General features: G+C 45.5%; 3 protein-coding genes across 3 annotated transcripts; all 3 read left to right on the forward strand.

Annotated features, from left to right (window-relative positions):
• The first annotated feature begins 4,444 nt into the window (after positions 1 to 4,444).
• Positions 4,445 to 5,158, forward strand: LOC148501058 (paraneoplastic antigen Ma1 homolog). The gene has a single exon (XM_088450967.1). It carries the CDS (start codon positions 4,445 to 4,447, stop codon positions 5,156 to 5,158), a length of 714 nt encoding a protein of 237 aa, XP_088307093.1.
• A 27,952-nt stretch (positions 5,159 to 33,110) lies between these two features.
• On the forward strand, positions 33,111 to 51,917 carry LOC148501059 (uroplakin-2-like). The gene is made up of 5 exons (XM_088450984.1): positions 33,111 to 33,264; positions 38,160 to 38,318; positions 42,404 to 42,569; positions 50,495 to 50,571; positions 51,462 to 51,917. Exons 1-5 carry the CDS (start codon positions 33,180 to 33,182, stop codon positions 51,599 to 51,601), a joined length of 627 nt encoding a protein of 208 aa, XP_088307110.1. The 5' UTR covers positions 33,111 to 33,179; the 3' UTR covers positions 51,602 to 51,917.
• A 1,227-nt stretch (positions 51,918 to 53,144) lies between these two features.
• GFY (golgi associated olfactory signaling regulator) lies at positions 53,145 to 97,039 on the forward strand. Its single transcript, XM_088450983.1, has 4 exons — positions 53,145 to 53,230; positions 57,452 to 57,963; positions 67,068 to 67,238; positions 96,209 to 97,039. The coding sequence occupies exons 2-4, from the start codon at positions 57,456 to 57,458 to the stop codon at positions 96,415 to 96,417; spliced, it is 888 nt and encodes a 295-aa protein (XP_088307109.1). The 5' UTR covers positions 53,145 to 53,230; positions 57,452 to 57,455; the 3' UTR covers positions 96,418 to 97,039.
• Positions 97,040 to 144,179: the final 47,140 nt, after the last annotated feature.

A 144,179-nucleotide genomic window follows, 5' to 3' on the forward strand; every position in this document is an offset into this window, starting at 1 on the left:
TCTTGATGGGAACAATATGATTGATGCTTGAGGCACACCGGTGCAGGTGGATAGGATAGAGAGCTTCAGTACTTCAACCAGGCTAGAACCAGCAGGACACTGGAACACATGGAACCTGAAGTAGCTCTGGACAGGAACACTGGACAACCGGAATGAGACCGGAATGCTGGATAAACAGAATGGAACCAGAATGCTGGATAACCAGAATGGAACCAGAATGCTGGACAACCGGATTGGGACCGGAATACTGGAGACACTGGAATGGGACCAGAATAATGGAGTCACTGGAATGGGACCGGAGTACTGGAGCCAGTAATGCACTTGGAGTCTCTAGGCAAAATAGGAATCTGCTGGAACTAGCAGACAGGGCCGGCTCCAGGCATGTTCCACCTGAGTGGCCACACAAGGGCACCACCTACAGTGGTCGCACCGATTTTCAGCCGCCATTTTCCCTGGCTGGCCCGACCCTGTCACTGTCATGCCGGGCTCTGCCCAGCCCACCCACCCCGCTGCTGCGCTGTTGCCCTACCCTATAACACCACCACCAGCCGCTGAGCACCGACAGTCCCTCCTCCTAGATTGAGCTGGGCGGGCCAGGTGTGACATCACACGCCATCCCTGCCCACGCAGTCTCCGATTTTGGTGGGTGGCAGCAGCTGTGTGGACGACATGGTGAACCGTGGATACCACAGTGAGCACTGGCTGCTGCTTCACAGCTAGCGCGGGTGGACGGCCGGCCACCAGACAGGGCGAGTGAGTGGGGATCACCGTGAGCACCATCAGCAATTCTGCGTGTCTGCACCCTGGTCCGTGAGGCTGAGCACTGGGTGGATGCGGAGGCCTGGATGAGGCGACGAGGGCGTCCATGCGGAGGAGAGGCGGTAAGTGAATGCGCACATCTCATCACATCATCATGGGCTCAGGCTGGCTGCTGGCACTGGCAGGGCAGGCGGTGTGTGTCTGACTATGTGCTGGCATGCCGCACCCCACCACATACAGCCTGCCTGTCAGTGCCAGCAGCCAGCCCATGAGTAAAAAAATGGTGCTGGACCCCGGAGTTTGAATGGATGCTGCGCGAATGAGCGCGGCATCCATTCAGTGACGGGAGAGTGCTGGGGGAAGCCCAGCTAGTGAGGCTTCCCCCATCCTGACGTTATTTGGAGGCGTGCGCGATGTAAGGGTGCCCTTTTAAGAGCTGGCACAGGGTGCTCCGACCCCAGGAACCAGCCCTGCTTGCAGAAATAGCACACAGCTAGGCTGTGGACAACATTGCACTGGCAAATGCTGTATGCAGGGAGAATTCCTATATACCCCTGGCTTGTCTGGGATTGGCTATAGGCATTATGTGACCGCATACTGGTTACCTGTTGGTGGATGGACAGTCACCTGATTCAGACTGTCATCAGGGCAGGCAACAGAAATCATGGGGCCCAGTACACCTATTTTTTAGGGGGCCCCATTCCTGGGTCCCATCTTCAGGTTCCTGCCAGGTACAGGACAGTCATTTGAGAGTCTTCCTTACCTATATGTGGTTTCTCTGCAATGGGGAACCTCTGAAGGAATTGTTTCTCCCTGGGTAGATGGTGATTTCGGTTGCTATTCACGTTACAGATCACATGGTCCAGAAGATGCTTGTTTGCTTAAGAATATAAGCAATGTCATTGTCTTAAAGCAGTGTTCCTTCAGCCCCCACAGTGTCTCTACAGTCCCCACCAGCCTCTTTCCAGCACTCACAGTTTCTCTCCAGTTCCCAGTGGCCCTCCAGCCCCCACAAAGGCCCTCCAGCCCACAGAGTGGCCTACACAGTCTTTCTACAGCACATAGTGGACCTGATTCAGACCCGCTCGTGAGCGCTGAGCGCTCGCAAGCGGGTCAATGTTGGCCCAGTGCACATGCGCACGACGGAGCCAGCTCCGTCGTGCGCATGCGTGAGACCCGGATAGCGACGGGCAAACCATCGCTCTGGGTCTCGTACCAATGGGGGCGTGCTGTCGATGTTGAGTGACAGCATGCCCCCTTTGGCGGGCGTGCCAGGGGCGTGGCTGCCAAGATGGAGGCGTTCCCATGGGAACACCTACGGTCTTGGGCCGGCCCCACTGACATCACAAGTGATGTCAGTGGGAGTGCTTTTGGCTCTGTTTGAGCCGAAAGCACTCTAGGGCTTGCGACAACGAGACCCTACCACAAGGGAGGCCGCTCTAAAAATCAGGAAGGACGGCCCTGATTCACAGCGAGCGCTCTGTCAGAGAGTGCGGCTCTGAATCAGGACCAGTGTCTTTTTCCAGCCTCCTCAGTCACTCTCCAACCCACACAGTTGCTCTCCAACCCAGACCTGATGACAGGGGGAGGACTATGGGCACAGCTATTCCAAGCCCCGAGGTTCCAGGGGGTTCCTCTGCTCTGTTTCAATGATGTCAGACATGCTGCACTGCAAAAAACAATTTGTAGCCATATGAATTTATGGCTAAAAAAATACATGAATATAGGCCAGTGGTACAGGACACACACAAGGGTTAATATATAAATTATCTGAATGTTTAATAATAGGTTTATACTATAATCATTACAGAGAAATGAATGTAAATAATATAAATGTATGTAATTACATTTTCATATTGTGAACATATAGGTCTGGGATATTAGCCAGTGCAGCGGCACGAGGTAGTTTAGAAAGTGCCAGAAATGGCATGAGCTCTGACCAGTGCCAGTTAGGTGGCCAGTGGCAGTTAGGTGCGGTAGGGATGCTCGTGCTGCGGGGGATATAGGGTGCTGGCGCAGTGCAGAGTCCAGTCTGCAGTTCCCCAACAGTGCTCAAGCTGGGAGTCTCTCTGGCACTACTTTAGGAGTGAGTGCTAGTAGCGGCAGTGGCCGGGAGCTCCAGCACTGAAGCTAGAGTGGGCATTACCTTTGTGTTTGCCGGAGACAGAGCTGTGTGTTCTTGCTTGGCTCCAACGGTAAGCAGCATCAGGAAGCCGCATCATCAGAAGGGGCATCCCCCAATCTGAGGTCACGCAGGAGGCGGAGAGAAGGAGAGGCAGAACCTGATGTGTGAGCAGGAGCTGGAGATATGCTGACAGCCTGAGGGCTACGGAGTGTAGCCAGCGCCTCAGCAGTTGATACAGTGTAACCCTTTCAGTCCCTGACAGCTATCCAGAGTGGTTGTGAGTACTATAAAACCCCACACCACACTTACAAGCATTATTAGTAAAGCAGACTGGCATAATTTATAAGTATACAGCAGGGGATATATCAGAGAGAATCCCTTTCTTGTCAGCAAGGCACTATGAATTAAGGGATATAATACTGCTATATGCACCTGTATAGCCAACGCAGGAGAAAAGTATCAAATAGAAGAAGGATACAATTGTAGCAAGACTTTACACGTCTATAGTACAGTGTGAATTCTGATCTCAAGTTTGGAATTCAGAATAGGAGTATTGCAGTAGATAAAGCACTGGCTACTACACTCTAGAGACTTATATGAATATCTTTATGTAAATTACAGAGTCAGAGGATTTTTGTACATATATATAAGCCCTAAAAGGATGCATAAACTTGGATAAATCTGGGGCTCATCCTATAAACTTATTCTTTTGCCTAGGATAATCCTGGATTCTACTCTTTAGGACTAAGACATTTTAGTTGAAGAGACAGGACACTTGACATAGACTCATTTATTCTCTTCACGGAATTGACTATTATATATTTTAACTGTGAATGTTATTTACAGAAATCCATCAGTATAGTTTCATTACAGTATAGCGGATTTATTGCATGGGGAGGGAATGTTTATGGGAATTGTATTATGATATTACCTGTATATTTATGCGTATACTTTGTAAGGCCTGATATATGATGACAATATATGTATAAAAACAATAACCGTGTATAGAACTACTTACCTTAAGGTATCTGACGGCCGTCTTTCATCGGGAAGCTGTGAAGGAAGAAAGGAGACAGGTGTTGATTTAAGGGCAATGTATAAATATCAATTTATAAGTACTGTGTAAATATTTTAATCCAAACAAAACATTTTATTATACAAATTATATATTAGGGCAACCCTAGGATAGCCCTTATAAAATAGCCTAGGTGGAGGCACACAATATAAGGATAAAATATATACATATATAGCTACCATCCTTAGAATTGGTAGGGCTACTTTTGGAGGCACTGCTGAGATCTACACTCAGGAGAAATGGAGTATTTTAGCGGAGCAGATTTAAGGGCATGGTGCCATAGGAAAGGAGTAAACCCTAAACGATGTTTCGGAGTAGGGGGAAACTTTTCAGAATTTACTGACGACTATATTACAAAACAAGTAAAATCATTATATGGGGTTATACAGCCACATATTATAGATAAATGGAGGGGAGATTTGGGATTGGTGTGCGTAATATTGATAGAGACTGAGAGAGATTTAGACCCAAATCTAATCCCAATGATGATGGTGGCGGACAGCATGTCAGGAAGAAGATGGAATATTATTTGGTCTAGTAGTGGAGAAGATGAAGAGGCTGAATCATCTACCTTATTAATTGACCCCAATTCTGTTGGAGATAATGTTGACCAGGGGAATAATGGAGAAAAGGATAGTCACATAAATAATGAAAAATTAGGAAGCCAATTTGAGACCATAATAGATAGGGTTGTAATTCAGCTAGAAAGGTGGCACTATGAAGGCAGCTATCTTAGACTAAGAATCTTTTCAGGCATTCAACCAGTTCCCGTAGGGGAGGAAACTTTTGAAGCCTGGTGGGAGGCGGCCATACAACAAACCGAGGAGTGGAAATGTCCCGACTATATTAAGAAACAAAGAGTGGTGGAGAGCCTTAGGGGACCTGCAATGGGAGTTATACAGGCCATCCGGCGTAGTAATCCAGACGCCACTATTGAAACTTATTTCAAGGCATTGGACTATGCCTACGGAACCCTGGAAGATGTGGGAGATCTCATTTCCAGGTTGCACTATACTTTTCAGGAACCTGGGGAGAAATTAAGTGTATATCTATTTAGACTAGATAAATTGCTGTATAAAATAGTAGAGAAAGAGGGATTAAAAAAAGAGGATATCGATGAAAATCGAATGAAACAACTTTTGAGGGGTGCTTTGACCACTGACCCAGTGGCACAAAAAATTAGATGCTCCGAAATTTAGAAAACCCCACCCTCTTTTAATGAGCTTATGAAGGAGAGAAAACAGGATGAAATTATCATAGATATGCGGGAACGTACAATAAAGAAAGTTAAGGTAGTGGTACCTGCTCTTGAACAACAGTCATTTGAAGAAAAATAATTAAGCTAATGGAGGAGAAGAATAAAAAAATTGACCAATTTATAATTTCGCAAACTTCAATGCCCCCTCCCAGAGGAGTATCTTCATTAATGCCTAGTAGAGGTATGGGTAGACGGGTTAGGCCTGTAACTAGAGGATGCTTTAGATGTGGACAGATGGGGCATCGAGCATATCAATGCAGTCAGAACCCTGGAACCAACAATAACACCTCTGGTACCCTTGGTAATAGTGACTGTAGCAGGCCGGGAAACGGTCGGGGGAGGTCTGTGACCCTCACACAGGCCCCCTAGAAATTAGCTTGAGTGCCATGGGGAGTACATGGTGGAGTGGGATCCTACCTGATGGTTTAATGGGACCCTCCCCCATGATGTCAGCAAGAATAAATGGACATCTGTGTGAAATTCTGTTGGATAGTGGCTCACAGGTCTCTATCATTTTTGAATCTTGGTATAATGAAAACTTGTCTGAAGTTCAAATTCAGCCATTAAATGGATTAGTCATCTGAGTGCAGAGAAGTACCCATATCTAGGATACGTACAGGTGACCTTGGAAATCACCAACCCAGTAGAAGGGAAATTGCATGTACTATTTGTTGCATTAATTTGCCCTGAAGTCTCAGAAAGGAGAGATAATTTACCCATAATCGTGGGTACTAACACCAAACTATAGCATTGCCTCTCAGAATGGTGCAAAAATGAGGATAGAGGGTCTGAATCCCATGTTTTGACTCTACAAGTAGAAAAGGGGGAAGAGTCTAATCAATTTATTACTTGTTTCCAAGGAAGTGATATTCCTATTATTAAACAAGAAGAATTAATAACTGAAAACAGAAGAGGGCCCAGATTTTTTCTGCTGGAGACTGGGATTTAGGTAAAGCCAAAGGGGTTGAGCATAATATCAGACTTAATGATGAAACCCCGTTCAGAGAGCGTTCCCGCAGAATAGCGGCTGCTGATTTCGATGATGTCCGGCATCATTTGAAAGGATTGCTAGAGAATCAGGTGATTATAGAGTCTCGTAGTCCCTATGCATCCCCTATTGTGGTGGCCAGAAAGAAAAGTGGTGGAAAAGTAAGGATGTGTATGGACTATAGGACTCTTAGGGCCTGATTCAGACCCACTTGCGAGCGGCTGTCCGCTCGCAAGTGGGTCGATGTTATGCACTGAGCATGCGCACGACGGAGGGAGCTCCGTCGTGCGCATGCGCCAGATGCGACGAGCGAAGGAAATTCCTTCGCTCGTTGTGTCCGATCAAAGGGGGCGTGCTGTCAATGTTGATTGACAGCACGCCCCCTTTGGTGGGCGTGCCGGGGGCGTGCCTCCCTGACGGGGCGTTCCCATGGGAACGCCTCCCGTCAGAAGCCGGCCCACTGACATCACTAGTGATGTCAGTGGGAGTGATTTTGGCTCTGATAGAGCCAAAATCACTCCGGAGCTTGCGGTTGAAAACCTCAACCGCAGGCTCCGGCTCGCAAATTCGATGGTCGCGATGGTCTCGACCATCGCGGCCATCACAAAGCACGCTCGTATAGCCTGTGGGTGGTGACCCACAGCTATACGAGCGTCCAGGAGGATGCTCCATGAAAATGGAGCCCGGCCCTCATTCAGAGCGTGCGCTCTGCTCAGAGCGTACGGCTCTGAATGAGGGCCTTAATCAGCGTACTCTACCTGACCAATATACAGTGCCTCGAATAGATGAGGCTTTGGATTGTCTCCAGGGAAGCAACTGGTTCTCCGTTTTGGACTTCAGGAGCGGATTTTATCAGATACCCATGAGTCCCAATGATAGAGAAAAGACCGCTTTTATTTGTCCGTTGGGGTTCTTTGAGTTTTTGATGATGCCGCAAGGAATCAAGGGAGCCCCAGCTACATTTCAGAGGACAATGGACAGAATCGTCGGAGATATGAACTATAGGGAAGTAATAGTTTACCTTGACAACATCATCGTGTTTGGCAGTACTTTGGAGGAACATAACACTCGTTTACTCAAAGTTCTAGATCGGCTAATAGAAGGAGGACTAAAATTGTCGGTGGATAAATGTCATCTGTGTCAATCCTCAGTAAAGTACCTTGGACACATCGTTAGTCATAACGGGATAGCTACAGACCCATCCAAGGTCAAGGCAGTAAATAATTGGTCCCATCCGACAAAATTAAAGGAACTGTGGTCATTTTTAGGTTTCTGTGGATACTATCGCAGATTTGTGCCACAATATTCAACCATTGCCAAACCATTAACTGATTTGACAAAAGGTTATCCCTCTGTGAAGAACACTAAATTAGGAGAGTCGGGAAAGAAAAATAAGAGCTCTGAATCATATCACCGGCCTAATGAACCATTTGGAGATCGGTGGACACAGGAATGTGAAGGGGCTTTTCTGAAGCTTAAAAGTTGTTTAACTCAAGCACCTGTGTCAGCATATGCAGACCCTAATCTACGATATACCCTTCACACTGATACCTCCCAAGGGGGGATAGGGGGAGTACTGTATCAAAAACAACAAGAAGAAATGAGGCCTATCTCTTTCGTCAGTCGGGGACTTTCAAAAAGTGAAAAAAGATATCCCACTCACAAACTAGAGTTTCTAGCATTAAAGTGGTGTATAGTTCAAAAGTTCCATGACTATTTATACAGTGTTTTTTGAAGTACTGACTGATAATAACCCATTAACATACATTCAAACCACTGCCCGACTGGATGCAACTGGACACAGGTGGTTATCAGCATTGGCCTTGTACAATTTTAAACTGAAATAAAGGCCAGGTATAAACAATATAGATACTGACTCACTATCACGAATTCCTAATCAGTCTGCGAGTTTCAATGAGGAGGAGTGGGTAGAAGTTCCTGCAGGAGATATAAAAGGAATGTGTCGGATGAAGAAAGTGGGAAACGGAGAGCAAGAACTAATAAGCAGTCTAGGTGCAACGGGAGCAGCTATACCACTTTCTTATTGCTGGCTTAGTCTGGTAGAGTTGGAGGGAGTACCAAGAATGAAACATCAGCAATTAATTGAAGAACAACAACATGATCCCACTATTAGACATGTCATAGCACAGATGCAGATGACCCAGAATACTCACCTTCCAAGTTGCCAACCATGGACACAGGAGGTGCAATTATTAATGCGGCAATGGAAAAACTTAGTTTTAAAAAATGGATTGTTATGCAGGAATGCTAAAACCACAAAGGAAAGAAAATCCCTTCAGATAGTCTTACCAAAGAAACTACGTCCAGTTATCCTACAGGCACTACATGACAATCATGGACACCTGGGTTTTGAAAAAACCTTAGGACTAATTTCGGATAGATTTTATTGGCCTGAAATGAGGGGTGAGATTGAGAACTATTGTAAGAACTGCGGAAATTGTGTTGTACGTAAATCCTTGCCTACTCGTACAGCTCCTTTAGTAAATATTCAGAGTAATGGACCGATGGATCTGGTGTGCATTGATTATCTGACTTTAGAAGTAGAAAAAGGTAAGAAATGCAATGTACTGATTGTCACTGATCACTTTACCAGGTATGCACAAGCCTATGTAACTCCAAATCAAAAAGCTTTCACAGTAGCAAGAACCCTTTGGGATAAGTTCTTCATACATTATGGACTACCTAACAGAATACATTCGGATCAGGGCAGGGACATTGAGAGCCGTCTGATAAAGGAACTGTGTTATGTCTGTGGCATTTCCAAATCTAGGACTACTCCGTACCATCCTCAGGGTGATCCCCAGCCGGAGAGATTCAATCGTACTTTGTTAAACATGTTAGGGACTCTAAGGACCTCATTCAGAGTCGGTCGAAGCGGCCGCACGGTCATACGCCACCTATGTTTGCTATACTGCGCATGCAAAAAGTTTGCAATGCGCGTGCGCAAACTAGCTGCTATGATCAGAAATTTCTCTCTCCTTGAACACAGCCAGGTCGGTAGTTTGAGTGACAGATGGAGGTGTTTGTGGGTGGTAACAGGGGAAGGTGCTTGAAAACGGGGGAGTGGAGATCCGAACGCAGGCGTGCCTCATTATGCGAACGGCGTTTTATGGGAGTGCATATGGATTATGGGAGTGCATAATTAACAAAGTAGCATCATGGCACATGTGACATGGGAGGTTTGTACACTGACATGATCGTAGAGCTTAAGAGAGGGTATGGTCAACCTTAAGCTCTATGACCAGTTCCGATGGTTCCCGATGGTCTCGATTAATCTTTATATGCCCGGAGATGACGTGTAATGCGTACGAGAAGGGGGCGTATTTTATTGTCTTCCGACCGCTTCCTCCCCTTGGTCGGTCAGCTACCGATCCGAACTTAGGGACGCAACTTGCGAGGGAATAATTTGCATATCCGGCCCCTTTTCCCGTATGACCGTGCGGCCGCTTCGACCGACTCTGAATGAGGTCCTAAATCCCTAAGATAAATTCAAATGGAAACAGTTTATAAGTAAATTGGTACATGCGTACAACTGTACCAAGAATTAAGCTACTGGAATGACACCTTACTTTTTGATGTTTGGGAGAGAGGCCAAATTACCAATTGATATCTGTATGGGGATCTCTCCTGGTGGAAGGACTTCTACTTCCCACACTCAGTATGTCCGTGAGTTAAGAGAGGAGTTGAATAAAGCATATAATGTATCTAATGAGACAGCTAGGAAGCTTGGAGAGAAAAACAAAACCTATTATGACAGGAAGGTCAGAGATCAGGAATTATCTCCAGGTGATAGAGTACTCATCAGACGTTTAGGACAACCAAAGACATTAAAAATTGCAAATCAATGGAGAGAAAATCCATATATAATAATAGAGAAATTCTCGGGTCTACCAGTTTACTGGCTTAAGCCAGGATGGATCTGATATCATACTTACCTATCATAGATAGCACATACTCCCTATAGGGCGAGATGTACGAATGGATAAATTTGTTAAGGAAGACAAACTCTCCCACTGTAAGTCAGCAAATAGAACGAAGAAACTAGTAGAGGTCCAAAGTAATGACCAGCCACTGGAGGAGGATAGCGAAGGAAATGAGGAGGATGGGAAAGGTCCTGGCTGTTACTACAAAGATAGCATGAATGATAATCTATTACTTTCTGAACCTGAAGGATATAGCTCACATGACCTTTGTTATCCTGATCCCATGGAAGAAGAATTTATTTCTCCTGATAACAATTCTTTTGGAAATAATGAGAAGGATATGGAAGAAAGCAGTCTTTATAGTGGAAGGGAAAGTATTTTAGAAAGGCCTAAGAGACAATTAAGGCCCCCTCTTATTTTTACATATGATCAATTAGGGAATCCTAGGAACACTCCTAGAGTTGTAAATCCTAATATTGTACTTTCCTGGCCCTACTTTGGATATCATGAGGAAGGGAGAAGTGGATGCCCTTATGCATAAATAGGAATTTTGTGGTGATCTGTTTAATAATGAGATCACCAGGGGGAGAATGTAGCCATATGAATTTATGGCTAAAAAAATACATGAATATAGGCCAGTGGTACATGACACACACAAGGGTTAATATATAAATTATCTGAATGTTTAATAATAGGTTTATACTATAATCATTACAGAGAAATGAATGTAAATAATATAAATGTATGTAATTACATTTTCATATTGTGAACATATAGGTCTGGGGTATTAGCCAGGGCAGCGGCACGAGGTAGTTTAGAAAGTGCCATAAATCGCATGAGCTCTGACCAGTGCCAGTTAGGTGGCCAGTGGCAGTTAGGTGTGGTAGGGATGCTCGTGCTGCGGGGGATATAGGGTGCTGGCGCAGCGCAGAGTCCAGTCTGCAGTTCCCCAACAGTGCTCATGCTGAGAGTCTCTCTGGCACTACTTTAGGAGTGAGCGCTAGTAGCGGCAGTGGCCGGGAGCTCCAGCACTGAAGCCAGAGTAGGCATTACCTTTGTGTTTGCCGGAGATAGAGCTGTGTGTTCTGGCTTGGCTCCAGCGGTAAGCAGCAACAGGAAGCCGCATCATCGGAAGGGGCATCCCCCAATCTGAGGTCACGCAGGAGGCGGAGAGAAGGAGAGGCAGACCCTGATGTGTGAGCAGGAGCTGGAGATACGCTGACAGCCTGAGGGCTACGGAGTGTAGCCAGCGCCTCAGCAGTTGATACAGTGTAACCCTTTCAGTCCCTGACAGCTATCCAGAGTAGTTGTGAGTACTATAAAACCCCACACCACACTTACAAGCATCATTAGTAAAGCAGACTGGCATAATTTATAAGTATACAGCAGGGGATATATCAGAGAGAATCCCTTTCTTGTCAGCAAGGCACTATGAATTAAGGGATATAATACTGCTATATGCATCTGTATAGCCAACGCAGGAGAAAAGTATCAAATAGAAGGATACAATTGTAGCTAGACTTTACACATCTATAGTACAGTGTGAATTCTGATCTCAAGTTTGGAATTCAGAATAGGAGTATTGCAGTAGATAAAGCACTGGCTACTGTACACTAGAGACTTATATGAATATCTTTATGTAAATTACAGAGTCAGAGGATTTTCGTACATATATATAAGCCCTAAAAGGATGCATAAACTTGGATAAATCTGGGGCTCATCCTATAAACTTATTCTTTTGCCTAGGATAATCCTGGATTCTACTCTTTAGGACTAAGGGCCTGATTCAGAGCAGCTCGTTAGCGGCAGTACGCTCGTTCCCCAAACGAGCGAGAAAATGTAAATTCCAGCACTCGCTCGAAAGTTCACTTGTAGCTATTCTTCCGCCCCAAAGTCTCCCAACCCCTCCTCTAGCTAACGAGAGAGCAAAATTGCGACCGTCCATCTCCCAATTTGGTTGCAGGGAACGTTCGCACAAGTACAAACCGGAAGTGGGCCTGTCAGATTTCGATTACCTGCTCGTTCATTCTGCATACATACTTTAATCGTATCATGCCAATCAATATATTAATTAGCTTAATTGCTCTTCACATGTTTTCTATCCGTTTTTTTTCTTTTTTCAAACAACTTTATTGTCCGTGTGTGTCATTTTACCTGCAGAATACGTACGGTTTCCCCAATGGTTTTCTTTTTCATAAAAACATGTAACCAATTATCCTTTTGTTTTCGTGTGTTTAGGATATTCCTAATTTCTGATCCAAATTTCTTTATTTAAATTAGCTTACGCATGTCACTGCATGAAGCCTATCATAATTCACATTAGATTTTGGAGCCTGAAGGACACATGACTCATACAAGAACCAATACAATGGTTCCTGTTAATTTCCAAAGTACATTAGCCAATCAAAAGTTTTCTCTGCCCTTTATTAAAACTGTTTTTTGCCAAAAAAATCATTGCCATCATGAGGGCCTCCGCATTCACAGGACGGGAGCTGTTGGTCCTCACAGAGGTCATGGACCGGAGGATCACCAGCCAGCCTCCCCCCATCACCAACCGGGCCAAGCGATCGGCCTATGCGGAGGTTCGCCACCACCTGCGCTCCTTCGGCACACGCCATAATATAGGCCAATTACAGCGCAGGTGGTCGGATCTGCGGTGCTGCACTCCCCGCTTGCTGGCATGTTTTCGTCAGCGGATCGCTGCAAGTAAGTTTTTTGTTTTGTTTTGTGGAATGGTTTTTTGCCCTATCTGCGTGTGCTTGTTTACAGTATAGCCGTTTGTTTTTTTGCGGCCCTATCTGCGTGTGTATGTTTGTTTTCAGTATAGCCCTGTTTGTTTTTTGCGGCCCTATCTGCGTGTGCATGTTTGTTTTCAGCATATAGCCCTGTTTTAGCTTTTTGGACATGTGTGTGTGTGCATGTTTGTTTTCAGTCTAGCCCTGTTTTAGTTTTTTTGACATGTCTGTGTGTGCATGTTTGTTTTCAGTATAGCCCTGTTTTAGCTTTTTTGACATGTCTGTGTGTGCATGTTTGCCTGTTTTATAATGGGTTTTTTTTTTGGGGTGTGGGAAATTTGGCTTACACACCCCCCTTCCCTAAAAAAATGTAAAATTTTGTCATTAATCATTTAGGGGCTGAACGCAGAATACTGGCTCGCCGCAAAGTTCGGCGCCGGGCTCGGCCCCTGCCGCCAACTACCAGCCCAAGCACATCTCCCCAACCTTCCACCAATTCCCCCTCCACCCCTGCCCGGCCAATATGTGAGGCCCCTCCCTCTCCCAATTTGCCCCACCCCCAAAATTCATCCTCCCCTCCAACCCCCGTCTCTTTTATTCACCCTCCCCGCCACCACCCCCTCGATTTTCCGGTCCCTCCCCAATTTCAGACCTCTCCCCTCCCTCAACCCAGACCATCCAGCCCAATGACTGGTATGTTGACCTTTCTTTTGTTGTAATAAATCGTTTTGAATTGTATATACAATGTCTGGGTTATTTTCCACTGATACATCTCACCCATGTGCAAACACTCATTCTTTGTGTTTTGTGCTTTACCCTAACAAGGCTACTGTGTCCTTTTTGTTTCTCATTTTTGTGTGTTCATTTCGAAATTATTATTGATACCATCTTAGCATTTGCCTTGTTATTTGTTTGGTTCTCCAAACTGGATCGTGTTTGCAACTTGATTTATTTGTTTATTTTGTTGTTTAAACTTATAATGTAAGGTGTCATTTCCTTAAGGATCCCTTTTTTTTTATACCAACAGCGGACCAGAGGCGGATGCATTCTATGCAGGAGGGCTTGGCCGCCTTGCGAGGCCACATTACTTCAATGCTCGTGGTCCTCGACAACACGTCGGCGCTCCTTCGGAGCTGATTTGTTTTTTTGGGATTTTTTAATTGTGTTTTTTTTGCAAAATAAAAATGCGTTGGATGTTAACTAGTCTCATTTCTTGTCTGTAAAAATTTCATTGTTTAACCTTCCATAAGTCCACTATTTGTTCATGTTATTTAAAGTAAGGTAAATTAGATTGTACAAAGCGCTAGAAAGTATGTAAGCTGCCACATTAAACACCTCGCCATACCAATAGGTTTGTGGCTACACCAACAGTTTGTGGTTTTTCGTGTGGTGGGTAATGTAAATAGAAAATGAAACCTGCTTAGGCCTCTTTTTTATGAAACTACTGATTCACCCTAAGCCCTTTGTTGTTTTTTTAACGCCACAAAGCATGTTCAAAGACTTGACAATTTCACACATTACAGGATACAGCATTCTGAAAGGTGGCATTTTGGGAGACAGGTTACACGTACCTGTAATGTGTAAATAAACAGTCTTTTGAACGGAAAACAAAATTTTAATACACAGCAAACACAAACAGAAAGTGTATTGTGACAAGCAATTCACACAGTGAAAACACACGTCAAAAATCAACCTACACCAAACTCAAAAAAAACAAACAACACTCAAGAACTGTTGATATAAGTAGCAGGCCAACAGGAATCCACAAATGAGGCGATGCAAAAATATGTCAACAAGTTAGTTCCAATGTGGCCACATGTAGACAATTTAGTGGATCAGGTAGTTGGCATCGTTTTTACATGGTTTGAAAAGAAAGATAAGAACAAAAAAGGAAAACCAAGATTAAAAAGGCACATTCCAATCGTACATGTAGACATTGGGTCAATTAAGTAAAGGTTTGACAATAATTACCTGAAAAAGCGGGCCACCACATCATCGCATATCGCGTATGGCCCCCCACATACTGACCTCCGACCAACCTCGGGGGGGCCATCCTCAGGTAAGGCATCCTCTGGCTGCATTGGGACACCACTCCTTATGGCGATGTTGTGAAAGATCCCACACAGGACCACAATTTTCAAAACCATATCCGGCAAATACATGAGTTCGCCACCAGAGCGGTGGAGGCATCTGAATCGGCCTTTTAAAAGGCCGATACAGTGCTCCACCACCTGCCTGGTGGCTGTAAGTGCAGAATTATACTCACTTTGTGGCCCTGGTGTGGGAGCCAAATAAGGAGTGAGCAGCCAGGGCGTGCAAGGGAAGCCACTGTCTCCTGTGAACATAAAAAAAAACAGTCAGGATCACTGTGTCTCAAGCTTGGCAATGGTTACAACTAAAGGTCTCCACTTACCCAGAAGCCATGCATCACCAGCTTGGAGGTTGTTTAATTTATGCCAAATCCCTGATTGCCGGATGACGAATGAGTCATGTGCACTCCCAGGTAATTTTGCATTCAGGGACAGGATCTGGAGGGAGGCATCACATTCCACCATTACATTAAGGGAGTGACAGTGCTTTCGGTTGCGAAAAATGGCCTCCAGCCGTGCTGGAGGCTGCAGTGGTATGTGAGTACCATCCACAACCCCTATGATGTGTGGGAAGCCAGCTATTTGGTAAAAATTGGCCTTTGCCACACTAAGGGAACCCATATCCAATGGCATGTTAATAAAATGATGGAGGTGCTTGAAAAGGGCCTACATCACTGCCCTCAGGATCCTTGAACATGAGGATTGGGAGATTCCAGCCACTATTCCCACCGTGGTTTGAAAGGATCCTGAGGCACAGAAATGTAACACCGCCATTAATTGCGTAAGTGGTGGTATTGCTGTAGGACTGTTAATTTGCCGCTCAAGATCACTCTCTATTAATGAGAGAGTGTCTATGATGATTTTTGGAGGAAGACAGTATCGTTGTAAAACCTCATCATCGGGCATTCCAAAAAGGGTGACACGTGTTCGAAGTATCTTGGGCCTTGCACGCCTACGATGCCTATGCCTGGGACGAGATTGAGGTTGGTCGGGTTCTGGAAGCATGGCCAAAACAATACGACCAACATCAACCTGAAATGGGAAGCCAGGTAGTTATTTTGGGATAAAAAGGTCAATTCAAAAATATACTTATCTTAGGTTTAAATTCCAAAGATGCTTACATGCCGGGGTATGGTCATGAGTGCAACAACCTACATTTCCAAATTTGAAATTCCGGTTAGTATTTTTGGTGGACATATTTGATTCTTTAACAAAAAACAAAATGCGTAAAAAGATAGTGGGGAGCACACATTATTTCGAACATCAAACCTACTTTGAGAGGCCAAAAAATAATGTGCAAATTTCTTCTGAAAAAAAAAATATCGCGCTAAATAGTTTGCATTTGGCGAAGGAGAATAAGGAAACATCAGTGCACTAAATAGTTCGCATTTGGCGAAGGAGAATAAGGAAACATTAGTGCGCTAAATAGTTTGCATTTGGCGAAGGAGATTAAGGAAACATTAGTGCGCTAAATAGTTCGCATTTGGCGAAGGAGAATAAGGAAACATTAGTGCGCTAAATAGTTCGCATTTGGCGAAGGAGAATAAGGAAACATTAGTGCGCTAAATAGTTCACATTTGGCGAAGGAGAATAAGGAAACATTAGTGCGCTAAATAGTTCGCATTTGGCGAAGGAGAATAAGGAAACATTAGTGCGCTAAATAGTTCGCATTTGGCGAAGGAGAATAAGGAAACATTAGTGCGCTAAATAGTTCGCATTTGTCCCATCAAAAATCACGAATCCAAAAATACAAATATCGGACGCTAGATTTAGTGTTAATACATGACATGCCAAATTAAAAAAAAAACATGAATGTTCCAAATATATGCGAAGACCGACAAATCAAATTCGAAAAATAATGTAAAAAACAAACTTACCAAAAGTCGAACAATAAGTCCCAGTCCAAAAACTTCTCTGGGGCAAAGTTAAAATAACTGCCAAAAAAAACAAAAAAATATTAAAATGCAGAAATTCGGATTGTAGAAACCTTAATTTTTAAAGTACATGAAAAAAATACTTACTCACCAAAAAACAAAGAAAGAAAATATCCGCACTTCAAAAAAACGAACGCAAAATATCCAAATCCAACCAAAAAACCAACTACACCTCCCAAAAAACGCCACTCAACCACGAATCCCGCCAACAATCCACGACTACTACACGATACCTCCAACAATCAACACCCGCCACCTCGACTGGAGTCGCCCATATCCATAAATAGTTTTTTTTTTCCCGCTCAAATTAAGGAGGGATCATAGGAGCGCACAATCAATGATGCGAACACAAAAAAGGACGCATGTATAAATACGTCACGGAAAAGCCAAAACGGTCTGGTGTAGTTCAAGTGCTTTTGAAAAAAATGTCTATAGACCAGCAAAACGAGGGCCAAGAGGTGCCCGGTAAGTACTTCTCTCTTTCTGTTTAAAGGATTTGTTAGTCCCCAAATGTATAGACAGTTGGACATGTAAATGATATTTATTTTTAAATTGAAAGGTGTGGAGGATGCCATGGAAGAGGCTGCTGGGCCGAGTATGGCAACCAAAGAAAGCAAAAAAAAAGGCAGCCACAATTCACAAGAAAGGAGATGGAGGTTTTGGTTCAAAGGTGTGTTGACACCCTGGCATCGCAGATCGGAATAAGGGTTCAAGCCAGAAGTGGAAAATGTGGGAGGAGATAGCCAGTGCTGTCAATAGGGTTGGTGAGTTTGAACGTCTAGCCCGGGATGTCAAACGGCGGTACGTAAAAACTACATTTTTAAGAAAAGTGGTTACAGGGCCAAATACTGCAGGAATAATGCTTTTGTTTTGTTCCACAGATGGACCGATTACAAATATCGTCTAAAACAAAAACTGGCAGAGAGGGCTAGGCATGCAAGGGGGACAGGTGGGGGTCCCACCCCTGTGTCATTGGAGCTGAATGACTTGGAAGAGCTGGCACAGGGGTGTGTGCAGGCTGTGGAGGTGTTTGGCGTGTACAACATGGATACGGACATGCCAGACTTTGCGGCTCCTCATGTTGTCCCAGGTAAATGTTGTTATGTTACCAACTCTGAAATGTGTTTGTGACAATATGTAGATTGTAATGTCCCTCTTTTCTCTTTTTTCTCACAGAGACACAGGCGGATGAGTCTGCTCCAGAGGGGAGCCGTGGCCGCAGAATTTCTGCTGGCTCTGCAGGGGAGGAAGCAGTAGATCCGGCTGGGGACCCTGCAGAAGCCAGTCCAGGGCAATCCCCCTCGCAGGCAGTGGCCCTCCTCACGGATCTCAATTTTAAATCGGATCACCACACAGAGATTCTGCTGAGGATGGACGCCAGTCTGCTACGGGTGGCGGAGGCCATGGAGCAAAATGCTGCGGCCAACATGACCATTGGTCAGGCCCTGGCGGAAAATACCAGGGCCAACATCCGAATTGCCAATGCCCTGGAGCAGCTCGTTCGCCAGCACATGGTGGAGCCGGTCTCCCTTCCTGCCGGAACATCAGGATCCTCCACCTCTGGCACAACAACAGCCATCCCTCCAAATGTGCCTAGCCCTCTGCCTAGTCCAGAGGCCACAACATCTGCCTCTGGAGAGGCCAGCCAAAGGACATCCCGGACCCGGTCAGGCTCCCACCCTACCCCAGCCAAACGGGGCAAAAAGCGATGACAGCACTGGCGAATTTTCCCACAATCCTTCTGTGCTTGACCCATATTCCTTAAGGGCCAAAACTTCCCTCTCCTTTCTTGTGAATTGTTTTTAATGTGTGTTCTTTTAATTTGGCCAAATGCCATTCTTCTTTTTTATTTAATTATGTCATTTTTTGTGACATTATCCAGACCTGCAAAGTGGCCAATGGCCTGTAAAAACCAAAAATTTTCTTTGAAAAAATAAAACAATCAAATTATTCTGCATTGTATTGTGACATTATTCCAAAAATGTATTTTCCTTAATCCCGGCACCCCAAATATTTTAATTTTAAAACATTCCGAAAAAAAAGGGTTAAAAACCATTTGGGAGTTTAAAGGCACACTTTTCCATTTAAAAATGTTGTTGAAATTTCTGAGAACATAACAGAAACCCCTAAACCAAAATAATGTAATTTTTGGGACAACAAAAATGGTACGCTAATTGATTGTGTAATACTGAAATTAGCAGCTGAGTATTTCACCTGCGTACGGTTTTGGGCTTCCACCCAAAAAATAGTGGCTAAACACATTACAAGCAAGTTTGGTAATCAAAGTTGATTGCTTGTCTGTTTAAATTTAAAACATCGATGAAACATCGAGGCGGCTCGGGGAGGGGGACGAGACCATCGCCATTGTGGTAGAATATACCAGACCCCAAGCTGTGCGAGCAGTTTGAACGGAAAGTGGATCAGACAGTGATGTATGACTCGTTCGGATCACATTTGACGTTCGCATGAGATAATTTAAGGACGCCCACAAAATGCCTCGACACGCCTGCGTTTTCCGATCTCCACCCCCGTCACCGCCCAAAAACGGCCTGTTCTGTCAATCACATTTGACAGGTCACTTCCTGTTCGTTATTTGACGAACGACTTAAAAAAAGATCGCAAACAGCCGTACGGACATGCGCTGTGTAACACCGGCGCATGCGTGGTTGCACAACATCGGAACGGTAACGAGCGGCTCTGAATGAGGGCCTAAGACATTTTAGTTGAAGAGACAGGACTCTTGATATAGACTCATCTTCATTTATTCTCTTCACGGAATTGACTATTATATATTTTAACTGTGAATGTTATTTACAGAAATCCATCAGTATAGTTTCATTACAGTATAGCGGATTTATTGCATGGGGAGGGAATGTTTATGGGAATTGTATTGTGATATTACCTGTAAATTTATGCGTATACTTTGTAAGGCCTGATATATGATGACAATATATGTATAATAACAATAACCGTGTATAGAACTACTTACATTAAGGTATCTGACGGACGTCTTTCATCGGGAAGCTGTGAAGGAAGAAAGGAGACAGGTGTTGATTTAAGTGCAATGTATAAATGTCGATTTATAAGTACTGTGTAAATATTTGAATCCAAACAAAACATTTGATTATACAAATTATATATTAGGGCAACCCTAGGATAGCCCTTATAAAATAGCCTAGGTGGAGGCACACACAATATAAGGATAAAATATATACATATATAGCTACCATCCTTAGAATTGGTGGGGCTACAAATTTTTTTTTAATTGCACACTGCAATGAAGTAGCAGCTACAGCAGCTCTCAGTACTGAGGCCCTGTTTCAGAGCCGGACGCTCTGACAGAGCGCTCGCTCTGAATCAGGGCGTCTTTTTTCATTTTTTATGGAGTGGCCTCCTGGCCGCTCGCATTGCTGTGGGTTGCCATCCTGGCCGCAATGGTCAAGACCATCGTGACCATCGGGCTTGCGACAGGACCCTTGTGGTAGGGTCTCGTGGCCGCAAGCCCCAGAGAGCTTTCGGCTCCACTGACTGATGTCAGTGGGGCCGCCCCCAGATGGTAGGCATTCTCATGGGAACGCCTCCGTCTGGGAAGCCACCCCCCCGGCCCACCCACCAAAGGGGGCGTGCTATCACTCAACATCGACAGCACGCCCCCTTTGGTGCAAGACCCGGAGCGATGGATTGCCCGTCGCTATCCGGGTCTCACGCATGCACACGACGGAGCTGGCTCGGTCGTGCGCATGCACTCTGAGCCACCATGGACCCGGTTGCGAGCGGGTCTGAATCAGGCCCCCAGAGTGGATTCACCACAGAGTAGCAACAGTGCTGAGGATTATGCAAGGATGGCTGTTGGGGTAACCCTTCAGGATGAAGTCCAGCAACAACCTTGAGGGCTGGTAAAATAGAAAAGAGTCACTTTGGACTGAGTAGCAGCCTTAAGGGCTGGTGGTGCTTGGCTTGGTGCGGCCTTGGCCGAGTAAGGACAACGACTAGGACACGAAGCAAACACCAGAACCGGAAACATGAGAAACGCTATCACCTGCACCTGAGCAACGCATCAGCAGGACAGAAAAAGGAGGAAGCACAATCCAGTACTGGCAGAGATGACGTACAATCGAATGGGAGGACTTCATGACAGCGTGGCGTCTCTGTCTCCCAGCAACTGGCCTGAGAGAACCACCAGGAGCACCGTTGTCCAACGGTTGTGGCTTGTGACACCAGCACCGGCGGGCATGCCTCACGTGGAAGCCAGAGAGTATGTCGGAAGCTGCAGGGAGAAGAAGCAACAACCACAGCTGGACAAGTGTCGGACTGAATCACAGGAGGTCTGCCATGGCGCCGGAGCATTGGGCCCGATTCAGACCCGCTCCCTGTATGCGTTCGCACGCACCCAGTGTATGCAAATCTGGCAAAGGCAAGCGATCGCACAGAAAGGCATTAGCACACCCCCTATGTCTCAGCGTGCGATCGCTCTGTGTATGCAGGCGCCCACCAGCCTGTCTTAAGACGCCCACTAATGCACGTCATCTCCAGGAAGTGTATGCAACCATCGGTAACATCGAGTACCATCGGATGCGATCGCAGCACTTGTGGTTGACCATACCCTGCCGCAAGCACTGCGAGTGCTTCAGTGTGAAATACAACCAAGTAACGTATACAATGACGCTGCGTCTTAATTATGCACGCCTCTTAAACAGTGTTAAGACGCTAAGGCACACCTGCGTTCGCACCTCCACTCCCCAGTTTTCTTAGACCATCCCCTGGCACCACCCACAAAAGGCCTGTCCTGTCACTCTAGCTAGCGAGCTGTCTATGCACAGCGAGCAAACGCTTCCCGATCGCATGGACTAGTTTGCGCACTATGATGCATATAACTGCGCAGATTGCAAAAATCGGTTGGCTGCGTGTTGACGCAGCCTAGCGAGCGGGTCTGAACTGGGCCCATAGAGCGGGAAACCAGGTAAGAGACCCGGTGGCTGCAGCAATCTGTGTTGTTTGTGACTGCGCTTTCTTCATTCTGGGTGATGATAGTGTTTTCCAGTGCATGGTCTAGAATTTTGTTTTAGGATAGTACTGGAAGATCAATGTTTCATCACAGGTAATAACTTCATCTAAAAAAAGCGAATCTGGTTGAATTTGTTCCAAAATGACTCTACAAATTCACTTTTGATTTTCTTTCTGCTCGGCAGTGAGAAGACTTGGACCCACCTTAACACAAAGTTTTGTCATGCTAAGATCTTGATGCAAAATTTGCCTAACAATCTGTATGTTGCATTCCTGCCATCATTCAGATGCTGAGTTGACTCTCAATTCGTACAATTTTCTACATTTATTTCCACATTTTCATTTGTTTATGATGAGCAAGGCATTCCGGGATGTTCATCATCTTCGACAGCCTCCCAACCATCACTAAATCTTTTGTGCCACTCAAACACATGCACGTGACATACAATCTACCCCATATCCTTGGTTAACATACGGAAAGATTTGGTGGACGTTTTGTTAAATTTCAAGTTGATACATTGCTCTATTTTTCAACTAAGCAGTTTTACGCCGCACAGGAAAAACACAACTTCTGTGACAGCAAACTAGCTGTGCGATAGTGATTCAATTCACACAGTATGGTTTATTTTTTAAAAGTACAGTCTCATTATTTAATAGCCACACCTTATATAATAAATATTTTATACATCTATAGGGGAAAAAAATTCCCCTATAAATGTATCTCTGCATCTCCCACACCGAAAATATTATATGCTACATACCTTTTAAGCCCCAGAAATCAGGTTAATTGGTGGGGTATAATAAAAATAAGACAATGTAATTTGCAAAATGCTGATATTTTTTTCTGATGCTTTCTGGTGAAAAAAAAAAAGTTCTTTGGGCTTGATTCAGACTCACTCGTGAGTGCACAGAGCTCGCAAGCGAGTCACCGGTACCCCACTGTGCAAGCGCACGAAGGAGCATGCACGAGACCCGGCCAGCGACGGGCGCTCCGTCGCTACGGGTCTCGCACCAAAACGGGGAGGCTGTCGATTGTGATTGACAGCTCGCTCCGTTTTGGAGGCGGGCATGGGGGGTGGCTGGCCAAACGGAGGCGTTCCCGAAGGAACGCCTGCCGTTTGGGGGCGGCCTCAGTAGTGAGCTTCCGGCTCGCAAAAGCTGTGTCACGACCATCGGGCTTGCGACGAGACCCTTGTGGTAGGGTCTCATCTGCCGCAAGCCCCAGTGAGCTTCCTGCTCTAATAGAGCAGGAAGCTCAACTACTGACATCACTAGTGATGTCAGTAGGGCCGCCCTCAAACGGCAGGCGTTCCTTTGGGAACGCCTCCGTTTGGCCAGCCATCCCTCCCCGCCTACAAAACAGGGTGAGCTGTCGATCAACATCAACAGCCTCCACGTTTGTAGCGAGCCCCAGAGCGAGTGAATTTCTCACTCGCTCCTGGGCTTGCGTGCGCAATGCCCCAACATGGACCGCTTGCGAGCACATAGGGCTTACGAGCACATAGCGCTTGCGAGCGGGTCTGAATCAGGCCCATTGTCCCATATATACAGTAATAGGCTGAGAGTTGCGAGCAGCATAGAGGTTTCGGCGATATAGCCTCACGTGGCAACTTTTTAAAGGTCACAATCCCTTTAATACAGCTGGGAAGCAGTCTCTCATATAAATATATGGTTACAGTGATGATACATTTAGGAATTGCTTCCTAGAATTTATTGCATGTAGAGAGAGGGAACGACTCTTAGGATTGGGTATGAAATCCCGGTGACTCAATAGCCGCCGAGATGAAATGCCGACGCCGGAAGGCCAACAGAGGAGAATCCCGATGGAGCATGTAAGTAACCTAACCCTACCCTTCTCCACCCCTAACCCTTCTAACGCTAAGTCCCCCCCAGGGGTGCTTAAGCCTAACCCTCCCCCCCACATCCTAAACGTAACCCTCCTGGGGGGGGTGCCTAACCCTAACCTCCCCCTTCCCCTAGCCTAACCCTTCCCGAGGGGGTTGCCTAACACTAAGTCCCCCCGGGGGTGCCTAAACCTAACCCTTTCCCCCACACCATAAACCATACCCTCCTGGGTGGGTGCCTAACCCTAAGTCCCCCGGGGGTGCCTAAACCTAACACACCTCCCCCCACGGCTAAGTGCTAAGGATGGACGGACTTACCTCGATAAGTCCGGCATCCTTCGGCATTCCGGCATCGGGATTAAGATATGCATTGGTATTTCGACGCCTATCTTAAGTCCCTTGTTGGGCTTCTGCTGTCGGGATATAGACAGGCGGCATTTAGCCCACCGGTCTATAAACTACATCCCCATCTTATGCTGATGGCACCATGCATACAGTTTTACCTCTACCACCCACCACGGATGGCCACACAAAGTGACCAAGAGGAACGAAATATGGAGGAAAGCATGGAAATACACCCCTCTTATCTCCATATTTGCAGTAGAACCCAATAGTACAGTCGTTCACATAACTGAACCTAAGGATGACAGGTAAATCATTTAATTAAATAATTTTAAGGGAATTTCTCAATAAGAAACTTTTGTCATAGGGGGTTCCGTGTAAAGAAATGCTAATACCGTAGGGCGCCTTGATTTAGAGAAGTTTGGGATCCACTGCCATAGTATGTAATGGTGCCCACACACATACCGACTTGCTCCCAATTAGCCGATGTACACGATTTCCCCTGAACTCTCCCCAGGCGTGGTCACGATTTGGAGTTAAAAATGTCCAATTTGACTTAAGATCTATCTTGCAGCCAGTGCATTGTATCCCAGATTGGCTAATATACCCTACAGCACGGCAGATATGAAGATGCGAGGTATGACGAGTGGGGACGAGCATCGGCATCGTGATCAAGAGTAGAAACTCATGATTTTTCCATTTTTTACATGATCTGTCATCACGATTCGTCGAAATTGGCCAAATTGGATGCAAAGTCAGTATGTGTGTGAGCACCTTAATGGAGCATACACACGGTCAGATTTGTCAGACTTGTCAGATTTGTCAGATGAACGACTGAACGATTGAACGATTTGAACGATTTGAACGATTTTACCAAAGTTTTGAACGATTTGAACGATTGAACGATTTTTGACTGCATTAAAATGAATGGAATCGTCCAAGTCTGACTGCAAACACATCAGATGTCAAAAATCGTTATCTGACCATCGGGAACGCGCATCGTTGATCGTCCATCGTTCAGGCATGTCAGATATGAACGATTTTCCTTCAGATATGAACGACTGAACGATTTTTAAATCGTTATCGTTCATATCTGAAGGAAAAATCTGATCGTGTGTATGCACCATAAGACTTGGGGAATATTGCAGACCAGCTTTATACGTTATCATGTCATCACCAACCCCACATTGTAAGTAACTTAGAAAAAGGTTTTTTTTTAAATTGTCTTTGCTGTAATTACAGTAGATTTTGAAATTCCCAGAACATTTCCTATCTAATGGTGCATACACACGATCAGATTTTTCCTTCAGATATGAACGATAACGATTTAAAAATCGTTCAGTCGTTCATATCTGATGAAAAATCGTTCATATCTGACATGCCTGAACGATGGACGATCAACGATGCGCGTTCCCGTTTGTCAGATAACGATATCTGACATCTGATGGGTTTGCAGTCAGACTTGGACGATTCCATTCATTTTAATGCAGTTAAAAATCGTTCAATCGTTCAAATCGTTCAAATCGTTCAAAACTTTGGTCAAATCGTCCAAATCGTTCAAATCGTTTAATCGTTCAGTCGTTCATCTGACAAATCTGACAAGTCTGACAAATCTGACCGTGTGTACGCTCCATTATACCATGATGTAACAAATCAAGATGTGAAAAATTCCAAAAGGCTAAGCACTGTTTAAACATATATTTATTGAAGATCAGCAGAAGTACACAAATAGCAGTATGCTTACAGCAGTAAGGCAAATCTGTAATAGAACAACAAATTTATAAGCAGCCTATGCAAGATACCATTTTTGGATGAAAAAAAAGGCAGGGGCGTTTCTATAGATGTTGGGGCCCATATGCAGTCTCCGACATGGGCCCCCTCCTCTCTGTATGGCAGCGCACTGAGCTGTGCGCGGCCGCACTGAGCTGTGCGCGGCCAGCGCCGGAGTTATAGACTCTGGGCCTGATTCAGAGCCGGACGCTCTGACAAGAGTGCTCGCTCTGAATTAGGGCCGTCCTACCTATTATTGGAGCGGTCTCCTGGCCGCTCGCATAGCTGTGGGTGACCACCCACAGCTTATGCGAGCGGCCAAAAAGACGGTCGTGATGGTCAAGACCATCGCGACCATCGGGCTTGTGACGAGACACTGTGGTAGGGTCTCGCTGCCGCAAGCCCAGGAGTGCTTTTGGCTCTATCAGAGCCAAAAGCACTCCCACTGACATCACTAGTGATGTCAGTCGGGCCGGCCCCAGACGGTAGGCGTTCCCATGGGAACGCCTCCGTCTGGGCAGCAACACCCCCGGCACGTCCACCAAAGGGGGCGTGCTGTCAATCAACATCGACAGCACGCCCCCTTTGGTGCGAGATCCCATAACGACGGCTTGTCCGTCGTTATTCGGATCTCGCGCATGCGCACGATGGAGCCACCTCCGTTGTGCGCATGCGCACTTGGGCACCATCGACCCGCTTGCGAGCGCTCAGCGCTCGCGAGCGGGTCAGAATCAGGCCCTCTGGTCACTAGAGTGCGCCCAGAGTCTATAGAGTATGCACAGGTCACCAGGAAAATGGCCGTGGCGGCCATTTTCCCTGTACTGCGCATGCGCAAACGACGGGAAAATGGCCATGGCGGCCATTTTCCAGTTGTTTTTAGAGGGTCGGACCCACATTCTGACGTGGAACTCCGGAGAGGTAAGTATGCTATGGGTGCAAGGTGTGCGGTGTTAATTTTTAATTAATGAAAAAACACAATTTTTGCATAGTATTTGCCCTCTACAGGTCAGGTACAGAATTACAAAAGGATTTAACTTATCTACTATTTTTTCTTTTCTGTCTTCTCTACTAAATCAAAATTAATTACTGTTACTTTTTAATTAATTGAAACCCACATTTTTTGCATAGCATTCGCCCTCTACAGGTCAGGTATGGAATTAGAAAAGGATTTAGTTTATCTACTTTATTTTTTTTAAATTTGTCCTTTTGTCTTTCTATACAATCAGCAGTTTACAAGCGAAGATAGTGACATTTTACATACGAGCGTATTAAAACACGGTGGAGGCAACTAAAAAATGTTTAAATGGAAATTAATTACTGTTAATATTTAATTAATTAAAAAACACAATTTTTGCTGGACACTCATTGTGGGGCCTCACGGCATATGGGTAGGGCCTCGGAGCAAGCGCTTTGTGTTCTCATGTTTTGTCGTGATCTTAATGTTTATTATCGATTGATATTGATATTTCTGAATCAAATCTGTCCTCAGCCCCCACATAGGATGACTCACTTCTCTGCAGAACAGATGACTTTGCTATTGATTTCAAGTCAGAAATACTTTACTTTCTTTGTGAGATACAGTACTGTACTTTTGCTTTGTTCTCTGAAAGGCTGCATAGACAGGTTGTTACCAGATCATTCCTTGCAGATTTTGTTTTGGCTGCTGATCTCATCAAAACAGGACTGTAATTAGAGGTATGCTCATCATCATTACCACCACCGTTAACTTCCAAATCACAAAAAATGGTCTGCGCCTTTGTATATAATAAAAATAACGTGCCCACTAATATAGTTAAACCATGAGTGTACACCATACCAATAAAGGTAAATTCATAAGCAATGTTGTGATAGGCAGTACTGGTAGACAGATGACAGGACAGTAAAATACGTGAAAATCCTTTATTAAGAGTCACGGTGCTCCAACGATTGATCATATGTACATAAATTACTTAAAAATGCACGTAGGTGGCTGCAGATGGCTGTGTGAGGCTGCACTGTGGAGGGAACAGGGACTTAAATGAGGGCTCTATGGTGGTGGGGGTGGGTGTCCAGAGCCGAGAGGTGGGTGTCCCTCATCTTTGGTGGATCAAATCCAAAGTGGCAGTGTCCAAAGTTTATGTGAGGCCTGTCCAATTCTTCATCTGTCTTCTTGTCGACTTGTTCCTTGGACCGTATTCTAGTGAGCATGGACTAGGCATTCACTGGCGTGGTCCCCGCAGTGACACTCTCTTCTGGGTGCTCGAGACTTCCGGTGCCACAGTATTGCGAACCCCCTGAGGAAGGCCAGGAAGGTCGATACGCGTAGGAGTACACTCCTTGTATGACATCACCAACACTCCAAGTGGTTTCCATCAAGTCTCCCCAAGGGTACCCGATAGAGTCGAACGTGCAGAACACCTTCGGGATCCGCTTCCTCCGGACCGCTGGATCTTGCCACCACCTCTTGGGTCTGGACACTCACCTCCACCACCATGGACCCCCTCATTTATGTTCCTGTTCCCTCCACAATGCGGCCCCACACTTAACCCTCTGCAGCCACCTATTTATGTACATGTGATCAATCTTTGGAGCATCGTGACTATTAATAAAGGATTTTCACATATTATACTGTCCTGCCATCTATCTACCAGTACTGCCTATCACGTTATTGCTTATCAATTTACTTTTATTTGTATGGTGTACACTCATGGTTTATCTATATTAGTGGGCACATTATTTTTACTATATACTATACAAAGGCGCAGACCATTTGTTGTGATTTGTGAATCTTCAGTTATTGCAGCCTGGCCAAAGGAGCAACTATCATGACCATCGGTCATAATGGGTGCATGGTCGCAGCGCTGGTATCACAGATGCAGCAAGGAGGTGACTGTTCCCTACAGACACCTCCTGCTGCATTTGCATGTGATATGGATGGAACTGCACAGCCGCTTGTGTGTGGCTCTACAATGCCATCCATCTCTGAATCAGGCCCTTATAATTTAAGTTCCAGGGGACAGGGGTCATTATGTGGAAAACATTGCATAATATATGCATAATAAGCTTACACTATATAAATAAAGATTAATATACACTAGTTTGTAGGAATCTATGACCTGCAAACTCTCTTTGTTCTAGGGAATAGGATTGCTACCTAGCAACAGCTGGTGGGTTAGGTGCAAACCTCCCGACAAGCACAGAGAAGGTACATTGAAAGAAATGTTTCACTTACCTTCTCCACAGCCGGGGGGGCGGGGCTCGGGAGACCCGTGAATCACAGATGATAGGCGCCGATGAGCGTGCGCACGCATACCGGTCACGTGTGCGCCTGCTGGGCACGTGCTCAGTATAAAAGGCTGAGCCACACCCCCCCTGCTAGATTTTATGGAAGCTTACAGATGGCAATCCCGACTAGAACGAGAGGTTGGGAAGGGTGAACTCACCCTAGTTCCTGTAGCCTAAAAGCAAAGGAGATGTTGATGCAGAAACAAATACGTTTACTAGAAACCAGCAAACTGCAGTATAAGGTAATCAGGAAAGCTGTGACCACCCACCGCTTGAGCGAGCGGGCTGGAGACCTTCGTGATTATCGCGACCATCGGGCTTGCGATGAGACCCTGGGGTAGGGTCTAGCTGCCGCAAGCCCGAGTGGACTTCCTGCTCTAATAGAGCAGGAATTCCATTACTGACAACAGTAGTGTAGTCAGTAACCCCTCCCAACAAACGCCAGGCGTTCCTAAGGGAACGCCTGCATTTGTTCAGCCACCCCCCTTCCCGCCCACAAAACAGGGCAAGCTGTCACTCACCATCGACAGCTGCCCCGTTTTGTAGCGAGCCCCATAGCAACTGAACTTCATTCGCTCTGCAGGGCTCGCGCTCACCAGACGCGGCGCATGAGCAGTGCATTACCATCGGGCTGCTTGCGAGTGCACATCGCTTGCAAGCGGCTCTGAATCGGCCCCTTAGTATCTTGGAAATCTAGGGCTAAGTTGGGCTCGGAAAGGGAGCCCGAGGGCGAATCCTGGGCAGCCCGCCAAGCCATAATCTCATCAATTATGGCTTGATATCTGGATCTTGTTCTGGGTCTAAGAGATGCATTTATCAAGGCCATAGATGAAGCCAAGAGGTTAGTAGAGGTCAAAAAACGAGTAATATCGCTATCCACATGCAAAGGGGAAGATCCTATAGGAGGTCTGGGGTTCCCTGGAAGCAGTCTCTGGACATGCCTAGGGAAGTTTGGGACCTTTGTGGAGAGGGGTGATCAAGGGGAACCAAGCTCTGGAGAGCCAGGCGGGATATACTAGAATGAGTTGTGATATCGTGTCCACTTGAGTCCAGATTCTGGATACAAAGGTTGGAACCTGAGTGTTTGACAGAGTTGCAAACAGGTCCACTTGTGGTTGACCAAAGGTCTTCACAATTGCATAATGGTGGGTTTCGTTCTGATCTAAATGAATAGTAACACACGTGACCATTTGAGTGAGTACAAATGAACACACTTTATTTACAAGTAACAAACAAACAATTAACATACAAAGTATACAGTATACTCAACTTTTGTCTATGTATTCAAATTACACCAGTAGTTCATCATCTTCAACATAAGATGTACTTCATCTTCATCTGGGGAGCCCTTGTTTCAACAACGCCCAGGTAGTTCAATATACATTGCAGCCACCCTACTGCAGTCTCAGGTCCATGCACGGGCCGAAGAGCCTTTGTCTATGTCTTGATTTATATTCCATAGTATGGGTGTTGGTTTCCGGATATTAAGCCCATATTAGTTACAAACTGGGTACCAAGCACTGATTGGTACAACACAGCATGGACCATTCTTACCTCTTGCACATGCTCTGCAAACACTAACATATACTACCAGACAAAGAAATACAGTAATGACGTGTCCTAATGTCTGGAGATAAACTCTCAAAGCCCCTTTGTGTAGAATAACCCTTAGCATCTCTACACAGCTTACAATGGTCACCCTATTGGAATGTGGCTAACTGTCTACTGATAACACATATAAGCTATGAATGGCTCATTATACATCTAATAATAATGACAGGTACAAATTGGCCCCTCAATTTATGTCTTATCTGACAGGTCTGTACATAGACTGCATGAATACAATCTCTGTTCAAACCTCAATGGGGCCCAGCACAGGTTGTGTGTTACAACATATATGCCTATGTAGAAATTAATTATTTAATCCACTGGTTACAACAATGTTGAGAAAATCCTCCGGTTTCAGAGTTCCATGATCCAGTGTGTGTTTTTTCCTGGATAAGGAATCGGCTAACTTGTTTAGTTCTTCTGGAATATATATTGCGCATAGGAGTATGTATCACTCCAACGCCCAGTTCCAGATGTCTATTACCTCTTGGCAGAGAATGAGGGATTGAGTGCCTCCAATTCTGTTGAGATAAGAAACCTCGGTCCTGTTGTCCAGGCAGAGCTGGACCGATATCTCCCGGGAATTCGTTGGGACTAGTGCGGAAAGAGCTAACCTGGCAGCCCTCAATCAGTCAGAGATTGATATGAGCTGTCGACTTTTGAGCAGACCACCTTCCCCTTATTGCTGTGTTTTGTATATGCTCCCCAGCCCGAAAGAGACACGTATGATGTGATGACTATGTCCGGTGGAGGATGAAGCAGAAGTCTGGGAAAGAGTAGGGGAAGGGATGTCCAGCTGAGGATCTCTCTGCAAACTATGGGATCTAGGAGGATTTTTTCCGTCCAATCCCGACCCTATTGAAGGAGAGCCGAGAGAAGGTTCTGAGAGTGTCTGCATACCAGGGGAGCATGGAGAAAATCTGGATCTAAGACTCTCATTTTGCCAATAACTTTTGCTAAATTCCTCATTGAGAATTGGTGTTCGAGGGTTTGAGATACAAAGTCTTGAATATCCCTCCACTGGTCCGGGGGAACTGCTGTTGATAAAGAAAGGGTATCTATAAAGAAGCCCAGAAATAGTATTGACTGTGAAGGGGTTAATACTGACCTAGTGTACAGTTCAATTTCCCATATTCTGTATATTAGATGCACTTCCAAGAATCCATTTCTAAACCTACCTGCATTACACACCTTGAAATTGAAATTTGCAGTGAGGAGCAGCTAAATAAAAACAAATGCAAGAAAATATAAATTTTAACTATGTTGAGAAAATAATTTATAATGTGGGCTATAATACAGCAAGATAATAGATGTTTCAAGGTAGTGGCAGAGGGATGCTGTGAATGACAGATTTCCAAGCTAGATTCCAAATTTCCCTATAGATTGCATACCTCCTAACATGACCCATTCCAGGAGGGACAAAATGCTCTGTTCCTGGATTTCCTTCTTAATTTATGATTGCTGTCACATATGTTGGTACACCTTTCTTATCAATTAACTAGTTCAACACAGGTGATGGCAATCATAAATTAAGAAAGAAATCCAGGAGCAGAGCATTTTATCCCTCCTGGAATGGGTCATGTTCAGAGGTATGGATTGTAAGCTTGCGAGCAGTGTCCTCTTACTCCTTTCTCTCTCTCTGTTATTACCCAGTCTCCTCTTATTACTGTTTTGTTCCCAATTTTAAAGTGCAACGGATATTGCACACACTATATAATAATACATATTCTTCCTAGCTCTCAATCAAGATTCCTCCCATGTTACACAGAGATTATTACACACCTTGCATGCAACAACTCAGAGGTTAATTACCCCCATGTGGCAGAAGAAAGCATTCCCCATTCACTACAATGTGCCAGCACAGGTGTGATAGGGCTGTACGAACACTGCTGCTTTTCTAGCTGAAATGTGCTACATATAAAGCTCCCAGCTGACCCCATTCACAATTCACCTTCTCAGCAGCAAACTGTCTCTGAAATGTATTTTCCAATTGCTTAAACATGAAAACTAGCATTATTTTAATACCCCTCCTACCCATACATGTAATAATCTCAAATAAGACTCCAGTCCTCCGCATTTGTAATAGATATTTTAGGCTTGCATTTATTTGAATGCAACTGTAATGCCACTGACGCAGGTGTGCTGGGAGTTTATCTTTAAAAATTGTTTTAAAAAAAATTCTACTGCAAGAGACCAAAATGTGTCTGACTTTTTGGGTCCTATTACAGAAGCCATTTTGTAGTTTTCTGCATAGGCCATCATTTGTGTTCACCTTTAGGCAAGTACACTGTTATACATGTAGAACTGGAGACACATTGTTTTATTTGTAGGTCTTCCTTCTAACCATGGGTTTCCAATTAGTAATTTAACAATTTCATTGCCTTAAATACATGCATTGTCCTTAGTAATTTTACTTAGCTGTGCTGTTATTCTGAGCAAATGAAGCTGTTACTTTGGATAAGTTTAATTCATATTTTATTTGCTACAAGATGTAATGGTCAGCTCCAGCCTTCATATCTGGCTAGTAAGTGGTTCTTGTATGATTACCCTTTAATATGTCTGTTTTTCATTGTAGAAGGATCTATAGCAAGGAAATACTCTGGACTCACAAGAATTGCAGATACTACACTTTTTTTTTTTATGTTTTAGGGGTATATTTACTAAGCAACGGAATTTTAAAAGGGCAATATTTAATTTAATGCAAAACAAGCCTTTACTATTATTGCCCTTTTAAATATAGCAGCCAAAGTCTGCAAAAGCTGTGGGGTTTTATACGTGTTGTTTTCTGATATACTGTATGCTTGCAGGAGTGCAGCAGACATACTGGTTTTCCCACCGGGTCCATCAGTTTGTGGTTAGCAGTTTCATTTCTATGTTATGTTTTGTCAAAAGTGTACTACTGAACTATCCCAAACAGACCCAGGTCAGGTCATTTGGGTTTGGAAATGCTTGAGAGATCTGAAAATGGTGCATACTGGTGAAAAAATTTTGTACAATATGTTGTGTGTGTGTCAGCTGGTTATTTGTGCCTACAATGTGTTTTTCATTTTCTGTGGAACCTGGAAAATCTCCACTAAAAAGCATCCCCGTTACATTATGCTGCTACCTTTTATGAGGGGTATTCAATATGAAACGTTAACCTCGCCAGCGAGGTTTTCGCCGCACATCCGAGGTTTTGCCAGTGAAAAAGTATCGCGCGCGTTCCCGCTTATCCCCGTATTCAATTTGAAATCGTCGAAAACTGGACCCGGCGATACTTGAATCGGCGAAAAAAAACTGGAATTTTCTGGAAATAATTGTAGGAGCCCCCTAAAGATGTCCAGACCTCGGGGATCACTATGGGTACCCCCGTTTTTGCCTGCAGAAGAAAGTCGGGGTTTTTAAATAGCCGCGCAGGTGTTTTTTTTTTCCCGACATTGAAGAAGTGATGCAGAAGAGCACTTAGGTGTTTTTTTTTCGTTTTTTTTAAGTGGTCCCATCAAATTTGGGGTACATGAAAATGGGTACTAGCATATTTTATATGTCCCTAAAGGTCATTTTAAAAAATTCTTCAAAAATGCACCTGCCGCTACTTTGCGCAATGAATAAAACACCTGCCGCATACTTGGGGACCCCACCAGAAATAATTTTGTTAGTTTGGCAATATTTTACCTAATTATTTTTTTTTATTTCTTTTTTTTTTTTTTAATGGTGTCCCGAGTTTTTTTTTTTGGGGACTTTTTTTTTTTTAAACATTTCCTTTTAAGGGGACAGTCCCAAAACTACAGGCTATTTTGTATAAGCATACACCCCCCAAACCCCCTATTCTGCATTTTTTTCACTTGCTATAGTGATTTGAAAAATTATCCCTGTTTTTTTAAAAATGACCCTTGACCCCATTTAAGGAAAAAAATGGGAATTTTCGGGAAATATGCCTGGGACCCCCCTAAAGATGTCCAGACATGGGGGATCACTATGGGTAGCCCCTTTTTTGCCTGCAAAAGAAAGTCAGGTTTTTAAATAGCTTTGCCAGGTGTTTTTTCCTGCCGCTGCTATAAGAAACCCCGACTTCCTTCAGTAGTTAAAAATGGGGGTACCCATAGTGATCCCCCATGTGTAGACATCATTAGGGGGGGTCCCTAGAATATTTCCCGTAAATTCCCATTTTTGTTAACCTGTAAAAATTTTGAAAAAAAAATGACATAAGGCCCCCCCCCCCCCCCCCAATATCCAAACCAGCCCCAGGCTTGCCAGCCAGTGGTGGTTTCTAAAAATACGGGGAACAAAAATGTGTAGGGTTCCACCGTATTTTAGAAACCAACACTAGGCTGCAGGGACTAGTGCTGGTTTTAAATATAGGGGGCAAAAACGATGTGGGGTACTCCCTATATTTAAGACCAGCACCAGACCCAACCGACTGGGGTGTAATGCCACAGCCTGGAGACCCAATCACCGAGGCTCCAGGTCCAAAGCATTACACCCCAAGTCGGTCAGCGCAAGATGGTGATCTCGGGGGAGTTGGGGACCCCGCAAAAAAGGGTCCCCCCTCTCCCAAGCACCACAGGCTTACGCTGAAGCCTGGGGCTCATCCCCATACCCCTGGAGCGGTGGGTATGGGGGTAATAGGGGGGCCAAATAATGTAACACTATTGTACTTTACAGTGGAACTACAAGTGCCAGCATGCCTGCCATTTTGCACTTGTGGAACTACAAGTGCCAGCAGACATGCGACACCTGTAATTTCACTGTAAAATAAATAGTTAAAAAAAGACAAAACACACACACCGTGCCCAGTATAAGTTTATTACATACACCTACCCATTCACACATACCTATACCAGAAGTTTCTGTCCCCTTCTCCAGTAGATCCTTACAACTTGGCCATGCAAGGAAGATTTCATACTCCCTGACATCCAGCGCTGGTCTCCGTAGTAATCCATGGGATTTAAAAAAAAAAAAAACTAAAAAAAAAAGTTACCCGATCCACACAACACAGCTATCTGTATGTGTGTTGTCACACATACAGATAGCTCCCGAATGGACGCAGCCGGCACTTCATGGGGCATTGCAGTCCAGAGAGCCAATCAGCGGCAGCGCTGACTGTAGAGCGCCTGCTGATTGGCTCCAGCAACTGACAGTTCCCACGTGGGCGGTTCACACACGTGGAACTGAGTTGCCGGAGCCAATCAGGTAACTAGTGTTTTTTTTTTTTTTTTTTAAATCCCATGGATTACTACGGAGACCGGCGCTGGATATAGGTGAGTATGAAATCTTCCTTGCAGGGCCAAGTTGTAAGGATCTACTGGAGAAGGGGATAGAAACTTCTGGTATAGGTAAGTATGTGTGAATGGGTAGGTGTATGTAATAAACTTATACTGGGCACGGTGTGTGTGTTTTGTCTTTTTTTAACTATTTATTTTACAGTGAAATTACAGGTGCCGCATGTCTGCTGGCACTTGTAGTTCCACAAGTGCAAAATGGCAGGCATGCTGGCACTTGTAGTTCCACTGTAAAGTACAATAGTGTTACATTATTTGGCCCCCCTATTACCCCCATACCCACCGCTCCAGGGGTAAGGGGATGAGCCCCAGGCTTCAGCATAAGCCTGTGGTGCTTGGGAGAGGGGGGACCCTTTTTTGGGGGGTCCCCAACTCCCCCGAGATCACCGACTTGGGGTGCAATGCTTTGGACCTGGAGCCCCGGTGATTGGGTCTCCGGGCTGTGGCATTACACCCCAGTCGGTTGGGTCTGGCGCTGGTCTTAAATATAGGGGGTACCCCACGTCATTTTTGCCCTTTATATTTAAAACCAGCACTAGTCCCTGCAGCCTGGTTTCTAAAATACGGTGGAACCCTACACATTTTGTTCCCCGTATTTTTAGAAACCACCACTGGCTGGCAAGCCTGGGGCTGGTTTGGCTTTTGGGTGTGGGGACCTTATGTCATTTTTTTTTTTTGTAAATTTTTACAAATTTTTTTACAGGATAACAAAAACGGGAATTTTTGGAAAATATTCTAGGGACCGCCCTAAAGATGTCTACACATGGGGGATCACTATGGGTACCCCCATTTTTAACTCCTGAAGGAAGTCGTGGTTTCTAATAGCCGCGGCAAGTGCATAAATGCGACTTTGAAGAAAGTGGTGCAGAAGAGCATTTAGATTTTTTGGGGTGGGAAAAATAACTATGCCCAGCAAATTTGGGATACTTGAAAATGGGGGTCAGCATATTTTAAAGTTGCTAAAGAGACTTGAAAAAATCGGGAAGAACCCACCTACCGCAAGGAGCTGCAATGAAAAAAAACCACCTGGGGCATACTTGGGGACCCACCCAGAGTCAAGTTCGCTATTTTTTTACTTTGTTCCCCAACAGTTTTTGTTTTGGCACCCAAAATTCAAAGTGCTTTTTTTGGGGTGTCCTGATTTTTTTTTTTTTTTTTTTTTGACAGATTGTTTCAAGGGGTCATTCTGAAGGGTGCAGGCTATTTTTTTTTAAGCCTGCACCCCTAAACCCCAATTCTGCACTTTTTTTCGCCACCTATTCAGTGGTGAAAAGTTATCCCTGTTTTTTTTTTTACTTTTCAAACCTGCGAAAAGTCTTTGAAATTGAATACAGTGTAAAACTAAAACCTGCGATAATGACGTCATAGGTGGGATATTAACGCAAAAACTGAGTTTTCGCTCCCATATTGAATACCCCTATATATCTCATGTCAGGGCTGCTCTTACCTGATTGGCTGGCAGTGTTTTGGTTATGCTCCATACCGCTTAGCATTATTACTGGGGGAGTGGGTCTGATGTTTGTGGAGCATATTATTACAAGGGGGGGTCTGGAGCATATTATTATGTCATGTGGGGATGGTATCTGGAGCATATTATTGTTGGTTTTTCTTAATAATAAACCTTTCAAAATTGCACATAAGACACTTTTTTTTTTTCTTCTTCTTCTTGCTTCCCAGACACTCCGAAGCTGGCCATACACTAGTACAACCAGCATAAGATGATATTTCTCATTCGATCGATCTGCAGTTTAGGAGGGAAGGTCGTTGAAGGACACACACTTCTTCAAAATTTAACTGACGCCGGTCGGACGCGCGATGCATCGTATGCACAAATACACGACCCGATCTACATATGATTACGATGGATAATGTGGGCTGCACATCTGATCATACAATACAATTTAAGAGTGGCAAGAGCGTGCATCGGATTTTACCTAAATACTACAGAATTTCGACACAATTCATTGCAAGACGTGTCTAAAATCGGGCAATCGGCTCAAAATTGTGCTAGTGTATGGCCAGCATTAGACCTTGAATGTTCGGCCCGGTTGGAATTTTGAGTTTGACTTGGCCATTGTAGAGTTACTCTTTCCCAGCTGTCTTTAACATGTTTCTGTATTTTTGCTCAATTTTCTTACACTTTAATTTGGTTTCTCCTCAGACTACAAAATTGACATATATTCTGAGAACACAATTCTGTCTACAGTCATCTGGCTGCAACCGGCTTACTGCCTGTATGAGAAGTGGCTGTTACAGGCTTTAGATCCATCAGTGGCTGCGAGGAAGACTACTCTAATAGAGATTCAAACCAAGATTGCAGGTAAAAACAGTAGATTTAATTTTTTTGCCTTTATATATTGCAGTTGTCTTAAACACCTGCAAACATCTATTTAATACTGGCACCCCATCAAACTTGTTAATATAGAATGTGGCATAATTGCCTATTTTTGAAAAAGCATGTCAGGGAGATTGTGAAAGTAACACCTATGAGTGTGGCAATAAAGTGGGCGTGTACTGTTACATCTGAGAGGCGTGTCATAAAATTGATGTACATACAAATGTAAATGAGCCCCAAAGCAGTTAGTAAGTTCTACATGATGATGAAAACACACTGATACTGTTCAGAAAATACATGTAGCCATAGGGATCATTGTGCCTTATAACCAGTGCAGGAAAATTATACTAATAATCCCATTAGAAAGTATAGGTGTTTTTTTTTTTCGTTTTTTTTTTTTTAACAGCTACATAATGGGGGTAAGGTGCAATCAGGGAGATTGCTACTGTTTCAGGGAGTCTCCCTGACCATGAGGGAGAGTTGGCAAGTATGGAATGTGGTATTCTAGTTCCTCTGTAATCCTTCCAGTACGTTGACTTTTCTTATCTCCTGTTAGATGTTCCCATGTCAAGCTACAGATGAGTCCACATACATCTATCCTCCATGCGCTACAAGTCACGCTACACATAACGCGGGAGCTCTGTGTGACTCAGTAGCGCTGAGTTTTTGTCGTGCAACTTTTTGCCTTCAAATGCGTCTTATTCGCACATCTATGTGAATAGTTGGCACAAGCAGCTTCTGCTGATTAAAATCATATGCAGCCTGTGGCGTAACTAGGGCAGGGCCGCCAGGGTACTGGTCCGTCCTAGTTAGCCAGTGTAGTGCTGACCGCAGTGAGTGCGGTCAGCACTAAACATTTACACAGGACCGGCGCTAGACTTCCCTGCGCCTGGCGCCGTCCTGTGGTGCACAGCCGAGCCCCTCCCCCTGAGCGCTTACCCAATAGCGCCAGGCGGAAGGTGGGAGTCGGGCTCAGGCTGGTGCATTTTGTACACACACATCGCCACCAGTGCGGCGGCGATGTGTGTGTTAATCAGCAGCCAATGAGAGTCAGACAGAATCTCATTGGCTGCTGCGCCCACTGCAAGGGCTGGAGCTCACTCATGAGTTCCGGCTCCTGCAGTGGGTAATGGGAGAGACGTCATGACGTCTCTCCCATAATGCAGAGCGCGCCAGCCCGGGAGGACTGACTGGCGACGGCGGGAGCAGTGGCCGGAGCGTGGGTTCAGGTAATTTTTCATTTTTTTTTTTTTACTTCTATGTGTCTGCACTGCATCGAAGGGGAGGGGCACTACGGGGGGGACCTCTACTGGTGGGGGGACTACTACTGGGGGCACTGCATCGGGGGGACCTCTTCTGGGGACTACTACTGGGGGGGACCTTCTGGGGGGGCTACTACTGGGGGCACTACAGGGGGGAGGGACCACTACTGGGGGGGGACCTCTATTGGGGACTACTACTGGGGTGGCTACTACTGGCGGCACTGCATTGGGAGGGGGGACTTCTACTGGGGAGGGGCTTACTACTAGGGGCACAAGGGGTGCTGCACTGGGGGACCACTACTGGGGGCACTAAATAGGGGGGACCACTACTGGGGGCACTGTATAAAGGGCACTTCATAAGGGGGACCGCTACTAGGGGCACTGCATAGGGAGGGACCACTACATGGGGCACTGCATAAGGGGGACCACTATTGGGTGCACTACTAGGGGCCTGCATAAGAGGGACCACAACTGGGGACATTGTATACTGGGGGTACTGTATAAGGGACACTACTGAGCTTAAGGTGCATATGGAAAGGTATGTTCCGAGTGACGAGAAAGGGGTGTGTCATGTCGACACACCACATTTTTAAGTGACCATGCCCTTTTTTTTGTCGCGAGCACATGTGGGGGGGGGGGGGCGCTCCATTTTTTTAATTTGTCCTGGGCTCCAAATACCCTAGTTATGCCCACGGCCGGATTAAGGACTGTGGGGGGCCCCCATTGATAAAAGAGGTATATGTGTCGGTGATATATTATACAAAGCAATGTCTAATGTATTGGCTATAATGGGAGATGTTTCAGAGCTATAACAGCACTTTTTTCAAGGCTGCCATATACAACAATTTACAGCAAAATAGACAAACACATACGATGTGTTTGTCTATTTTGCTGTAAATTGTTGTATATGGCAGCCTTGAAAAAAGTGCTGTTATAGCTCTGAAACATCTCCCATTATAGCGATGTGTTTGTCTATTTTGCTGTAAATTGTTGTATATGGCAGCCTTGAAAAAAGCGCTGTTATAGCTCTGAAACATCTCCCATTATAGCCAATACATTAGACATTGTTTACTACTACTACTTTGGAGTGCCGTAGTTTTTCTTCATACATATACAGACACACATTATATAGACAACACATATATACATTAGTGCTGCTTACTTTAGTGGCAGCAGGCCTAAGCGGAGCCAAATGCAGGGGGCGGGGCTTAATCGCAGGCCGTGGCTCGGTTAAGATTAAAAAAAAAAAAATCCTGCTGATTGTGCTGGGGACAGAGTGGGGTACCCCCCCCTATGTGTGGGGGCCCCGGGACGACCGCCCCTGTCGCCCTCCCTATAATCCGGCCCTGGTTACACCACTGTATGCAGCATGCCTATGTTCTGTGAGCAAGTGCATCTGCATACGAAGCGCTGCGTTAGTGTTATAGCTGCTGACACTGTAACGTAGCATTTCGCATGCAAATACACCCGCAGTCGCTCACAGAACACAGGTATGCTGCATATCATTTTAATCAGAAGCTGCTTGTGCCAACTATTCGCATCGATGTGCAAATAAGACTCATTTGAAAGCAAAAAGTTGCACGAAAAGGTGCTCAGCGTTACTGAGTCACGCCTCGGCATGGCGCGACTAGAAGGCTGTTAAGCACGCAAGGAGGCCAGATGTATGAGGACACATCTGTATAGCTACATTTGTGTTTTCTTAAATTAAGTTGAACAGCAGTTTCCTGTTCCTGGAGTCAAACTAAATACCCCTGGGTAGCTGGTCATTGGATCAGGGGATCAGCTGAGTGACCACAGGACTACCATTGGGAGAGACTAGTCACGTGATATAGACTAACATGGCCGCGCCCATGCACGGCACCCCGGGAACCAGGACGCACGCCCTAACAGACCCCGGGGAGAATACTCAGTCAACACTCCCAGCGACTGAACACCTAAGCCCAAGGATGCCAGCGCGGATGTGAGTAGTGGCCGATCCCAGGCCGCATCCTGACAGCTGGCTGTCGGGATGCCTCCTGTCAGAATACCGACAATGGCATCCTGATGGTTTGTATCCCGATAGGGGTCGGGTAAGTATATTTACCCACCCCCTGACCCCTAACTCTCCCTTCTTGTTGCCTAAACCTCCCCCACTCCCACCCCTGTGAGGCTAACGCTAAGGGCGCCCCGAACTTACCTTGTTCGGGCTGGCCTCCTTCAGCATTACAGCATTGTGATTAAGATAGGCATCAGGATTTTGACGCCTATCTTAAGTCCCTTGTAGGGATTTCCCTGTCGGTATTGAGCCTGGCGGCATCGCGGCTGCCTGTCTCCTAACTACATCCCATATAGTATATGGTGTCAGATATTTCCTTGTGATGCCTTCACAGTTCTTAAATGATGTTAGAAAGTGGCCTCTGTGACCTGATGAGTATCCTAGCATGTCATCCATAGTCCCCAGAGCCCAGGTTACAGGACAGGTGGGTACCACCAAAAACAAATAGCAAGTCCCTAAATTAAATTTATATGTGAATACAAAATGTGTTAATTGATATTTGAGCCATAAGTACTGTTAACATTAGGTCATACTGCTAATTTGGACCACCCAGTTCTTTCAACACATGAAAATATCTTTTTCTACCCTGCCTAGGTTTGTGTGTATGTATCTGGGTATTTTGTTGATAATTACCACTAGTGTTGTACAGTATGTAATCGTGAACATAAATACATGTAATTGACTTCATCATTTTTTATTACTGGACTCTGACAAGATGATACGGAAACATTGCATATACTGAGAAATAAAAATCCAATATTTGTTTCCTTCAGGGTACAATGATACCTACGCTGTCCCTGACAAGTTAAATGTGCCACAGTGTAGGTCTGTGTTTGGGGAACCTCCGCTTACAGAGGACTATGTCTATCAGGTGGGACCAAGCATCCAAAATCTGAACAAAAGTCAAGTTCTAAAAATCCTCCCAGGGACTACTTATACGTAAGTAGTGTGATTTCCCAAACAATGTGAAGGCATTATCTGTATATGCGCATTGGAAGAAGGCGAAAATATGTTTACAACACACATGCCCAGAGCTGGGCACTCACGGGTCCTCAGACACTAGCTTAATTGCCACCAGACAGGAAGCAGATTCATGTCAGGCAACTAATCACGTGACGCGATGGCTACTATCCATCACATCACATCACAACCATTTGATGTCATGCGCAGAAGCAGTCAGAGCTCTGGGTGTCCGCAGCTGAGAGAACAGTAAGCTGCATAATCCCAGCAAAAAAAAATAACTTTCATCATATTGGGAACATTGATGGTTGGTAACTATTGGCTTCTGATGTCCATCACTACTCTGTGTGCCATTGTATGGCTTTGTAATGAGATGGTGAATAAATTGCCCAGATCTGCAGCATCTGAAATGTTGTGTAATATTGGTAGTGCACGCAGTACTCTATACACTGCAGCAAGCACCTGGAGCTGCTGCGCTGGTGAGGCAATTGTATTTGACCTTCCCTGCTACTCACCAAGCACTCAAGCTCAGCTGACTCATTCCCCAACCTTCCCCTTGGAGTCGATCTCAGCCCCCTCCATTCTGCCTCTGGACTGTTGCACCATAAGGAGAGAGGGCAGCTGCGCACTGTACAATCGGTTGTGATCTTCATTCCTGCCTTGAGTGACCACACCTATTGACGTCCCTGCTGATCCTGTATACAAGATTATACTGCATTTAACCTAGCTTGCTGGCAATCCACTGATGCTCCTCTCACCCTGCATATGCTGACCCACGCCTCCCGTGGATGTCCAGGCCTGTGCCTGAAGCTTATCTTTGTAACTCCCAAGACACGAACCACAGCCTTCCAATGTTTGATCCCTTCACCTTCCGAATCCCATTTACGCATAAAGGGGTTATGCATCCACCTACATCCCCTCCCCACTGATCGGTTACACTCCCAGATTAGTGACCGTAATCGGGAGGCGGCAATATGTAGAGGGCCATGGAGGCAGCCCCGGCCCCATAGCAGCGGTGCACCCACTGTAGTTATGCCCCTGCTCACACACCTCTATTGGTGGTGTAAATGGTAAATGCCAGGTTTTGACAACCTGGCCCTTGATGTAAAGTCGGATGTGTTGCTCCCTATTATACACCAGTATTTAACAAATCCAGTGGTCAGGAAACCCTAAGCTCTTTTTCCAGATATTTGAGTACAGGTGTATTAGTTACTGACCTGACACATTTAATAGATCCACAGCTGCTACTAATTATAATGCTTGTTATTCTGGGGCAGTATACCTCTAAATCCCCCCCATTAATTATCTGAATCACTGTGAGTTGCAATGGCATATACAATTTCCAAAAAGCAGCTGTTTCTGCGATCTCTACCACTACTGGCTCCACAGCTAATTGCTAGCCACAGAATTTTACACTCCTTAGACATGACACTTTCAGCGCACTGCCAGAGGGGGCGCAGGGACAGAGGGATCTGTATGGATGGGATGCAGTCAGGAAGCCGACTGTCGACATGCCGACCGCCGGCTTCCCGACTGTCAAATCCCAGCAGGGTACCAATGGAAGGCGTCGAAATCCCGACGCCTGTCATTAGACCTACGCTGGGAGCCTGACACCCGGCATACCGAAGAAGGTAAGCAGGGCGCGGACAGCCATTTAGGTTTCAGGGCTCCTGGGGAGACTTGGGGTTAGTACCAGGCACCGATAATGACGCATGTACCACGACTCCTTCTACCTCTGCCGAAACACCAGTACCACTATATGCCCTGAGGTTTTTTCAGGCCTCAGCGTGGCTTACCAGTGGCTTTTGCTGAGGTACGGACTGCAGTCTGATCATGGAGATGTCAGGTAAGTGATTCCTCACGAGGAGGTGGCTGCGGGTGAAGGCCTCGTGTAACGTGTCCTCACTGAGGCTGCCGGGACCATATCATCTGTCGCCGTGGATGGGTGGTAAGATGCACTAGTAAACGTCTTACTACTGTGAGGTCAGCGTACCCAGCCGTCAAAATCGCAGCCTAGGGGAGATGGGCGCTCAACCCCCCCGCCCCCTCCCCAGACGCAAACTTCCGGGCACACATTCCCGCATCTGGTTTACTATATCTGACCACCTCGTGTATGAGACGCTCGCAGTTAGTGTGTGTGTCGTGTGTGTGTGTGTGTGTGTGTGTGTGTACTGCTGAAGCTGTTGGTCTCTGAGGTTTATGTCTTTCTCTATGAATAACTCTCCCTTGGGTCTGGTATATAGCACTCTACATCCTACCATTACCCCTTCGGGGCTGGCTAGTTGATTCAGAGTCCATTTGCAATAGCAATTGTGCGTATTTATGCATTGTATGTGACTGTAATGCTAGCTGCTGTATTTATACTGCCTGTTTTTTTTCAAATTGTCAGTTATATCTATCACTGTGTTTCTCCTCATCCCTCTGAAGAGGTATGTGTGGTGTGTGTTTGATAGTGGTCACATTGCATTTATACTATACACCTTATGTGATACCCCAAAGTGTGTTTGAGCATCTATTGATGAGTCATTTCTCACCGTTCTAGTCGTAGTCTGTTTCTTCTAGTTTTCCAGACACAGCAGGTGGTCCCGAAACACAATAAATTACACAATAAATAAAAGTGTTTACTTTACTAAGTTGGAACTCTTCAACAACTCTGGGTCTCCTTAAGCACGCAGTTAGCAACAAAACTTAAATATATAGCACAATATAATATATTTATGCCATACTTGTATCACATCACCAATTCTCAGGAATTACTACTTCCAGTTACTAAGTTGATAACCATACATTCTCTTGCTGTGCTAATAGTTAACATACTGTATAAGATATAGGCAATGTACCCACACAAAATAATAACTCTATCAAAAGAATGTCCCCTGGCTAGTTTTAAACGTTGGTGCACATATATGGTAAATCTACTACCCGGGTTATGTGGACTCCTTTTGTAATTATGTTCTGGTGAGTATGGGTGACATTAGGGATTGTCCTCCTGTGATAGTCTGGTAATGCAGATTTCATTGTACACAAAAAGTGAGGGCTGCCGCTGACTGTGTTGTTCTGTATAGGTATAACCCTCTCCTGAGGTACAGTTGGAGCTCAGCACTATCTATCTCAGCAGTACTCACCGATTCCTTATTTTCAGCTCCGCACCACATTCAGGCTGCCAGTCTATGGAAGCCAGGACTCTTATTAGTGAACCGCCATTGCTGAGAACATGTCCTGTTTTGCAGGCCTGTCTGAGCAGGATGTTATACAAGATGGATTGTGTAGTAACTGTTGTAAACCGCTACCTGGGCTATCCGGTACACCAGCACTAAAGCCACCCTGGGTGGCCATTTTGCCTCAGGTTTTGTCATACCTAGTAGACAAGGCTACAGAAGTACAGGCTCCGGCTGCTGCTGCGATATTGGCTCATGCTAAGGGGTGTTCACAGCATGTGCATCATTCTATGTATATGCCCCCCATGAATTCCTGTTGGGTTAATCCTACTGCTCACTCCAGTTAGAGTATGACGCCGGCTATAGCCTCTCAGCAGGCAGATAGACATGTAGTGGTAAAGCAGGGGTATAAGAGAGGTTCTCGTCAGTCGTTGCCTCAAGAGTCTGACTCAGCCTCCGCAGCAGACTCTGATACTCAGAGTTCTGGGTCTTATTCAGTGGAAGAAGACCATCAGTCCCTTGTGGATGTCCCTCTCTGGTGAGAGTGGTTAGAGCTGTCCTCAATATAGAGGAAGAGGAGGTTTCACTGACATCTAAGACTCCAGTCTTTAGACGTCAGACGGTGGCTAAGGATTATTTCCCTCAGTCGGAGCAATTGACTAATCTCATGTCTGAGGCAATGGGTACTCCTAGTAAGCATTTCCATGCTACAATGAATATAACCTCTCGATACGCATTTGCACTTGGGTGAACTTCCCATTTGTTACACTCACCAACGGTAGATGCTCATGTTACAAGATTGATCAGGAGCTCTACATTTCCCATTCCTGCAGCATCCTCTTTGAAAGAGGTTACAATTATTTGAAATCCATGTTTTCATTATCTGGAGCTATTACCAGACCAGCTATGGCTGTAACCTAGGTAGCCAAAGCTATGGAAGATTGGACAAAATCTCTGGAATATACTATGCCTGATTGCAACCAGAGAAAAGTCTCTTCTCAGTCAGATGCGAGAAGTGGCTACATATATGGGGGAAGCGGTGATTGACGCAGGTATCTTGGCTTCAAAAGGTCTCGGCAAACTCTGTTGCAGTCCGAAGATCCCTTTGGGTAAAGACCTGGAAGGCGGATGCAGGGTCCAAAAAGGCCCTCGAATCCTTGCCTTTTGCGGGCAAGGGCACTATTTGGACCAGAGCTGAATCACATACTGACTTCTTTGGCAACATGTAGTCTGCTGAATTGCCGTCCATGACTACCTCTAAATTTAGGCAGTCGTCATCTGTCCTGTCACCCACAGGATAGGGCAAAGAAACAGTCTTACTCCAGACAGTCATTCCCACAGGAAGCCGCAGCCCAAGAAATCTTGGTCATCTAGACGTCCTGCTTCCAGGCAAGACAGTAAACCTACTGTTTGATGGGGCGGGGTACATAGGGAGGAGGACCAGTGCATGCTGGGAGCTCCAAAGCTGTAGCTGTTTGGTGCATTTTTTCGCTCAAACTACAAATCCCCAAGGTAGTTCCTGTGGGACCCTATGGACCTCTAAGAAAGTTAACAAAGGTATGTTATACTATATATATATATATATATATATATATATATATATATATATATATATTTTTTTTTTATATGGTACCAACCTCAAGCACCATGAAACCTGACGAATCGGCATGTACGAGGGCTGATTGAAAAGTAATGAGACTGAGATATAGATATAGATATAATAAATAATAATTATATTATATATATTTTTTTTTTTAATTCTGGATCCAATTACTTTTTCAAAGTGGCATCCTTCACATTCAATAAACTTTTTGCAGCGTTTCAACAACTATTCAAAGACGTGCAGTAGACTGTTTTGTGACATCACTTTTTAGTGTTGCAGCTAGTACATTTTTAAATTCATCTGAGAACTTCTTTCCGCGCAGTTTTTTTTTTTTTTTTTTCAGGGTTGCGAATGCCAAGAAATCAGAGCACTAAAGGGGTCATTCAGACCTGCTCGCGAGCAAAGGACGCTCGCAAGCGGGTCGATGTTGCCCCACTGCGCATGCGCACGATGGAGGGAGCTCCGTCGTGCGCATGCGCAAGACCTGGACTGCGACAGCCAAGCTGTCGCTCTGGGTCTCGCACCAAAGGGGGCGTGCTGTCGATGTTGATTGGTGGGCGTGCCGGGGGCGTGACTGCCAGACGGAGGCGTTCCCATGGGAACGCCTACAGTCTGAGTACGGCCCCACTGACATCAGTAATGATGTCAGTGGGAGTGATTTTGGCTCTGATAGTGCCAAAATCACTCCTGGGCTTGCGGAAGCAAGACCCTACCACAGGGTCTCGTCGCAAGCCCGATGGTCAAAGACCATCGCGACCATCTTTTTGGCCGCTCGCATAAGTTGTGGGTGGTCACCCACAGCTATGCGAGCGGCCAGGAGGCTGCTCCAAATTTAGCTGGGACGGCCCTGATTCAGAGCGAGCACTCTGGTCAGAGCGTTCAGCTCTGAATCAGGCCCTAAGTTCCGGCTATGTGGAGGGTGTTCCAGTGCAGTCACCATTAATTGTCTGTCTACGGAGACCCCAGTGTTGTAGGATCAAAGAACAGCAAAAGCATGACTTTCCATGTCAAAGGAATCGCACAGAATTTTTGGAGTGCAGGCAAATTTGCGTGTTTCCATCACAATCAATATCAGGATATAGAGTATCCTCTCCGACATTCAAACTGTGTTCTTGTACGATTTAACTCGTCGTCGCATCTGCTCTTCTGTGAGATTTCTGGGTACCCACCTGGCACACGCGATGCATTTTCAGTTCCTTTGTCACAATATGCTCATTCGAATGTGAAGCCGAAAGTTTGCGTAAAAGTTAACCTTCTGTCATTTTGCCACATCTCCACAGCTTTGGCAATGTTGACATCTGTAACCGCAGTGGATGGTCTCCCAGAACGTGTTTAGTCAGTCACTCGCATATTACCCTCTTTGAAGTGCTTCCACCTCCGAAATACTGCAGCACTGCTAATTGTTTCTTCGCCGTATGCTTGCCGTAACATTTCATGAGTTTTCATTTCCGCTTTTTCCAAGTTTAATACAAAATTCAATCACACATCTCTGACGTAATCTCACAGACATGTCCTCATCTGCCATGATGAAACGTACGAAGATCTTTCACTCGCTATGACCAAACAAAAGACTACGGCAGTCCTACCGCAGGTTCAGACACATCGATGTATGAGCTTCACAATAACCAGCATAGTATTGCCACATCTACCTATGGGACAGAAAAACAGAGGCAGTCTCATAACTTTTCAATCAGCCCTCGTATATAACAGAATTCAAAGGATTTATCGAAAATGATCATCTATTGGCTGATTAATAGGCTCCATTGCCATGACCTTTCTGATGGCCGACCTGTGCAGAGACCTTCATTCATCTAGATTTCTCTTGGGGTTTTTCCCTAGGTAGATTTTGTTAAAGGGACAAATGATAACATAAATGACAAAAGGTCAAAAAGTCTCTAATGGGAGTTTTCCCTCTGTGCAGGATTTACATATGTCACCCGTCAATAAAATTGTTCAAGTTGTAGGGAAGGTATGAAAAGCTTATGCTATCACGCTCTGCTTCCTGGTTCGGGTCATCGAGGGCTGACTGTGATCCGGAGGAAAGATTGGCGCTATAGTGGCTGGCTAGTATAGACTAACACAATAACAATAATGGATCATTAAAAAAAAATAAAAGCCGAAAATTAACTGTTTACGGTTGTAAAATGCTAAAATTTTTCTTAAAAAAAATTGCCTGAATAAAAGCATTTGGTCGATGACCTTTTACACTCTCCTGGAAGCCCTCTGCTTCTAAAGCTGGGTACACACATCAAGCTGGGTACACACTACACGATGTGTGTACCCAGCGATGGCACAATACATGGCGCCGTCCGTACACACTGCGTGATGTGTAGTTCCATGCTGCATTTAGCAGCATGGTGTCGTTCATTGCGTCATCCCATCTGCCGATCCATGTCGGAATGATTTATATTGTGCAATGGATTGCATAGTGTGCACCCAGCTTAATGTTTCACAGCAGAGGTGGATACAATTGCCTGCAAGGATGGAGATATATCTCTCTATCTCGCTCTAATGATTTTTTTTTTTGTGCCAAGAATTTTAAACCTGGTTTTGCCCTTTAAATTATTGGCACTTTAAAATATTGGTGGGATCCGCCGGAATCACAGCAATGCCTACATCTTGCAGACTATTGCGTTTCCCACGGGAATTTGTTCATTATACAATATACCAGTGTATTCTCTTTACTGCTAAACAAATTGCAAGCTGCATAATAGCAAAAAAGTTGTTTTTAAGTCTAGATTATCAAGTACGATCTGCTACTCTGTCCCGTTCCTCTATGGCTACTGCACCGTAAGCGTAAGCAGTTTTGTATTGGTAGTTAATTTTGTGCGATTTTTATTTTTCTTCTCTTCTCTCATTACCAGGATGAGTCTCCCCACCCTTGAAGCAATTTCACTTTTAATACAGCTAGGAAAAGTAGCAGCATTGATTTTTATGGACTTAATGTGGAATTTGATGGTTGCACAGCAAGTGAATTGATTTGTACTGACACTTTAACCCCTACATCCTGCTCATTATACTGTATATTGCATGTCTAATTAACATGCTTGTTCCATTCTACCTGTGAACTTTAAACTTTCTTAAACTGCAAATTGTCTGCTCCCTTTTTGAAAGTCGTAACCATTTTGTTGTGTTCTTTGCAGGATACGTTATGTATTGTATAATGCTGCTGGAACACAGATTGCTTACACCGACTGGTCACAACCCATAAAAACACGTGGTAAGTCCCCCTCCCCAACCCCACATAAGAAGACCTATTTGAGCACAATTGGATTTATGTGCATAAGTTGCTATACTTCAGGCAGCAAAAATGTAAAAAAAAAAAAAAAAAAGTACAAAATTTCGTATTGAGATCAATGGCAGAATTAGCGTAGCGATATTTGTATTTTTTTAAATAAGGGATGATTGCCTTGCACATGTTACTTTTTTGATTTGACTCAGCAGAAGTACCCAAAGTAGGACTGCTGTAGGCTTGTTAGTCTTTAACAATTCCAGTACATAAATTACATTATTTCACAGGTGACCCAAATGTTGAGTGACCATCAACATACAGTATGATCACTTTGGACTGATTTGGAATTTTTATTATTATAGCCTTATGATTCAATTGAACTGAAAATATGATGGGATTGCTGTGTGTGTGTGTGTGTGTGTGTGACCAATTTTACCCTTATTACTGTATCTCTCCATCCTGCCCGCTTTACTAGGATGTGGGCAGGATGCGGGAGATCTGCCTACACTTCCGGAGGTGCTGGGGGCTACCCGAAAAATCGGGAGCCTTCCGTGAGTGTAGGCAAGTATGTAACCAGATATACACTTCCTTTATGGTTTTTGTTTTATTTTTGTTTTTCAGTGATAACCAGTGCGGGGTTCCTTCACTTCTCATTTTGTAGTTTTCTCTTCCCTACATCCAGCACTCTTAACTCCCACAGATTATACCTTGTTTCTGTATTCTTTTACTGTAAGCGAGTCCATGCAGTGCCCTTTTTAACCTCTGCTTCTTAGTGTACTGTACCTGTGTGTAATGTCTTATCGCCGCTAATTGTACAGTGCTGTGTACAATTAAGAAGTGCTGGTTAATAAAATATGTAAACACTACTTCTATTCCAGATCTGCCTCCAAACCCAAGAGACATGTACGCTTCCCTGCAAGCTCGCTCAGGGGGAATGGTTGTCATCACTGTGCTGCTCAGTATCTCCATGTTTATGCTGCTGGTTGGCCTTGCAGTTACCTTTGGAACACACAAATAATGCTTTCCCAGGCACCTGATTACTTTCGCATTATTTACAGAAAATGTGTTCTCGCCATTCCTGGTGACAACTGGATTTTTCTTTGGCAAGAGGCAGCTTGTTATCCGATGACATAGCATACATGTACTAAATGTACATCTATTTCTGTGCTTACTATTTTATAGAAAATGAATAAAGTTTTCAGAAAGTTATTTTGCCCAGTTTTCTATTTCAAATAAAGTGTAATTTGCCGGTCTGAGCTGATTACCTATAAGAGGGGATGACCTTTTAGGATATTAGTGGGTAACCAGAGGCCCCATAAAACCCACAGTAGTAGGTCCTCAGTCTAAAATGACCATCTTGCATAGCGTTCTGTGAGGATTACGGTCACTGGCCCAAATGCATAGTCATGTAGGAGACTTCACTACATCGCTTAAGTAGAAAGAATTGTCAGAAATTACCATTATGCAAAAGGTACTGGTGCCGATACCTACCTTCATACTTTCAGTTCTGGATGATTATTATTTCAGCACTTCTGCTTGTCCCTGAGGCCAAAAGTTGTCAGAGCTCTACTGGTGATCCTTCTGGCTACAATTTTCCTCCCTTAGATCATCTCCCTAATAGTTATGTGGTATTTCCTTAGAACATGTACAGCAGGTAAGTTCATCGTTTTCCTAGTATTTCATATGAAGCTTTGGGCCATATTAATATACCAGATTTGTGCACTGATGCAAAAACAGAAATGAAGCCGTTATAGACTGGGACAGGGGCTGCATGGTTGCAACACTATTCACATCGTGCATCAGCACAAGCCCTCCCAAATTCCAAACCATAGGGAATTGGGTGGGGGGGGGGGGGGGACGGTCCTCAAAAATCCGGCTGGTTGGTAGGTAATAGCATAGATTCGTGGGGGGGGGGGGGGTTTATAGAAATCTTTTTATTTTATTTCATCACCCTTTGAGAAACATTGGGCCACACGCACTACTGGTAAAGTGTTTTGTACATTACTGATGCCCCATATATTGCTACAATTATCCTGATGGTAAATGCATTCCAATGTCCCTTGTACAAATTTATATGGAAAAACCCTGCATGAACATTGTTGTGATGTAATCCTAAAGCTTGAGTGTAGCTCTTCCATTCTGTCCCCACAGTTCATTTGGAAATATTTAATTATACTTCAATTCAAAGCCTACATTATCTGGTTTCTGCTACTATCGATTAAATCACTAAACAAATCAGAAAATTACTAGAAGATGTATGTTATCACCAAATAAATAAAATGCCCATGTAAGTTATTGTCCATCTAGTGACAACCATAAAAATAACTTATTTGGGAATGAAAAAAATAAATAAAAATCAACAATGGTTGGTGAAATAGCAGAAGGATCCTCTCCTCCTGTGAAGCTCTATTACACATACTGTTAAGTCTGCCTTCTGTTCTGGGCTCATGGGACATTGAATCCAGGATGTTCAGTATCCATGGCAGGTGACTGCAGGTTGGGAGTGTCTGTGTCACAATCTTTTCTGTGAGGAGCTAAGCAGAAATAACCGGTAAGAGGTTAGAGATAATAGAAGCCTAAACACTTTAAGTTCCTGCAGGTACTAGAGAACTGACAGCAATTTGCAGAATCCTGTGGCACAGCTTTGGTAAGTCTAAGGTGGCTTTCTCTTCCTAGCCATTTTCTTTTAGTAGGATTGATTGGGATGGCCTGTTATCAATGCATAATGTAACTGCAGCATCGTGAACTAATTCGTAACTGCAGCTTTTTAGAATACATTCTCAGTGAAACTAAGGTCAGGTAACTAGTCTGTATCAAACACCATTGGGGGGATTGCTTGTCACTGGATAGTAGTTTTAAAAAAGCTTATCGTGTCTTATACAGAGCTGGCTTGAGACCCTGTCAAGCCCTGAGGTAAGATCCTAATTTGCCCACCTCCCTGCTGACAGTATCCGGATGAAGGGTCGACATGGACAAAAGGTAGACTGGTTCAAATGATCGACTCAAAAAAAGATTTGCACTATTTATTTTCACCATTTTTAGGGTTAGGTACTTGGTAGAGGGTAAGGGTTAGGCTGACAGATGAGACTGTTAGGGTTGGACTACAATTTAGGTTTAGGTACCAGGGAAAGGGTTGGGATTAGGCTTAAGATAGAAAAGAAAGTTTACCATTTTTGTGTCGACCATATGTGTGTTGACCTTTTTGTCCCTATCAACCTTTTGTCTGTCTATCTTATGCTACACCTCTGCTGGCCATTGCCATGGTATTTAAGTTGATATAAAATACATATCACTATAACCTGTAATAAAGTCACATAACTGTATATTACCAGATATTTTCACTGCAACATACACCTTTAAATATGTAATACTGGTCGCAACATTCATAATTCACTGTATAACTATTGCATGTGACACTGTCCCAGTGTCACAATAATGTTGCACTGTTTAAAAATGTCATGCTCTCTTCCTTTCATCTTGTCCCAACAAATCAGACATGACAAGCAGGGTGATCGCCTTCCCCCCTCTTGTTATCCTGAGGTCCCTAGTACCAGACTGACCATAATACACAATAAGTGATTTGTGCCTCCTCATTCTCCTATTCATAGCAGCACTGGTTGACGTTAAGATCTCAGAACCTCTGTGTGGCTATCCTCAGCTCTGTTAAGATATCTATGGGTGTAAGTGACTTAGATTTTGGTAATCCTAACAATCTGGGTATTGCAAGACCTCACCCTCTTTCAGACAATTACGCACTTGAAGCCCAGCCTGTGCAGGTGCCATCCTAAGAGCCACATTTTGTCTGTGTCAACTGGCTCAGTTTTAGTTCTGTTTAAGATGCCCAGCTTATTGCTGGTGGTGGAGGACTTGCTGCTTAGGGCTAGGCAGTAGCTGTTACTTAGCAGCCACTGGAAAGAATGAGGTCCCAGACTAAAGGAGTATCTATTCTGGGCTGTTGGGTAGTTGGTTGAAGATACTGTTGGTATTTTATTCCCACTCCTGCCTGCCCAGTGCTACAACTGTCCCATTGGCCTGCTGCTTCAGCTACCTCCTCCACGATTATAGTGTGGTCAGCACTAGTGTTAAAAATTTTGATGGAAGCATGGTGACTCCTCAAATTTGCAGCTACCAGTGCTAGGCTTAGACAGCCTGGGCTAAGGACACCATAGCAAGGGGATGCACAACATGGGGTCCATCAGCCCAGCCAGTTCAGCATGAGCTAAATACCCTGGGTTAAAGATTCCCAACCACATTCCTGAAGGCTCCACAACAGGTTTTAGAGAGACCCATGGTTGAGTGCAGGTGACTTAATTAGTACCTCAGTCAATTTGATTTAACCACCTGTGCTTAACCATGGATATCTCTAAACGCTGAACTGTTGGGGAGCCTTGGAGACCGTATTTCCCTAGGACAGTCTGCAGAAAAAAAAAATTGGGTCTTCCACTGGAAAAACAGCCCGTCACTGACTGCGCTACAGTTCTTCCCACACTCCTGGGTTTTGGGCGTGAGATAATCCTAGCCAGAAACTTTATTTATATATTTATTTATTTTTGCTGACCAACTGCAGGCCACTACAAGCTATGTCATGCCCAAATTTAATGGTTGTCAGGGCATGCTGGCATTTGGAGAAGCACAAGTATCAGCACTCCCTGGCATCCACTGCCTATTGGGACCAGTAGTGCACCTTTAAAAAAAAAAATGAAGAAATAATACTCCATGTGACTTTTGATCTTTTTCGCAAATGGAGAAAAGTTGTTTTCTATTAAAGTAGCAGCCTGGTCTCAGCTTGGCAAAATAAAAGAAATACAGGATGACCCAAGACAAGCTTTCATATGGATGAGACTGTGTTCTGATTGGTCAGGGCAGGGAAAAACCTTCTCTGATTGGATAGAAACTCACTGTTCTAATCGCTGTGTGTTTATTTAAGAGCATTTTTCTATGGTGCACTACAAGTCCCTGGCAGCCACAGGTGTGCTGGCACTTGTAGTATAACAATGTAGTTGTTTCTAACAGCCAAGGCTTGTTGGGACCAGTAGTGCAGCAGGAAAAGAGCTACCGAGTTTAATCTACTACCCCAACACTCATGTTCCCTTTTTTTATAATTGTTTTAATCTTCAACATGAAAATGCCAATCATCCCCTTTTTTTTTTTTTATGGAAAATGTGTCCAACTCTATATAAATCAACTAATATTTAGCGCACAGTGCAACGCTCTACACTGGATGTCTCCTAACCAGCTAAATTTTTAACACTATACTTTCCAAATGAGCGCAGTCCTAGGGAAAAAAAAGCATATGCACTGTTACCATTTAGTATTAAATGTTAATGCAGAAAGAACATCCTTAATAGATGACTACAAGAGGAAAGTATGGCAATATAATCTCTTAATCTAAAAATGGATAGTCATTTAATGGGACAGCATAAACATGTTTTACTTGAGCATCTTATTTATATACCTTTTTAAAATTACAATAGCTGCTAGTATGTCATTAGCGTAAAAGGATGTATTTGTTATTACACAAATGGATACCAAGCTCAGTTTTACAAATTGCCTGTGAGAAAACAATATTGAACAGGCAATCTGGGGACATGAAACAGCTACAATGCTGGCTCCTGCTGAGTTGTATAAGATGTAGATAGAGGTCCATGGGCTCACTGAATATGGCTGGGTATGATAGTGATGAGATGGTTGTGTACTGCATATAGTGAGCATTGGACTGTATGGGGCATGATGATGAGATGGCTGTGTACTGCATATAGTGAGCATTGGACTGTATGGGGCATGATGATGAGATGGCTGTGTACTGCATATAGTGAGCATTGGACTGTATGGGGCATGATAGTGATGAGATGGCTGTGTACTGCACATAGTGAGCATTGGACTGTATGGGGCATGATGATGATGAGATGGCTGTGTACTGCACATAGTGAGCATTGGACTGTATGGGGCATGATGATGATGATGATGATGATGAGATGGCTGTGTACTGCATATAGTGAGCATTGGACTGTATGGGGCATGATGATGATGAGATGGCTGTGTACTGCATATAGTGAGAATTGGACTGTATGGGGCATGATGATAAGATGGCTGTGTACTGCATATAGTGAGCTTTGGACTGTATGGGGCATGATGATGATGAGATGGCTGTGTACTGCATATAGTGAGCATTGGACTGTATGGGGCATGATGATGATGAGATGGCTGTGTACTGCATATAGTGAGCATTGGACTGTATGGGGCATTATGATAAGATGGCTGTGTACTGCATATAGTGAGCATTGGACTGTATGGGGCATTATGATAAGATGGCTGTGTACTGCATATAGTGAGCATTGGACTGTATGGGGCATTATGATAAGATGGCTGTGTACTGCATATAGTGAGCATTGGACTGTATGGGGCATTATGATAAGATGGCTGTGTACTGCATATAGTGAGCATTGGACTGTATGGGGCATGATGATAAGATGGCTGTGTACTGTTTGTGGTGAGTATTGGAATGTGGTGGACATGAGTATGAGGAGATGACTATACTGTATATATTGAGCATTGGACTGTAGTGAGCAGGATCATGATATGGTGTGTGTGCAGTACATTTGTAAATGGTGAACATCGGACTGTGGTGGAAATGAGAATAAGCTTTGTACTGGGTGTATTGGGGTGCCTATGGTTTGGTAAGATGGGGAGACTGGTGCATGCATTTATAAAATTAAATTTTTACATCTATTTGTCATTATCATTCATCAACTAACTTACCTCTATATAACAGATGCTACTGCAAATGTTTTTTCCCATAACTTTGTATAAATATTAATATTGAATTTGAACTAACCTATCTAATGTGCTTCTATTTGTTTTATTGTAGAAACATGAAAGAGAGAAACAAGATGGTATTCAAATGGTATAACATGTCATTATTCTGCTTTATATCCTTCTTCACAAAGCTGACAATTGCATCTGTCATTTTGCAGCCTATGATGGTGCCCATCAATTCTAACGCTAACGTCAGCACTCTTGGTGGATCTAACTCTTCTCTTATAGCATATGATAATGACAGTGCTGATCAAACACAAGTAAATTATGAAAATGCTTCTACTCAATCCCCTGAGAGTACACCGAATAATACAGTGGGGCGGCTTCTACAAAGGTCTAGCATGTTTCAGAGGGGCATAATTAATCGTGAATCAAATAACACCTATCACGACTTCAGTGCCTCTAGGACAGAGCTGCTAGATGGTGTTAACTTGACCTCTTCAGAAAACCTGACTAATGCGGACATGGACAATTCAACCCATTACAACCTGTGGAATCATGTAATAGATTTCACACATTATCTTGTTCATCACAAATATACAGGAGACGAGGAGGAACAAAAAGGTAACAATGCAAGATTGAAAATACACAATAATATTGATATTATTTTGTACTATACATATGTTTAAATGACTAGAAGGGTCCAGTAATCAAACTGTAGTCTTTGTATTTTTACGGTCTTTGGTGAATTGTTTTCTGTACTTTGGTCCTGATTCAGAGGCGCTCGCTCTGAATCAGGGCGGATTTAAAAAAAAATAAATAAATCCGCCTCCAGGCCGCTAGCATAGCTGTGGGTGACCACCCACAGCTTGTGCTGGTGGCCTGGCGATGGTCGCTATAATCGCGACCATCGGGCTTGCGACGAGACCCTTGTGGTAGGGTCTCTCGTCCACCGCAAGCCCCAGTGAACTTCCTGCTCTAATAGAGCAGGAAGTTCACTACTGACATCACGTGTGATGTCAGTAGGGCCACCCACAAACGGCATGCGTTCCTTCGGGAACGCCTCCGTTTGTGCAGCCACCCCCCTGACCCGCCTATAAAAAGGGGCGAGCTGTCTTATCAACATCGACAGCCACCCTGTTTTGCTGCGAGCCCCTAGCGAGTGAAGTTCTCACTCGCTCCAGGGCTTAGCCCATGCCGTGCGTGCGCACTGCCTGACCATCGACCCGCTTGCGAGCGTTATGCGCTCGCTCGCGGGTCTGAATCAGGCCCTTTGTGCCTAATCCAATCACTACTACCCTCCTGATATCATGTCACAGTATAAGCCTGTTTTTTTAATGTTTGAGTATGCTATGATTTCTCCTGTATCAGTGATATGCAGTCAGGGAAGGCAGGTGAGGCAGAGCCTTTCCTGTCAGACTTGGGTATACTCCAGAGTTTTGACTCAAAATTATAAGAAAAAATGTAAGAAACTATTATATCATCTTTGTATTATTCTAATCATTTTTATAATCAAAACTCTGGAGTAAAAAGTGAATGGCAGGTGAAGCACTGTCTACCTTTTCCACACATCCCTGATCAAAACACACCACATTTCCAGCACTATATACTGCTGCACCTTTTGTATAATGCCCACATGTACCCTCTGGTTCATATACAGTCAGGTGCATAAATATTGGGACACTGACAGAATTTTCATATTTTGGCCTCTATTCACCACCACAATGGCTTTGAAATGAAACAAACAAAATGTGCTTTAACTGCAGACTTTCAGATTTAATTTGAGGGTAATTACATCCAAATCAGGTGAACGGTGTAGGAATTACAACGGTTTCTATATGTGCCTCCCACTTTTTAAGGGGCCAAAAGTAATGGGACAAACTAAACAATCCTAAATCTAACTTTCACTTTTTAATACTTTGTTGCAAATCCTTTGCAGGCAATTACAGCCTGAAGTCTGGAACGCATAGACATCACCAGACGCTGGGTTTCATCCCTGGTGATGCTCTGCCAGGCCTCTACTGCAAATGTCTTCAGTTCCTGCTTGTCCTTGGGGCATTTTCCCTTCATCAAGTGAAATGCATGCCCAATCAGATTCAGGTCAGGGGATTGACTTGGCCATTGCATAACATTCCACTTTTTAGCCTTAAAAATCTCTTTGCAGTATGCTTCGGGTCATTGTCCATCTGCACTGTGAAGCGCCGTCCAATGAGTTCTGAAGCATTTGACTGAATATGAGCATATAATATTGCCCAAAACACTTCAGAATTCATTCTGCTGCTTTTGTCAGCAGTCACATCATCAATAAATACAAGGGAACCAGTTCCATTGGCAGCCATACATGCCCACGCCATGACACTACCACCATCATGCTTCACTGATGAGGTGGTATGTTTTGGATCATGAGCAGTTCCTTTCCTTCTCCATACTCTTCTCTTCCCATCACTCTGGTACAAGTTGATCTTTGTCTCATCTGTCCATAGGATGTTGTTCCAGAACTGTAATGGCTTTTTTAGATGTTGTTTGGCAAACTCTAATCTGGTCTTTCTTTTTTTGTGGCTCACCAATGGTTTACATCTTGTGGTGAACCCTCTATATTCACTCTTGTGAAGTCTTCTCTTGATTGTTGACTTTGACACATATACACCTCCTGGAGAGTGTTCTTGATTTGGCCAACTGTCGTGAAGGGGGGAAATAATTCTTCTGTCATCCACCACAGTTGTTTTCCATGGTCTTCCGGGTCTTTTGGTGTTGCTGAGCTCTGCGGTGTGTTCTTTCTTTTTTAGAATGTTCCAAACAGTTGATTTGACCACACCTAATGTTTTTGCTATCTCTCTGATGGGTTTGTTTTGATTTTTCAGCCTAGTGATGGCTTGCTTCACTGATAGTGACAGCTGTTTGGATCTCATATTGAGAGTCGACAGCAACTGATTCCAAATGCAAATGTCACACCTAGAATGAACTCCAGACCTTTTACCTGCTTAATTGATAATGAAATAATGAGGGAATAGTTGTCCATGAAATAGCTTTTGAGTTGATAGTCCCATTACTTTTGGCCCCTTAAAAAGTGGGAGGCACACATAGAAACCGTTGTAATTCCTACACCGTTCACCTGATTTGGATGTAATTACCCTCAAATTAAATCTGAAAGTCTGCAGTTAAAGCACATCTTGTTTGTTTCATTTCAAAGCCATTGTGGTGGTGAATAGAGGCCAAAATATGAAAATTCTGTCAATGTCCCAATATTTATGCACCTGAATGTATGTATCTGTAAATCTGGCTCTGATACTAGCCAGTGCCTCCCCAGCCATTTACCTCACCGCACGTCACTGTACCTGTATTGTCCACATTATTCTTATGCCCTCTGCTGTCATGTGTCTGTCTCTAATGCCTCTAGATGTTTTGTATCTGACTATATTACACTGAAAGTAGAACTCCAGCCTCTCATAGAAATATAACAGAACACCCATCTTCCCTTTATATAGCATAGTGGTGTGAGTCTGGTGTCCACGGCTTTTGTCATTTGCAATATAATCAACTCATGATGATTCAGTAATCGCCATATTCTCCAACTGCAGGAGACAGAATAATTTTGAGTCTTAAGCCACATACACACTACAAAATGTGAAAGCCAATATTTGTGGGGCAACTAAGTTGTGGGGGCTCCCACCAAGCCACACAGAGACTACCCCCTTCCCCACCACACGGAGCCTACGCCTACTCCCCATATTGGTTTTCACAAAGTCTGCTGCTTCAGTTTTTATGATGGCAATTTGCATATACTCCAGAATGTTATGAAGAGTGATCAGATGAATTGCAATTAATTGCAAAGTCCCTCTTTGCCATGACAATGAACTTAGGGCTTGATTCAGAGCCGGACGCTCTGAATCAGGGCTTTTTTTTTTTTGGTGCGTCCTCTTGGATGCTCGCATAGCTGTGGGTTACCACCCACAGCTTATGCGAGCGTCCATGATGATGGTCGCGATGGTCAAGACCATCACGACCATCGGGCTTGCAACGAGACCCTGCGGTAGGGTCTCACTGCCGCAAACCCTGGAGTGATTTTGGCTCTATCAGAGCCAAAATCACTCCCACTGACATCACTTGTGATGTCAGTGGGGCCGGACCCAGACGGTAGGCGTTCCTATGGGAACGCCTCCGTCTGGCAGCCACGCCCCTGGCATGCCATCAACAGCACGCCCCCTTTGGTGCGAGACCCGGAGCGACAGCTTGGCTGTCGCTATGCGGGTCTCGCGCATGCGCATGACGGAGCTCCCTCCGTCGTGCGCATGCGCACTAGGGCACCATCGACCCACTTGCGAGCACTCAGCGCTCGCGAGCGGGTCTGAATCAGGCCCTTTATAGCAAAAACATTTCCACTGCATTTCAACCCTGCCACAAAAGAACCAGCTGACATCATGTCAGTGATTCTCTTGTTAAAACAGGTGAGTGTTGAAGAGGACAAGGCTGGAGATTACTCTGTCATGCTGATTGAGTTAGAATAACAGACTAGAAGCTTTAAAAGGAGGGTGGAGCTTTAAATCATTGTACTTACATGCATGATTACCTGCAAGGAAACATGTGCAGTCATCATTGCTTTGCACAAAAAGGGCCTCACAGGCAAGGATATTGCTGCTAGTAAGATTGCACTTAAATCAACCATTTATCGGATCATCAGGAACTTCAAGGAGAGAGGTTCAATAGTGGTGAAGAAGGCTTCAGGGCACCCAAGAATGTCCAGCAAGGTCCAGGACTGTCTCCTAAAGTTGATTCAGCTGTGGGATCGGGGCACCACCAGTGCAGAGCTTGCTTAGGAATGGCAGCAGGCACGTGTGAGTGCATCTTCACACACAGGCAAAGACTTTTGGAGGATGGCCTGGTGTCAAGAAAGGCAACAAAGAAGCCACTTCTCTCCAGGAAAAACATCAGGGACAGACTGATATTCTGCAAAAGATGCAGGGATTGGACTGCTGAGGACTGGGGTAAAGTTATTTTATCTGATGAATCCCCTTTCAGATTGTTTGGAGCATCTGGAAAAACACTTGTCCGGAGAGGGAAAGATGAGTGCTACCAGTCCTGTGTCATGCCAACAGTAAAGCATCCTGAGACCATTCATGTGTGGGGTTGCTTCTCAGCCAAGGGAGTGGGCTCACTCACAATTTTGCCTAAGAACACAGCCATGAATAAAGAATGTTACCAAAACATCCTCCAAGAGCAACTTCTCCCAACCAAGAACAGTTTTGTGAGGAACAATGCCTTTTCGGGGGAACAAAACATCAAAATTTTGGGTCCATGGCCAGGAAACTCCCCCAGACCTTAATCCCATTGAGAACTTGTGGTCAATCCTCAAGAGGTGGGTGGACAAACAAAAATCCACAAATTCTGACAAACTCCAAGCATTGACTAGGCAAGAATGGGCGGCCATCAGTAGTGTGTGGCCCAGAAGTTGACTGACCGCATTCCAGGGCGAATTGCAGAGGTCTTGAAAAAGAGAGGTCAACACTGCAAATATTGACTCTTTGCATAAACTTAATGTAATTGTCAATAACAGCCTTTGACACTTATGAAATGCTTGTAATTTTACTTCAGTATACCATAGTAACATCTGACAAAAAGGTCTAAAAATATTGAAGCAGCAAACTTTGTGAAAACCAATACTTGTGTCATTCTCAACTTTTGCCCATGCTTGTATATAACATACACACTAACACACACACATGAACACATACAAATACACTAACACTTATACATACACTGTACACACATACATACACACTAACACATACTGCATATACAATAACACATATACACAATTACACACTAACACATACATACAGTACACACAAAAATAGTTTACACACACTTACATGCAGGAGCTGCTGGATGCTAATGAAAGCAGGTACCTCTTATAATTAGACCCCATCCCCTCCAGCCCTAATCCCGCAATTCGCGGCTGATATGAGGCGGGGCTTAGTTTTGTCCCCACCCCTACTTCGGCAGTTGCACTAGAGGTGGGGGGCCTCCTCTCTGTGTGGGGGCCCCAGGATGACTGCCCCTGTCACCCCCCCCCACACACACACACACCTAATCTGGCCCTGCATCCATCAATGCGAGTATCCATGCGGCTTCATGAGTATGGTTGCGCAGCATGCTGTTTTTTCGGCTGCAGTCGTCATCATTCGTGTCGGCACTTGCACACCGTCTGTGTCTGCATGCCTCAAGCAAGCACAGAAGTTGGGCTACATGCCTATGACACTCCCATGACTCTCCCACATGATGCATCTGTTCCGTGTGTCCGCATGTAACCGTCCAGCTGTTGCCCAGAAACGTGCATTTCATGGAAGGCTAATTCCACTGAAGATCTGACTCGTACAGAGCTCCTTGCCCCTACAGAAGCTTCATGCATCGCATTCGCAGACCTTTTCGTTTGCTGTTCTTGGTGCATGCGCAATCTGCAGAGAATCACTGAGGCGCACGCTTTTGCACTTGTTCTGTCACTTCCACACTGTTCGCCAATGTTGAAAGTAGGGAATGGAATTTTGTTGCTTAAATCTAGAGCCATAATAGTGCTAAAAATATTGGCACAACTGTATTATCAAGTGGAATTTCAAGGTCTTTCTTCTTGCTAGTAGAATTGTAACAATACCAGCCAAATCTCTATTGTAAAAATATAACGATTCTGACATAAAAATATTAGCACCAGCCCAGTAAGTAAATAAACCTTTAGAAGTTGTGGGTTCTAAATGTAAAAGACAGGTGTAAAATGGAACCACAACTAGTCGCCAATTTTAATGCTTTATTATTCTACCCTGATATGTGACAACTACATAACCTAATCACATAATGTTATATAACGTTCCTTATCCTGACTTTTATATACAGCATTTTAAGTAATGGTTTTAGTAGAATTTTAAAAGCTGGGTAGTCATTGAAAATTGATCATCATATATACATAAGGTGTGTTTGATTTTGATCTACACTGAGTTGCCACATTATTAGGACCACTGGGATAGTACTTTGTTGGGCCACCTTTTGCCTATAATATGGCTTGAATTCTTCTAGCCATGGATTCTACTAACTGTCGGTATGTTGCGCTGGGAATATTAGCCCAAATGCGATGTACTGCATCTCCATAACATAGCCTCCACTAGCCCATACTTGCCTACCCTCCCGATTTGGTCGGGAGCCTCCCAAAAATCGGGTGCCGCTCCCGACCTCCTGGGAAGGCAGGCAAGTCTCCCGGCAGCATCCGACCCCTCCTGCCCCCCACCGCAATTACAGAAAAATCCTCGGCAGTTGGGGGCCTGTGACGCGATTCACGTCGAATCGCATCATTTTGGCCCCGCCCCCTGCTTCACGCTGCCTGTAATATCGGCAGCGTGTAGCAGGGGCGGGGCCAAAATGACGCGATCGCATAGCTCCGCCCCCTGCTCCGCCTGCAAACTCTTGAAGTCTGGCCGGCCCCACCCCCCTTTGCTGGCCACGCCCCGCCGCCGAGTAAAGCCGATCTGGCTGCTCCCTCCCGGAAGGGGCAGCCAGATAGTCGGCAAGCATGCACTAGCCTGACTTCTCAGACCACATGACCTGTTTCCAATAATTTATTATGCAATTCCTGTGCTCCTGAGCAAACTGGAGGCATTTCACCCAGTTTGCAGCAAATGGCAATGGCATACGGACAGGCCTCCTGCTTCTGCAGCCCATACGATGAAATGTGCAGCATACTGCTCATTGAGAGGCCATCTGAAGTGGTCCTTGATTCAGATTATCAATAATAAATTGATGAACTGTTGCTCATATGTGGGGCTCAACATGTCTGCCTACTCTCTGTTCACCTCGAGTGTCTGATAGCCATTTACGACCACAGGCCTTTGCACTCAGACCCAGATATTTGTTGGCTGGTCCACTCTGTGTGCACTCTAACAACTGCTGCTCTCGATCAATTCACCAGTGCAGCCGTTTTGCTATTGCTCACAGCGCTGCTGCTAGCACCAACAATCATTCCACGCTCAAAGTCTGTCAGATCGTGTTTATTATTTCATGAGTGATGCACTTCATTAGTCTGTGCATACCATCACGTTTCCGTTCTTATACAGATTCAGACCTCCTGCATCAGCATTATCTGCGGAAGAGCTACTTTGCATAAAATTCCGTTGTGGTCCTAATAATTTGGCCACTCAGTGAATTTATGGAAGTCTTCTAAGGTGTGCTTGATTAGACAAGAGGAAAATTTTGTCTTTTCAAACTAGTCTTATATGCGTCTCGCACAAAACGTTTTGTCCTAAGTTTGTGGGGAACTGTAACCATTTTGCCAGGGATGCTGGAGTTGTGGTAGTGGCGGTGGTTTGGTATGTGGATGCTGAGTTGAACATTACAGGTTGAGTCTCCCATATCCAAAATGCTTGGGACCAAGGGTATTTTGGATATCGGAATATTCCGTATTTTGGAATAATTGCATAAGATATTTATATTTCTTAGGAATAGGGCCTAAATCTAAACACAGAATGCATTTATGATTCATGTACAGCTTATACACACAGCCTGAAGGTAATTTTAGACAATATTTTCAATAATTTTGTAGCTCAAACAAAGTTTGTGTAAATACATGAAATTAATTTACCTGTCTTATACACCTTATACACACAGCCTATAGGTCATTTTATACTTTATTTTTAATAATTTTGTGCCTTAAACAAAGTTTGTGTACATTAAACCATCAAAAATCAAAGGTTTCACTATCTCAGTCATGCTAAAAATATTCCGTATTTCGGAATATTCCGTATTTCGGAATATTTGGATATGGGAGACTCAACCTGTATTAACGTTCCAAGTATTGCAGCATTGTCTGCTGATTTAAAAGGGGTATTGGGTTAGGATGCTGAAGGAGTCGGTGTGACGTGGGTGTCGGGAGAATTCTCTTTTTTTGTTGAACGATGTAATATTTTTATTCAATAAATAATTGAGTCTTTACCAAGGCAACATATCCATCATATTGACATAAAAATAAGTCATTATTTAAATACAAAATAATGGCACAGAATAGAGCTGTATAATAAACACTGGAAATACCATTGTGACATTACTATATGTCAAGCCAAGGTTGCCACATAATGATGTTCCTATGTCCTTCCTGTGCGTCATAATTGGGTTACAGAAAATAAATATAACACAAAAATAATTGTATATAAAATCATTCAATAGTACATTCAACCAGGTACATAGAGAAACAGATGTCAATCAACATGGTCTTTGTTGAAGGAGAGAAACCTGATGAATGGACGTGTGGATTGCACAATATTACATTATTCTTTTTCCATCCTAATTCTCCAGGTAAGGGGGATGAAAGACAGAATAGAGGGAAAGTGCTACTAACAAGCCACATCCGCTGTGTTTGCTGTTAACATCCAAATGTGCTAGATGCTGTAGGTCATATAAAGCTACCAATACAGCCATTCACCGCTTGACTGTAAGCTTTCATGATCGGGGTCCTCTTCAACCTACTGTTTAAGTTTGTATTAGTTTATTGTAGTGTCTCTGTGCATTATATATGAATTGTACAGCAATGCATACATTTTTGGTACTTTATGATATGATAAGGGAGCAATTTCTAGCAGCTGATTAGTTCCGTCTACACTTACTTGGTAGGCTAGGTTGGTGAATGTTCCAAATCATGCTGCCTAAGGTGTCCTCATCTTTAGGGTGCTCATATTTGTAACCATTCTTTTTGTTAGGTTCAGGGATGAAGAAGTTTTTCGGAGCCCACAAGTTGCTTGCGTTGTTTCTCGGCATGGCTGGGGTACTTGCTTGTCTGTTCATTCTTGTCTACTGTATCTACATCCGGCAACATAAGGAGGACATGTTTTCCCACCACAGACTTTATGGCGAAGGCTTTGAGGACCCAGGTATGTTGTCTATGGACAGATTTAGATGCAACATAAAGCATTTCAGGCTAAGTCTACTCTCTCTCTGTAATCTATATAACTGTTTTAAGTACTGTTGTAGCACATGTGAACTCCGGGAAGTGTAGAGTCTCCTATCTAAATGGTATTGAGCAGTCCACTTATCCCAAGGTTATGATCAGGTATATAATAGCTTTGAACCCAGAGAAAACTCTAAGGGGTAAATTTACTAAGATTAGAGATGGTCCTGATTTTCAAAGTGATTTATCTTGCTGGAATTCGCCCAAATTCGGATGATTTAGTCCCTTTTCTTTTACCAAACTTACCAACAGGCGATTTGAGGCTAAACGAGTTTGCCGATGGTGAAGCAGAACGAGATATCGCTCCCGAGTAACTCGTTTTGCAGGAGATTAGTCACCCGACATTGCAGTGTTTTCTCTCCACAAATCTCTCCCGAGCTAGCAGCCAGCACATAGTGAGATATGTGCTTGCTGCTTGTGTTTTAACCCTTGTAAAAATTAGAAAAATGTTTTAAAAAAAAAATGATGTGAGGTCCCCCCCCAAAACACTAACCAGCTTTGGGCTTGCCTGCCTGTCCAGGTTCTTAACATTACAGGGGAAAATGTGTAGGGATCCCCTGTAATGTAAGAACCAGCACAAGGCAAGGAACAGAGCTGGTTTTAAATATACAACAGAAAAAAATGACGTGAGTTCCACCGTGTATTTAAAACCAGCCCTGGACCCTTTCTAACAGGGGGCTGATGCCACAGCCAGGGGTGTCCTTTCACCGGGCCCCCCAGCCGCAGCATCAGCCCTGACCGTTAGTCAGTCCAGGTCAGGGATCCCCAGGGAGTTTGGGACCACCCCCCCAATAAAGGGTAGCCCAGGGCTATCCCCGCCACCCCTGGGTGGTGGGTGGCGGGTTGATTGTGTTAGATGAAGTGTAAAGAATAGATGTATCATCATTGTCTTTACAGTGGAACTACAGGTCCCAGCAAGCCTCCCCCGCATGCTGGTACTTGGAGAACCACAAGTATCAGCATGCGAGGCATTAAGGGCCACTGGTACCAGTACTTCACCTGTAAAGAAATGGTTAAAAAAAACACACAACACACCTGTAAAATAAAGCTTTATTACATATATATGTACATACATATACATACGTATACATACTCACCTGTTTCCAGATGTTCACGTCCACTTGTCAACGTAAAGTATCCTATTGGAATTACCTGTAAAAAACGATCCAATACTCACCAATCAACCTGTCACTCACCACCCAGGGGTGGCGGGGATAGCCCCGGGCTATCAGCCTAGGCCAGGGGTGCCCTGTAGAGGGTGACCCCTTTATTGGGGAGGGCTGACTAACGGTCAGGGCTGATGCTACGGCTGGGGGGCCCGGTGAAAGGGCACCCCTGGCTGTGGCATCAGCCCCCCCGTTAGAAAGGGTCCAGGGCTGGTTTTAAATATACAGTGGAACTCACGTCATTTTTCTTCACCATATATTTAAAACCAGCTCTGTCCCTGCTGGTTCTTGCATTACAGGGGATCCTTACACATTTTAGGCACTAGGGGGGGGGGGGGAAGGTTACGGTCAGGCACCGGGGGGGGGGGTTAGAATTCTGACCGACAAGTGTCTGTATTCTAACACTGTCGGGATTCTGACCGCCGGGATCCCGAGTGCCTGCGTCCTGTACCGATCCCCGTCGTATCACCACATAGAGACCACGTTGATATGTTGACAGGGGCGTATCTACCCATTGGCCAGGATGGCACTCGCCAGGGGCGCCGCCCAAAGGGGGGGGGGGGGCGCAACCCGGCGGTGCCACCTGCAGCCATGGTTTAGATTTGCCACAGTCCAGCATTTCAGCTTGTGTTGTGCGCTGTCCCTTTGCACTCTCTTCCGCCTGCCAGCGTTTGCCGGGTACCCGCCAACCACCTGCAGGTGACGGGATCCATCCCCCGCTGAAAGGTCTCTGCACTCTGCAGCATCAAAGCTGCAGAGGCCAGCATTGACGCTCGTGTGCCTCCAAAACTAATGACAGGTCACCTGACTCCTTCCTTGAATAACTGGCTCTGGCTGAAAGATCCAACTTCACCAGGCAGCCCCGCCCCCGCCAGCAGCGTCATCAACACAGCAGGCAGACGGCCTGCTTTCTCTTCTGGGCACCCGGCTCCCTGCACTGCCTGATCATGATAATACTAGCTGGCAGTGGGCTGTCACTGACTTCGGAGCCAGCAAGCAGCACTGGACGAAAATGACAAGAGACGGCCCTGGAGCTCCTTTCCAGAATGATTAGTAAGTTACTTAAAGTAACAACTGCTAAGGGGGCATCTGGTCCTGGGGAACACACAATGTGGGATCAATGTGGAGGGGGGGCACATAATATATTGTGGCATGTGTAAGGGAAACAAGGGAGCATACAGTGGTATAGGGGTAGGGGAGCAGAGTGTGTGGGGGGAGGAGAACAGAGTGTGGGATGTGGATATGGGAAGAGGAGCACAGTGTGGGATGTAGATGGGGAAGGGGAGCAGAGTGTGGGGTGTGGATGGGGAAGGGGAGCAGAGTGTGGGGTGTGGATGGGGAAGGGGAGCACAGTGTGGGATGTAGATGGGGAAGGGGAGCAGAGTGTGGGGTGTGGATGGGGGAAGGGGGGAGAGTGTAGCATGTGGATGGGGCAGGGGAGCAGAGTGTGGGGTGTGGAGGGAGAAGGGGAGCAGAGTGTGGGGTGTGGAGGGAGAAGGGGAGCAGAGTGTGGGGTGTGGATGGGGGAAGGAGAGAGAGTGTGGGGTGTGGATGGGGGAAGGGGAGCACAGTGTGGGGTGTTGAGGGAGAAGGGGAGCGGGGTGTGGATGGGGAAGGGGAGCAGAGTGTGGGGTGTGGATGGAGGAAGGGGAGAGAGTGTAGCATGTGGATGGGGGCAGGGGAGCACGGTGTGGAGGGAGAAGGGGAGCACAGTGTGGGGTGTGGAGGGAGAAGGGGAGCACAGTGTGGGATGTGGAGGGAGAAGGGGAGCACAGTGTGGTATGTGGAGGGAGAAGGGGAGCACAGTGTGGTATGTGGAGGGAGAAGGGGAGCACAGTGTGGTATGTGGAGGGAGAAGGGGAGCACAGTGTGGTATGTGGAGGGAGAAGGGGAGCACAGTGTGGGATGTGGAGGGAGAAGGGGAGCACAGTGTGGGATGTGGAGAGAGAAGGGGAGCACAGTGTGGGATGTGGAGGGAGAAGAGGAGCACAGTGTGGGGTGTGGAGGGAGAAGAGGAGCACAGTGTGGGGTGTGGAGGGAGAAGAGGAGCACAGTGTGGGATGTGGAGGGAGAAGAGGAGCACAGTGTGGGATGTGGAGGGAGAAGAGGAGCACAGTGTGGGGTGTGGAGGGAGAAGAGGAGCACAGTGTGGGGTGTGGAGGGAGAAGAGGAGCACAGTGTGGGGTGTGGAGGGAGAAGGGGAGCACAGTGTGGAGTGTGGAGGGAGAAGGGGAGCACAGTGTGGGGTGTGGAGGGAGAAGGGGAGCACAGTGTGGGATGTGGAGGGAGAAGGGGAGCACAGTGTGGGATGTGGAGGGAGAAGGGGAGCACAGTGTGGGATGTGGAGGGAGAAGGGGAGCACAGTGTGGGATGTGGAGGGAGAAGGGGAGCACAGTGTGGGATGTGGAGGGAGAAGGGGAGCACAGAGTGGGATGAGGCACCCTAAGTGCGTTTTACTGAAAAGTTGCGCAACTTGAACTGTGGTGATCCTGGCAGAAGCTGTTACGGTCTCTGACACCGTCTACCAGGATCACAAGTTTTGAGTGACACACACTGACAGCTAGACAGACTGGGCAGCTAAGTGTGTGGTTTGTGATGACTACGGGGTGACTTGCGTGCACAGATCATCACAGCAGACAGGGGCATCCTGGGCAGGGCAGCTAAACTGATGAGTGATGGTGGGTACTTTTTTTATATTTAATTGCTCATCGCTCTAATATTTAAACTAAAATATTAATTTTTTTTCGTTTTCAATTATATAAATACATTGCGTAATTATTCTAAAAAATATGGGGAGGGGGGCACCAGTCCCTTACTTTGCCTGGGGCGCTCGGGCCCCTAGATACACCCCTGTATGTTGATGCAAATTTGTCTCAAACACAAAATTGCGTCAACAGATATATAATATAATATATAATATCATATACAGGTATACTGTATTTGTATCACTATTCAAACCTTAACCAGATTTGCTAATATTAAGGACACTAGTCCTATATTGTGGGCTATTATAAAATCCCCATTCCATAAAACAGGAGATTGTAGCTGTTACCTTATTTAGTCCAAAGAACTATTCAGAAGAGGTCTCCGGCATCTATAGTCATTTAAAGTGTGCGCAAAGTCTTGCACACCAGTGGCTGGTTGAGTGAGCCAGTCCCTATAGATCTTGTGAGAAGACTCATGCCTGAAGCATACTTGCAGATGTCTTCATCACCTCTATCTAACACCAGACACAAGAGAGACTGCATATGTAGGACTAGACTGCAGATGATTGACTGGAGATGCAATCCGCTTTATAGCTGCCTTGTCATCTTGTATGTAGCCAACATCGATCTACATACAAGATGGAATCTTGTATGTAGAATCATTTAGAATCATTTAGCAGTCAGTCTGAAGGGAGCTAAAGTAGTTTTCCCATTAGATTAGTATGAAACTCCTTTCAGCTTCTAGCTAGCAATTTGTCAATTCCATTCTATAAAATGATAGACAGAAGCTTGTCCACTTTTCCACTCTTTAGAAGTCTGGATATATCTCCCCCAAACTTAGGGGAGATGTATCAAACCATGGAGAGAGAGAAAGTGCCAACCAATCAGCTTCTAACTGCCATTTTACAAGCTGTGTTTGAAACAGGGAAGTTAGAAGCTATTTGGTACTTTAGTGCAGAGTAACAAAATATAACTCTAAAAACTTCTTTCACCTCCAATTGAGTGTTGGTATGACCATAATAATGAATGGTTATCCCACTAATGATTTCAGTGTTTTCGGTATAGAGGCTGGTATAGTGTACTAGATAACCTGCTTTTAAACCTAGCTTTTACTATATTTTTGGATAGGGAGAGAGGAACTTTTTGTATTCAGCCATCCTCTTCTGCTTATCCAATGTGTCACTAGTTTGGAAATGGGTAGAGCTAAAACAACTTCTAACCAATCATATCAATAAAAATGTTACATCTCGTGGGAGTATATCTGGGGATATGTGCACTGATCCTGTGGGAGGCAGTGGGCAGCCCACCTGTATGATTGTAGAGGACATGTATTAGACTTTCTAAAGAGTGGAGAAGTTGCCCATAGCAACCAATCGGCATTTATCAAATACATTCTATGAAGTACTAGGTAAAAGCTCATTGGTTGCTATGGGTAACATCTACACTTGTCCAATTATCCACTCTTTTAAATGTTTGATACATTTTCCCCTATGTTAGTTAGGACAATGCTGAATGTGTCATGATGTGAGAAGAGGAATGGAGGTAACCATGGAGTCACAGACTAATGGAATCCCGACCATATACATTAGTGATGTAAGGCTCCTATCAAGCTGATATTGTATAACACTCCTCTATTTGTATATTACGTGATGTTCATTGATACAACTTATTCAAATATCTGATAAACCCAAAAGTAATATTTTAATGGAAACTATTCAATTCTAACTATACGGATTCTCACGGTCACTAATGCTTGGTACACATTGGCCCCGATTATATATCGCTCATACAGTCGACGAACGATATATCGCCCAGGCCATTGACCAGTGTGTACACCCGATCAGTGACGTGCGGTGAGGTACATGGCTGGGGAGGTACAGTACTGGCTAGTATCAGAGCCAGATTTACAGATACATATATGAACCTGAGGGTTCATTTGGGCATTATACAAAGGTGCAGCAGTATATAGTGCAGGAAATTTGGTGAGTTTTGATTAGGGATGTGCGGAAAAGGTAAACAGGGGAGGCAGTGCCTCACCTGCCATACACTTTTTTTACTACACACTTTTTTTTTTTTTCTCAGAGTACCAAGACCACCCAAAATTGGGGATCTGGGGGGATCCGAGACACAGCTTGGATCTCCCTGCCTGCCCCGGATCCCTAATCGAGACTAAACCTCGCAATCACGCTGTCGGATCTTGAGGTTATGCCTTGAGCGGCCATTTTACAAAGTCCCATTGAATTCAATGGGCTCACTGCTGATTGGCTGAGAGAGCTGTCTGTCACGGCTCTCAGCCAATCAGCGTTAAGCCCATTGAATTCACCGCTGGCACCCCCGCTCTGCCAACACCACCGGCACCCTGTACTGAGGACACTGCTAGTATGGCCGTGCCACGTACTGAGGTCACCATCACCAACCCCGCACTGCCGACACTCCCACACCGAGGATACTGCTGGCACCCCCGCTCTGCCAACACCGCCAGCACCCCTGCACTGCCGCCCCACGTACTGAGGACACAGTCAGCAACTCTGCACTGCCGATACTCCTACACTGAGGACACAACGCTGGCACCACCACACTGCCGAGATAGTAGGCACCACTGTACTGAGGACACCGCTGGCACCCCCACACTGCCAACACCACCGCCACCTCTCACTGAGCACACCACTGGCACACTCACATTGAGGACACCGCCAGCACACCACACTGCCGACACCGCTGCCACAGTAAGTGCACTCTTGGTGTATCCAACCCACACTGTATCCCGCACTGTATTCAACCCGCACTGTATCCGACCTGCACTGCATCCAACCCACACTGTATCCCGCACTGTATTCAACCCACACTGTATCCGACCGGCACTGCATCCAACCCATTATGTATCCCGCACTGTATTCAACCCACACTGTATCCGACCGGCACAGCATCCAACCCACTATGTATCCCGCACTGTATTCGACCTGCACTGTAAACTGCTCTGTATCCAACCTGCACTCTAACCTACTCACTGTACCCTGCACTGTATTCAACCCACAATGTATCCAACCACACTGTATCCAACACTATATCCAACCGACACTGCATACAACCCACAATGTATCTCACACTGTATCCAACACTATATCCGACCTGCACTGAATCCAACCCACAATGTATCCCGCACTGTATTCAACCCCCACTGTATCCGACCTGCATTATAAACTGCACTGTATTTGACCTGCACTGTAACTGACTCACACTGTACCCTGCACTGTATTCAATCCACACTCTATAACACACTGTATCCAACCCACACTGTATCCAACCCACACTGTAACCGACTCACACTGTACCCTGCACTATATCAGACCTGCACTGTATCCGACCTGCACTGTATCCAACCCACACTGTCTTGATCCGTATCCAACCCACACTGTATCAAACCTGCACTATTAATTGCACTGTATCCGACCCACACTGTATCCCGCACACTAACTCAGACTGTACCCCTCACTGTATCCGACCTGCACTAAAACCATCCCAAACTATATCCGACCTTCACTCAGAGGGACACCAGACCAAACAGTAACACAAACAGACAATACACAAGAAGCCACCCGACCACCACAACCACCACTGCCACCTCCATGTACACCCATCCACACAGAGGAACAATGGTCACAGCACTTTTTAGATCTGGAGGCCGGTCAACCGCGCCTGCCTACCACCTACCCTAACACACACCCCAACAAGGCCAAAATGCAAGCTAGACCAACGAGACGAGGATGCAGAGGTGGACAAACCGCCAAAACCCAAACACTGACCAATCCCACACCACCCAACAGTACAGGTATCTTCAATATAAGCAGCCACACCCGCACACCGAATGACATCTCCGTACTAAACAAAGGACTTAAATTTGCCCCACATAACCCTCTGAACAAATTTGAAGCTTACCTTGATTTAAACAGATTCATCCGGAAACTCACCCTCAAAAAATACTTCATGTCCAACCCCATCACAAAAGAACCCATACATAACCAATACAAACACACTACACTCAAACTCCCATCCAGCTTCTTCCCCAGTCACCTAAAAGGTCACCTCATACACACCTTCGAACATCTGGTAACAGAGGACATCAACAAACGCAATACCTCTAATAAACGGCACAACCCAAACCTCACCACTAATGAAAAAAGTGCACTGAACAATCTCAAATCGGACAGAAACCTGATAATTAAACCAGCAGACAAGGGGGGGGCATAGTGCTCCTGGACAGACTCTACTACATCGCAGAATCACACCGCATCCTTTAAGACAGAGACACATATGAGAAACTCAATTTTGACCCGACACTCAAGTTCAACCAAACACTCAAACGCATACTACTGACCGGTTTAGACACAGGCATCCTCAATAAGCAGGAATATAACTTCATCCATAACCCAAACCCAGTCATACCCGTATTCTATTATCTCCCCAAGATACACAAAAGCGCGACAAACCCTCCAGGTAGACCCATCATTTCCGGCATCAATTCCATCTCATCTAATCTATCACAATACATCGACCACTATCTTCAACCATATGTCAAACGCCAACGCTCACACTTACAGGACACAACACACATACTGAAAATACTCGAGGACACCACTTGGGGGGATGACCACTGGTTAGTCACCAGCAACGTCACATCCCTATACATGATCATCAATCACCAACAGGGTCTTGACAGCATCAAACACCATTTCAATCACAACGACACACTGGAACCAGAACAGATCACATTCATCCTCTAGGGCATTGAATACATTCACACACACAATTACTTTTGGTTCGATGGGGACTTCCACCTGCAGAGGACTGGCACCGCTATGGGGACCAAGTTCGCGCCCAGTTATGCTAACCTGTTCATGAGCAGTTGGGAGGACTCCCACATATGGACGGGTCATGACTGGGATGCGAATTTGGTCCTATGGACCAGATACATAGACGACGTCCTCTGCATCTGGAAGGGTCCCCTACACACACTCCTTGACTTCATTCAATACATCAACAACAATGACAGGAACCTCAAATTCATGACCAACTACAGCCAATCCTCCGTCAACTTCTTAGACCTAGAAATATACATTGATAATCACCAGATACAGACCAAGACTTTTCAAAAACCCGTAGACGTCAACAGTTACATCCTCTCCAGTAGTGGTCATCACCCCTCCTGGCTCAGCAATATCCCCACAGGACAGTTCAAGCGGATCAGACGCAACTGCACAATACTCACGGACTATCACGAACAAGCCACAACACTTAAACAACAATTCACGGACAAAGCATACAAACCAGACACATTAGAAGCCACACTCACCCGAATAGGACTAGAAGATAGGAAACCACTTCTGGAATACAAACAACAACCACAAAACACAGACAACCACGTTCCCTTCATCACACAATTCAACACACAGGCGACACAAATAAAAAGAATCATCAACAAACACTGGCATTTACTTAAGGAAGATGCACAACTGACAAGTATCCTACCCAACAGACCCAAAGTCATCTACTGCAAGGCCCCCAACATTCATAACAAACTCTTATCCAACCACATTCCTCCCCCCATCCGAACACAAAGCACTCTAGACAACTCCAAACTCACAGGGGGTTTCTTCCACTACGGCTCATGTACCAACTGCGTCACACTAAAATATAGAAGCACCACACCCACTACAACATTCTCATCCACACAGACAAACACCACGTATAAAATGAAAGAACACATTTCATGCAACACTAACAACGTAATCTACCTCATACAATGCCCATGCAATCAACAATACATAGGTAGGACCACCAGACCACTAAAAACCAGAATTGCCGACCATCTGAGAAACATCACCAAACAAACTGAGAACCATAACATACCCGTACACTACAAAGAATGCCAGCACAGCAGCACACAAGGCACCACTTTCATAGGAATCAAACACATGCAAAAAAAACTGGAGAGGCGGAGACCATAACAAAATCCTCAACAAGGAGGAACTTAGATGGATATTCACGCTGAAAACATTAACCCCCAGGTGACTCAACATTGACAACGAAGTCAAATCCGTTATAACTAAGTAATCTCCAACCAGCCCACCCACGTTCTCCTCCAGCCCCAACCCCTATCACCTCACCTCACCTGTTATCACACCTGCACCGCATTACCTTTCAAACGCACCTTTGACCTAATATGATTACACTTATCACTCCAGCAAGTCCCTGCACACTCCTGCACCGCATCACCATTCAACAAGTCCCTGCACACACCTGCACTGCATCACCATTCAGCAAGTCTTTGCACACACCTACACCGCATTACCTTTCAAACACACCATTGGCCTAATATGATTACACGTATCACTCCAGCTAGTTCCTGCACACACCTGCACCGCATCATTCAGCAAGTCTCTGCACACACCTGCACCGCATTACCTTTCAAACGCACCATTGACCTAAAGGCCCCATACATCAGAGATTGATTGCAGCAATCGTGCAATTTGCAATTGATTGTGTTTAAAAATCTTTCCCTTTTTCAATCGATTGCAGATTGCAGAATTGCCACAATCGATTGAAAAAGGAAAAGATTTTTTTTCACAATCGATTGCAAATTGCACGATTGCTGCAATCAATCTCTGATGTATGGGGGCCTTAATATGATTAAAGGTCTCCATACATCAGAGATTGATTGCAGCAATCGTGCAATTTGCAATCGATTGTGTATACAAAAAATTCCCTTTTTCAATCGATTGTGGCATCTCTGCAATCTGCAATCGATTGAAAAAGGGAAAGATTTTTATACACAATCGATTGCAAATTGCACGATTGCTGCAATCAATCTCTGATGTATGGGGGCCTAAAGGCCCCCATACATCAGCAATCTGAAAACCACAATTGAACAATTTGAAGATTTATTGCCTGATCTCAGGATTTCCCAATCGAGCAATCTGCGCCCATACACTACAGATCTTTTTCAGTGATTTGCAGATCGATTGCAGCAAACACAGATCTGGCAATCTTGAAAGGCCCATCATTTTGCTAGAAACGGTCTGCAAATCTGCTGATCATGTCCATACACTAGCAATCTACAGCCCCAAACGATCTGTGAAATCCAACATGTTGGACAATCTGATTAAACAATTCCAATCACTTTTTGGTTGCAATCTGCGATCTCTGAAGCCCATACATTGCAGATTTTTATACACAATCGATTGCAAATTGCACGATTGCTGCAATCCATCTCTGATGTATGGGGGCCTTTACACACATCACTCCAGCTAGTCCCTGCACACACCTGCACCGCATCACCATTCAACAAGTCCCTACACACACCTGCACCGCATTACCTTTCAAACACATCATTGGCCCAATATGATTACACTTATCACTCCAGCTAGTTCCTGCACACACCTGCACCACATCATCATTCAGCAAGCCCCTACACACACCTGCATCACATTACCTCTCAAACACACCATTGGCCTAATATGTTTACACTTATCACTCCAGCTAGTCCTTGCACACACCTGCACCGCATCACCAATCAGCAAGTCCCTGCACACACCTGCACCGCATTACCTATCAAACACACCATTGGCCTAATCTGATTAAATTTATCACTCCAGCTAGTTCCTGCACACACCTGCACTACATCACCATTCAGCAAGTCCCTGCACACACCTGCACCACATTACCTTTCAAACACACCATTGGCGCCATGAGTCACCTGACCACACCCCCACCCCCGGAAGTGCCTTACATAAGAACCTCAGAAGCATTGATCCTCTCACACCTCCTTGAAGAAGGCACCTGTGCCGTAACGTGTTGGAGACCCTCACATCAAACCCGACACCGATCCAGGCTGACCTCCACTAAAGATCCCCATCCCCACCAGGGACCACCAGTGCAGAAAGCTCTCAGCCCACCCGCCTGCTAGTCCGCACCGCTCACACCTCCAATGACCGGCTCCACCCCGGACCAGCCTCTCTCCCCCCCTGCTCCCAGGCGTGCTCAGCAACTCACTCCTGGCCAGGGTTGTCTCCACCGTCGATTACCATTTCCATGAGGGACCGTCAGTGATAAGAGCACCCCGCACATCCGACCGCAAGTCCGCCCAGCCAACATCGCCAGTGACCAGCTCCATCCCGGTCACACTTTCCACATCCCCCCTCCTCCCTGGCTTTTTTTTTAATCAGTATCCCGGGCAGACCACCCCCCAGGGGTGGTCCTAGCACACACGCTGCAACCCAGCCTCTCCGCGGCTCACCCATCCACACCTCTGGCTCCGCACCACCAGCGGCACGACCAAGAGCCAACTTCAGCTTCATACTCCGGTCGCTGACCTCCGCAGACCAATCAGAACAGCCGAGCACCTGCAGCACACCAGCAACACGCTGATCCAGCTCACCAACAAACCTGCAGCTTCCAACCTATCTGCAACGGCCGCAACGTCGACCTACATCACCATAACAAAAAACCTACCTGTAGGTAAGTACTGCCAAAACTCACACCAACACGCGGGACGCCGCACAGGTTTTCCAACCCACTCTGCAAATCCCCCCCCCCCCCCCCGAGACTTCCTAGACTGTCGACCTTAGGTCCAGCAGGGGTGACGTGCAAGGTCACTGAACCGCACGGGAAGGAGCCCCCTACAAGGGTCCACCTACCTCCCCAGTCTCATCACCACTCATCACTGAACCCCACCCACCTGCCCGGGATCTCAACAGAGCAGCATTGTGACTGCTCAATAAAACATTTTGCCCCAAACTACTGTGTCTCGCTGGCCTCATTTTGATCCTATTTCATTCCCCTTTTCACATTACACCAAACTACACTCCATACCCAATCATACCCTCCTTCTCACTCCCAAAACACCACCACCACCAGAAGAAACATTCCAATTAACACCACTCACAAACACACACAAGTCATCACCATCACCACTACTAGCAGGGAGAGCGCACCTTACCCCCCCCCTACCCCCTTCACTGTAAACTGCACTGTATCCAACCCGCACTGGAACCCTGCACTGTATCTGACCCGCACTGTTTTTGACCCGCAGGTATGAAACACTGTTTTTATGGTTGGGGAGATTTTGGGGAACTGCTCAACAAAAAGGCTGATTGATTAAGGCATTACATGGGCACAGAGTGCCAGTCATCAGTGGACCAGCACCCACAGGAGGGAAATACAGATTGGGCATGTAGGTATGTGTAGGGGGCATTCATGTCTGCTTGTTAACTAAGACTCTGGGCTCTATTTACTACAATCCGCATTAAAATGCAGATTGTAGTGTGATATTACCGACTGAATTCAGGCAATATCACAGGGATTTATTAAAAATCCCTTGCAGGGAAAGAGCTTGCGATAAAGCTCTGTCCCTGCGAATCCCCTCTGCAGCTTTATCGCTGCATTTTTTGGAAAAATACATTGATCAGGTGCTGTGCATGCGTCAACCGGCGCCGCCAACACCCGCACCCACCCCCCCACTATCTCAACCCCCCCCCCCCCAGTGCAGGATAGGAGACCAGCTGATCGGAGCCACGGTGGACATCACCGGAGCCCCGATCACCGGCCCTGGACTCAGGTAAGTTTTTTTTTTTTTTTTTTTTTTTTACAATGTTGTTGACCCTTTCAATAATTTAAAAGGTGAAAACATATATAGATAAACCATATACATAAAGGATCATATAATTCCACTTGTAAAATTAGCAGCAAGTAGTAAATAGTCAAGGCACAGGTGGTTTCCAAGGGTATAACCCCAAATAATAATGTCCTTTCTGATGAGGAAACAGTTTTGTAAGCAGTCATTGGTTGCCAGATTTTTAAGGTGAAATGGAAGTATTATTACCAGTCTGTAATAGGTGCCTTCAGGTTTCAGCAAGGAGTCCTCGCAGATGCTGTATACTTTCCTGGAGTCCTGGGCTGGATATAGTCACCAAAGTTGTAAAGCTGGCAACATAAAGAGCATATCTATCTTGTGCAGCTCAGTAAGGGAGTTTTTATACCCTGAGATTAATGAGCTCATTAGGAACATTTGTGCTGATTGTGTGCTAATCTATGAAGCCGCATGTGAAAATGTCAATACATTTGTAAAACACTAGAAGGCAATCCTTTTGTAAAGAAAACAAAAAAAATTATAAAATTCATAAGGCAAAGTGGGCTTTTGAAATACCTTATAAAACCATGATATTGTCCAGAGACGTCTGTCCTGATCATGTGATATAGCTGAGTCACGTGACACGGAACTAGTGAATATCACTCAGGGGCTGGCTGCTTATGTCCATAGGGGGCGGGGCTGCCTGTTGTCCATATATAGGGGATGGCTGGCTGTTGTCCTATCCACTCATAGGTGCTGGTTAGCTGTTGTCCATAGGGGCTGGCTGTTGTCCTGTCCATGGGGACTGGCTGGCTGTTGTCCATAGGGGCTGGCTGTTGTCCTGTCCATGGGGACTGGCTGGCTGTTGTCCATAGGGGCTGGCTGTTGTTCATATGGGGGCTGGCTGGCTGTTGTCCTGTCCATGGGGACTGGCTGGCTGTTGTCCATAGGGGCTGGCTGTTATCCATATAGGGGCTGGCTGGCTGTTGTCCTGTCCATAGGGGCTGGCTGGCTGTGCTGTTGTGTTGTCCAGGGGGTGCTCTTCACCCCCAGTGTGAATTTTTTTTTTCTGTGTGTGTTCGCGTTAGCCAACCCTATAGGCAACGTAGGCACGCGGGGGTGTTGCTTGTGTCATTTATCAAGGGGCTGCTGCCTCTTTCTGGGGTGCTCTTCACCCCCAGTGTGAAAAAAATAAAAACAATTTTTTGTGTGTGTGTGCTAGCCACACTTATCAGCAACATAGGTGCACAGGAGTACTGTGCTGCCTGTGTCTCATTTATCAAGGGGCTGCTGCATCCCCGTGTGAAAAAAGTAAAAACTAATTTTTGTGTGTGGTTGGTTGTGTGCATTAGCTGCAACTTAGCTGCGCTAAAATTGCTTGGTGACACTGCTGTAAGACCGCAGTGAGTATTGAGGACAGTCACATGACAGGAGAGCAGGATCCACATACCAGTAGCTGCCGGCAGCAGTCATGATAACTATGCAAAACCGTCAACGTCATCTATGAAGGCCGATGCACCAGGGCTTAAGTCAGGCCATGTAAAAAAATCTACTTTTATCTTGTAGGAGAGGTCCAAAAAAAATTTAAATTGTTAAGACAAGTAAGACACCGGAACCAACTGTGTGCTCCAAAAAGTCACAGATCCCCGAAGAGAGTCCAAGTGTGTCTGCAATTGCCATGTGTGAGCCTGACCTTTGTAATACTGTACTTGAAAAGGATTCTGCTGTGTGGCAATGTTTCATAGATGTCCTATATTTTTTTAAACTGCCGTGCATTTGTGCCATTGCTCTGTTGCTTACATTAGCCAGCCAGCTTGCTGCAGCCTTTGGCCTATATTGGTGAAAAATAGTGAAACCAATATTGTGAGCTGAGGTGGTTAAAAATGTCTAGAAATGCCTGAAAATGATTGTTATTAAGGTTAATAATACTGTAGGAACAAAAATAGGCCCAAATTATGTGGTTTTAGCTGTTTATATAATTTTTTGGAAAAAATCTAGAAAAAAAACTTAAAAACAAAACTCCAAGGAAAAATATCCAAAACCAGGGGAGATACAGATCCAAAACCAAAACACGGGGGTCGGCGCACATCTCTGGTCCATATCGCGTGATTATTACTTCCCCATAAGGTTCAGACTACCTTCTAACTCTCTTTGAAGCTTTTCCGGGATCACGCGATCTAGCAATACCACGTGACCGGGACAGACGCTCCCTAGCAACTTTATGTTGATACAAGATATTCACTAGTTCCGTGTCACGTGACTCGGCTATATCACTTGATCGGGACAGACATCTCTGGACAATATCATGGTTATATAAGGTATTTCAAAAGCGCACTTTGCCTTTATGAATTTTATATATATTTTTGTTTTCTTTACAATTAATAGAACTGCTTTCTACTTTTTTACAACTGTATTGACATTTGTACATGCGGCTTGATAGATTGTGTGCTAATCAGCAGAAACGTTCTTAATGAGCTCATTTAATCTCAGGGTATAAAAACTCCCTTACTGAGCAGCACAAGTCATATATCTGCTTCTGAAGAAGCTGAGAGCTACTCAGTGCAACGCCTTAAGCTAGGATATACTGCATTGGTGGACACCAGGATCGATTCCCCTGTACTGTACTTTATGTTGCCAGCTTTACAACTTTGGTGACTATATCCAGCCCAGGACTCCAGGAAAGTATACAGCATCTGTGAGGACTCCTTGCTGAAACCTGAAGGCACCTATTATGGACTGGTAATAATACTTCCATTTCACCTTAAAAATCTGGCAAACATTGACTGCTTACAAAACGGTTTCCTCATCAGAAAGGACATTATTATTTGGGTCTATACTCTTGGAAACCACCTGCGCCATGACTATTTATTTACTCTTTGCTGCTAATTTTACGAGTGGAATTATATGATACTTTATGTATATAGTTTATCTATATATGTTTCACCTTTTAATTATTAAATTACAATATTGTTGACTCTTTGAAGCTGCATGAATACTTTTTATTGATAGCGCTGTATTAGACTTTTTCTATCTTTCAGATATATTGTGCGCATCTGCCTGTGTGCATGCCCGACCCATAAGCCGGCCACAGGAAATACTGACAATGACGTCACTACTGGTCCCTGTGGCCAGACATGTCGGTCGGTGTGTATGCATACCTGCTTACACACCAAAACGCTGTGTCGGCTGGGCGGTTGATTCGTCGGCAAAGTGTGTACCCAGCATAAGAGAAGTACTTGTAATTTCAAGTTCTCTGGTCATTTCTAGCTCATATCATACTTTGTATATGCCAATGACGGAAGAATAATATGATATATGGATGGTGTCATTGTATTAATCAATTGAAGGGGCAACATTACCGTTTATGTCAATGCAATTACAACAATGTTTTGGGGCTTATATATTATTAAATAAGGAAGTATTTGTGTTATAATAACCCATAACAGCTAATTAGGTTTTAGATTGTATTAGTCTGACTACAGTAGATTTTTAAAGGGTTATAGTTCGTTGTTCCTATGGGGTCAGCAGACTGTATAATTGTTATTGTGCTATATTTTGGAGTAGGTCCCTTTTGTGTTTTGCCACGGTAGACCTCTAAATTGCTTTGAACCCAGAGAAAAAAGTCTACGATTATAATTACCAATTAACAAATTGTGAAGAAAGTGACGCAAATATCTGTACTAAGTTCACACTAATCCAATAACCAAGAGACCAAAATAACGAGTTCTCACAATAACAACTTATTCCTGTTGTTCCCATTAGTAAATGTCACCCAAAAGCATGCATCTAATAGATGAATACACAGGATTGCTCCTGCCCTCTCACCCCCTCCTATAAGCCAATGCAAACACTCCCCATCTAAGGATTTAATGAGCTCCATTTATTAATGATAGTGCTTTTAAGAAGCGTAACAAAACAGGTTACCATTATTCTTACAGCATAGCATAAAAATAATGGATAATGGCAATCGGCAGACACATGCATAACCTGTGCTGTTTATTATCAGCTAACAGTCTGCTGTTATTATCATTTTATTTTACATAGTGCATTTGTCATCCAGATTTAGCAAGGATTTTATTATATTGCAGATACTGTAAATATTGATACTGAGATTGAAAATAATTGAGATTATGGGACAAATTCGGATAAGACACATCTGCGATTTACAGTTTTCAAATTTGCCTTAGTGTGATGGTGTATGACTAGGCGTCTGGGTCCGGGGCTGGAATAAGCATGCAGACGCGGGAAGTTGGCGTGCAGATGCGGCCCAAGGGCCTGATTGAGAGTTGTACGCTAAAGCCGCCACTGCTGCTGCGGCTATGTTCGCAGTTGCTATGCAAATGTCGCAGATGCAGGGAGATGTATTGAGCCGCCCACTGGTGGCTTTGCAAATCCAAGCATCTGCGTGCAAAGCCACCGCTTCAGCTGCAGATCACTCGATGTTAGCAGTCCTGAGTAACTCTACGGTTTAGCAGAATGATCCCGCATGTGCTGTGAGGAAATCGCCAAGAAAATGGCGCCATTTCCCCAGCGATCTGCACATGCTCAGTAGACTCTGGGCACACTCTAGTGATTCTGTAGTGGCTGGCCAGCCGTGTCAGTCGGCTGACGGCCACTGGGGTGAGAGGAGGGGGCCTGTGATGGGGGATGCCCCTGTCCCTACTTGTCTATCACACTGCAGGCAAATACTTGCTGTGCCAATGGCAATGAAAGCTGATCAATGCGCAGTACTACTCCGATGCTTGCACAGTCCTCTGATATTGTTCAACTCTGTAAACACCGGTATTGCGTCCATCTCTGAATCAGGCCTACTGTGCGGGTTGTATATTTTGGAAGTGGGGATTGTCAAGCTTGTTTCATAAATTTTTATGACCAATAAAAAGACACCGCCACAAACAGGGTCACACCAAGGACGGAGTTCATGCTCCAGGTGCCTGCTGCAGCCAATGGCACCACATGGGTTGCACTTTTTTTTTTTTTTTTTCTTTTTACATTTATTTTTCTTCTTTAGGATCCACAGGAATAACCTTGGGGTATGTGGTTGGAGTGATCCAGGCACCAAACACTTAAAAGCTTTAGCTCCCAGGATGCACTGGGTCCTCCTCCATATAGCCCATGGCTACTGGCATTTCGTTTTTTGTTTGGTGCACAGGAGTGCACCGTACTGAACAGGGGACTGCCTCAGCAGTCCCAAGCAAGTGGTTTTTTTTTTATTTTTTTTATTATGAGTAAGCAACACTAGGCTTCCGGATGGGCGCCCGTGCTGCTGCTCAGTCTACCCCCACCGGTGCAGCAACACCAGTGCGGGAACTGATGATTTTGACGGGGGTCAGCAGAATAACGCTGATCCCGGGACTGCAGCGGGAAATATCAGGGATGCAGATAAGGTGGTTCCTCGCGGCCGCTGACTACTGGGAACCACGTGGCAATCCGTGCCTCTGGTGGTGGAGACCTGCCGGAGGACACTGTAGTAAGGAGTCAGGTGAACTGCTTCCCCAACTAGACCACCGGGACATGAGGTATCCTGACAGCCGGGGGTGATTAAGGACGGCGGCCATGTGTGAGATGGCCAGAGACCACTCTCAGGTGCTCTCGGTGGCTGCAGATCTCAGGAGGTTTGGACAGTCTCCCTGTATACCTCTCCTTGGGTGACCAGGTAATACAGCGCTCAATTTCCTACTTAGCCTTGTGTGCTGTTCGTAGTTGACTAAGAGCTTATTGTTTTATATATATATATATATATATATTTTAGGGGTGAGCGGGTTCGGATTTCTGAAATCCGAACGCCCCCCCGATCCGAGGCAGATCCGAGTCTGGCTCGACTTTTCCTGCCTGACTCGGATCTGAAATCGAGGCAAAACGTCATCATCCCGCCTTCCGAGTTTCGCGGGTTTTGGATCCTATATAAGGTACCCGCGTCGGCGCCATTTTCTCACTCGGCTGTGGACAGTGAAGAGGGAGGGTGGGAGTTAGGGCTGGCTGGGCTGTGTAGTGTAGTGTAGTGCAGAGTAGTGTTGTGCTGTGCTGTGCTGCGCTGTGCTGCTGTTGTCCACTACTTCAAAGTCCATAGGGGCTGGCTGTGTTGTGCTGTGCTGCTGTTGTTAATAGGGGCTGTGTCCACTACTTCAAAGTCCATAGGGGCTGGCTGCACTGTGTTGTGCAGTCAGTTCTCCATAGGGGCTGTGTCCACTTCAAAGTCCTGTGCAGTGTCCCAGTCCTAAAGGGGTGCTGTAGTGTTGTCCAGGGGGTGCTCTGTCCATCAGGGGTGCTCCCCCCAAGTGCTAAAAAAATAATTTTTGGGGGGGGTTTGTGAATTGTGTGCACAGTAGCCGCACGTGCATCAACAAAGTAGTGCCAAGCGTGCGCCTGTGTCATAAGTAAAGGGCCGGCTGGCTTGACCATTAAAGGGTGCTGTAACCCCTAAAGTACACTCCAGTCCAAACCAATAAAAAAAATATTTTCTGTGTTTGTGAATTGTGTGCGCAGTAGCCGCACGTGCATCAACAAAGTAGTGCCAAGCGTGCGCCTGTGTCATAAGTAAAGGGCCGGCTGGCTTGACCGTTAAAGGGTGCTGTAACCCCCAAAGTACACTCCAGTCCAAACCAAAAAAAAAATTATTTTCTGTGTTTGTGAATTGTGTGCGCAGTAGCCGCACGTGCATCAACAAAGGAGCAGCGCCAAGCGTGCGCCTGTGTCCCATAAGTAAAGAGCCAGCTGGCTCATTTCTTAAAGGGTGGTGTAACCCACAAAGTGCACTACTCTCCAGCAAAAATAAAAAAATATTTTCTGTGTTTAGCCGCACGTATATATCAAATCGATTTAACATAAATGGAGGACCAAACTTTCTCCGATAAAAATAAAATAGAGAAAGATCAAGAACCACTTCCTCCTAGTGCTGAAGCTGCTGCCACTAGTCATGACATAGACGATAACATGCCATCAACGTCGTCTGCCAAGGCCGATGCCCAATGTCATAATAGAGGGCACATACAATCCCAAATGACAAAGTTCAGGAAAATGACCTTGAAAAAAACATTTAAATCAGCTGAAGAGAAACGTAAACTTGCCAATATGCCATTTACGACACGGAGTGGCAAGGAACGGCTAAGGTCGATCCCTAGTATGTTCATGACTAGTGGTTCAGCTTCACATGACGATGGAAGCCCTCCACCCACTAAAAAAATCAAAAGAGTTAAGCTGGCAAAAGCACAGCGAAGAACTGTGCTTTCTAAGAAGATATCACAAATCCCCAAGGAGAGTCCAAGTGTGGTGGCGGTTGCGATGCCTGACCTTCCCAGCACTGGACGGGAAGAGGTGGCTCTTTCCACCATTTGCACGCCCCCTGCAAGTGCTGAAAGGAGCACCCACAGTCCACTTGCTGATATGCAAATTGAAGATGTCACTGTTGAAGTACAACAGGATGAGGATACTGGTGTAGCTGGCACTGAGGAGGAAGTTGGCGAGGAGGATTCTGATGGTGATGTGGTTTGTTTAAATCAGGCTCCGGGGGAGACAGTTGTTGTCCGTGGGATGAAAAAGCCCATCACGGTCATGCCTGGGCAGAAGACCAAACATTCCACCTCTTTGGTCTGGCAATATTTCTATCCAAATCCGGACAACAACTGTCTTGCCATATGTACCATATTTAATGGTGAAATAAGTAGGGGTAGGGACGTTAACCACCTAGGAACATTCTCCCTTATACGGCACCTGCAGCGCGTTCATAAAAAGTTACCGTCCAGTTCAGAAACTTTGGCTAAGACCGTAGGCAGTCCAGGGACACCTAAATCCCTTTTTCCTGTTTTATCCAAGGAATCGGTGGATGAGGAGGATGTGGACGACATCTTGCCTCCGTAGAGCCAGTTTGTGCAGGGACACATTAATTGCCAGCTTGTTTTGTGGGGGCCCAAACGAACCAATCATTTCAGCCCCAGTCATGTGGCAGACCCTGGCGCTGAAATGATTGGTTTAAGTGTGCATGTCCTATTTATACAACATAAGGGTGGGTGGGAGGGCCCAAGGACAATTCCATCTTGCACCTCTTTTTTTTCTTTGCAGTATGTACTGTTTGGGGCCTAGTTTTTCAAACTGCCATCCTGTCTGCCACTGCAGTGTCACTCCTAGATGGGCCACGTGTTTGTGCCGCCCACTCGTGTCGCTTAGCATAGTCATCCAGCTACCTTGGTGCAATCTTTTGGCAATAAAAACAATATTGTGAGGTGTGAGGTGTTCAGAATAGACTGGAAATGAGTGGAAATGAAGGTTATTGAGGTTAATAATTGCATATGAGCAGAAAAACCCACAAATTCTGTGATTTAAGCTGTTTTTATGCTTTTTTTCAAAAAAATACAGATCCAAAACACAAAACCCAGAACCCAAAACACGGAAGGGTGGTTTTGGCAAAACCAATCCAGATCCAAAACACGAAGAAAGATCCAGATCCAAAACCAAAACACGAAAAGTGGCCGGTGCACACCCCTAATAATATATATATATATATATATATATATATAACATTTTGCACTGTATGTGACAGCAGTGTTATACTGCCTTTTTTTATTCCTGAATGACTGTCAGTTATAACTATCACTGCTGTTTCTCCTCATAAGCCCTCTGCTACAGGTATGTGGGTCATTTTGGGTATGAAACATTGTCACATTGCATATTACTTTGCATAACATTAGGGATATTGTTATGTTCAAAAAAAGTGAAAAACAGGAGGCGAAAGCTCCTGTGCTGCTTTCATGTATGGCCTGTCAGACGGGCTTGTCCCCTCAGGATTTCATACAGATCACTGTTTCAAGGATTCACCACATCAGTCAAATCTACCAGCTCCTGGGCAGGAACCACCTTGGGCTTCATTTTCCCTCTTCATGGCGCAGGTTGTAAACCGGTTATCTGCTCCTATGCCGACCCCTACTATGGAGTACTCTCAGCAGCTACAACCTACTATGTTTATGCCTCCTATGCATCCGTCCTGGATGGATGTTTATGTCCACTCAGGTCAGAGTATGGCTTCATCCCCTGCTGCATTTCAGCAAATGCAAGCAGCTAGGCCGGTACAGCCTAAAAACAGAAGGTGGTCGGCTTCCTCCTATCACTCTGTCCAGCCTGCAGAAACTGATGCATCTTCTGATGAGTGTGAGGACATACAGGGCTCTGCTCAAGGGTCTCTCTTAGGAGAGGAGGACTATTTTCCAACAGCAGATGTTCCCTCCTTGATTAGGACAGTCAAAGCTGTGTTAAACATAGATAGTGAGGAGTCAGAGTTTAGGAAGGTTCCGGTGTTTAAACACCAGAAGGTTGTGAAGGCTGAGTTTCCCAAATCTGAGAGGTCTCCTGTCCATAAACATCCTGGAATTGCATGCAGTGTTCAGAGCACTCATACAGGCACAGTGTCACGCTGGGAGGCGGTTTTCTGGAAGCTGAGGCATGAGGCTGCGGGAGGAAACGGAGGTGAGGGGCCTGAATGTACAACCTCCGCATCCACCGGTCTTGGTCGTTGGCGAGACCTAGTCAAAGGTGCGGAATCTAACCCACGAGATGGTGTTCGCCAGTGACCCCACCAATCGGGATATGGGCTTGAGCTGCACCTCGTAAGCAGGTCGCGGTCCTTTGACTAGGTGACCAAAGCCTGCGGGAAAAAGGAGAGACGAACACTCGTGGCCCAAAGGGTCTGTGCCAGTAAGGGGCACGTAGGGACACTGTACTTGAGGTACAAGGAAGTGTGCACTGCGGACACACTCTACCGAGTTGCCAGTTAGAAAGAGTGCACCACGATGCAATACTGTAACACGTAGGTAGGGACCACAGAGTACAGTAACGAGGTGGGTAGTGGTACTGGAGCCAGTCAGAGATTATGACGCTGGAGAGGTGGGTACGTATAACTACACTCAGGCTGTGATGGTAAAGCACTGGTGAAATGGATAGTATACTGCACACAGGCGGCGGTGGTAACGCACTGATGAGATGAATGATATAGCTGCACACAGGCTGAGATGGTAAAGCACTGATGAGATGAATGATAAAGCTGCTCACAGGCTGAGATGGTAAAGCACTGATGAGATGAATGATAAAGCTGCTCACAGGCTGAGATGGTAAAGCACTGATGAGATGAATGGTATAGCTGCACACAGGCTGAGATGGTAAAGCACTGGTGAGATGGATGATATAGCTGCACACAGGAATAGATCACTGGAAGCAAGGGAACCTGGAACGAGAGACCACTAGTAACACTAGCAGCGACAATGGTTGTTCAGGCAACTACCTGATACACAGAAGCCGGATATATACCCCTGGAAACCCACTGATTGGTCCACAGCGTCAGCTGACCGGCCATACTGTCAGGGAAGGAAGGATAGTCAGAGAAGGAAGTGTCATGGCGGCGCCCATGACAGGAACTCCGATCCCCGTGCACCAGGCCGCCCGAGACACCAGCATCAGGGAGAATGCTCAGCACCTCCCACGTCGCCGCACCAGCCGCCCGACTTCCCGGGAAGTCAGAGGAAGCCGGCGGGATGGCCGATCCCCGGCTGAACTCTCACACACAGGATATACTGAAGAGCAGGACTGTCCAGGTACAGTCTGGCAATGCCACCGTAGTAGCCTACCTCAACCATCAGGGAGGCACGCGAAGTCGGGCTGCCATGGCGGAAGTGTCAAACATTCTGGTCTGGGCAGAATGTCATCTACCAGCAATCTCGGCAGTATTCATACCAGGAGTCCTCAGTTGAGAAGCGGACTTCCTAAGTTGGCAGGATATACACATCGGGGAGTGGGCTCTTCATCCACAGGTATTTCAGAGCCTTGTGGACAGATGGGGACTTCCAGAGGTAACCAGAACCAGGGATCCCGCAGCCGAATTTGTGGACACTCTAGCAGTAAAGTGGAACTTCAAGCTGGCGTATCTGTTTCCTCCGTTTTCCCTTCTCCCAAGGGTCAACAGGAAATTCAAGCAGGAGGGCGGAACAGTAATACTGATAGCCCCTGCTTGGCACAGACTCCATTGGTTCACTGACTTTCAGAGTCTCTCCATAGACACTCCATGGCCTCTTCCTCTAAGGCCGGACCTGTTAATACAGGGTCCCTGACTGTATCTGGACCTTCCCCGTCTGTCTTTGACGGCGTGGCTCTTGAATCCTCCATCTTAAGAGCCAAGGGTTTTAGCAGTTCTGTAATTCAGACGATGCTTAGGGCGCGGAAAGCTTCCTCTGTCTACATTTATTACAAAATTTGGCACTTGTATTTTCATTGGTGTAAAAATAGAAAATATGATCCTGAAGTTTTTAGGGTTTCTCGAGTACTTGCTTTTCTTCAGGCTGGGTTAGACCGGGGTCTCCACCTGGCCACCCTGAGAGTTCAGGCATTTGCACTCTGTTTGGTTTCAGCGAAGGATCACCCCACTGCCTGATGTTAGGACATTTTTTCCGGGTATTCTGAGGGGTCAGCCTTCCTTTATCCCTCCGGTAGTTCCGTGGGATTTGTCTTTGGTTCTCAGGGCTCTACAGGCTCCCCCATTTGAACCCTTAAAATTAGTAGACCTTAAGTGGTTGCCAGCAAAGACAGTTTTTCTTCTTGCTATCTACTCTGCCTGTAGGCTCTCTTATTTGGTAGCCCTTTCTTGCCGCTCTCCTTTTTATTTTTCATCAGGATAGAGCTGTTGCAGGGTGAGTTACCTTCCTAAGGTAGTATCCCGTTTCATATAAATGAAGAAATTGTGGTTTTGTCCTTCCAGTCTTCAGGCCTCTCTATAGGGAGGCTTCGCTGGATGTGGTGCGCGCGCTACGTATTTACATAGATCGCACCAACTCCATTAGGAAATCGGATTCTCTTTTTTGTGTTGTATGGCTGTCCTAAGCGAAGCTGGCCAGTTAACAAACAGATTCTGGCTAGGTGGCTCCGTATGACAATTTCTCTAGCTTACACACAAGCTGATCTCTCTGTTCCAAACACAGTGACAGCACATTCTACTCGATCCGTGGGACCAGCATGGGTGTATCGTCATGTGCCTCGCTATGATTGTGAAGAAGAAAATAAGTTATGGTATAACATACCTTTTGTTAACTCTTTTTCTTCAAGGTCCATAGGGTTCACAGGACACCCACCCTAACGCACCTGGTGTTGTTGGGTAATCTTTTCTTTTGCATTTCTGTGATTCCCTCTTCTTAGAGAGAGTGTTTCTGAGGTACAATTGTCATTCCTTCTCATCTTTTCCTTCTCCTGCCTTGGGCTTAATAACAAACTAAATGCCTGTAGCCAGGGGCGAGGTATATATGGAGGAGGACCCAGTGCATCCTGGGAGCTAAAGCTTTTAACTGTTTGGTGCCTGGATCACACCAACCACATACCCCAAGGTAATTCCTTTGGACCCTATGGACCTCGAAGAAATAGTGTTAACAAAGGTATGTTATACCATAACTCTTATTATTTTTAAGGCAATGGCCACCAACCTCCTCTGCCCCATCCCTAGGAACATGCTATAATACTAGGTTGATCGATAAGAGCTCAGGTTCTCAAATTCAGTCTCCAGGACCCCAAACTGTGCATGTTTTCCAGGTGTCCTCACAGAATCACAAGTGAAATTATTAGCTCCACCTGTGGATCTTTTAAAATGTCATTAAGTAATGAATACACCTGTGCACGAGTTTGAGAACCACTGGATTCGAGAATCATAGCCTTTTAATACCACATAATATTTTTACAAAAATACCGCAGTATATGCTAATCACCATTCATTTAATCTGTATGTCAACTAAGTAGGCAGATGGTGCAAACATGACATCTTTTACAAACCTAATGAATAAGCAGCAAAATAATTTGCTTGCATGATATGGAATGCACATGCTCCGTAGCTACACCACTGGCAGATGCCTGTCTTACTGGGTGGCAATGCATTGCTAGAATTGCCCAGTTAGACTATACTTGCTTTCCTTAAATGAACATCACAATGCCAGGGGCGTCTTAAGAGAGGAGGGGGCCCGTATGCACTCCCCGTGCGGGGCCACCCTCCTCTCTCCCTAGTGGCTGGCAGCCGAATGACGCTGCTGGCCAGCCACCGGAGTATTAGTAGACTACTGCGCATGCGCAGAACGCCGGAAAAATGGCCGCGGCGGCCATTTTTCGGTGTTCTGTGCAGCGCTGACACCCGATGCGGGACCATGGACAGGTAAGTTTAAAACAATATGGGTGCAAGGTGTGCGGTGTGGGGCCCCCATGGACCCGGGAGCCCAAGGGCCCCGCACACACTGCACCCATTATAGATACGTCACTGGGAATTGCTGTAGTACATTATTTTGAGCCATACAGGGCATGTACCAGATAATTCTTGCTGTTTTTAATAATAGTAGGTAAAACCTACTGCTGGCTAATAACATAAAAATTGGTGGTGTTAAAATAACATGTGTTAAGTGGGAAATAAGCTACAAATATGTTTAAACAGAATCATATACGTTATAGAATATGCATTGGTCAAGATAGTAAGTAACCTTAAGACGGTTCTCATTGTATTGGAAAATATCTGTGCAAAGAAATCCCTATTTCCTTAATTATCCCTGTGTCTTATTTCTTTTGTTGTGTGTGAATTTAATGAACTAAGGGCCTGATTCAGAGCCGCTCGTAAGCGGCCGCTTGTTCGCTCCGAGCGATGTTCGCACATCTGCGCATGCGTATGGGTTGTAATGCGCATGCGCCAACCAGTCAGTGCGGTCGGAAATCGTGTGCTCGCAAAATAGCGAATGCCTGCTAATATGAGTGACAGAATGAGGCGTTTGTGGGTGGTAACAGGGGAAGGTGCTTGAAAACGGGGAGTGGAGATCCGAACGCAGGCGTGCCAAACGGTCAAAACGGGCGTTTTAAGGGTGTGCATAATTAACAAAGCAGCGTCATCGACCACGTCACTTGTTTTTTTCTTAGCCTGAACTGCTCGCATGATTGCGGTAGGAAAATGCTACCACAAGCACTGCGAGCAGTTCATACGCCTTTCGATGTACTCGATTAATCTAATAAATACCGGAGATGACGTAGGATGCGAGAGGCCAAGGGGCGTCTTTACAAAATAGCGAGCGCATGTTTCGTTCGCTCGCTCAGACATAGAGGCGTCAACAGACCGCAAAGAGCGAGCGCTCAATTTAAATAGCCAGTCCCTTTTTCTGAATGAGCGAGCGCAAATAGCGTCCGGCTCTGAATCAGGCCCTAAATCCCTTATTTCCCACAATAATTACAATAGGGACTTAAAATATTGAGCATAAAGTCTACTCTATTATAGTTTATACGTACTAAAGTCCTTTCTGTTATATTGATGTGAATAGTTTCTGGTTCTCATCTGCTTAAGTTTTTCATAACTAGCACCCGCAATAATACTAGTTGGCTGTATCTTCTTTACCCCCAGTGGATTTATTATGCACTTACATTATTCTCTCTTCCTGACCTTCCTGCTTTGTAATCCATTGCTACAGAGGTAGGAGTTAGAGCCGTTTCTTTTTATTCACACATGATGTAGCCACAGGAAAGAAGCATTAGAAGTCACTGTCAGAGGCTAAAGCCACCCTTTCACATGTAAGGCAAATAGCAGTTCTCAGAAATTACATCCTAACCAAATCCGAAAAATGGAAACTTTTAAAAATAATTTAGACAAAGATTACAAATGTTCTTTGTCTCTCATGCACAACAGTCACATTGCTCAGCTCTTGGACAATGACTGAAGGGTTATCTATGTCCTATTCTGCTGCTGTAATGTTCTCCTGATGAAGATGTGCTGTTCTGCTCGCAGTATGTGCTCAGCAGCTGCTGCTGGTGTGCTGTCCTGCTGATGTACTGCGCTGCTGATGTAATGTACTGTAATACTGATATACTGTCCTGCTGATGTACTGCGCTGCTGATGTACTGTCCTGTAATACTGATATACTGTCCTGCTGATGTACTGCGCTGCTGCTGTAATGTACTGTAATACTGATATACTGTCCTGCTGCTTATGTACCACCCTGCTACTGCTGTCCTGTACTGCTTATGTACTGTCCTGCTTCTAATGTACTATGCTACTTATGTACTGACCTGCCACTGTACTGTGCTGCTGATGTACTGTCCTGTAATACTGATATACTGTCCTGCTGATGTACTGCGCTGCTGCTGTAATGTACTGTAATACTGATATACTGTCCTGCTGCTTATGTACCACCCTGCTACTGCTGTCCTGTACTGCTTATGTACTGTACCGTGCTACTTATGTACTGACCTGCCACTGTGCTGCTGACGTACTGTCCTGTTGATATACTGTAGAACAAACCCTTGCTATGCTATAATATTACTGTTCATTTAGAGTTCCCATGTAAAGTACATTAAACATTTTTTTAATGATTAAATTTGAGGTATAACCCATTTCACCTGTGTTTATTCTGTACAGTGCTACATCTGGACACGCCGGTGGACCATCTTGACTTCTTCTCATTTAGAGATGCAGAGTTAACGCCAGCTCCCACCCCACAGCACAAATGTCAGGAAACGGAAAGTAATGAATACAAAGGAGACTACGGGATGGACGCTCCAAAGGGCACTTCAGCCAATGAGCACCTGCATCAAGTCATCCAGATGGGGCCAATTACGTTCTCATAGTCTGTGCCCTCAGCTAACTCTGGTCTTGGAGGATGTGTGTGAAGATTGATTTGATTGAGGAAAGCTCATTGGTTCATGCCAACAGGAGTATACAGGCATCTAAACACCCTTTTTTCTATCCACATTCTACCATGCAATTTTATAAAATGATAGAGATCAGAGGTTATTTTTATTTCCATTGTTATTATTTGTTACAGTTTCTAAGTAGACGTTTACAGAACTCAACCTTGAGATAGGGTTTTACACTGGGTTAGTGCCATCCGGGAGAGCCAGTAATGTTACCGGAGTTATGAATGTCGACAGTTTATACTACACCCCAATTCCACCGAGAACTGAAAATGAAACAGCGGCTGTTAGAGGTTGGTTACATTTCAAGGCATATACAACACAAGATGCACTATAACTGATATACAGTAAGGCTTGATTCAGAGAAGCACACAATGGCGATATTTACGCAGTCGAGCGATTATCGGCTGACTGTGCATGCGTCACGGTCACACCAAGGTACCTTTAACAGGAGCGTTTGGAGGCGGTTACGGGAGTGGCAGTAAAAACGCAGGCGCGCTGCATCAGTTTTCAGGGCGTATCTCAGCCTACAACTTGCTTGGATTTTTGAAGCTGCCGGTGGGCGACTCCATACATATCTAGGCGGCTACAGCATTAACATATTAGTGCACAGCACCTGCGTATATGGGATTGTATCTGCGAATGCATTAGTGTACATCTCTGAATCAGGCCCATAGTGTAATGTGCAACACCAGAACGGAAGATTGGAGGTAAGATAGTTTGGATCAGCCCTGATAAACAATGATAAACATTACTTAGTATTCTTTCTTTGCGCCCCCTGCACTGTGATACAACAAAGAGTCTGTATCTGTCTAAGGGGCCTATTCATCATTGTCCCCCTGATGATTAAGTATCCACCTTACAGCGGGGGATATTTATTACCTGAGCAATTCATCATTGCTTCGGTGTGGGGACAGCTGCTCTGAAAAGCCGCCGTCCCATCGATTGGTAGCGCAGCTACAGAAGTAGCAGCGTTACTTACCTGTCCCCATCGCTGGCTTCTACGCATGTGTGACCTGAGGTCCCACATGCGCAAAGCTGCCGGGGAAGGCAGTAAGAAGGCAGCGGAGGGATATGCTCGGATCCCTCTTCGCATCCCCGGAACTCTTTCCCATAGGAAGGAGCGGGGCTACGAGAACAAGCACTATCTGAAGACTTTTTTAGTTTTCAGAGTTTGCTGAGTATACGGTGGTCCTATCGGACCCCTGATGATGAATGGCTCGTTACCTTAAATATGAGGAAACTAGCGTTTCTGCATATGTAACGGGCCATTTAAGTGTTGTTGAATAGGCCCCTGAGTCACTACAGCAGTTTATTTGTAGCCCTTTGGGAAACTTTAAGTAGGTGCAGTACAGGCAATGCTTTGTTGGGGACTTAATTCCACCTGCACTGTTTATTTTCTGCTGTTCTCTTTGTTTGGTCAGCATTTATGGCAATGCAGCAAGAACGTTCCTATTCATTTTTGTCACTCAAAAGAGTCATTGGAATTTTATATGAAGAAGAAAGAATTATGCTGTATATAAGTACTAGAATCAATAAAAATAATGAACTATAATACACTAGCTTTACCGTAAACTTTACTCACTACTACCTTGGATTTACTTTACTTTAAGTTACAAAATAATTTATTTGAATAATGGTGCACTTCCCTTACATTACGGATGCAGACGGTCTAAATGCCGATTGTCGGCATCCCGGCAAGTGTCTAATGACCGGCATTGAAATACCGACGCCTGTCATTAGACCTACGCCGGAAGCCCGACACCCGGCTTACCGATCGAATGTAAGCCGGGCGCGGACAGCCGTGAGGGGGGGGGAGGGCTAGGTTAGGGGTTCCCAGGAGGGACTTAGGGTTAGGCACCCCCCGGGAGGTTAGGGTTAGGTTAGGGGAAGGGGTGTTAGGGTTAGGCAACCCCCTGGGAGACTTAGGGTTAGGCTGCGGGGAAGAGGGGGTTAGGGTTAGGCACTTGGGGGGGGGGGGAGGGGGAGGTTAGGGTTAGGCACCCCTAAGGGAGGTTTAGGATAGTAAATAGAAAAAATGCTTACCTGTCGGGCTTCCGCTGTCGGGATTTGCGGATGGCGGTAAATCATACTGATTCCTTACATTATCGTTCTAATGTAATAGACTAGATTCCAGAACACACAAACAAGTACTTCTCCAAGTAACACAGGGGGGTTTCCAGTTGCCTGGAAACCTCCCCTCCGCAGGACACATCATGATGACCACAACAGAAATAGCATATAATACTAAAGTTGCATGTTTTTAAGATCCCCTCAGTGTCACAAATGAAATTAGCACCTGTTGATCTTTTAAAATGTTTCAGCCAGTAATGAATACACTTGTGCTCCAACTGAGAGATATGGAAAACATGCACTGTTAGGGGTGCTTTGATATAGACCAACTATAGCAGCAGTTCTCAAACTCAGTCCTCAGGACCCCACACATTTTAATATTTAATCTATAGAATCAAATATTAATACTGTATAATAATAGGGAGACCAATGTGTACATATGTGTGCAGCAGGCTTGCCTACCCTCCCGATTCGGATGGGAGCCTCCCGATAAACGGGTGCAGCTCTCGCCTCCCCCCCCGGAAAGGTAGGCAAGCCTGCCGCCTGCCGCCGATCTCCCCGGCCCCCCGCAAATACCTGTTAAACCCCCGAGGGGGCCGCTGACGTGATTCACGCTGAATCGCATCATTTTGGCCCCGCCCCCTGATTCACAATGCCAGTTTTTTCTGCATTGTGTAGCGGGGGCGGGGCCAAAAATGACGCAATGGCGTGGCCCTGCCCCCTGTTACGCCCGCAAAACATCATCTGCTCGTCCGGCCACGCCCCCTTTTGCCAGCCACGCCCCCTGTCCTGCCGATCTGGCTGGTCCCTCCCGGAAGGAGCAGCCAGATAGTCGGCAAGTATGATGTGTAGGGCAGTGCTAGGTTCTTCTGCTACTCCTCCAGACTCCCGAACTTGCTCAAATGACATGGAACGGTGCCAACATTTGAAATATAAACATTCAGCTCAGGCATGATGGTCCTACTTCCGCAAAAAAATGGCTTGCTGTGATCACAGGTCCTGAATTATTGCATACACTATACTTTGTATGATGCATATTCTAGCTGGATAAGTAATAATTATACCCCCTTCATGGACCAGCAACACTCGCTCTAAAATCAAGCATTTAGAAACCCCCCTCCTAGAAATCCTGTGTTTGCACCTGCTCCTCATGCTTTACCTACAAATTGCAATCCTCCACAATATTTATCCTGAATAAATATTAAAGGTGAAAAATGCAAACCAAAAAAACCTATGTATTAAACAGTCATTTAACATATCAACCAGCACATTCACAATATATTATTAATGTAATGTGTGTGTATGTGTATATATCTATGTCTCCTGGCTGTGGCATTACACCCCTCCTAGTTGAGCCCTATACTATTTTTCTAAATACTGGGGACCCCTACAAAAAAAATTTCACATAATTTTAGGATTAGAGTCTGCTTAAAAAACACAGCCCTGGTTATGTGTTTGGGGAAGGACCCCACAATTTTTTTTTTTTAATTTAACCATTTAAGACCTTTATTACACGCAGAAACATGCACAGATCTCACTGATCTGTGCATACTTCTGCTAAACGCGATGCTCAGGAGGGGGTCTATTTATAACTTCTATTTTGACCCGAGTTTGCTCCATTTATGCTGGACATGATTCTTGGTAAATGCCCTTGTAGTATTCCTGTCTATGGAAAGTACTTGCAAGTTTGGCCGATGGTGTGTTTACTCTGTTTGTGTTTCACCTGTGTTTTTCATAGAGATTCATGTTTTGTCACCCGCGTTTGCCTTCGGTAAATCGTGTTTGAGAAAAAGGGAAAACTCACCCGTGTATGGCATCTCGGATAGACAAGATTCTTAGGGCTCTATTTGCTACAATCCGTATTTGCAGATTTTAGTGTGATATTACCTACTGAATTTGCATTGCGAATTCAGGCAATATCACAGGGATTTACTAAAAATCCCTTGCAGGGACAGAGCTTGTGATAAAGCTCTGTCCTTGCGAATCCCCTCCGCAGACTTATCACAGTATTTTGGCAAAAAATACCGTGACAAGTGCCCGTGCATACGTCAACCGGCCGCTGCTGCTAGCCCCCCGGCGCTAAGCCCCGCCCCCGCGATTGCGGACCCCCCTCCCTTAGTTGCACTTACCTGCCTGATCCAGACTCCGGTGATGTCCTCCATTGCTCCGGTCAGCTGACATCCCATACTGCACTGGGACCCGGTCACCTGATGACCGGGCCGCAGTGCAGTATGGGAGACCAGCTGACCGGAGGGAGGACATCACCGGAGCCCTGGACTCAGGTAAGTACTTTTTTCACAATTTATTTTTAGTAACTTGCAGATCGCATTACAGTTATGGGAAATGCGATCTGCTTACTAAAAATAAGTGATACTTAGGGGTTGGAGTAGAATTGTACGAATTCTACTCCAGTTGCCCTGTAGTAACTTTAGGTGAAACTAAAATAATGTGAAAAGGGTGTGAAAACACAGTTTTTCACTTTATTTTAGTAAAATGAATGATAATAGAGCCCTTAGTGAATTTACCCTCTAGCACTCCCCCTGCTGGTAATGGTTGGTTTTTCTGCCTCTGGGATATCGGCACTGCATCTGCTTCACTTAGCGACATGCCTTAGGCGTCTATGGCAGCACTAAGTGCTACTAAGAGGAGAGGTCACTTACCATCGGGTGTCTTCTCCTGCGCTGGTGTCACCACCTGTAGCTGTCGCTATCTGCTTCTCTTCATGTGAAGAAGCAGGAGCTGAGTGTCACTTTGTCCAAATGTCAGTAAAGTTTGTTAAATAAAAAAACTAATTCTGCTGCTGCTGCACGGGACCCAGGAAGTCAGAGTGTGTATGTGCGGCCATTGCCGAGGGGGTGACTTATCGTTCACCCTCTTCAGCCCGGCCATTCTTAGTACAACTTGTGGTAGCCGCCTCCTGCTCCGCGCTGATAAAAGGCAAAGCAGGAGTGACATTAACTCCACAACAAGTGGAGTCTTGGTACATGCACCCCCAAGAGACATACGTATAAACACAGATTGCTCTTTGCCTGGCATTCATGCCTAAGCCTAATATGCCCAGGCTAATACTTGGAGAGAGCGGAGGTTTCACTGTGACTTTGCCTTTGTCTTTTATCAGTACTATTAAAATCTACATGCACAGGGGTCAGTGTTGCCGAATATCTGGCTGCCAGATCGGCAAATCAAGCGGGCGTGGCTGGCATTTCTGGGCATGGCCACGTGATAGCGTCATTTTGGCCCCGCCCCCGCTACACAATGCCGAGATTACTGCCTCCCCTGCTGCTGGGGATTCTCTTAGAACTGCGGGAGGGGGGGCGGCTACCAGAAGGGTTGCCTGCCTTTCCGGGGGGGCGGTAGCGGCACCCGATTTTCGGGAGGCTCCCGGCCGAATCGGGAGGGTAAGTGAGTATGGCAGGGTTTGATGTATCAAGCCTTGGAGAGCGATAAAGTACCAACCAATCGGCTCCTAACTGCCATTTTTTAAACACAGCCTGTAAAGTGGCTGGAGCTGATTGTTTGGTACTTCATCTCTTTCCACTTTATCTCTCGTGATGGTACAGTCACATGATGCTCTACATTTGGCATTAAATAATTTGCCACCTTTCTCCTGAATACACAGAAGCTCACTTTACATAGGAGGATTTGGCGATGACATCCTATCCCAGTTGTAGAGCCCTGGGGTTATATGGTTTACCTACTGAGCTGTACAAAAAGCATAGAGCATTTTATATTCCCACGCTCCTTGAAACTTGTACCCAGCTGTCACTTCATACATGTCGGGTTTAAAATTGTTCACCCCTAGACTAGTACACACTAACTTTATCCTGACTCATATAGATCTTTCTACTTGACATTGATGTCACAATACTAGCTACTGTTCTGGGGTATAACACTATAGAGGGTGCTATAAGGCCCATGAGCTTGGGGCCCACCTCCCCTGCCCCAACTCACATTGGCATCAGTTATTGTAATCTGGTGCCAGGGCACAGTTTAGCTTACTATACACAGGGGGAGCATTACTATGGTGCTCAAAAATGAACTAGGGTACAACTACAGGAATTCTATATGTCAGATATTATAATATGGGGTAATGACTATAATGGAAGAAGATAGTGGTGATATGAGGGGTATGAAGATGAGACTTGATAATGTTAATGCATTAAAATGATGTGGAGCAGTAAGCATGCCGCCTGGACGGAGCTTGTCATGCCCACTCCAATGGAGCTCCCTGAAGAGAGCCTCCCGCCCTTCAAAATGTTGCCCACAAAGCTCTAATTACACCCGTTTCTGACTGTGATGCTTAACATAGGGCCTGATTCAGCAAGGAACGCAGATGCTTATACGCACGCAATCGGGCGATTGTTGTGTTCTGCGCATGCGTATGCATCGCACTGTGATCGGGGCTGTGATTTCAGAGAGGCTACGCAGACCCATGGCAGTGATTGACAGTAAGTGTTGTTTGTGGGTGGTGATGGGGGGTGGTCGGGCAAACGCAGGAGTGCCAGTGCGTTGGGACGGCGTTGCAGGGGCGTGCTTTAATTATCCACTGCGATACCATACGCAGCCTGAGGCCTCATAGCGTGCGCTGAAGTTAGCAATTCCTGAGTGAGGTCTGACCTGCCTTAACTGTGCGCATGCATCCGATGTTATGCAATGTTTCTGAATGTTTCGCTATGTTGCCAAAGTGTACGGATGTGAGTGAGGGGAAGTGGACGTCCTTATGTTAGGCTGCGATCACAATGCGAATGCAAACATTTACATATCACTGCTGATATTGGCAACTGCGCTGCATAAATACAAAGCAGAATAGCGATCCTTGCTGAATCAGGCCCAAAGTTACATGCACCCAAAGCAGACTGGTTTTATGCCGAGTAAACCAACAACCACACTAGAGGATGAGGCAGTGGTTGTGTCCATGGCTGAATACAAGGGCCTGAGGGCCTGATTCAGAGCCGGACGCTCTGACCAGAGCGCTCGCTCTGAATCAGGGCCCTCCTACCTAAAAATGGAGCGGCCTCTTGGACGCTCGCATAGCTGTGGATTACCACCCACAGCTATAGCGAGCATCCATGATGATGGTCGCGATGGTCAAGACCATCGCGACCATCGGGCTTGCGACGAGACCCTGTGGTAGGATCTCGCTGCCGCAAGCCCTGGAGTGATTTTGGCTCTTTCAGAGCCAAAATCACTCCCACTGATATCACTAGTGATGTCAGTGGGGCCAGACTCAGACGGTAGGCATTCCCATGGTAACGCCTCCGTCTGGCAGCCACGCCCCCGGCACGCCCACCAAAGGGGGCATGCTGTCACTCACCATCGACAGCACGCCCCCTTTGGTGCGAGACCCCGAGCGACGGATTCCCCGTCGCTTGCCGGGTCTCGCGCAAGCGCACGACGGAGCTCCCTCGACCCGCTTGCGAGCATCCTGCGCTCGCGAGCGGGTCTGAATTAGGCCCTGAGTGGATAGATCTCTGGAAGGTAATGCACCAATTCTGCATGTGCCCTACTTTTATTAGTTAGGTCAGATTCTTGTATACTCCACCAGCTGTCAGAGTGAATCTCAATGGTTATGTCTTGCGTACCTTAAAGTTGGCTACTTCTGCCGCTGTTGATTAGGTAAACTAGTCAACAGGGCAGAATATGCATCACCGGGAACATTTCTTACCTACCGACATATTTTTCTGTTCTCTGAGTTGAGTTAATTTTGATACCGATTTACCAGTCTTGTTTGCAATCTCCTAAGTTTTTTTGACCGTGACCGTATTGGATGTTTTGTCACCAAGCTTCATCACCACATTGGTGCATGCATTATGGTATGTTACTGTTAATCCCATACCCCTCCTGCTTGTTGGCAACAATCGGTGTCCTTGCTGCTGACCCCAGGTTGTGGTTGCCCGCATGTTTCTTTAAGAGTACTTCAAATGTTAGAATATTTCATTTCTGTGACTTTAGCCATGTGCGATGGGTTGCTGCTATTTCCTATGTGGCTAAAGGACCTCTGTGACGTATCCACCACGTGACCACTGCAGGAGGCTGGACCGCTCCTGCTTCACCATCCACGAGGGCATAGAGGGGGAATAAATATTTGTGGCGAGCGCAGCGAGCCACCGTGCCCGAAGCGCGGCGAGCGGACACTTTTGGTCCCCCGTTAGCATCCCCATCCCTCCCCCTTTCAGGCCAGGTCACGTGGGTATGACGCCATAGGTCCATCAGCGCTGTATAGTCTAGACCTAACCATGTGCGATGTACTGTATGACATCAGTCACGCTCCCTCTGGCCCCACGCTAACAGCAGACAGTGCTTGTGCAGCAGGGGGAGTCTGCCGGCAGACGCGATTGCTAACCGTTGCCCCCAGCATTATGGACACCATGGACACTGGGGATTCACACAGCAGCCCGGACAATGAAGACCGCCCGTACCCCAGGTACCAATTCCTGTACCCAGCCCTGAAGTAAGGGAACATGGACGGTAACCATTACTGGGCAACATCTAAAGCTGGTCATAGGAGATATCTGGAAAGGTGAATTAAGTGTCATTCTATACAACTGGGGAACTGTGGAACCAGGAACATTGACTGGAATATAGAAGTGCTATGCATTGAGGTGCAATCCGCTGATTGGAATATAACAGAGATTTATTAATATTCTCTAGACATATCCTTTATCATTTTAGAACTACACGTTTTTTTTTCGAATTTTTGGAATATGTTTTAAATTATGTTTGTGAGTCTTGAATATTGGTATTAGGTATTGTTATTATCTGAACTACAGTAGATACAATTTTTATATATTTATCATAAAATATTTTTTAACAAGTACATTGTATTGTAGAATACCCTGCATCTAATAAAGGATTGTATTAATTAATATCATTGAATTATGACTATGTTTTTGGGATAGGGATATGCTGAGCCTAGGGTCTGCGACGTCGGACCAGACTTCCTGGACCCGGCTGTCCAGTTCTGATGGCCATGCTGTGTAAGCTGGTCGCGATGGTGATCTATGGATGCTGCAATCTGTCTATTTTCTACAGCCACCTCCTGCTGCATCTGCATTTTTGTTGTTCGTCAATTTCTGAATCAGGCCCTGAGTCTGAATCAGTGTACGATGCAGCGGCTGCAACTTTTTCCCATGCCAAGTTCCGTTGTGCTTCATTTACAGCAGGGGTGGGGAAGTTTGAGATATATAACATTATTCGTGGATCCAGTGCAGGCCATGCCCCCTCCGAGTGACGTCACATGGGGGATGGGCCACAATTGCCGGTGATTATAGCATTGCCCGGAGGGGCTACTACTACTGCTGCATGCATGCTGCTGGGAGTGGTGGCTGACAGAGTGAAAGACACTCTGGTCAGCCAATCAGCTGCAGCACATAGGACAGTCCCACCCCTGGCTCACTGTCACTGGTGCTGCTCTCAGTGAACACTGGTTGGCTGCTGGGGGGGGGGGGAGGGGGGGGGGGAGAGAGAGAGAGAGAGAGTGAGATAATGATTGCACCGAACATAGGGGATCCGAGTCCACCCGAACCCTGTTCGGGTGTTCCCCGCCTGACTCGGATCCCCGTTCGGGGTCGAACGATGGCCGCCTGATGTCGGATTCTCGCTAGAGAATCCGACATCAAGGCTTCTCGAGTGTAGGGCAGACCGCTGTAATAGCGGTCTGCCCTACACAGAGCAAACACACAGCCGCCAGCGGCAGCTGTGTGTTTGTTACAGCAGCCAATGAAAGTCACACAGACTCTCATTGGCTGCTGCACGGAGGGAGCTGGCTGGAGCTCACTCAGGAGCTCCGTCTTCCGGCTCCCTCCTCGTCGCGTGGCAGCAGAACGGACGGCGACTGGAGCGGGGGTACAGGTAAGTTTTTTTTTTTTTAATGTGTGTATGGGGGCCTACTACTGGGGGCCTGCTAATGGGGACATACTACTGGGGGCATACTATGGGGGGCCTGCTAATGGGGGGCATACTACTGGGGGGGCATACTACTGGGGGCCTGCTTATGGGGCATACTACTGGGGGGGGCATATTACTGGGGGCCTGCTAATGTGGGGCATACTACTGGGGGCCTGCTAATGGGGGGCATACTACTGGGGGGCATACTACTGGGGGCCTGTTTAGGGGGGCATACTACTGGGGGTATACTACTGGGGGGCATACTACTGGGGGCCTGCTAATGGGGGGCACACTACTGAGGGCCTGCTAATGGGGGGCATACTACTGAGGGCCTGCTAATGGGGGGCAAACTTGTAATCACCTGTCACTTCATACGTGTCAGAAGGGTTTACAATTGTTCTCCCTTAGCCTGGTACACACTAGCTTTAGCTTGGCTCGTATAGATCTATCTCCTTGACATTGATGTCACAATACTAGCTACTGTTCTGGGTATAACTATAGTGGGTGCAGGGGGTGCCTTTGGTAAGGGTCTCATGAGCTTGGTGGCCCACCTCCCCTACACCTCTGCTGCACCCAGCACACATTGGCATCAGTTATTGTAATATGGTGTTAATCTTACTATACACAGGGTAGCATTACTATGGGCCACAAAAACGAACTAGGACACAACTAAAGGGATTATGGCCCTCATTCAGAGCCGTACGCTCTGAGCAGAGCGCACGCTCTGAATGAGGGCCGGGCTCCATTTTCATGGAGCGTCCTCCTGGACGCTCGTATAGCTGTGGGTCACCACCCACAGGCTATACGAGCGTGCATTGTGATGGTCGCGATGGTCGAGACCATCGCGTCCATCGAATTTGCGAGCCGGAGCCTGCGGTTGAGGTTTTCAACCGCAAGCTCCGGAGTGATTTTGGCTCTATCAGAGCCAAAATCACTCCCACTGACATCACTAGTGATGTCAGTGGGCCGGCTTCTGACGGGAGGCGTTCCCGTGGGAACGCCCCCGTCAGGGAGGCACGCCCCCGGCACGCCCGCCAAAGGGGGCGTGCTGTCAATCAACATTGACAGCACGCCCCCTTTGATCGGACACAACAAGCGAAGGACTTTCCTTCGCTCGTCGCGTCTGGCGCATGCGCACGACGGAGCTCCCTCCGTCGTGCGCATACTCAGTCCATAACATCGACCCACTTGCGAGCGGACAGCCGCTCGCGAGTGGGTCTGAATCAGGCCCTATATTTGTTAGATATTATAATATGGGGTATTAACTATAATGGAATAAGATATTGGTTATATGAGGGATATGAAGATGAGGATGAGACTTGAGAATGTTAATGGATTAAAATGATGGGCAGCATTATTCATGCCCACTCTGACTGGGGATCACTGGAGAGAGCCCCCCTTCAAAATGTTGCTATGGGGCCCAAAAAGCTCTAGTTATGCCCCTGTTTCTGACTATAAGGCTTAGCAAAATTACATGCCAAGTTATCCACCCAAAACAGACAGGGTTTATGCCAAATAAACCAACAACCACACTAGAGGATGAAGTTACTGTGCCTGTGCTCAAACATGGATATCCTTAAAACGTGGACTGTAAAAAAATACAGTTGAGAACCCCTGGTATAGCTAGTGAGCTGCTTAAGGCCAAATGCTTGGTGTCTTTTGTAATTACCTATTTTTTAAATACACTACTGAAAACAAATGTCAAATGCTAGTTACATGCTTTCTTACCAGAATTAAAAACATTTTATTGTAGAAATTGTAAAGACTGCAATGCACGCACAACACAATGAGAATAAGGACATCAGGAGGTCTGGTGACACTACTAAAACTTATTTCTAGTGTTAGACCTACTTGCAATTCAGTAACAATAATACCAGTAAAACACGTTTTAAAACCCCATTTGGTTTGAGCTGTAATGATTTCCATTCTACTATAAACAATCAAAAATGGTAATTTCACAATTGAAAAGAACTCTGATTTTAGAGAAATCTTATTCACTGATTTAATTCTGGTTCTGATTATTCTTCTCTCACTGCTGTGCTTGTTGTTCAATAATTAACCACAAGATGGCAGTGTTAGTCCTGTAAAAAAGACTACAAACTGGAAATTTTGAACCGTGATAATGGGACGAAGTGTCTAAAATATGCTCTTTTTAAAGAACTTGAGATGTTTGAGGTTGAAATTATATGAATTTTACTCCAATTGCCCTCTAATAAATTTATGTGATACTAAAATAATGTGAAAAGGGTGTGAAAACACTCCTTTTCACATTATTTTTGTAAAAATAATGTTAATAAATAGGTCCCTTAGTTACCAATACCACTCCCCGTGCATATATATCAATTATCACATTACATAAAACACATTAAAACACACTAAACCATAGATACTCAAGTATTTTCTACGTAATGTTTCGATTGGATCCACAACACTTCTTGATATGGGGACCTGGTGCAAGTGAATTGCAGGGAGTTTATCTTTGTAGGATGCGCGTGTTTGTATGTGTTAAACCACAGACAAGTCGCTTTTTTCATTTGAAATATTTGACTAACAATAAATTCTTTTCGATGAGCCAGATTCATTATTTACTCAAAAAAACAAGCAAAGTAGGGAGACTGTCATATAACTGTATGGCACCATGAAGGCAGTGTGAGTTTTATAGCTTAACCACTTAACTTACGAATTATTTTTCCAAAAACCGCTCCAAAATTGTCGTTTTTTTTTATGATTGAATTAGGTCAAGAACATAATTTTAAACTTACCCATCACTATTTTATTTGAAAACATTTTTTTTTTTAAAACCCAGTATACCATAAAAATAGCAATTTTTATGTTATACTGTAGTGATGGCCATTGACAGTTGTACCATTGATGGTTCAACCATCGTTAGAAGCCATCAATTGTTTAGCGATTGGGCAAGATCTGTGTAGACCACAACTGTCGATGTTTCCTAAACATCGATTGATGGCTTCTATCGATGGTGCAACATTGATGGCCACCAGCAATGGCAAACCACTTGTTTTCAGTCAGACAATCGATGTTTGCAAACCATCGATGGTCAGTTGCCATCCCTAAACAGAGGCTCTGCGATATCTATCGATTATGTATATATATATATATATATATATATATATATATATATCAAACATATATGTATATATATATATATAGAACATATACAGTCAGGTGCATAAATATTGGGACATTGACAGAATTTTCATATTTTGGCCTGTATTCACCACCACAATGGCTTTGAAATGAAACAAACAAGATGTGCTTTAACTGCAGACTTTCAGATTTAATTTGAGGGTAATTACATCCAAATCAGGTGAACGGTGTAGGAATTACAAAGGTTTCTATATGTGCCTCCCACTTTTTAAGCTGCCAAAAGTAATGGGACTATCAACTCAAAAGCTATTTCATGGACAGGTGTGGGCTATTCCCTTGTTATTTCATTATCAATTAAGCAGGTAAAAGGTCTGGAGTTGATTCTAGGTGTGACATTTGCATTTGGAATCAGTTGCTGTCGACTCTCTATATGAGATCCAAAGAGCTGTCACTATCAGTGAAGCAAGCCATCATTAGGCTGAAAAATCAAAACAAACCCATCACAGAGATAGCAAAAACATTAGGTGTGGCCAAATGAACTGTTTGGAACATTCTTAAAAAGAAAGAACGCACCGGAGAGCTCAGCAACACCAAAAGACCTGGAAGACCACGGAAAACAACTGTGGTGGATGACAGAATAATTATTTCCCTTGTGAAGAAAAACCCCTTCACAACAGTTGGCCAAATCAAGAACACTCTCCAGAAAGTAGGTGTATATGTGTCAAAGTCAACAATCAAGAGAAGACTTCACAAGAGTGAATATAGAGTGTTCACCTCAAGATATAAACCATTGGTGAGCCACAAAAACAGGAAGACCATTTTAGAGTTTGCCAAACAACATCTAAAAAAGCCATTACAGTTCTGGAACAACATCCTATGGATAGATGAGACAAGATTAACTTGTACCAGAGTGATGGGAAGAGAAGAGTATGGAGAAGGAAAGGAACTGCTCATGATCCAAAACATACCACCTCATCAGTGAAGTATGGTGGTGGTAGTGTCATGGCGTGGACATGTATGGCTGCCAATGGAACTGGTTCCCTCGTATTTATTGATGATGTGACTGCTGACGAAAGCAGCAGAATTAATTCTGAAGTGTTTCGGGCAATATTCTATGCTCATAATCAGTCAAATGCTTCAGAACTTATTGGACGGCGCTTCACAGTGCAGATGGACAATGACCCGAAGCATACTGCAAAAGCAACCAAAGAGTTTTTTAAGGCTAAAAAGTGGAATGTTATGCAATGGCCAAGTTAATCCCCTGACCTGAAACCGATTGAGCATGCATTTCACTTGATGAAGACAAAACTGAAGGAAAAATGCCCCAAGAACAAGCAGGAACTGAAGACATTTGCAGTAGAGGCCTGGCAGAGCATCACCAGGGATGAAGCCCAGCGTCTGGTGATGTCTATGCGTTCCATACTTCAGGCTGTAATTGCCTGCAAAGGATTTGCAACAAAGTATTAAAAAGTGAAAGTTAGATTTAGGATTGTTTAGTTTGTTCCATTACTTTTGGCCCCTTAAAAAGTGGGAGGCACATATAGAAACCGTTGTAATTCCTACACCGTTTACCTGATTTGGATGTAATTACCCTCAAATTAAATCTGAAAGTCTGCAGTTAAAGCACATCTTGTTTGTTTCATTTCAAAGCCATTGTGGTGGTGAATAGAGGCCAAAATATGAACATTTTGTCAAAGTCCCAATATTTATGCACCTGACTGTATATATATATATATATATATATATATATAGAACATATATGTATATATATATATATATACACACATATGCATATATATATATATATATACACACACACACATATGCATATATATATATATATACACACATATGCATATATATGTATATATATATATATATATATATATATACACACACACATATATATATATATATATGCATGTGTGCGTGTGTGTATATATATATATATATATGCATGTGTGCGTGTGTGTATATATATATATATATATATATATACACATATTTTATTACTATTTTTATATTTTGCCCGATCACTGTGGCCAGCAGTGATCGGGATACAAAGGAGGAGGAGGCACAGGTGTAGAGGGACCGGCAGTTAACTTCCAGCATGCCGCCCGCTGTGTGTTTCTAACTGGTCGTATCAGATATGACCATGTCAAGGAAAGCCCAGTCTGGTATGGTCGTATCTGATACGACCGTGCCAGGCAAGTGGTTAAAGAGACTTTACGTCACTTGGGTGTCCTGGTTAATATATTTTAAAATTCTGAGGGTCCTAGACAGGGAAAGCAGAATATTATCAACCAGTGCTCACAGCTTACTCATCAGCGTAGTGAAGGATAGTGTGGGGTCACAAAAATGCAATGTGTACGCGACCAAAATAGGTACTAAATATTGAAGGATGTTTTGATTGGAACTTAACCAAGTCACACATATTGACATATAGACATATATGTCAATGTCATATAGAAATGTCATATTTGTTGGTAGTTCATTATATAAGGAGGTTTTAAATATCGTCATGAAAATGAGAGAAATTGTGGAAATATATTCCTGCATAATCTCCATATCCTTTTGCTATCAATGGCAGCCATTTTGTGTAGAAACCGAGCCAAAAGCCATTTTATACATCCAGTATGTAATGAAAATAGGGCAGACTTGTATGAGTGTCTGGTGAGTCGTAAAGGTCCCAACTTATTAAAAAAATTGTGCAAAAATGTTTCAACCTCCAATGTTTACTAAATCCAGTCCTCAGGGCATCCTAACAGTGCAGGGTTTCCAGGTATCGTTGCAGTGAGGCGTATTTATCAATTTTTGGGAACTAGTCTCTATAATTATAATTTCTTATTGCGGCAGTAAGAAATGAAGTATCACCTGAAAGTAGTAATATTCACATCCAGGGACAGGTCTGCATTGTGTTAGAAGTAAAGGGATCACGGGACATGACCTCACCACTGCATATGCAAGGTCATCAGACCATGCATGTGCAAGCGGCCATTGCCAGGGAGGGATCTCCGATATCTGCTATGGAACCCCATATATACTGTACATCCAGCTGATGCTTAATATTTGTTAAACCTCTATTATTATCCTGCAACTATTTAATATGCCACAGAATCACAGCTGTGATAATTAAGACCACCTGAGGATCTTCAGTAATGGTACACATGAGCACAGAAATATGGAATAGATGCACTGATCGGTTTTAGCTGCACCATAGATGCACCAGGGTTTTAGCTGGGTGTTGGCAAGCAGTGCCACCACCCAGGGCTCAGGGTATACAAGGTGACACACTGTCACTGCCTGTGGCACCTGCATTTGGCTTGCAGGGTGGCTGGAACCCTGCAGCCTGTAGAGTCGTTACAGAGCCTGTGGTTGCTCCAGGCGTTCAGCATTATCCTGGTCCATGGAGGGACACCGATGACTGGCTTTGGGACACACTGTCCTACCCCTAGAAATACTTATTGCCTTAAAAACCAAAGATTGTAAATACAATGTATAATAAATGCTTGAATTATTCAAACCAGTTTTATATTCAGCCAAATTTAGCTAGTTGGAGGAAGCCATTGTACTATCACGTTGGTAGGAGTGACAGCTGTGGCTGCATATGATGATCTGAGACACATTAAAACAAATTGTTGCTATTAAGCTCGAAAAACTGGAAACTAATTCGAGCAATAATCAGACCTAGTCGCTTTGCTTGAATATAAGAAACTTTCTTGAATTTTGATAACCAGTTTGAATCAGTATCATGCATCTCTACCAATCACGGCCACTGTTGCCTACTCCGATCCACATCAATGGGGAGAAGTCCCACCAAGGTAGGGATTGCAAAATGGATTACCGTGAGCTACTACCTGTCCCTTTCCCTGGCAAATCAGGGGAGAAGAGCAACAATATTTTTTGTTACAGACTTTGAAACCCATGTAATTAACAAAAAAGGACTTACCCATAGTACTTCCCCTCATATTTTACATCAGATTAGCCGCAGCCACTTACAGTGACTCAGAGCACTAGCAGGACAATAGTGCACCAGCATCATAGCAGGGAGATTTTACGCCCTGTTTCAGCCCTAAACATGTGATGTCACGGCAAGGGTCCGGAGCCACATCACCAGGAAGAAGAGCACTGCCTGGACAATCCTAAGGACACTCCAGGAGGCTCTACAGGCTGCAGGGTGTGAGCAGGCAGCTCTGCAGCAGTTCTACTTGCCGCAGGATGCCAGCCTGGCATCCTGCAAGCCAAAAGCTGGTGCCGTGGGGCAGCAATGATGCCGCACCAGGGGCCCCTGATCCCTGGGTAGCAGCACTGTTCTCCCACCGCTAGTTATGGCCCAGTAATGCAACCTGGGCCAGTCCCCTCTCTGCACATGTGATTTCATGATATCATGAAGTGGGGCATGACATCATGAAGAGGGGCATGATAAGGATGCACTGGGCTACTATATGGCAGATCTGCACCCTCCAAGCCAAATACAGGTGTCATGGGGCAACGGTAGTGCTGCATCCTCTGCCTTGCACCCTTAGGGCCTCATTCAGACCCACTCGCGAGCGGCTGTCCGCTCGCGAGTGGTTCGATGGTGTGCACTGCGCATGCGCACGACGGAGGGAGCTCCGTCGTGCGCATGCGCGAGACGCGATGAGCGAAGGACTTTCCTTCGCTCGTTGTGTCTGATCAAAGGGGGCGTGCTGTCGATGTTGATTGACAGCACGCCCCCTTTGGTGGGCGTGCCGGGGGCGTGCCTGCCAGACGGAGGCGTTCCCAAGGGAACGCCTACCATCAGAAGCCGGCCCCACTGACATCACTAGTGATGTCAGTGGGAGTGATTTTGGCTCTGATAGAGCCAAAATCACTCCTGGCCTTGCGGTTGAGAAACTCAACCGCAGGCTTCTGGTCGCACTGGCGATGGTCGCGATGGTCAAGACCATCACGACCATCATCCTGCACGCTCGTATAGGCTGTGGGTGGTGACCCACAGCTATACGAGCGTCCAGGAGGTCGCTCCATATTTATGGAGGTGGGCCCTGATTCAGAGCGAGCGCTCTGGTCAGAGCGTCCGGCTCTGAATCAGGGCCTTAGTGCTGTGCCCTCTACGGCACCACTTGCAAACACACCTAGTTACGGCCCTGCAGTGAATGTATGAAATAGGTTCAATTATCATGTTTCTGTGTAAGACTTTCTCTACGTCATTGCTGTGTATAGCAGAGCTCTTCACAGGGAAGGCAGTGAGAAGGGCTCAGTTATCAAGACATATGACATTATCCCACAGCAGCAGCAATTATTGCCTTTTTGTTTTGGATTTTCTAAATTTTCTAGATAATACATATATCTCTGTATAAATGTTTCTGTGAGCTGTAAAAATATGCATTGACACCAGGTTTTAGAGAATAGTAAGATCCATAATCAACCATTTCATATTATAAATATAACCATTCAGTGGGGGTAAATTTGTCTTAAAATATTGATGAATCCCATCAAAATCATGATTGTCTGTTAACAAATTTATAAAATACATACATATGGTTAACTCACAAACAGCAACAGAAATAGCGAACAAATGGTTGATTATAAAGGTAATTTATGAAGATCGCATGAACAGATGGGAAGAACAGGTTGTTTTGATGAGACGTGGACCTTTTTTTAAATATAATGTTGTTTTAAGAATACATAAAAGAAAAAAATGATCTGCAGTCAAACTCAACACAAGTTACCAAGTGCTGGGGACAAGGTAATCTGGACACGGGACATGTCACCAAGTGCTGCAGCAAGGCTAATCTGGAAACAGGACATATCACCAAGCTGGGGACAGGCTAATCCGGAAACAGGACATGTCACTAAATGCTGCGAACAGGCTAACCCGGAAACAGAACATGCCACCAAATACTGGGGACAGGCTAATCCGGAAACAGGACATGTCACCAAATTCTGCGGACAGGCTTATCTGGAAACAGGACGTCACTAAATGCTGCGGACAGGCTAATCTGGTAACAGGACATATTACTAAATGTTGGGCACATGCTAATCTTCAAATAGAACATTTCAGCTAGTGCTGTAAACTAGATGTCATGCTGGTGACAGCATATGTAAACTGGACATGTCACCAAATGCCAGGCACACTTTAATCAGTAAATACTATTACATTTATCCAGTTCTATCACTTGAATTAGTTTCTGAATTAGGGGTGAGCGGGTTCGGATTTCTGAAATCCGAACCCCCCCGAGCCCCCCCGATCCGAGTCCGATCCGAATCAGGCTCGACTTTTCCCGCCTGACTCGGATCTGAAATCGAGGCAAAACGTCATCATCCCGCCTTCCGAGTCTCGCAGGTTTTGGATCCTATATAAGGTACCCGCGTCGGCGCCATTTTCTCACTCGGCTGTGGACAGTGAAGAGGGAGGGTGGGAGTTAGGGCTGTGTAGTGTAGTGTAGTGTAGTGCTGCTGTTGTCCACTACTTCAAAGTCCATAGGGGCTGGCTGTGTTGTGCTGTGCTGCTGTTGTTAATAGGGGCTGTGTCCACTACTTCAAAGTCCATAGGGGCTAGCTGGACTGTGTTGTGCAGTCAGTTCTCCATAGGGGCTGTGTCCACTCCAAAGTCCTGTGCAGTGTCCCAGTCCTAAAGGGGTGCTGTAGTGTTGTCCAGGGGGTGCTCTGTCCATCAGGGGTGCTCCCCCCAAGTGCTAAAAAAATAATATATTTTCTGTGTTTGTGAATTGTGTGCGCAGTAGCCGCACGTGCATCAACAAAGTAGTGCCAAGCGTGCGCCTGTGTCATAAGTAAAGGGCCGGCTGGCTTGACCGTTAAAGGGTGCTGTAACCCCCAAAGTACACTCCAGTCCAAACCAAAAAAAAAATTATTTTCTGTGTTTGTGAATTGTGTGCGCAGTAGCCGCACGTGCATCAACAAAGTAGTGCCAAGCGTGCGCCTGTGTCATAAGTAAAGGGCCGGCTGGCTTGACCGTTAAAGGGTGCTGTAACCCCCGAAAGTACACTCCAGTCCAAACCCAAAAAAAAATTATTTTCTGTGTTTGTGAATTGTGTGCACAGTAGCCGCACGTGCATCAACAAAGTAGTGCCAAGCGTGCGCCTGTGTCATAAGTAAAGGGCCGGCTGGCTTGACCGTTAAAGGGTGCTGTAACCCCCAAAGTACACTCCAGTCCAAACCAAAAAAAAAATTATTTTCTGTGTTTGTGAATTGTGTGCGCAGTAGCCGCATGTGCATCAACAAAGTAGTGCCAAGCGTGCGTCTGCGTCATAAGTAAAGGGCCGGCTGGCTTGACCGTTAAAGGGTGCTGTAACCCCCAAAGTACACTCCAGTCCAAACCAAAAAAATAATTATTTTCTGTGTTTGTGAATTGTGTGCGCAGTAGCCGCACGTGCATCAACAAAGTAGTGCCAAGCGTGCGCCTGTGTCATAAGTAAAGGGCCGGCTGGCTTGACCGTTAAAGGGTGCTGTAACCCCCGAAAGTACACTCCAGTCCAAACCAAAAAAAAAATTATTTTCTGTGTTTGTGAATTGTGTGCGCAGTAGCCGCACGAGCATCAACAAAGTAGTGCCAAGCGTGCGCCTGTGTCATAAGTAAAGGGCCGGCTGGCTTGACCGTTAAAGGGTGCTGTAACCCCCAAAGTACAATCCAGTCCAAACCAAAAAAAAAATTATTTTCTGTGTTTGTGAATTGTGTGCGCAGTAGCCGCACGTGCATCAACAAAGTAGTGCCAAGTGTGCGCCAGTGTCATAAGTAAAGGGCCGGCTGGCTTGACCGTTAAAGGGTGCTGTAACCCCCGAAAGTACAGTCCAGTCCAAACCAAAAAAAAAATTATTTTCTGTGTTTGTGAATTGTGTGCGCAGTAGCCGCACGTGCATCAACAAAGTAGTGCCAAGCTTGCGCTTGTGTCATAAGTAAAGGGCCGGCTGGCTTGACCGTTAAAGGGTGCTGTAACCCCCGAAAGTACACTCCAGTCCAAACCAAAAAAAAAATTATTTTCTGTGTTTGTGACTTGTGTGCACTGTGGCTGCACGTGCATCAACAAAGGAGCAGCGCCAAGCGTGCGCCTGTGTCCCATAAGTAAAGAGCAGGCTGGCTCATTTCTTAAAGGGTGGTGTAACCCACAAAGTGCACTACTCTCCAGCAAAAATAAAAAAATATTTTCTGTGTTTGTGTGCGCTTTAGCCGCACGTATATATATCAATATAACATAAATGGAGGACCAAACTTTCTCCGATAAAAATAAAATAGGGAAAGATCAAGAACCACTTCCTCCTAGTGCTGTTGCTGCTGCTGGGAGTTGTTCATCATCCCAGAGAGGAAGTAGGAACATCACTACTTTTACTAAACAATTGACCCTCCAACAGTCCCTAGCGATGAGGATGAAGTACGACAGCAGTCATCCTGAAGCAAAACGTATAACTGAGGCCTTGACTGCTATGTTGGTGTTAGACGTGCGTCCGGTATCTGCCATTAGTGCAGTGGGATTTAGACAATTGATGGAGGTAGTGTGTCCTCGGTTCCAAATCCCGTCTAGATTCCACCAGCATCCTCAAAGCAGCAGCGACAAGCGTGCGTCAGTCTGTTAAAGGGTGGTGACACCCTCAAAGTGTGCTACACAAACAATTAAAATATTGTTCTTTTTTTTCTGTCTTTGTGAATTGTGTGGGCTGTAGCCGCACCTGCATCCTTAAAGCAGCAGCGACAAGCGTGCGTCTGTCTGTTAAAGGGTGGTGACACCCTCACAGTGTGCTACACAAATAATTAAAATATTGTTCTTTTTTTTACGGTCTTTGTGAAATGTGTGGGCTGTAGCCGCACCTGCATCCTTAAAGCAGCAGCGACAAGCGTGCGTCTGTCTGTTAAAGGGTGGTGTAACTCTCAAAGTGCTCCAAAAAATAAAAAACTATTTTTTTAATGTGTTTGTGACTTGTGTGCGATGTAGCCGCACTTGCATCCTCAAAGCAGCAGCGACAAGCGTGCGTCTGTCTGTTAAAGGGTGGTGACACCCTCAAAGTGTGCTACACAAACAATAAAAATATTCTTCTTCTTTTTTCTGTCTTTGTGAATTGTGTGGGCTGTAGCCGCACCTGCATCCTTAAAGCAGCAGCGACAAGCGTGCGTCTGTCTGTTAAAGGGTGGTGACACCCTCAAAGTGTGCTACACAAACAATTAAAATATTGTTCTTTTTTCTGTCTTTGTGAATTGTGTGGGCTGTAGCCGCACCTGCATCCTTAAAGCAGCAGCGACAAGCGTGCGTCTGTCTGTTAAAGGGTGGTGACACCCTCAAAGTGTGCTACACAAACAATAAAAATATTCTTCTTCTTTTTTCTGTCTTTGTGAATTGTGTGGGCTGTAGCCGCACTTGCATCCTCAAAGCAGCAGCGACAAGCGTGCGTCTGTCTGTTAAAGGGTGGTGACACCCTCAAAGTGTGCTACACAAACAATAAAAATATTCTTCTTCTTTTTTCTGTCTTTGTGAATTGTGTGGGCTGTAGCCGCACCTGCATCCTTAAAGCAGCAGCGACAAGCGTGCGTCTGTCTGTTAAAGGGTGGTGACACCCTCAAAGTGTGCTACACAAACAATTAAAATATTGTTCTTTTTTTTTCGGTCTTTGTGAAATGTGTGGGCTGTAGCCGCACCTGCATCCTTAAAGCAGCAGCGACAAGCGTGCGTCTGTCTGTTAAAGGGTGGTGACACCCTCAAGGTGTGCTACACAAACAATTAAAATATTGTTCTTTTTTTTTCGGTCTTTGTGAAATGTGTGGGCTGTAGCCGCACCTGCATCCTTAAAGCAGCAGCGACAAGCGTGCGTCTGTCTGTTAAAGGATGGTGACACCCTCAAAGTGTGCTACACAAACAATAAAAATATTCTTCTTTTTTCTGTCTATGTGAATTGTGTGGGCTGTAGCCGCACCTGCATCCTTAAAGCAGCAGCGACAAGCGTGCGTCTGTCTGTTAAAAGGTGGTGACACCTCAAAGTGTTCTACACAAACAATTAAAATATTGTTCTTTTTTTTTCGGTCTTTGTGAAATGTGTGGGCTGTAGCCGCACCTGCATCCTTAAAGCAGCAGCGACAAGCGTGCGTCTGTCTGTTAAAGGGTGGTGTAACTCTCAAAGTGCTCCAAAAAATAAAAAACTATTTTTTTAATGTGTTTGTGACTTGTGTGCGATGTAGCCGCACTTGCATCCTCAAAGCAGCAGCGACAAGCGTGCGTCTGTCTGTTAAAGGGTGGTGACACCCTCAAAGTGTGCTACACAAACAATAAAAATATTCTTCTTTTTTCTGTCTTTGTGAAATGTGTGGGCTGTAGCCGCACCTGCATCCTTAAAGCAGCAGCGACAAGCGTGCGTCTGTCTGTTAAAGGGTGGTGACACCCTCAAAGTGTGCTACACAAACAATTAAAATATTGTTCTTTTTTTTTCGGTCTTTGTGAAATGTGTGGGCTGTAGCCGCACCTGCATCCTTAAAGCAGCAGCGACAAGCGTGCATCTGTCTGTTAAAGGGTGGTGACACCCTCAAAGTGTGCTACACAAACAATAAAAATATTCTTCTTCTTTTTTCTGTCTTTGTGAATTGTGTGGGCTGTAGCCGCACTTGCATCCTCAAAGCAGCAGCGACAAGCGTGCGTCTGTCTGTTAAAGGGTGGTGTAACCCTCAAAGTGTGCTCCGCAAACAATAAAAATATTCTTTTTTTTTTCTGTCTTTGTGAATTGTGTGGGCTGTAGCCGCACCTGCATCCTTAAAGCAGCAGCGACAAGCGTGCGTCTGTCTGTTAAAGGGTGGTGACACCCTCACAGTGTGCTACACAAACAATTAAAATATTGTTCTTTTTTTTTCGGTCTTTGTGAAATGTGTGGGCTGTAGCCGCACCTGCATCCTTAAAGCAGCAGCGACAAGCGTGCGTCTGTCTGTTAAAGGGTGGTGTAACTCTCAAAGTGCTCCAAAAAATAAAAAACTATTTTTTTAATGTGTTTGTGACTTGTGTGCGATGTAGCCGCACTTGCATCCTCAAAGCAGCAGCGACAAGCGTGCGTCTGTCTGTTAAAGGGTGGTGACACCCTCACTGTGTGCTACACAAACAATAAAAATATTCTTCTTCTTTTTTCTGTCTTTGTGAATTGTGTGGGCTGTAGCCGCACTTGCATCCTTAAAGCAGCAGCGACAAGCGTGCGTCTGTCTGTTAAAGGGTGGTGACACCCTCAAAGTGTGCTACACAAACAATTAAAATATTGCTCTTTTTTCTGTCTTTGTGAATTGTGTGGGCTGTAGCCACACCTGCATCCTTAAAGCAGCAGCGACAAGCGTGCGTCTGTCTGTTAAAGGGTGGTGACACCCTCACTGTGTGCTACACAAACAATAAAAATATTCTTCTTCTTTTTTCTGTCTTTGTGAATTGTGTGGGCTGTAGCCGCACTTGCATCCTTAAAGCAGCAGCGACAAGCGTGCGTCTGTCTGTTAAAGGGTGGTGACACCCTCAAAGTGTGCTACACAAACAATTAAAATATTGCTCTTTTTTCTGTCTTTGTGAATTGTGTGGGCTGTAGCCACACCTGCATCCTTAAAGCAGCAGCGACAAGCGTGCGTCTGTCTGTTAAAGGGTGGTGACACCCTCAAAGTGTGCTACACAAACAATAAAAATATTCTTCTTCTTTTTTCTGTCTATGTGAATTGTGTGGGTTGTAGCCGCACCTGCATCCTTAAAGCAGCAGCGACAAGCGTGCGTCTGTCTGTTAAAGGGTGGTGACACCCTCAAAGTGTTCTACACAAACAATTAAAATATTGTTCTTTTTTTTTCGGTCTTTGTGAAATGTGTGGGCTGTAGCCGCACCTGCATCCTTAAAGCAGCAGCGACAAGCGTGCGTCTGTCTGTTAAAGGGTGGTGACACCCTCAAAGTGTGCTACACAAACAATAAAAATATTCTTCTTCTTTTTTCTGTCTTTGTGAATTGTGTGGGCTGTAGCCGCACCTGCATCCTTAAAGCAGCAGCGACAAGCGTGCGTCTGTCTGTTAAAGGGTGGTGACACCCTCAAAGTGTGCTACACAAACAATAAAAATATTCTTCTTCTTTTTTCTGTCTTTGTGAATTGTGTGGGCTGTAGCCGCACCTGCATCCTTAAAGCAGCAGCGACAAGCATGCGTCTGTCTGTTAAAGGGTGGTGACACCCTCAAAGTGTGCTACACAAACAATTAAAATATTGTTCTTTTTTTTTCGGTCTTTGTGAAATGTGTGGGCTGTAGCCGCACCTGCATCCTTAAAGCAGCAGCGACAAGCGTGCGTCTGTCTGTTAAAGGGTGGTGACACCCTCAAAGTGTGCTACACAAACAATTAAAATATTGTTCTTTTTTTTTCGGTCTTTGTGAAATGTGTGGGCTGTAGCCGCACCTGCATCCTTAAAGCAGCAGCGACAAGCGTGCGTCTGTCTGTTAAAGGGTGGTGACACCCTCAAAGTGTGCTACACAAACAATAAAAATATTCTTCTTCTTTTTTCTGTCTATGTGAATTGTGTGGGCTGTAGCCGCACCTGCATCCTTAAAGCAGCAGCGACAAGCGTGCGTCTGTCTGTTAAAGGGTGGTGACACCTCAAAGTGTTCTACACAAACAATTAAAATATTGTTCTTTTTTTTTCGGTCTTTGTGAAATGTGTGGGCTGTAGCCGCACCTGCATCCTTAAAGCAGCAGCGACAAGCGTGCGTCTGTCTGTTAAAGGGTGGTGTAACTCTCAAAGTGCTCCAAAAAATAAAAAACTATTTTTTTAATGTGTTTGTGACTTGTGTGCGATGTAGCCGCACTTGCATCCTCAAAGCAGCAGCGACAAGCGTGCGTCTGTCTGTTAAAGGGTGGTGACACCCTCAAAGTGTGCTACACAAACAATAAAAATATTCTTCTTTTTTCTGTCTTTGTGAATTGTGTGGGCTGTAGCCGCACCTGCATCCTTAAAGCAGCAGCGACAAGCGTGCGTCTGTCTGTTAAAGGGTGGTGACACCCTCAAAGTGTGCTACACAAACAATTAAAATATTGTTCTTTTTTTTTCGGTCTTTGTGAAATGTGTGGGCTGTAGCCGCACCTGCATCCTTAAAGCAGCAGCGACAAGCGTGCGTCTGTCTGTTAAAGGGTGGTGACACCCTCGAAGTGTGCTACACAAACAATAAAAATATTCTTCTTCTTTTTTCTGTCTTTGTGAATTGTGTGGGCTGTAGCCGCACTTGCATCCTCAAAGCAGCAGCGACAAGCGTGCGTCTGTCTGTTAAAGGGTGGTGTAACCCTCAAAGTGTGCTCCACAAACAATAAAAATATTCTTTTTTTTTTTCTGTCTTTGTGAATTGTGTGGGCTGTAGCCGCACTTGAATCCTCAAAGCAGCAGCGACAAGCGTGCGTCTGTCTGTTAAAGGATTACTTCGGTGACAGCATCCAAGTAGGCATGTCAGACAGTCCGTACCTGTACTGGCAGGAAAAAGAAGCAATTTGGTGGTCCCTGTACAAACTGGCTCTATTTTACCTGAGTTGCCCCCCCTCCAGTGTGTACTCCGAAAGAGTGTTTAGTGCAGCCGGGAACCTTGTCAGCGAAAGGCGAAGGAGGTTGCTTCCACAAAATGTGGAGAAGATGATGTTCATAAAATGAATTATCAACTCTTCCAGGGAGACCAGCCTCCAGAACGTACAGAGGGACCTGTGGTTCCAGCAGGGACGAATTAATACTCTGTGAGGATGAGGATGTACACACTGAAGAGGGTGAGGAATCGGTGGATGAGGAGGATGAGGATGACATCTTGCCTCCGTTGAGCCAGTTTGTGCAGGGACAGATAAATTGCCAGCTTGTTTTGTGGGGGCCCAAACGAACCAATCATTTCAGCCACAGTTGTGTGGCAGACCCTGGCGCTGAAATGATTGGTTTGTTAAAGTGTGCATGTCCTGTTTATACAACATAAGGGTGGGTGGGAGGGCCCAAGGACAATTCCATCTTGCACCTCTTTTTTTTCTTTGCATTATGTACAGTTTGGGGCCTAGTTTTTCAATGCCATCCTGTCTGCCACTGCAGTTTCACGCCTAGATGGGTCACGTGTTTGTGCCGCCCACTCGTGTCGCTTAGCATAGTCATCCAGCTACCTCGGTGCAACCTTTTGGACATAAAAACACTATTGTGAGGTGTGAGGTATTCAGAATAGACTGGAAATGAGTGGAAATTAAGGTTATTGAGGTTAATAATAGCATAGGAGCAGAAAAACCTACAAATTCTGTGATTTTAGCTGTTTTTATGCTTTTTTTCAAAAAAATACAGATCCAAAACACAAAACCCAGAACCCAAAACACGGAAGGGTGGTTTTGGCAAAACCAATCCAGATCCAAAACACGAAGAAAGATCCAGATCCAAAACCAAAACACAAAACACGAAAAGTGGCCGGTGCACACCCCTATTCTGAATACAGATTATGGGCCAAATGTAATATGGTGAGAGTTTGGAAAATGTGAGAGTTTAGCAGTAACCTCTCACATTGGTTGAGTTTTATCTTCAAAATGGTAAAACATCTGGATGAGATTTTAAATTGTGAAAGTTTTTTAAGTCTGAAAAACATGCGACTTTGCTCTGTTGCTTTGTTCTCGGACTCTGTTATATTGGACGAGTTTAAAAAGTGTGAGAAAACTCTCACCCTATTGCATTTGGCCCATACTGTTTGAACCCCCTGCTGATTTGATCAAATAACAAACTGGTTGTTGAAAGGTTGTGGAATCAGTAGGGGTATCAAGGGAGAGGGGGGAAGCAGATACTAATTACCTGGGCCCAGGCTTGTTGTTATGGCCCGGGTCAGCTGTTAAGGGCACATTGTCTCCCTTTGCAGCGTGGCTAAGGAAGACAAATGTCCCCGTGTGGACGCTAGCGCACACCCTCGGTTCCTGAGCCTGTCACCGCTCTCAGCGGCTCTGGGTCTCAGGGCTATTAGTTTGCTCTTCTGCTAGGCCCAGACCTCTTTGCCTGCTGGATCTTTTCAAGGGAAGCGACTCTGCTAAAATTTGCTTGTATTACTGTTTGCCTTATTGTTTTATTTCTGCTGTCTTCTCATTTCACTCTCGTCTGCCTCTCTAGTCACCCGTTTTTCCCTGTATTTTTTTCATGTCTTCTTATTTTTTGTTTACTCAGTGCCCTCTTTGCTTTTGTGATGTCCCATGCCTGTCGTGCTGCTCCGTCTTCCGCCAGCTTCATGATGGGCCTTGTCTCTCCTTCCCCTTCCACTCGTTCTGGCCGCTCCCCAGGTGCCATGCCCAGTGCTACACAGGCTCTGGCTGGTGGTTGCACCTCGCCTGGTGCCAGAAGAGAGCATTTTCCTGGGGCACTGGGTGACTTGCAGGGATGGCCGCAGGGCCAGCTCTAGGGGTGTTCGACCAGTGCGGTCGAACAGGGGCACCACACACAGAGGGCGCACCCCTCCCCAACATCCCTATTTCAGCGGGACAATACTATCCCGCTGTTCCACCCGTGGGCCAGCGGGTGGTGAAATCGGGAGGTTGGGGACCGCCACAGATAGCTGTGCAGTGGTGCCGGACCCTGGTGTCTAAATGGATGCTGCGCGCATGTCCGCGGCATCCATTCAGTGACGGGATAATGCTGGGGGAAGTCCAGCTAGTGAGGCTTCCTCCAGCCTGACATTATTTGGAGGCGTGCCATGCGGGCACGCCTCCAAATAACGTCACGTAGAGGGCGTGGTCTATGGTAATTATGCCATGCCCCCATTTTTGGGCACACTATAGAGAGCCGGCACAGGGAACTCCGACCCCTAGAGCCGGCCCTGGGTAGCTAAGTACGGATCCGATGCTAGGCCTGGTTGCATCTTAGGGCCATATTCAATTAGCTGCGAAAAGGCCGTTGCCGAACTCTTCGCCGTCATCGGAGATTTTGGGTGCGAAAAAGTATCGCGCTCGTCCCCACGTATCCCTGTATTCAATTCCAAGTCTTCGAAAAGTGCTGTCATTTTTGGGGAAATCAGCCTGACACCCCCCTAAAGATGCTGTGACATGAGGGTTCACTATGGGAACTCCCGAATAGCCCTACTGAAGGTATTTTGGGTATTTAAATAGTCTCAATAGGTGCATTTTAGCGTCTTTGAAATAGTGATGAAGAATAGCATTTAGCAATTTTTTTCGGGCAAAATAAGTAGTCCCATCAAATTTTGGGTACATGAAAATGAGTACAAGCATATTTTAAAGTGGCTAATGGTAACTTTTAAAAATCGTGAAAAATCCACCTGCCGCAAACCACCTGCAATAAAAAAAACACCTGGGACATACTTGGGGAACCCCCCTGAGTCTATTTCGCTAGTTTAGAAGTTTGTCCCCCAACTTTGTTTTTTTTTCATCCCCAAAACAAAAGTACTTTTTTGGGGTGTCCCGGGTAACTTTTTACAATTTTTTTGACACAGTTTACCTTTGGGGGACAGTCCAAGGGGTGCTGGGTGGTTTCTGGAAGTATGTACCCCAAAACCCCAATTCTGCACTTTTTTCCGACACCTATTCATAGGTGATACTTTTTCACAGGGTTTGAACCATTGACTTTCCGCACCGGCGAAAAGTCCGGAAAAATTGAATACGGGGATAAGTATAGATTGGCGAAAATTACGTCATCGGCGAAACAGTATCGCCAATAGCGGCTTTTCATCAGCAATTGAATATGGCTCATAGTTGTGGCTCTAATCAGCATTGTGGGGTGGAGCTCCCTGGCATCTTCATCAGCCAGGACCAGCAGGTGCTGGGCCCAGGTGACCCTTAGCGCCCTGGTCAAGTTGCTGGTGCTGTTTTAGCATCTGCGTCATTGTTGCCTGTAGTGTCCAATTTTCCTGCTCTTTGCCAGCTTATCTGCCCAGGACGCTATTCTCTCTTGTATATATGTTGTGTTATTATTACATTATTATATTGTGTACAAATCGAGTAATGCAAGTTTAGCATTTACTATTAATACTGTGAAGGCTCATATACATACTATCTCTACGCTATTGTAGGGCAACTATTGTAGCAAAATAGGGGCTTAGCATATGCTTTTGGGGGATATTTAGCTCTTTCAATGCTGCTGGCAGGGTGCAGGGTGAGGCTGGAGTTAGACAAGTCAAACATAGCTCCTGGCCTACTCAGCTTTATACAGGGAGCAGGGAATTGTCTGGCTCAACGAAAAGAAAAACATGGGTTTAATACCAGATGTTGGGTCCCTGAGGTTGATCGATGCTGGACCAACTGGCAAATCTGATAATCAGTTGGACGATGTTGGTTAAGTGCTAGAGATGCCAAGAAGAAACTGTTTTGTGAAAATTGTCTGACACCCTGACAAATAAAGCAGACTGGTACCCTGTAGTTACATTACAAGCGCCATCCTAAAGGTGACCCAATTGGTGTCACAATATACACACTTTCCATGCCCTACACACACCAACTGCAAAATTCTACTGGGTTCATCTTAACATAAGCACCTAAATATATTTTCTTTTTTACAAGTGTATTTTGCTTTATATGTTACATTCACTACATTACACAAATCACTTATATAAGACATATACAAAGCTCTTACAATTGGCATTTTTGGAGACATGTATAACAATTCTAACTAAGGAAATAGCCCTAAAGTGACTTTAAAGGACTAATGGTTTTACGCTCAGAGGACCTGATTCACTAAGGATTGCTATTGCGAACGCAGCTGCGAATTCGCACGGAACGCAGTTTCGAAAGTATGCTAATGACTGCCACAGCTCTTCCAGCATAGAGACGCCCACTGCTGCTTTCTCAAACCCATACTGCCTCGCACTCTTGCGTATACATTGGTACCATCGTCGCACATCGGCCCGGCACACAACATTTATACCAGGTCTGACCTGCCGCAGGAACTGCAAGTCTCCTCGTACACAGTGAGTACTCAAGCTGTGTATGCAATCGCAGTGGTTAATTTATGCACGCCCAGGAAACGGTATTTAAACAAACAGACGCGCCTGTGTTTTTGCAGCCACTCCCGTCACCACCCCGAAACGTTCACAGCCTGTCACTCACTCTGCGATGGATTCCTCAGTGCGTCCGTAATGGCAGTGTGATCGCAGTGTGGTTCATACGCATGCATAGTGATTAACAATCGATTGATCTGCTTACGTAATTGCAATTGTGTATGCTGCTGGATCAGGCCCAGTGTCTCTACATTTTCACAGTTTATAAATGCCCGAAAATTCCTTACACCGTCATCCTGCCTGCAGTGCCAGATGCGTCTTCTTCCCATAACAGCCAGTCCCCATCTCATGACTGCAGAAACACTCCTTACTTTTATATATCTCTAACATATTTCTGACTCATCACATCCCACTAAACCTGTCAGGTTATCCTTATGCATCTGTTAGCCATATGTCTTATTTTTACACTTCCTTCTCTCACATTTCCTCTCACATCTCCTTCCCACCTTTATACAACCCTGTTTCCACAGTTTAGAAGCTATACTAAGATATTTATCACCTCACAATACTTGCATGCTCACTCCCCTAACTAATATGCACATTCATTTATCAGTATCAGCTAACATATTCTGCTTTCTAATTAGAAAATATACAATGTAAAATCAAGAGGCTAGAGGTGCGTTACCACTTATACCAATTATTTCCTCACAGTTCTACCATGGGTAATAGATGTATTAGGTTTCCCATATTTTCTAATGCAGATCATCTTATTATATTCTAAATACAACATCCAGCATCTAAGGTCTGTGCTTCAAGTATTTGGTTCTGGCAATACAGAGTGTAATACCATCTATGGTGCCGTCAGTGGTTTACATCGGTGGTAGAAAACCATCGATGCGTTACACGATTGATAACTATCAGTGCAGTGACTCTGACAGGGAGGGAGTTGGGACTTGGCAGATGGGGACAAATTAGGGACTTGGATGGTCTTTGCTCACCATGCCAGGGGCAGCACTAAGCTACGTTCCCTGTGCCAGAGGTAGAATAAAGAAACCATCGTCGAGCTCTCTGTCATCGATGGCGCAGAACTATCTGATCTCCATCAACAATGGCAAAACCATAGACCATTGGTGGTCGTCGACCATCCCTAAACAGGATCATAGCAGGTGACTGCCTTGCCTTAACAATGGACCTGATTCAAATCCACTCACAAGATGCGATCGCTCGCTGGCAAAAAGGGGCCGGATATTTAAATTAAGCACTCGCACTGCGTCGCGTAAGGACGCCCACTATGTTTGAGCGAGCTACGGCAAAGTGCGCTCGCAAATCTCTGAAAAGACGCCCCCTTGCCACTCGCAACACACGTCATCTCCGGGATTAATCGAGACCATCGTGAGCCATGGAGCTGCTCGCAGCCCTTGGGGTTGTCTTAGCCTGCCGCAAGCACAGCGATCAGCGCTGGCTGAAATACATGCAGGTGAAGTATACAGTGACGCAACTTTGCTAATTATGCACGCCAATTAAAAAAAGTTTTAGCGGCACATCCACTCCCCCGTTTACAAGCACCTTCCTCTGTCACTCAAAGTAACGACCTGATAGTGGCTTAGGAGCTACCAAAATCAGATCGCAACGAATGGCTTGCACACGCGCACTGCGAATTATATGCATGCGCAGATGGGAGAAAATCGCTCAGAGCGAGCCATCGCGCGTTAGCGCAGTGGCGGAACTCCCGGAGACAATGGAGTTATTTGCCATCGGGCTCCAGCCCTTAAGGGGGCACCTGGCTCCATTGTTCCACGGGCCATTCCGGGCACTGCTATGGAGATGGAGCGCCGCTGATCAGCGCTCCACCTCCAGCGGCGTTATTACGGGGGGGGGGCGGTCGCACCCCCTATTTGCCGGGCGCCCGCTGAGTGTATTGCCAGCGGGCGCCCAGGTCCTTCTCTCCCCCCTGGCAGTAGCCGGAGGAACGGAGGTCACTCCTGAGCCCCGCTTCCGGGTCCCGCAATGCACTATGGGAGTGACGTCATGACGTCACCCATAGTTCCGAGGAGCGGGCGCCAGGGACGGAAGGCAGCAGCACTGGAGCGGGGTTTCAGGTAAGTATTGTTTTGTTTTTTTATTTGTATGTGTGTGCGATCGCGGGGGGGCTCATTACAGGGGGCATTATTGGTGGCTCACTAAAGAGGCAATGTTGGGGGCTCACTACAGGGGGCATTCCTGGGGGCTCACTACAGGGGGCATTATTGGGGGCATTACAGGGGGCATTACTGGGAGCATTACGGGGGCTTACTACAGGGGGCATTGCTGGGGGCTTTCTACAGGGGGGCATTACAGGGGGCTTACTGCAGGGGGCTAACTACAGGGGGCATTACTGGGGGATTTCTACAGGGGGCTTACTACAGGGGGCATTACTGGGGGCTTACTACAGGGGGCATTATGGGGGCTTTCTACAGGGGGCATTACTGAGGGCTTATTACAGGGAGTTTACTACTGGGGGCTTACTACAGTGGGCTTACTTCTGGGAGCACTATAGGGGGCTTACTACTGGGAGCACTACAGGGGGCTTACTACTGGGGTCACTACAGGTGCCCTTACTACTGGGGCACTGCAAAGGGGGACCACTACTGGAGGTAATGCATAGGGGGACTATTACTGGGGGGCACTACATAGGCGGCACTGCATAGGGGGACATCTACAGAGGGTACTACACAGGGGGACAACTACTGGGGGAACTGCATAGGGGTCCGGCAGCTGGGGCTGGCATGAGTGCTGGGGGGGTGGTACATTTTAATTTGGGGGGACACCAACATTTATCTTGCCTCCGGGCACCTGGGATGAAGGTATGCCACTGCGTTAGCGAGTGGGTCTGAATCAGGGAACCACGCAAGCACAGGGAGAATATACAAACTCCACACAGTTAAGGCCATAGTGGGAATCGAACTGTGAGGCAGTAAAGCTAACTATAACACCGTCTGTTACTATGGTATTTCTCAAGTTTGAATAGCCATAGGATCACTTGCATGTTGCCCTGTAGATTTTAATGCCCATGATGCTTTATGAGATGCCTTTTTTCTTTTCTAATAACATTTTTATTTTAGCCATCTTAGATATTTACTAGTTTGCTCTAGAGATGTGCCGTTCAGTTCTCCAGAAATCCGAATCCACCCGAATTTTGTGAATCCGGATAGATCCGAGCCGCAGTTCTGATCTCCTCCGGATAGATCCGAGTCGCGGTTCTAATCTTCCCGCGGTTCAGAATTCGGATTTTAAATCCAAATTTCGGGCTTAGATTGCAAAAATTTTACTTGTTTTTTTTTTTTTAAAAGTTAGCAATTTTTTGTTTAAAAAAATCCAGATCCAAAACCAAAACACAAAGATGAATCCATATCCAAAATCAAAACACGGGGGTCAGTGCACATCTCTAGTTTGCTCTCCGTGAACAGTGTTGACCCTTTCCTGTTAATAGATTGTGATGGATCCCAGGACATAATCATATATATATTTTATATTGTTCAATGTCCATTTTTTTTATATACCGTATATAAAACAAGCAGGGCAAATGAAAGAGACTCTGTGGTCCAGACAGTGTGCGCTAGATATTCATCCCATAGTGATGACATCATTATCTGATTAGTGTACGGGTGCAAGTGTTCTCACAAAGCTAGGCTGCGTGGGCAGGATCGGAGGAGTGGGGAGGAATTGCCAAATCCCAGCTAATGCGCCTGTACAGAAGTTGCATTACTCTTGTCACCCTTTCTCTCTCTCCCCTCTGACAACATTTGGTGCTCTTTCAAAGGATTAACACTGGCTACTTCCTGTGACAGATTGCAGGGCTTTACGGTTTAGTCAAGAGGACAAAAAAATGTAATGGATGGGATTATGTGAAGCTGCATACAGGACTGTGCTGCTTATTTTTTCTACTATATACAGCAAAATTGAAAATTTGTCCTTCTGTCCTTCTGTCTTTCTATACAAATCCACAGTTTACAAACCACGATCGTGAAATTTTACATATGAGTGTATTAAAACACAGTGGAGGCAACTAAAAATATTTGAAATCGAAATGAATTACTGTTAATTTTTAATTAATGAAAAGCCACAATTTTTGCATAGGATTTAGCTTATCTACTATTTTTTCTTTTCTATCTTCTCTACTAAATCGAAAAATTACTGTTCATTTTTAATTAATTAAAAAAACACAATTTTTGCATAGCATTCGCCCTCTACAGGTCAGGTACGGAATTAAAAATGGATTTAGCTTATCTACTATTTTTTCTTTTCTATCTTCTCTACTATATAAGCGAAAATTTGTCCTTCTGTACTCTGTCTTTCTATACAAATCCACAGTTTACAAGCGAAGATCGTGATATTTTACATATGAGCGTATTAAAACACGGTGGAGGCAACTAAACATTTTTTAAATGGAAATTAATTACTGTTAATTTTTAATTAATTAAAAACACAATTTTTGCTGGACGCTCATTGTGGGGCCTTACAGCATATGGGTAGGGCCTCGGAGCAAGCATTTTGTGTTGTCATGTTTTGTCATGATCTTAATGTTTATTATCGAAGAGAGCTTTAGCAGGCTTTGCCAGCATTCTCAGCTCTCTGACTATACCAAATTACACAACAACATTCACTTCTTTCTTCCAACTGTGTCAAAATGATGACTTTGCAAGGACCCTGCTGTACTGTGAGCTGCCAAAATATTACTCATGGAATGCTTCTCCCAAAGTTTTTCTGCGCAGAAAACAGGGAGTGGCTGTAGATGGTCATCCTGGTATCAGAGCAACAGAAGCTCTTGGCCGTGTTTACACTGTACATCCTACAAATTTTGGACGCTTCTATCTCTGAAGTTTGCTTTACACCGTTACAGGTCCTGCTTCCTTCGAAGACCTTAGGACTGTTGATGGGGAAGTTTGTCACACTTTTTGTGAGGCCTGCCTAAGGAGAGGTTGGTTGGAGGATGATGTGTAAACAAACATTCTTACAATCCCGGGCAACGCCGGGTACTCCAGCTAGTATATTATAAGAGCCTAAATATCCTTGCACTTCATTGCATTAGTATGGCATGTTTTGGTAAACAGTTATCTTAAATTTATTTAAATATCCCTCTTTAGTAAGCAATTCAATGCCAAGTCTGTCCTAAACTGAACCCTTCACCAAAATGGCACTACCAGTTAATACAAGCCATACTTTCCACCTCTCCCTGATTGTCAGGGAGACTCCCTGAAATAGCAGCAATCTCTCTGACTCCCTGAATAGTCTAGCAAGCTCCCTGATTGCACCTTACCCCCATTATGTAGCTGAAGAAAGAAAGAAAGAAAGAAAGAAAGAAACAGAGAGATGTACATTCAAATGAAAATATTAGTATAATTTCCATGCATTGGCTTTAAGACACAATGGCCCTCATTCAGAGCCGTACGCTCTGAGCAGAGCGCACGCTCTGAATGAGGGCCGGGCTCCATTTTCATGGAGCGTCCTCCTGGACGCTCGTATAGCTGTGGGTCACCACCCACAGGCTATACGAGCGTGCATTGTGATGGTCGCGATGGTCGAGACCATCGCGACCATCGAATTTGCGAGCCGGAGCCTGCGGTTGAGGTTTTCAACCGCAAGCTCCGGAGTGATTTTGGCTCTATCAGAGCCAAAATCACTCCCACTGACATCACTAGTGATGTCAGTGGGCCGGCTTTTGACGGGAGGCGTTCCCGTGGGAACGCCCCCGTCAGGGAGGCACGCCCCTGGCACGCCCACCAAAGGGGGCGTGCTGTCAATCAACATTGACAGCACGCCCCCTTTGATCGGACACAACGAGCGAAGGACTTTCCTTCGCTCGTCGCGTCTGGCGCATGCGCACAACGGAGCTCCCTCCGTCGTGCGCATGCTCAGTCCATAACATCGACCCACTTGCGAGCGGACAGCCGCTCGCGAGTGGGTCTGAATCAGGCCCAATGATCCCTATGGTTGCATTCATTTTCTGAAAAGTATCAGTGTGTTTTCATCAACAAGTAGATCTTACTAACTGCTTTGGGACCAGGGGCATTTCTATTGAGGAGGGACCCATGTGCAGTCTCCGACACGGGCCCCCTCCTCCGCCTGGTGGCTGGCAGCGCACTGAGCTGTTCACGGCCAGCGCCGGAGTTATAGACTCTGGGCACTAGAGTGTGTCCAGAGTCTATAATGTATGCACAGATCACTGGGAAAATGGCGCGATGGCCATTTTCCCTGTACTGCGCATGCGCAAACGACGGGAAAATGCCTGCGGCGGCCATTTTCCAGACGTTTTACAGCGCTGGACCCCATGCCGACGTGGGACTCCAGAGAGGTAAGTAATATTATGGGTGCAGGGTGTGCGGTGCGGGACCCCCCTGGACCCAGGGGCCCGTGTTCCACGCACACCCTGCACCCATTATAGATACGCCCCTGTTTGGAGCTCATTCACATTTGGATGTAAGTCAGTATTATGATACGCCTCTCAGATGTAGCAGTACACGTCCCCCTTACTGCCACGCTCATACAGTATGTGTTGCTTTCACAATCTCCCTGAAATGCTTTTTCAAAAGTAGGCAAGTATGGTACAAGCTACTGTTTATGTCTCATTTCTTTGGTTTTATATTTGTAGAATGAAACACAGGGCCTGATTCAGCAAGGAACGCAGTTGCTAATGTGCAGGCAATCGGCGGATTGTTGCATACTGCGCATGCGTATGCATTGCAGTGCGCGAACTGGCCACTGAGATCGCAGACCAATCGCAGAGTGATTGACAGGAAGTGCCATTTGTGGCGGTTACGGGGGGGTGGTCGGCCGAACGCAGAAGTGCCAGTGCATTTGAACGCCGTTGCATGAGCGTTCATAAATTGTCCACTTTGATGCCATATGCCGCCTGAGGCCTGATAGTGTGCGTGGAAGTTAGCAATCTCTGAGTAAGGTCAGACCTTGTGTAAGTGTGCGTGAGGCTGCGATGGTACTCGATGTTACCGATGGTTTCGCAGTCTTGTTAAACATTACGGATGTGTGTAAGGTAAGGTGGGCGTCCTTATGTAGCTCTGCGATGGCATAGCGATCACAATGGTTTAGCATACTATCGCAGCTGAACTGTGTGCGTAATCACTATTGCATTTGCAGTTGCGTTCCATAGTGAATCAGGCCCATAGTTGTTACAATGAATACTTTTAGTATCCCTCTGTAAGTGTTGTTGATGAGGGATATATTTGCATAATCATTACATAATTATGATAGTATAAATAGGGCCTGATTCATTACCGATCACAACTGCGATTATGCATGCAGACGGACGTTTGTTACGTTCTACGCATGCATTGCAATCGCAGATACTACGCAGACCAAACGTAGAGTGATTGACAGGAAGTGAGCTTTTGGGGGTGGTGACGGGGGTTTGTGGTCGGTAAAAGCAGGTGTATCAGTGCATTTGAACGCCGTTACAGGGGCGTGCATAAATTATCCACTGTGATGGTATACGCAGTTTGAACTCCCACTGCATGCGATGAGGTTCGCAATTTGTAAGTAGTGTAACTGTGCGTTAGGCTGCGATGGTACTCGATGTTACCGATGGTTTCGCTATTTTGCTAAGTATTACGGATGTGAGTAAGGGGATGCGTCATTATGTTAGGTTGCGACAGCATTGCGATTGCAAACATTAGCAGATTTTCACAGTGGACCTTCATACATAATCGCAGCTGTGATCGCAATAGCGATCTGTAATAAATCAGGCCCATAGTCTGTTGCACCTGCATATAGCATCCCTTCCAAGCCTTTAGTGTGAGGAGCCAGGACAAATGTGCACGCACAGCCTAGAAGCATACATGCAGACAATGTGTCTGCCTCCTCCAGCAGGGGGGGCGTGACACTAATTTGGGGGCGGACCGGAGGCATGGCTCCATGATTGCGTCATCATGACCATGCTCCTGCCACACAATGCAGACGGGGGCAGGGCCACGATGACACAATTCAGAGCGAATCGCCTCATCGGCTCCCCCGGACTGCCCACTTAAGCACATACAAGCCGGAGCGGAAGTCGGCGGAGGGCTGGTGCGGGTGGATGTGGCGCCGGCTGGGAGACTTGCCCACCTTTCTGGGGGCTGGGAGCACCACCCGATTTTCGGGAGACTCCTGACCTTCACGGGGAAGCAGGCAAGTATGCCTAGAAGTGGGTGTGGCTATGCATTTTAGGGATGTGTCCATTTAACTGGACCACCCCCTGTACTGCTTTCATCCCTTAAAAGTAGAGATGAGCGGGTTCGGATCTCAGAGATCCAAACCCACCCGAATTTCGGGGATCCGGGGCGATCCGAGCGTAGCCGAGCGACACCACCAGCACCCCTGCACTGCCGACACAGTCAACAAATCTGCACTGAGGATACCACTGGCATCCCCGCTCTGCCGACACCGCCGGCACCCTGCATTGAGAAAACCCCTGCACTGCCGATACAGCCAGCAAACCTGCACTAAGACACAGCTGCACCCCCGCACTGCCGACACAGCCAGCAAACCTGCACTAAAGACACCTCTGGCACCCCCGCACTGCCGATATCACCGGTACCCTTCACTGAGAACACTGCCAGCACTGCAGCCCTGCCATTCCATGTATTGAGGACACCGCCAGCAACCCCCGCACTGCCAACACTGTCAGCAAACCTGCAATGAGGACACCGCTGGCATCCACAAACTGCCGACACAGCCAGCAAACCTGCACTAAAGACACCGCCGGCACCCCTGCACTGCGACACAGCCAGCAAACCTGCACTAAGACACCTCTGCACCCCTGCATTGCCGACACAGCCAGTAAACCTGCACTAAAGACACCGCTGGCACTCCCGCACTGCAGACACAGTCAGCAAACCTGCACTAAAGACACCGCTGGCACCCCCGCACTGCCGACATCACCTTCACTGAGGATACTGCCAGCACTGCAGCACTGCCATTCCATGTACTGAGGACACCGTCAACAACCCCGCTCTGGCGACACTGCTGTCACAGTAAGTGCACTATTGGTGTATCCAACCAACACTGTATAACACACTGTATCCATGTTGGAAATTAGAAGCTGAACTGCCACATGTTAGTGCCGCCCACTGTGTCACTTAGCTTAGTCAGCCAGCTAGCTGGATGCAACCTTTTGGCCTTAACTAGATGAAGCAAATAATTAAATGAGGTGGTCAAAATTGATTGGAAATTACTGGAAATAAATGTTATTGAGGTTAATTATACTGTAGGAACAAAAACAGGCCAATTTTATGTGATTTTAGCTGTTTTTATTGTTTTTAAGAAAAAAATCTAGATCCAAAACCAAAACACGAAAACAAAACACCAAGGAAAAAAATCCAAAACCAGATTCAGATCCAAAACCAGGGGAGATCCAAATCCAAAACCAAAACAGGAGGGTCGGCGCACATCTCTACTTAAAAGCCCTCTTTGAATGCCACGTCACAATGGTAGGTGTGCACTGCAACTGTACAAGTGAACAGTACATATTTCTCAAACTACTCAAACTTCCAGCCCAATCAGGATAAAGCTGTTCCCATCAGGACAGAGGACCTCACTCACCATCGACAGCTCGCCCCCTTTGGTGCGAGACCCCTAGCAACGGAGCGCCCGTTGCTAGCCGGGTCTCGTGCATGCGCACATCAGAGCCGGCTTCGACGTGTGCATGCCCAATGGGGAAACATCGACCCAGTTACGAGCGCTCAGCGCTTGCGACTGGGTCTGAACGACCCCCAGAGTCCTCAAATCGGACCTGGACACATATATCAGGGCAGCTGGGAGGTAAAGGATAGTATTACTATTGACCTCACTGACCTTTTTTTAGCGTATCACAAGCTGCTATTATTTAAAGAGCACAATTCACAAATGTTAAATAATTGTGGTACACTGGGCCTAACACGCAATTTCGTTCTACCAAAGAAATCTTGCCATTTGTTTCACTGCGCACATTCCATAGGCAAGCATGCAAAACTTTGAGCAACTACAGGCGAGTCTTACACATCCCAGCCACACCTCCACTTGCAGCTGAGAGGGTGTAACTGGGCGGCTTTTGGGCGTTCACACATAGACTAATTAGAGAGAGGCCGTGTCAACGGAAATGCGACCTACTTCGAGTTGTATATATGCAGAGATCCATCTGATTTTACACCTCTCGCACCAAGGACAGAGCTGGTACAAATGCGAGCTTACATAGCTGCCAACTCAACATACAGACGGATATGCGATTTCCAAGCGCGCGATGCAACCCTGAATCAGGCCCACAGTATCCCAACCGGCTATTTGAAAGCCTCGTTTTCTATCACGTTTGGTGTGGTTTAAGAAAAACAAGAAAAGGCAAAGCCTATGCCACTCGGCATAATATTACATACCTGGCTCTGCCGAAAGTGAAAGGCAATGTTTACAATATGCTTATAGCATGGGATTAGCATTAATGCTGCTGTATTTCTCTACCAGATCGGATTCCCCTGTTTTGATTAATCTCCCTGCTGGAAAGCAGAAAAGAGTATTCTTAGAGCTGAGAAACAGCTAGAATGAGGTCTCCTGTGACCCTGAAGATGAAGAGAGGTGTTTAATAATGCAGCAGGGAAGGAAAAACGTCTTGCTGCAGCAGTCACAGGGTTGAATGAAAGGAATGATGTGTCAGACAGGAATAGTAACCTACTTATACAGTACAGTGAGAACGTAGCTGCCTGGGCTCAGCAATCAGTTCTGTATGAGTGCAGCACAGAAGTTATTACAGGGCTAATGGACATAGATGAGCAGTGTTTACCGGCGCTTAACAAAAAACAATACATGATTTGGAAATCACCAGGGAAATCATGATTATTGGCAATTTGTCATGAAACCCCATACTTGTTACTACCAACTCTAGGGGGTCTGTTTACTAAGCAGTGTTAGGACTGGAGACAAAGTGAAAGGAGATAAGATACCAGCCAATCAGCTCCCAACTGTCATTTTTCAAACAGCCTGTGACATGGCAGTTAGGAGCTGATTGGCTGGTACCTTATCTCATTTCACTTTGTCTCCTAACACCATAGTTGCCTACCTTTTGCTTCTCCTCCCCGGGAGAAGCCTGGGGAGGAGAAGCAGGTGGGTTGTGACAGGGGCGGGACCTGATGGGACGAGTCATTAAGCCCTGCCCCCTTCACGTCAAATTGCCGTGATTGGCTTAAATTTAAATAGGGGACGGGGCTAAATTACGCGATTCATGGAGAATCGCATCATTAAGCCCTGCTTCCTACACGGGGACCCGCGTTCGCTGCGGAAATTCTCCCCATTCTGCCAACTTCACTAGGAAGTGGACAGAAAGCGGGAGAAGTGCCTACCCTTCCAGGTTGTGCGGGGAGTTACCCGAAAACTTGTGATCCTCCCGCGAAAACCAGGAGGGTAGGCATGTCTGCCTAACACTGCTTAGTAAATAGACCCCTTAGTGTGGCAGCAATGTCCTCTGGCACCATTTCCCTCTGCTATATGGTCGGGAGCGCAACATGTGATCACTGCCATCACTAAGTGGTGTTTTCCATCTGGCTACTCTATTTACATGCTGCTTTCCTTGCAGATGTGTGCCAGAGTATTGTGCTCATTACCTAGCTACACTATACTGAGACTTCTGATCTCTTTCATCCTAAGTATGACCGGCTTGCGTGTAACTTCCTTCTGGGGTTATCCTTTGACCTATACATGATGCCCTGGTATCCGTAGGATTACCACTTTTTTATTTTTCCAAATTCCCAGACAGGGGATATGACCTAAACCGCAGTAGGGTTATTGTCATTTTATTTGTCAAAATAAGATGATTTCTTACCAATCTTTCTATATGCCTCAGAGCTGTATTATGCTCCTTTACATGCATCAGAGCCCCCTCGTGCCCTGATATGCCAGCCCACAGCCCCTCATGCACCTTTATATGCCTTGTAAGTAGGGGTGAGCGGGTTCGGATTTCTGAAATCGGAACCCCCCCGAGCCCTCCCGATCCGAGTCCGATCCAAGTCAGGCTCGACTTTTCCCGCCTGACTCGGATCTGAAATCGAGGCAAAACGTCATCATCCCGCCTTCCGGGTCTCGCGGGTTTTGGATCCTATATAAGGTACCCGCGTCGGCGCCATTTTCTCACTCGGCTGTGGACAGTGAAGAGGGAGGGTGGGAGTTAGGGCTGGCTGGGCTGTGTAGTGTAGTGTAGTGCAGAGTAGTGTTGTGCTGTGCTGTGCTGCGCTGTGCTGCTGTTGTCCACTACTTCAAAGTCCATAGGGGCTGGCTGTGTTGTGCTGTGCTGCTGTTGTTAATAGGGGCTGTGTCCACTACTTCAAAGTCCATAGGGGCTGGCTGGACGGTGTTGTGCAGTCAGTTCTCCATAGGGGCTGTGTCCACTCCAAAGTCCTGTGCAGTGTCCCAGTCCTAAAGGGGTGCTGTAATGTTGTCCAGGGGGCGCTCTGTCCATCAGGGGTGCTCCCCCCAAGTGCTAAAAAAATAATATTTTTTCTGTGTTTGTGAATTGTGTGCGCAGTAGCCGCACGTGCATCAACAAAGTAGTGCCAAGCGTGCGCCTGTGTCATAAGTAAAGGGCCGGCTGGCTTGACCGTTAAAGGGTGCTGTAACCCCCAAAGTACACTCCAAGCCAAAACAATATATATTTTCTGTGTTTGTGAATTGTGTGCGCAGTAGACGCATGTGCATGAACAAAGTAGTGCCAAGCGTGCGCCTGTGTCATAAGTAAAGGGCCGGCTGGCTTGACCATTAAAGGGTGCTGTAACCCCCAAAGTACACTCCAGTCCAAACCAAAAAAAAAATTATTTTCTGTGTTTGTGAATTGTGTGGGCAGTAGCCGCACGTGCATCAACAAAGTAGTGCCAAGCGTGCGCCTGTGTCATAAGTAAAGGGCCGCCTGGCTTGACCGTTAAAGGGTGCTGTAACCCCCAAAGTACACTCAAAACCAAATAACAAAATATTTTTTCTGTGTTTGTGAATTGTGTGCGCAGTAGCCGCACGTGCATCAACAAAGTAGTGCCAAGCGTGCGCCTGTGTCATAAGTAAAGGGCCGGCTGGCTTGACCGTTAAAGGGTGCTGTAACCCCCAAAGTACACTCCAAACCAAAAAAATATATGTTTTCTGTGTTTGTGAATTGTGTGCGCAGTAGCCGCACGTGCATCAACAAAGTAGTGCCAAGCGTGCGCCTGTGTCATAAGTAAAGGGCCGGCTGGCTTGACCGTTAAAGGGTGCTGTAACCCCCAAAGTACACTCCAAACCAAATAACAAAATATTTTTTCTGTGTTTGTGAATTGTGTGCGCAGTAGCCGCACGTGCATCAACAAAGTAGTGCCAAGCGTGCGCCTGTGTCATAAGTAAAGGGCCGGCTGGCTTGACCGTTAAAGGGTGCTGTAACCCCCAAAGTACACTCCAGTCCAAACCAAAAAAAAAAAAATTTTTCTGTGTTTGTGAATTGTGTGCGCAGTAGCCGCACGTACATCAACAAAGTAGTGCCAAGCGTGCGCCTGTGTCATAAGTAAAGGGCCGGCTGGCTTGACCGTTAAAGGGTGCTGTAACCCCCAAAGTACACTCCAAACCAAATAACAAAATATTTTTTCTGTGTTTGTGAATTGTGTGGGCAGTAGCCGCACGTGCATCAACAAAGTAGTGCCAAGCGTGCGCCTGTGTCATAAGTAAAGGACTGGCTGGCTTGACCGTTAAAGGGTGCTGTAACCCCCAAAGTACACTCCAGTCCAAACCAAAAAAAAAATTATTTTCTGTGTTTGTGAATTGTGTGCGCAGTATCCGCACGTGCATCAACAAAGTAGTGCCAAGCGTGCGCCTGTGTCATAAGTAAAGGGCCGGCTGGCTTGACCATTAATGGGTGCTGTAACCCCCAAAGTACACTCCTGTCCAAACCAAAAAAAATTATATTTTCTGTGTTTGTGACTTGTGTGCACAGTAGCCGCACGTGCATCAACAAAGGAGCAGCGCCAAGCGTGCGCCTGTGTCCCATAAGTAAAGAGCAGGCTGGCTCATTTCTTAAAGGGTGGTGTAACCCACAAAGTGCACTACTCTCCAGCAAAAATAAAAAAATATTTTCTGTGTTTGTGTGCGATTTAGCCGCACGTATATATCAATATAACATAAATGGAGGACCAAACTTTCTCTGATAAAAATAAAATAGGGAAAGATCAAGAACCACTTCCTCCTAGTGCTGTTGCTGCTGCTGGGAGTTGTTCATCATCCCAGAGAGGAAGTAGGAACACCACCACTTTTACTAAACAATTGACCCTCCAACAGTCCCTAGCGATGAGGATGAAGTACGACAGCAGTCATCCTGAAGCAAAACGTATAGCTGAGGCCTTGACTGCTATGTTGGTGTTAAACGTGGGCCCGTTATCCGCCATTAGTGCAGTGGGATTTAGACAATTGATGGAGGTAGTGTGTCCCCGGTTCCAAATCCCGTCTAGATTCCACCTGCATCCTCAAAGCAGCAGCGACAAGCGTGCGTCTGTCTGTTAAAGGGTGGTGTAACCCTCAAAGTGTGCTCCACAAACAATTAAAAAATTCTTATTTTTTTTTCTGTCTTTGTGAAATGTGTGGGCTGTAGCCGCACCTGCATCCTTAAAGCAGCAGCGACAAGCGAGCGTCTGTCTGTTAAAGGGTGGTGTAACCCTCAAAGTGCGCTCCACAATCAATAAAAATATTCTTTTTTTTTCTGTCTTTGTGAATTGTGTGGGCTGGAGCCGCACTTGCATCCTCAAAGCAGCAGCGACAAGTGTGCGTCTGTCTGTTAAAGGGTGGTGTAACCCTCAAAGTGTGCTCCACAAACAATTAAAAAATTCTTCTTTTTTTTTCTGTCTTTGTGAAATGTGTGGGCTGTAGCTGCACCTGCATCCTTAAAGCAGCAGCAACAAGCGTGCGTCTGTCTGTTAAAGGGTAGTGTAACCCTCAAAGTGCGCTCCACAAACAATAAAAATATTCTTTTTTTTCCTGTCTTTGTGAATTGTGTGGGCTGTAGCCGCACTTGCATCCTCAAAGCAGCAGCGACAAGCGTGCGTCTGTCTGTTAAAGGGTGGTGTAACCCTCAAAGTGCTCCAAAAAATAAAAAAATATTTTTTTTATGTGTTTGTGACTTGAGTGCGATGTAGCCGCATGTGCAGCAACACAGTAGCAGCGCCAAGCGTGCGCCTGTGTCATCAGTCAAGGGCCGGTTTGGACATCTGGTCCGGACTGAAGGACGTGCCAACAATTTCTGACAAGTCTACTGTCACTGCATATGATACTGTCCTCAAAGCAGCAGCGACAAGCGTGCATCTGTCTGTTAAAGGGTGGTGTAACCCTCAAAGTGCGCTCCACAAACAATTAAAAAATTTTTTTTTTTTTCTGTCTTTGTGAAATGTGTGGGCTGTAGCCGCACCTGCATCCTTAAAGCAGCAGCGACAAGCGTGCGTCTGTCTGTTAAAGGGTGGTGTAACCCTCAAAGTGCGCTCCACAAACAATTAAAAAATTCTTATTTTTTTTTCTGTCTTTGTGAAATGTGTGGGCTGTAGCCACACCTGCATCCTTAAAGCAGCAGCGACAAGCGTGCGTCTGTCTGTTAAAGGGTGGTGTAACCCTCAAAGTGCGCTCCTCAAACAATTAAAAAATTCTTATTTTTTTTTCTGTCTTTGTGAAATGTGTGTGCTGTAGCCGCACCTGCATCCTTAAAGCAGCAGCGACAAGCGTGGGTCTGTCTGTTAAAGGGTGGTGTAACCCTCAAAGTGCGCTCCACAAACAATAAAAATATTCTTCTTTTTTTTTCTGTCTTTGTGAAATGTGTGGGCTTTAGCCGCACCTGCATCCTTAAAGCAGCAGTGACAAGCGTGCGTCTGTCTGTTAAAGGATTACATCGGTGACACCATCCAAGTAGGCATGTCAGACAGTCCGTACCTGTACTGGCAGGAAAAAGAAGCAATTTGTACAAACTGGCTCTATTTTACCTGAGTTGCCCCCCCTCCAGTGTGTACTCCGAAAGAGTGTTTAGTGCAGCCGGGAACCTTGTCAGCGAAAGGCGTAGGAGGTTGCTTCCACAAAATGTGGAGAAGATGATGTTCATAAAATGAATTATCAACTCTTCCAGGGAGACCAGCCTCCTGAACGTACAGAGGGACCTGTGGTTGTGGATTCCAGCGGGGACGAATTAATACTCTGTGAGGATGAGGATGTACACAACACTGAAGAGGGTGAGGAATCGGTGGATGAGGAGGATGAGGACGACATCTTGCCTCCGTAGAGCCAGTGTGTGCAGGGACAGATTAATTGCCAGCTTGTTTTGTGGGGGCCCAAACGAGCCAATGATTTCATCCACAGTCATGTGACAGACCCTGGCGCTGAAATGATTGGTTTGTTAAAGTGTGCATGTCCTGTTTATACAACATAAGGGTGGGTGGGAGGGCCCAAGGACAATTCCATCTTGCACCTCTTTTTTTTCTTTGCAGTATGTACTGTTTGGGGCCTAGTTTTTCAAACTGCCATCCTGTCTGCCACTGCAGTGTCACTCCTAGATGGGCCATGTGTTTGTGCCACCCACTCGTGTCGCTTAGCATAGTCATCCAGCTACCTCGGTGCAACCTTTTGGACATAAAAACACTATTGTGAGGTGTGAGGTGTTCAGAATAGACTGGAAATGAGTGGAAATTAAGGTTATTGAGGTTAATAATAGCATAGGAGCAGAAAAACCCACACATTCTGTGATTTTAGCTGTTTTTATGC

The sequence above is a fragment of the Taudactylus pleione genome, unplaced genomic scaffold (genome assembly GCF_031769625.1).
Source record: "Taudactylus pleione unplaced genomic scaffold, aTauple2 ptg000535l, whole genome shotgun sequence".
In the NCBI taxonomy this organism is placed as follows: Eukaryota; Metazoa; Chordata; class Amphibia; order Anura; family Myobatrachidae; genus Taudactylus; species Taudactylus pleione.

What these genes read in the sequence shown, in the direction of transcription:
- LOC148501058 (XM_088450967.1), top strand. Translation starts at nt 4,445, where the DNA reads ATGATGGTGGCGGACAGCATGTCAGGAAGAAGATGGAATATTATTTGG.
- GFY (XM_088450983.1), top strand. Translation starts at nt 57,456, where the DNA reads ATGAAAGAGAGAAACAAGATGGTATTCAAATGGTATAACATGTCATTA. An exon ending in AGACGAGGAGGAACAAAAAG is followed by an intron (nt 57,964 to 67,067) that starts GTAACAATGCAA and finishes TCTTTTTGTTAG; the next exon opens with GTTCAGGGATGAAGAAGTTT. An exon ending in CGAAGGCTTTGAGGACCCAG is followed by an intron (nt 67,239 to 96,208) that starts GTATGTTGTCTA and finishes TATTCTGTACAG; the next exon opens with TGCTACATCTGGACACGCCG.
- LOC148501059 (XM_088450984.1), top strand. Translation starts at nt 33,180, where the DNA reads ATGAAGCTGTTACTTTGGATAAGTTTAATTCATATTTTATTTGCTACA. An exon ending in CCAGCCTTCATATCTGGCTA is followed by an intron (nt 33,265 to 38,159) that starts GTAAGTGGTTCT and finishes GTTTCTCCTCAG; the next exon opens with ACTACAAAATTGACATATAT. An exon ending in ACAACCCATAAAAACACGTG is followed by an intron (nt 50,572 to 51,461) that starts GTAAGTCCCCCT and finishes CTTCTATTCCAG; the next exon opens with ATCTGCCTCCAAACCCAAGA.